The 142,596-nt window shown below is 39.1% G+C and overlaps 12 protein-coding genes and 1 non-coding gene across 14 annotated transcripts in view; 7 read left to right on the top strand and 6 right to left on the bottom strand.

Moving 5' to 3' along the window:
* LOC124050440 (toll-like receptor 5) overlaps positions 1 to 3,035 on the bottom strand; it is a 7,559-nt gene extending 4,524 nt beyond the window's left edge. Inside the window, exons 1-3 of the mRNA XM_046372981.1 lie at positions 2,857 to 3,035; positions 1,572 to 1,643; positions 1 to 1,061 (exon numbers count right to left, since the gene is read on the bottom strand). The exon at positions 1 to 1,061 is cut by the window's left edge and continues 1,229 nt beyond it. Coding sequence (XP_046228937.1) covers positions 1 to 1,061; positions 1,572 to 1,619 — 1,109 coding nt within the window. The 5' untranslated portion in view covers positions 1,620 to 1,643; positions 2,857 to 3,035. The remainder of the gene's footprint in view (positions 1,062 to 1,571; positions 1,644 to 2,856) is intronic.
* Positions 3,036 to 3,461: 426 nt separating this feature from the next.
* thbd (thrombomodulin) lies at positions 3,462 to 5,864 on the bottom strand. The gene has a single exon (XM_046372983.1). It carries the CDS (start codon positions 5,557 to 5,559, stop codon positions 3,853 to 3,855), a length of 1,707 nt encoding a protein of 568 aa, XP_046228939.1. The 5' UTR covers positions 5,560 to 5,864; the 3' UTR covers positions 3,462 to 3,852.
* A 664-nt stretch (positions 5,865 to 6,528) lies between these two features.
* LOC124050442 (thrombomodulin-like) lies at positions 6,529 to 9,990 on the bottom strand. The gene has a single exon (XM_046372984.1). The coding sequence runs from the start codon at positions 9,777 to 9,779 to the stop codon at positions 8,172 to 8,174; it is 1,608 nt and encodes a 535-aa protein (XP_046228940.1). The 5' UTR covers positions 9,780 to 9,990; the 3' UTR covers positions 6,529 to 8,171.
* A 41,622-nt stretch (positions 9,991 to 51,612) lies between these two features.
* Positions 51,613 to 55,131, top strand: LOC124050103 (alpha-1,6-mannosyl-glycoprotein 2-beta-N-acetylglucosaminyltransferase). Its single transcript, XM_046372233.1, has 2 exons — positions 51,613 to 51,758; positions 51,865 to 55,131. The coding sequence occupies exon 2, from the start codon at positions 52,107 to 52,109 to the stop codon at positions 53,367 to 53,369; it is 1,263 nt and encodes a 420-aa protein (XP_046228189.1). The 5' UTR covers positions 51,613 to 51,758; positions 51,865 to 52,106; the 3' UTR covers positions 53,370 to 55,131.
* A 469-nt stretch (positions 55,132 to 55,600) lies between these two features.
* On the top strand, positions 55,601 to 64,885 carry brox (BRO1 domain and CAAX motif containing). Of its 2 annotated transcripts, none has more exons than XM_046372236.1 (13): positions 55,601 to 55,733; positions 56,242 to 56,343; positions 56,585 to 56,691; positions 58,051 to 58,147; positions 58,718 to 58,813; positions 58,957 to 59,029; positions 59,909 to 60,014; positions 60,439 to 60,528; positions 61,037 to 61,122; positions 61,263 to 61,344; positions 61,870 to 62,020; positions 63,117 to 63,276; positions 63,391 to 64,885. In XM_046372236.1, the coding sequence occupies exons 2-13, from the start codon at positions 56,243 to 56,245 to the stop codon at positions 63,472 to 63,474; spliced, it is 1,233 nt and encodes a 410-aa protein (XP_046228192.1). In that variant the 5' UTR covers positions 55,601 to 55,733; position 56,242; the 3' UTR covers positions 63,475 to 64,885. The 2 variants fall into 2 exon arrangements, with proteins under 2 accessions (XP_046228192.1, XP_046228191.1); XM_046372235.1 differs by having other exon boundaries at positions 55,602 to 55,733; positions 56,224 to 56,343.
* A 728-nt stretch (positions 64,886 to 65,613) lies between these two features.
* Positions 65,614 to 67,421, top strand: LOC124050105 (protein FAM177A1). Its single transcript, XM_046372237.1, has 5 exons — positions 65,614 to 66,217; positions 66,418 to 66,576; positions 66,670 to 66,724; positions 66,807 to 66,901; positions 66,989 to 67,421. Exons 1-5 carry the CDS (start codon positions 66,197 to 66,199, stop codon positions 67,190 to 67,192), a joined length of 534 nt encoding a protein of 177 aa, XP_046228193.1. The 5' UTR covers positions 65,614 to 66,196; the 3' UTR covers positions 67,193 to 67,421.
* Positions 67,422 to 67,562: 141 nt separating this feature from the next.
* trnas-gcu lies at positions 67,563 to 67,644 on the bottom strand. The gene has a single exon. It is a non-coding gene; the product is annotated as a tRNA-Ser (tRNA).
* A 1,148-nt stretch (positions 67,645 to 68,792) lies between these two features.
* On the top strand, positions 68,793 to 75,024 carry mep1a.1 (meprin A, alpha (PABA peptide hydrolase), tandem duplicate 1). Its single transcript, XM_046372232.1, has 14 exons — positions 68,793 to 69,113; positions 69,204 to 69,228; positions 69,316 to 69,360; positions 69,500 to 69,540; positions 69,810 to 69,885; positions 70,087 to 70,204; positions 70,691 to 70,866; positions 70,964 to 71,185; positions 71,410 to 71,556; positions 71,666 to 71,881; positions 72,546 to 73,010; positions 74,186 to 74,359; positions 74,495 to 74,579; positions 74,665 to 75,024. Exons 1-13 carry the CDS (start codon positions 69,054 to 69,056, stop codon positions 74,542 to 74,544), a joined length of 1,815 nt encoding a protein of 604 aa, XP_046228188.1. The 5' UTR covers positions 68,793 to 69,053; the 3' UTR covers positions 74,545 to 74,579; positions 74,665 to 75,024.
* A 1,636-nt stretch (positions 75,025 to 76,660) lies between these two features.
* mep1a.2 (meprin A, alpha (PABA peptide hydrolase), tandem duplicate 2) lies at positions 76,661 to 83,422 on the top strand. The gene is made up of 14 exons (XM_046372231.1): positions 76,661 to 76,787; positions 76,875 to 76,899; positions 76,994 to 77,041; positions 77,157 to 77,194; positions 77,275 to 77,350; positions 77,447 to 77,564; positions 77,755 to 77,930; positions 78,729 to 78,950; positions 79,322 to 79,468; positions 80,465 to 80,680; positions 80,826 to 81,272; positions 82,238 to 82,411; positions 82,712 to 82,916; positions 83,074 to 83,422. The coding sequence occupies exons 1-14, from the start codon at positions 76,725 to 76,727 to the stop codon at positions 83,222 to 83,224; spliced, it is 2,106 nt and encodes a 701-aa protein (XP_046228187.1). The 5' UTR covers positions 76,661 to 76,724; the 3' UTR covers positions 83,225 to 83,422.
* A 68-nt stretch (positions 83,423 to 83,490) lies between these two features.
* adgrf3b (adhesion G protein-coupled receptor F3b) lies at positions 83,491 to 98,925 on the bottom strand. Its single transcript, XM_046372230.1, has 18 exons — positions 98,696 to 98,925; positions 97,506 to 97,566; positions 97,299 to 97,311; positions 96,669 to 96,824; positions 94,071 to 94,223; positions 93,825 to 93,886; positions 93,685 to 93,743; positions 92,544 to 92,668; positions 91,589 to 91,819; positions 90,488 to 90,724; positions 90,213 to 90,353; positions 89,841 to 90,040; positions 89,098 to 89,283; positions 87,053 to 88,357; positions 85,076 to 85,117; positions 84,739 to 84,768; positions 84,602 to 84,666; positions 83,491 to 84,343 (listed from the first exon to the last, which is right to left on the bottom strand). The coding sequence occupies exons 2-17, from the start codon at positions 97,557 to 97,559 to the stop codon at positions 84,610 to 84,612; spliced, it is 3,051 nt and encodes a 1,016-aa protein (XP_046228186.1). The 5' UTR covers positions 97,560 to 97,566; positions 98,696 to 98,925; the 3' UTR covers positions 83,491 to 84,343; positions 84,602 to 84,609.
* A 4,184-nt stretch (positions 98,926 to 103,109) lies between these two features.
* LOC124050861 (adhesion G protein-coupled receptor F5-like) lies at positions 103,110 to 119,252 on the bottom strand. Its single transcript, XM_046373790.1, has 22 exons — positions 118,949 to 119,252; positions 116,175 to 116,278; positions 115,920 to 115,971; positions 115,552 to 115,695; positions 115,273 to 115,446; positions 114,416 to 114,445; positions 114,038 to 114,193; positions 113,749 to 113,913; positions 113,166 to 113,510; positions 112,996 to 113,084; positions 112,813 to 112,874; positions 111,645 to 111,766; positions 111,305 to 111,523; positions 108,823 to 109,035; positions 108,608 to 108,724; positions 108,327 to 108,505; positions 106,477 to 106,653; positions 105,005 to 106,384; positions 104,803 to 104,844; positions 103,548 to 103,598; positions 103,401 to 103,467; positions 103,110 to 103,311 (listed from the first exon to the last, which is right to left on the bottom strand). The coding sequence occupies exons 2-22, from the start codon at positions 116,271 to 116,273 to the stop codon at positions 103,253 to 103,255; spliced, it is 3,942 nt and encodes a 1,313-aa protein (XP_046229746.1). The 5' UTR covers positions 116,274 to 116,278; positions 118,949 to 119,252; the 3' UTR covers positions 103,110 to 103,252.
* A 10,895-nt stretch (positions 119,253 to 130,147) lies between these two features.
* On the top strand, positions 130,148 to 131,211 carry LOC124050964 (trace amine-associated receptor 1-like). Its single transcript, XM_046373962.1, has one exon. The coding sequence runs from the start codon at positions 130,148 to 130,150 to the stop codon at positions 131,126 to 131,128; it is 981 nt and encodes a 326-aa protein (XP_046229918.1). The 3' UTR covers positions 131,129 to 131,211.
* An 8,452-nt stretch (positions 131,212 to 139,663) lies between these two features.
* On the top strand, positions 139,664 to 140,748 carry LOC124050963 (trace amine-associated receptor 1-like). The gene has a single exon (XM_046373961.1). The coding sequence runs from the start codon at positions 139,664 to 139,666 to the stop codon at positions 140,642 to 140,644; it is 981 nt and encodes a 326-aa protein (XP_046229917.1). The 3' UTR covers positions 140,645 to 140,748.
* The last annotated feature ends 1,848 nt before the right edge of the window (positions 140,749 to 142,596 follow it).

The raw sequence follows: 142,596 nt of genomic DNA, 5'->3' as shown, positions 1-142,596 counted from the left end.
GACAAATCCAACACCCTGAGGTCTGTCAGATTAGTGAATGTATAAGAATATATTTCTCCTAGGAGGTTGAATGAAAGGTTGAGCATTCGTAAATGTCCTTGAAGACCATTAAAGGCATTTGCGTTAATCTGATTGATTTTGTTGTTGGAAACATCAATAATTACTGCATCCTTTAGAAGATTGAAAACAGCCCTCTCCAAAGCAAATATCCTATTCTTAGACAGATCTAAGATGTTAACCGCACTGTTCATGAGGCCACTGAATGTGCTTTCATCTGGGTCAGGGAAGTTGTTATGTGAAAAGCCTTTGCCTAGGTGTCCAGAGAATACAAGATGAGCAATTGGTGTCCCCTCTATTACTTTGAAAAATTGACGTGATGAGTTCAAGTTGAACCCATTGCTGGACAAATCAAGAGTGTTAAAGGCCATCATTCTGAAAGGGTTTCCACACCTTTTCCAGTCAAAATCTCCACGAAACATCCTGTTTAAGTGATTGGAATTCAAGTTCAGGATATGGAATTGTTTGCCCCAGAAACCAGCGAGATCTTCTTCACATAATCTTTCAATCTGATTCAGTTTAAGGTTTAGTTGTGTGAACTTTGTTAGTTTTGAGAAGAATTGTCCAGGCTGGAGCCTCACTATTTCGTTACCAAAGAGATCAAGCATTTCTAAAGACAAAAGTGGCTGCAGATAGGATTCTTTCAGTATGGAGTCTTTCAAATTGCAATAATCCAAAAAGAGGTGCTGTAAATTAAACAGCCCTGCAAATGCTCTTGGCTCCAGCTGAAGATGATTATTGAATCCTAGGACCAACCGTGTCAGTTTTCTCTGCCTGAGAAAAGCATTGTTCTTTATGGTAAGCAAAACATTCTGCTTTCCAAGATCTAATTCCAGCAGCTTGCCGTAGCTTCTGAGCGAGGTGCTGTTGATCTCACTGATGTAGTTCATCTCCAAGTAGAGGGCGGTGATGTTGTGAGGCAGAACAGGAACCCAGTAGTGGTGCTGTGAGGCACAATCAGCTACCAGGCCATTTAAAGTGCATGATTGGTAGCATGTGGTCACCTGCAAGTGGGAAAGTTACATTTTGTCTTTAAACTGAAAAATAACTGAACTTCACAGTTAAAGGAATCGTTCAACATTTTTGGAAATATGCTTTTTCTCTTCTCTTGGTGAGATTTTGAGAAAGATAAGATATTTGACAATTTTCGTTTGTCAAATATCTAAGTAAAAAGAAAACCCATAAACATAAGTTTACAATAAATAAGATTAATCAGTGAGCCTGGTTGGCAGGTTTTGTTATTGTCTCACACAGTCAGGTTAGCTGTTTTCAGTCTTTGTGCTAAGCTAAGCTACCCTGCTGCTGGCATTCATATTTACTCTTATTTACCATACAGATATGAGAGTGGTACCAATTCAAAATAGACAACAAATAATTTAGCAAACCATTACTTGCATTCTTGACAAACAGGAGCCTGATGCTAAGATTAGCTTTACACATTTTGACCTTAATTTCTAATTATTGCCTTCTAACTGTTCAGTTAATCAGCTTTGAGCTCAATCTTATTCACATACCTGTAGGTGTAATGCAAGAAAAACCAAATGAAGAGGCAGCGTCCACATACTGTGCTCTCCTTGACAAGATGTCTAAAGACAAAATCAAAAATTAGCAAAGCGTAAAGAATGTGATGTTGTTGCATTGGCTAAACAGTGCAAATAGTAGTGAGGACAGTGTGTATGGACATGAATAAGGCATGTTGGAAAAAGGGGGAAACTGTACCAGATTGTTTACTTTAGCAGGTTCATAGTTCATTGGTGCAGTTTCAGTGTCAGGCTGCTGACACAATCATCCACGCCTGATTTGTGCTTCAATGATAAAGCTCCAATCAAATATTGAATGTCTGCCATAAGTTAATAATATGTCATACTGCAGCTGCACCTGCAATACCAGATACTATTATATTTAATTAGTGTTTGTGTCTGTAGAATGTTTGAGGCTTCAGATTTGTCCACTAACAATCTGAGGTTTACTTCGACTTCTTGTCCTAGACAATTTAACAAGACAGTAAATTGTTTATTTTCTATCTAAAAGGGAGACTCCACTGATTTTACAAACCGTGAGGGGTTCTGCACTGCCTGTGAGGACAGTTGTATTATGTCGTCTGTGGCTTTAGAGGAACTTTCGAAAGTGTGTAGAAATTACCATCAGTAGAGACTTTCAAATTGCATGATGGGAAATGCAGGATCAGCGTTTTTTGGAAAACGGCTTCTTTCCTTACTTTTTTTTTTTTTTTTTTTTTTTCAATCCTACAACTGTTGAACTGAAAAAAAAATGCTGGAGTCGGTCAATGACGCCAAAGCTGTGATATTATACTAACAAAACATAAATTCCTTGTGAATTTCTATATGTTTCATAAAGTTTTTCTTCCTGTTGTGCAGTGTGTAAGCAGTGTTAGAATAAACTGTGTGTGGTGCCTTTAATGTCCACCATCGGTGCGGTTTGGAACATATTCACACTCATGTGGTTTAATCATACCTGACGGTGTTTCACCTTCCAATCTCTGCACGCTTTTAACACAAATTTCCATGAATTATCATTATCATTATTATCATCTACTGTTCAAGCTTGTTCATTACTGCACAGACTAACAGGGTTTATTGCACAGTGTATGTTATTACTTTTTAATAGCATTCTGCTGGATTAGTCGGGTAGAAAACAACCGACAGCAGGCGTGTTTCAACAACCCGACTTTCAAGAAAGCGGAGAAACCGACGGACAAGCGAGTCAGTCTTTAATGTTCCTGGACACAAATCGTACCTGGGACTTTTGGTTTTTGCGATAATGAAGTGAAAATCTTACCTGTGTAACTTTGTTGTGCAGGAAGGGAAAACCGAGCTTGCTGGGAACCTCCTCCCTGCTGACCTGCCCGGTCACACGGCTCTGTCTGACTTTTATCTGCTCGGAGATTTTCTCTGTGTGTCTGACAACACCGGGTTAATGTCGCAATTTAACAAACGACCAAGTCTCTTGTTCCTGTTTTTCTCCTTTGAATCGCTCCACTTGGTGCAAGGGGTCGTGGGTTTATGGGCAGCTTCATCTTTGGCGACATCTACCTCCTCTAACTTTAACTCGCTGCTATTACTGCTACTACCACCAGTACTACTGCCTTTGCTGCTACCGTGACTATTAATACCATATATATATATTAATCTACTACGAATTATATCACTGCCACGGCTGCTTAATTTAGACACCCCTCCTGTACATATATCCACGTTATTCACACTCCATAAATACTGTGTGTGAAGGACATTATTTTAAAGGGGTTCATCACAGCAGGAAACGGTGCACATTTAACTACTGCTTGGATGATATGTAGTTCACCTGTTTGTCCACATGGTGGGGCTGTCGGTCTGTGTATGAGGATGGGATGCGTTTCAAAAGAAAAAATAACAAGCCATATATGTAGTTTATTCACATTTTTATTATTTAATTATTTTTCCAGCATGAACTTTAAGAACAAAAACAAAAAAAAAGTTCTTTGTCATTTATTTTTATTACATTGGATGTGTTGTATGTGAGCTGAGCGGTAGATAAAACCAGTCTTTGGATGCGGTGAATATCCGTCGTAAAAAATAAACTTTGTATAATAGTCTGGTTGTATATCTTCTGTTCTGCTGTGTGAGTTTGTAGTGGCCTTATCTCCGGTTGCATAACCACACCGTGCCCTTACTGTTTTACTGTGAATTCTACATCCTTCAAAACCTATTCAAAACTGTCTCTGTGTATCTGCTTTCCGGGCTTCGTCTGTACATTCACTTGTCGTGCTTTATCTGTCGTGCTTTATCTTTTTCTTCAGCTTTTTTCCTTTGGAGTGTCACTCGTCACTCGCCTTAAATCGTGCGCTTCGTCCTCTGGACCTTTAAGAGCACCGGCGCCCTCCATCTTCCCTCTACCGCTGAGGAAGTGATGAGCCAGAAAAACCACCAAGACGATAAAAATGACAGTGCACACTATAATCCCAACAAGCCCCCCCACTGTCACAGCTGAGGGCTGCCTTGTTGGATCTGCCGGATGTGGCACAGGTGTTGTGAGGAGGACGTTGGGAATCGTAGAAGTCCCAGAGCCCTCCAACCCTCCATCTGAGTCGGTTTCACCCTCGTTTTTTATGCACGTATACTGACCAACTAGTGTATACCCTGCAGAGCAAGAGCACACATAGCTGCCGGGTGTGTTTTCACAACCCTGGTCACAAAAAAAGGAAGAGCACTCGTCCATGTCAATACAAACCGTAACGTCTGCCCTTTCCTCTGCTATGTAACCCTCAGGGCAGAAGCACTGGAACCTGTCATTCGGGTCGCACTCGGCGACGCATTCCTCCTCACCGCAGTGCAGTTTACACTTACTCGGTGAGTTTGGGTCCTCTTTATATCCGTCATAACAAGAGCACTCGTAGCTACCGGGAGTGTTGGTGCACATGTGCTCACATGGAGCGGACACACACTCATCCACGTCGACGCACAGGTCGCCGGTCATCTTGTATCCATCCTTGCAGACGCACTGGAACCCACCGACTGTGTTGACGCACGCGAAGTTCACCCCGGGACACTGCCGCGCGTCCGTGCAGTCGTTGAAGTCCTCGCACGACCTGCCGTCCTGCGCCAGTTTAAAGCCGTGGTCACATATGCACGCGTAAGAGTCCCCATTTTTGTAGCAGGCGTGCGCGCAGCGCAGGGAAAGACACGGGTCTTCTGTGGTCACTTCGCAGGTGATTTTATTTGCAGGGTTGACGATTTGTCCCGGCGGACAGTAGCAGAAGGGCACATGTTTGGGGTCCACTGCGCATTTGTACTCACAGCCACCCTTGTTTATCTCGCAGTTCCAGGGCGCCTGCAGCCACTGCGCGGAAGAGCAGATGTATTTCGTCTCACCTGGCATCTGGATAGCGGTGCTTCCAGGGGGCAGAGACAGCAAATCCTCGCCCTCAAACCCCATGGGAATTCTGTAGGTGACAGACTCCCAGTCTGCAACTTCTCGGCTTTCGCACGGCTCGGTGAAGCTGTACTCACAGAGATACCCGGTTACAACTTCGCCGCATGGTTCCTGGATCCATTTAAAATCATCCTCTTGGGAAACCGAGACGCAGCGATGAGAAGAACAGCTGTTATTAAAAGTTGCCGGCCAGTTCGAAAAGTCACTTTCACTGTCTTTGGTCACCCACTGGAAACCTTTCAGCTTGGAAGCAGCGTCTGGACAGCCGGTGGTTCGATGTAAACCGATCCAAAACCGACCCTTAATGTTTCCCAACAAGAGAGTAAGAATATCATTGGATACAGTCGAACGCACTGTCATCAAGTGGCCTTGATCTCCGCATTGATTCTGCGCCGTCTTGTAATCGATGGGATCGTGGGTAACTGTGAAGCACTGGCTCCCGATGCAGTAACCGTTACTCGGCTGTATCCCATCGACTCTTCCCATAAGGATAGTCAGGAAGACAGCAAACAGTCCTCTAACATCCTTCATGTTTGAATCTGACTTGTGTTCGTTTAGGTTCTTGTGCATTCCAGAAGTCTATAGGCTTGTTCGTTTGAAAAAATGTTTTGCTCGTATTTATAACCCCCCATCTCCATGTTAGTGCCCCGACGGCGGAAGGAAGTCGCTCAATCAGCCTACTGCGCCGCTCACTATCCCTTTTTATCCCTTTTACGCACATACGCAGCGAAGCCGCGCGCACGCAAAGGGGCATCTACCCAACGCCCCGTATTCGCAGTAGCGCCTCCCCCCTCAACCCAAACAGTCTGGAGTCGTTTAGTCTCCAGTTCAGCTTCTCTTGAAACGAGTTTAAAACCGCGATAGTTAAACGACATAATCACACATTTTCACTTTTTACACAGAACATGAATCTAATTATATCTCAAGAAAAAGGCAGAGAAAAAAAAGGTTAAGACAATTCAAATCTTGATGCACGTTGATTCTTATCTGAGACTAAAGGTACGCAGTGAAATCCAGATTTGTTGCTTCACATTGGCTTCACTCCCTTTTCAGTGTGGTGCAGACTGCTGCCAACTGACTGATGTACAGAAAGTGATACTGCTGAAGGAGACAGTAGGAAATGGTTCCAGAGCAAAGGAAGGTCATTTCTTTATTATCCAGTGAAAGTGTTCAGTTTCCCCTCCTCAAACCTTCCATTTTATGCATTTGTATTCATAACTATTGTGTTCTGAATATTTCTCAGGCACTGACGCATACATGGTGCTTATCCCAGTTTTGGACTTTACTCCTTTACTCTGAGTAGAGCTTAGTGTTAAAAGTAGTATAAATACAAATATATGTGCCTTTGGGGTCTCATGTCAACTATGCAGTTTGAGTGTAAAGTTGAGGAACAGAAAGGTAATTTATACATTTACATCCATTTCTTTCACAGGAAACATCAAAGCACAATGTTGAAATATATATATATATATATATATATATATATATATATATATATATATATATATATATATATATATATATATATATATGTATCTTGACACACTCCAGAGACTAATAAGTGATGTGAAAACAGAAAACAAAATGCACAATTCAACTTGTCTACAACCTCTGTTTTTTTTGTTTTTTTTTTCCAATTTATTACTTGCTAGTAACCTATTTACCCCCCCCCCCAAAAAAAAAAGCCTACACTGTAACAAGTGAAAGCCTGCAATAAGCCTGTTATACAGACATGTGGAGGCTGGGTGTATCAGAATGAGGTGCCAGTGTGTTTTCATATACACAGACCATAGCAGCACTGTTTTACATTCATGTTAAGTTAATCTCTCGAAGCCCGTAGCACAGCGTCTGACACCACCACGAGCAGTCCGCTATACAGTAAAGTTGAGAACATTCAACCTAGTTAAAATGTCAGTGTTAGCACTGCACGTCAGTGAGTAAGGTAACATATTCTATTACATTTCTAAGGCTCAGAGGCACGTAAGCCAGCTGGAGTGGAACTGTTTTGTTATGCTATTTGCAGTGCATACAGTTTAATGTCTTGCAATGAACTGAGTTTTCAAATCAAGCCCTGCAGTCGTTATTCAGTGCTCACATGGAACAGAATTCGGATTTTTGTTTTCAAAATGATGCACCCAGAAATACCAGTATCTTTATGAATAAACACGGGACATTCAGAATGTGAGTTTGTCATTTTGGAAAGATACACTCTTGTGAAAATGGTCTGTAAAGCCTGATTACGCACTGACATGACTTAATAGGTGTCAGAAACAGTTTCTATGGCAACTGTTACATCCCACAACAAACAGCGGTCCACTTCAAAGCTATATGTACTGTGCATCTGTCTCAAATATCATAAAACAAAAGCCAAAACCATATCATAGATTTCATGAGAAGAAATCAGTCAAAGCGACTCCCTGTGCTGATGGAACACAAACACAATCATTGTTCAGAACATTAAGTTTAAAGGGTTATTTCACCAAATGACAAAACCCACCGAGTTTTATCTGAAGTAGTTCACAAACACAGTGTGTATTCCTACCAATACCAGGAATGTTATATTACTGGCTGTATACTAGCTGTAAATAAGGAGTATTGGCAGAGTCACTTTTGTGTGTGTGTGTGTGTTCAAGAAGATAATGACAGTGCAGTAGCAGAGTGTGATTACAAAGGAATTAGACAACAAAGTGAAATCGAACATAGAACTGATTCTCTCCTGAGAGAATTTTGTCATTCATCCGACACTGACAAAAAAAAAGGTCTACATTTCTAGATCTGTAATTCTTTTGAGGAGAATTCACTAAAATTAGGAGAAAACGACCATATTAACGATTCAGTACCATTACTTTTAGACTTTTTTCATCTTGTTTGTTATATGTAACTAAAAATTGAGAAGGCCTAATTGAGAAGGAAAACCAAAGTTTTTCTATTCCTGAAACAAGGTTGATAGTCAAATAAAGACTAATTCCATATTGAAATCTATTATACATTCAGACGGCATTAAGCTTTAAAGTTTCATATCTTCTTTTTATGTGATTATGTGACTCATCCTAGCTTTAAAAGATGCACATTTTCTTGTTAAAATTGCCCATGGATAACTGGAAAGGTTCCGTATTATGTATCTGACATCTCATAGGAGATGAGACACGAGAAAGAAGTCAAAAGCTTCCCCATGGCTGCGATTAAAGTATTTGTGAGTCATTTTTACTCGGTTTGTCGAAGGACAGCCTCTTATACGTCTCCGTAGTCACCTGCTGCAGATAGAAAATGTCGATATTCTGATGTTTGAGAGAGGAAAACTCAAATGTTCTGCAACGTTTGGCCACGTTTCGGACCACGAAAAACAGCAGTGCGACACACAGCACTGTGAACATGGTGATGCCCAGGACGCTGCCTGTCTTGATGTATGGGGGCACTGCAGCTGGGTGAGTGCTGACTGTTGTGGGGTATGGAGGAGTTGAGCCCGATCCATCCTCCTCCTCCTCCTCCTCCTCCTCTTCAGTGGGTACACACTTGTACCCTTTGTGCAGCTTGAAGCCCTTATTGCACAAACATCTGTAACCACCGAAAGAATTTTCACACTCGTGGTCACACTGCTTCTCAAGCTCACATTCATTTATGTCAATGCAAATGGCTGTGCTGTTGGTCATGTCTATAATGTAACCTTCAGGGCAATAACACTGATCCATGTCCTTCTTGTCATTGTCACGGTTTGGTATGCAGATGGCTTTGCAGTCTCTCTCTCTACAGTCAAGCTCACACTTGGTGGGATCTTTGTCTGACACCTTAAACCCCTCTCGGCACATACACTTATAAACTCCATTGAATTTGTCACACAGCATGTGCTCACAGCTTTCGCAGATTGCAATGTTCACACACACTCCATCCTCTGCTTCGAAGCCATCTTCGCATCCGCACTCGAAGTCTCCCTGAGTGTTCTTGCATTCTTCACCCTCACCTGTGCACGGGTTGTCCTCTTCACACTCATTCACGTCCACGCAACTCCTCCCGTCCTGCGCCAGCCGGTAGCCTCTGTTGCACTTGCACACATAGATGTCGCCCTCCCGTTGGCACTCCTGCGCGCACTCGGCGCACGGGTCTTTGGAGCAGGTGATATTGTTGGGATGGAGAGTTTGCCTCGCGGGACAGTGACAGGTGGAGTTGCAGCTGTACTCACAGCCGCCTTGCAGCACCTCGCAGTTCCAGGGAGCTCGAATCCATCCTTTCGAGAAACACAAATGCTTCGAGTCGGGATATTTGACGCCAGTCCTTTGCGCCACAGCGATGGTTCCTGGTGGAAACGCCTCGGTATCATTCGCTTCGAAGCCCATAGGGACGGTGTACTTCACCTGTGCGCCTCCGCCCGCCTTCAAAACGCCACAAGGCTCAGTGAATGTATAGTTGCACAAAAATCCGTCCAGATTTTCACGGCACGGCTTCCACGTCACTGTGAAGTTCCGTTCGATCGACACGGAGATGGAGGAGCAGTTTTGGAGACCTGCAGCAGCTTCCTCTCTTGGCCTGTCGGTACTGCTCAGCTCCAGCCAGTAACTGCCGCTGAGCCCGATGGGTAGAATCGTCATGATTGTCCTGGTGTCTGGCGAGTTGAACGTGAGTAACTTTCCATCCAGACCTTTGCACCTCTTCTGTGCGCCGAGAAAGTTTTCGGGCTCCTGGAAAAGCGCAAAACATTGATTCCCGGTGCAACGACCGTGCTGAGAGACGACCGCTTCCTCCAGTCCGCACAAGAAAATCACACAAACAATCAGCGCGTTTGTCGTAGGCATCATTGCGTCGGTGTTAAAACAGCTGGTGGTATAAACCTCTGTGTTGGACGATCCGAAGCGACTGAAAGCTCAACATAATCCCCGTTTATAACAGTCTCCGAGTCTCTGTTTTTTTTTGTTTTTTTTTTTTGTCCAGGCGAGGAAGGAAGTTCCGTCCTGGCCACTGGTTTAAGCCCCGGTCTGATTGCTCAACCCCCACGCCGTCCAGAGTTCTTATCTCAAAGAGACTGGCCCATGAAAACTCACACACATACTCAGACAGAGCACACACACACACACACACACACACATACGCACGCGGATGCATGAATTTTTAATAAGAGAAGGATGAGCAAAATCCCTTAATCCTTCCCCATCAGCGACTCTTCCCTTTCTCGAATTTAGATGATATTCCTGTTAAAGTCTCACGGGGAGGGAGATCTCTGCCAAAACACAACCCTCACACAACCGCTACACACACACACAATCAACACCGTTCATTAATATTTTGAGTTTATGAAATGATTTTCACTGAGACAGATTTCCACAATATAATAATTTGAGAGAAATACACCTTTTTGGACACCGAAAACGTCTTCGATCTTTTGCTTGCACGCATGAAAACTGAGAATGATAACAAAAGTGTCGCATGTCATATCACGTGAGTTTGCTTCCAACTTCGCCCAGTGGCCTTTTACAGCCATATACATATTGATAACCGTAGGCAATTATCCATCAATGTTGTGTTTTTAGTCAAAAATAAAAAAGAAAAGAAAAAAAAAAACAATTAATGCAGCCTAAAAGAAAACTGGACTTCAGACCTTGGTACTTTGTGCAAACTGCTTTGCTTACTGTAACTAGAGAATGTGAATACCAACAGTGTGTGTAATTTTTCTTGTTGATCATGTATAACAGCTACATGAGGATTTGAACGGTTTTTAATAATAGAAACATATATAAAAAGCCTTCCTTCCAGGAATGAAACTGACTCATGGATTCGGAAAGCGGACACACTTCCTTAATGCACAATAATGACCGCAGGTAGAGACACAATTGTCTCACTTGTGGTCAGTATAAATCAACGTTTGTAAACTATTCGGCGTCTTCTTGCAGATGAGTGGGCCTGGTAGAGGAGGAAGAGAGCTGCCGTCCACCTTTCTCAGGGGGGAAAGTGACTGGACTTTGAAAAGGAAGCAAGAAACAAGAGGGCTGAACAGACTTCCTAAAGCCACAGGGTGCAGAAACAAAACATGACAAAAGCTCGATTATGTTAACGTCTCGTTCCTTGAGTTGCTCACTTTCCAGGTGGAGCTTTGTTTAAGTAGAATGGAATGGAATGTGACCACATCTGATTGATTCCCACCCAAGGTGACACAGAGTGACTCAATGGATGTAAGAGACGAGCCATGTGTTTCTGTGCAGCAGAGGAGAGAATCATGAGGAAATTATGCAAAAGAGTATCATCTGTAACCAAATGTGTATGCAGACAGCTGCAAACCCAAATATCACTGCAATTACAGACATTTATGACACGGTGAGGAACTACCCAGAATTCACAGAGGCAGTGGGCTCCGTGCCATTTCAGCGCCTTCTTATTTTCCATCATGAAAGAGGTGTGGTTGGACGGAACGGGGTGGACGGGATGTGACTGAGGCGTAAAGGGAGGGAACCCTTTGTTCGTACTGTAGAAACAAAATAATCACTTCAGTAGTTTTATTTGAGTAGTGAACGTTAGATTTTAAGATTCTGACCGTTGCCAGGGTGCCTTGCAGCGGACGGCATGGAGTCAGTCCAATAAAGTGACACACACTTCTGTGTAATCTTAACAAGAGGTCAGCTTGGCGACAAAAGCCAGACTGTTCGGTCTCAGTAAATATTTTCCCTGGCATCTATCTTTAATGCCCACACTGAGTTTACCCAGGGGATCGTTTTAAGACACGCCTGAAGACTGTTTTGTTTCTCCTAAATCAGAGCCTGCTCTTTCCACTCATTACTTGGTGTGTTTTCACAGTAAACCCATGTGATGCCACTACTTTGACAAGGTTTGGTGTCACTGCCATCAACAACATCCTCGGTACAGTCTTGTTTTTAAGTGGATATTTGTGACATTACTCCATACTTCTGTTTAAACTTCTTAAAGCAGCTTCGCCTTGACCAGCCCTTGAAGGTCTTCCTAGTTTCCTGCTGCTTGTGAAAGATTATATACACCCAACTGACAGCCAAATGTTAAGGGCAGTGTCTTTATCTTGTTGGTAAAGTGCAATGAACAGAAGACTGCAGAAGAAATCTGTTGACATTTAGGAAATTATAACTGGCAGACTCAAAAGATGGGAAGAGGGGATAACTGTTCAGTTGTGTAAGTTTTGGGTGTGTGTGTGTGTTTGTGTATGTTTGTGACCGTGTTAGTCATTTTCCTGGGAGTTTAAGAGTCTGATGGCTTGGAAAGAAACTATTTTGGAGTGTGATGGTGGTGGACCAAATGCTCAGTACCTCCTGATTGGTGACAAGAAGGTGAAGAGTGTGTGTGTGTGTGTGTGTGTGTGTGGGATGAGTGGTGTCATCTACATTACTGATTGCTTTGTGGAGGCACAGTGTGGTCCAAAGGGACTTTTTGACTCTGCAAGACAAACAAAGTTTTGGACGATTGCAGTGATTCAGTTCTGGTGCTTTCTTACATCCAGTTCACATTCTGTTGACTTTCCTCACCTGGTTTAGCCAACCTGGTGAGTCCAAAATAATTTGAAACATTAAATGTATATTTAACAAACCCAGACTGCATTTCCGCTGTTAGCAATATGTTGTGTCATATTACCTAGCTTCTAATTTTCTTCCTGGGTTGACACTGAATGTAACTGTAACTTGAAAAACTGCCACTGACAGCAGCTAATACTCCTGTCTGTGTGTATCTACCTGACCGTCCCCATCAACAACAGCATGGGCGATGACAGATTTTACTCGCAGGAAATCAGTGCTTTCCAAGAGATGAAACCCATGTTTCAGTTTCGTGGTAGTTGATAATGATGTCTCGGTACAGTCAAGGACTACAGAGAGTGTAAGAGAGCCATTTGAAGAGGAAAAGGGAGAAGGAAAAGGTGTTTCCATGTCCTGGTTGAAGATAAAAGGAAGGAGAGCAAAGGTTAATTTACCCGAGGCCTCTCTCTCTCTCTCTCTGTCACACACACACACACAAACACACACACAGGAATGACACTTTCTTTTATCATTTGCTCTGTGCCAACCACACCCTGTGGAATTGACTAAGCTCTGTTGCTACGTCATGGGCGGCAACAGTGGGCACACACACACAGCACATGACCATCCAGATCACCCTATCTGCCGCACATCCCGTCCTGGGAGTGGTTGGTCTTTATGTAAACTCACACAGACACTGAAAGGATATTCTGAGACTTAAATTCAACATTTCTTTTCCATCGTCATGACACCACACAACAACTTGGACACAACTCTCTGGACTCAGTCGCACTGTCACAGACACAGCAGCACCTTTGCTTAGTCGAATACCGCATTTATGGATTACATAGCACCACAAGTGATCATTGGTTATTAGGTGTCATATATATCAGTTTAGAAAAACATAGTAACACATAGAAAATAATTTGATTAAAGATTTAATGAGGAGTTATAGATGCAGAACTTCATATTAACAGCATCTGATCTAAATACACACTCAAAAGTATTTGACAGGTGTTTCTAAACCAGAAGAGTTCTTAGTAAATCAACCTGTAGTATGAACTGATGATTATTGATGAATGATTATTATCATTACAAAGGGTCAAGCTTAAAAAAAAAATGAATAAAAGGTTAACTTAGCAAAATAAAAGAAATGTGCTGCAGTAAGTAGTAGTAGTGGTGGGCCTGACAAAACATGTTTTTCACCTGAGAAAATATTTGAGAAGAACAGATGAAAAGCCTGGACAAAGGTTAGGAAAATGATCCTGCAAAACTGTTTTTCTCTTGATAAAATTTGTTTTCCTTCCCTGACAAAACCTTTTTAAGTTATTCTTAATTCATAAACATGGGACAGAAAATAGTTTAAATCATTTTCTCACTTTCCTCTCAGGGCTTCCGTACATTGGACTTCCGTACACCGTCATTTTTCTGAATCAGATGACTCCTGGCTTGGCTCATTTTCAATATTGTCCATTCTTTAAAGACTTCCACTTCCGCCATTCCTTCAAGTTTTCAAAATTTTGTCTTTATCAGAATGATGATTCATAATAAGAATACTTAGTGTTTATTTTTTGCAGAATGCTTTGGGTCAAATTAAGTACTTACAGATAGCTGTTTGCTCATATAGATAGATAGTGCGCAAGCTAGAGAAGCCATAACAATAGGCCAATTATCCAAATGGTGTGTATATAACAGTAATAATAATAACAATGATGATTATTATTATTGTTATTATTACTTTTTTGTTATTATTACCAATAAGGGCTCAAACTACACAGAAATTTGTAAAAATCTGTCAGCATCACTGGTGACCTCACACAAAATTCTGTCATTACAATTGATTTCTTGCATGTGAGGCTGTCACAATCCTGGTTTATGATTAGTATTATTGTGACATAGGACACTTTTGAAAACTCTTACATTCTCCTGTGGAAATAAACATAATAACCATAACTGATATTTCAGGAATATCATGCATGTAAAAACTGCATGACAAAGCTATAAATTTTGCCTACTTGGAAATGTGAGGAGACAGCTCAAGAAAAAATTGCTTTAAAATGTTTGTCTGTATATCAAGCAAGCCTTGAAATCACAAAACTCTTTTCGAGGTGATTGAAAACCCACAATGTGGGGGAGCTACTTCATGTTCAGAATACTGTCAAAAATATTTGGGCCATTTGACAAAAGAGCTTATCTCATGGTTTCGCAATTCTGTTTTCTTTGCTGTCCTGTGATGAACATGCTGTGAGGATATTTTGGTTAAACATCTGAGACACACAGATAAATATGGGTTGTGTAAACTATGCCTTGTGTTGAGGAACTAGGGGGGAAAAGGTAGATCCACTCTGTCAATGGCAGGAAATGTCCCCTTGGGGCTCCTGGGTGATATCACAAACCTTCAGGTTAAACAAGCAAAATATATTACAGCTTTGTCATCTTAACTTCTTTATTTTCATTCCTGATTGACTCTGTTTGGAACATAAATCACCTTGAAACAGAAGAGGAAAGATGATAATTTTTTAGTGTTTTCTCGACAAACTATTATAATGTTTGTCAAGAAAAATTCAGTATTAAAATAATAATCAAGGTGAGATTGTTACTGCACTGATAAATAAAAAGGTAAAAGAAAACAGAAAAACCTATAGGATAAAATTTATGGACCTTGTATGACGGACACAGATTGATTTTATTGGCTTGGGAAGAGAAGTTCTACCAGATGTTATGAAAGACATTTTGAGCTGAACACAGGAAACTATTGCATGGAAATATTTGTCTCGGGTTTTCCTGTGTAAAGGTTTTGTAACTCACTTAAGCCTTGTACTAAGTCATATGATAATGGCTCAAAAATATGTTTGTTTAGGTGACATCTAGGTTTATGTCTTTGATTTGACTTGTTTTAACCATGACTGACTGCTTTTAGCTGGATTAAACTTAAAGGTGCATTACTTAATTGTTAACCTCTTGAAGGCAGAGCAATAAGCTGTAAACACTTTGGTATATAATCATCCTAGAAAGCTGGTAGAGACAGACATGAGGCAACATTCGTACTGATTTGTAGTCATGTTTGTTGCCATCAGGTTAATGTAAGTTCAATATCAACTCTGTTTTGGTCTCCACCAACTCCTGAGAAAAGCGTCTGTATCTTTAGCTGCTAAATGCTCCACTTTGTTTACCAGCTAGTTGCTGACTTTGTCTGTCTGCTGTGCAGGTAGGGTGCACATAAAAACACAAAAGAGAAATAGAGTCATTTATACTTTAATAGAAACACAACTGTAACTGTTATTGCATACTAAAATTTTCTTCTTATAAACAGAATGTAAAGTGCAGTGTATCTGAGTCCTGTTAAAATATTCCAGCCTGTTTTTCATGCAAATAAACTTGCTTCAGATATTTTCTAAAATATACCTTTTCATTATTATAAATTTCAAACTGCTGTGTTAAGCCACAGAAACTCCTCTCTAGAGCCTTCAAACAAGTTGATTTAAATTATAAACAAAAATAACCCATCTGTAAACTAAAGGTCACTATGAGTTACACCTTTCACATTACACATATTTGATACAAAATTATTGACTGACTTGTGAAATAGGCCCTGTAATATTTAATGAAAATTAGGTATTAGAAATGAGCATAGGAAAAATGATGAGGGAAGTTAGTGGCTGTCACTATAATTTGTTTGAAATGCAGCTCAGAGCACCTCTGCTGTTCTCTGCATGGAATTTTGCTGCTGCTCTAATGTTCATGCCACAGTTAATTGGTGGAATCTGCTGAACTGAATGGGCCTCAGCTCACATAAAGCCAGTTATTCTCAGTGGTTTTGAGAGGAGCTGAGGAGTAACCAAATGGAGGACTGTGTTCTCCCAAAGACTCCACTGCTCCTAGCCCAGTACCATCATCGCTTCGGTCCAACAGGAAATTGCAGGGAGATATTGCTGTTTATGGCCTGTTTTCATGTAACACACAGTGTAGAGTTATTGGCACATGTTACTGCTCACTCCATTTCCTGCCATTGTGTTTTATGTCAAAAGCGAACAAATTAAGTAGGTGATTGAACACACTGTTGAACATGTTCTGTGCAAGTTCTGGACCGTTATCTCTCTCTACTTCTACCACTCACCTCTCTGTTTCTCTCCCTCACTGAATTCAACTGAATATTAAAACTGTCAAAAACATTCAATTCATTTCAAAGTTTATTTATATAGCGCCAATTCACAACAAAAGTTATCTCATGACACTTTCCACTTAGAGCAGGTCTAGACCAAACTCCTTAATTAAATTGTAATATAGAGAACCCAAAATTCCCCCATCACAATTTGGTTAGGTTTAGGCACAAAACTATGCAGTTAAGCTTAGTCAAATTGCTTACAGAGCTTACATTACCTACATTGCTTAGGTAATGTAACTTAAAGTTGCCTTTGACATTTGATCACACACAAGACTCAAGCTTCAGTCTCCTCAGGGAAAGTTCTGTGTTTGACCCACATAACTACCTTGACCACCCCCTGACGTGGACTTTTCTAAGGCACTGGGGGGCCTCTAGAAATGATTCTAGAGGGTTAACCACAGCAAGGCTGCCTTATCTGATTCGCTGAGAGTGAGAGCAGGTTGAATGATAACACACAATCAAGTAGACCTATATAACCAATCAGTTCTATGAAACATTTTATTGCCTTTTAGCTCAGCGAAATAAATTAATTAATTAATAAATGAATATGAAAAACCCGACAAAGTTATTGTGAGCTTTCAGTTTTTTTACTTTATGTTTTTTGTCATACCAAATGAATGCTAATGTTGCTCCATGTCTGCTGGATATGGATAAATGTTCCCCCCAGCAACCTTAATTGGGAATGAAATGTTAGTGTTGTGTTGTTTCCAGCGAGTTCCACTGCCCCCAGGTGGCCAAAAGCAAACAAACAAACAAAAATCATGCAATGCAGCTTTATAGCAAATGACTCAAAATAATCTTGGGACACAAAGAGAAGTGCGTCAATATCATCTAATTTGTGGCCATGAGAGTTGCTGTTCTGTGAAAGTCAGGTATGTTTTTTTTTATAAAGATTTGGATAAGAACACATCAGTTACATAACTAATAATCAAGAATTTTCCAAAAAAGCTTAGAAACCTGTAGGCAACATTTGTAGACACTTGTAGACATTAACAACATTTTTTGAAGAAAAAAAATATCTTGTAGCTCTGTCTTTCTTGATTTGCAAAAACAGCTGATCTTGACAGATTGATTGCATGGAAAATCCACTTCATTGTGTTTAGTAGTGCCACAACATAGCCTCCCCCGTGCCTCTTTACGAAGCCTAGAAACACCACTGTTTCCCCCAGATTTCCTCCTCACTCGTTCGAGTCCCACCTGGAACATTGATGCCTGTGACTTGAATGCTTGGACAGGAACACCCCTCGTGTGTTCTCTCTACTTCTGCAGTAAATAAGACTGCCCCCCTGAGGAGGCAGTCTTGGCATGCTGACAGAAATATTCTGAACTTCCTGTGACCCCAGAAACAAGAACAAACACTGGATCATTGTGAGGTGGTTATAAGAACCTCTCTCTCTCCGTCACACACACACACACACAATTTCCACCGGTCACACACAAATTAATTTTCTGGTGCTTTACATACCTTTTGTTCAGCACACACACATATGATAACATAACATTTATTTTTATATGCATTTTTTATGTGTACATAAAAAAGTTAAAATGACAAAAATGAAAAAGAATCTACATGTTGCAACAGAAACAGGCTTACTGAATATTTGTACTTGAAGCATGTGACTTATTTGTCTCATGAATAATTGCATGAGAACATCAGATCAGATCTGTAAAGCAATGAGGTGACCGTTTCTCAAATTAACAAGCACAAATGTTAGATTTCCCTGAGGTTTACTACAGTTTTTCCTGTTTGTGGTCTGACAGGTGAACGAATGAAATGATTGTACAGCCTACCTGCCTGTCTACATACATACCTGCCCAGCTGCCCCCTCATTGGGCACGACTGGAGTCTTCTAGCTGGATATATTGCTAAAGCTATTAGCAAGCTACTTTCACAAGAAAGGCAGAGAAAGTCCATCCAAAATTTACCAATACCAACATGCTAGCCTCACTGATATGAGCCTTGACAACAGCTATGTTTGTTATCTTTGTTAATTATTATAATGTTGGGCGTTTTCTTGCATGTGAATGAGACATGAAGCAGTTGGATGCAGTTTGTGATGACAATGATGTGTTGTAGCTTAAGGATGGATGTCTGTTGAATATTCAACCTTAAACTAACTTCAGCAAGATGTCTGAACAGCTCTGAGCCAAAAAATGAAGATCATTACAGTAGCCACAACGGACTTGTTCAACAGTAACAGTAGCACAGACACACAGCAGTGAGCGTTAACTGTTGGGCCATTCATGATTGGCTATTTTCTTTATAAGGACTTTGGGAAAAAACTTACCAAAGCAATGATAGTTTCACACGGTATGTAGTTATATGGTATATTTTATAATGTAAACAGACCTTTACTTTAAAGGAGGTCCAACTTTCCACCATTTCCTCTAAAGTCCATGCTGAAAAAATAAAGAACAAATTCTCATGTTCCTTCTTCTTGATGTTGATGTCGCTTGGGATCACTAGGTCTATCACCATTGTCTTCTTCTGTTGTTTGTTAATCACCACAATGTCTGGCTGGCTCAGCATTACCATTTTGTCAGTCTGGATCTGGAGGTCCCACAGGATCTTAGCTTGGTCATCCTTCTTGGGAGGTGTCTTCCATTCCATTTGAAGGCCTACTTCAATAGTTTATTACAATATATGAGTAAATGACAGCTGTAAAAGTAGCATAGCCTATTCCCTCACCACTTATCTGCCACCATCTTAATGGGAAGAATGGTACTACTTTTTCTGAGACATCAGTGAAGCAATGTCTGGCTTCAAACTGGAAAGCTTTTATTTCATATCAGGATCTACATTAATCTGGTTGCGTTGCTTTATTTTCAACCAACAGATGTGGAAACTCCAACTTCACAATTGCAGGCTAAGACTTTAAAGTCTTAGGTAACTTTCAAGTCATTTATGACTTTTAAATCACTTTAATTTATAGATTACTTTTTTATCTCCCATCACCTTCAAAGTCATTTGTGACTTTAAGGTCAAAGACAGATGAAAAACGCCCTGAGGAGATCCACTAAAATTTTAAATGACTGGACAAATCATCAGCAACTTTGACCATTTTTAAGCCTGGCCCTTTCTGATTTTTTTTTTTTTTTTTGGGTTAGTAAAACTGTGTTTTAGTCGGCACAGTGAAGAGAACCCAAAAGCACAAGGCATGGGACTTCAAAATATGTCACAGTCCTTAATGTATAACCAGAAGTTTAGTAAATGGGATTTCAGTCTGTGAGAGCAAACAAAACCATCATGCTACTACACAAGTCACACAGCTGAAGGTAATGAGGGCAGGGTTAGCCATCAAAACTGGCAGGAAGCAGACAAAGACAGAAAACACACAGCATCACAGAGCAGTCCGAGTTCAGGTTGGGTCAAACTGCTTTATTAATGAAAAAACTGGGATGCAAGCTTAACTAGCAGTTCTGGTCAGTACAACTCAAGAATCTCTGAATATTTCATTTTAGCTTTGAAAATTTGAAGTTCTGTTGGCTTGAATTTTATGTATTAGTGTGTTACTTAAAGAGTTGCTGCAAAGCCATCTTGCTCTCCAAAGGTAACCATGCAGTTGTGACATTACTAGTTACTAAGGTCAATAACCAGCCAGCATTTCATCTTTTTTTTCACCTCATTATTCCACTCATTCTGCTTTCTAGGTCATTCAACCAGGAGGTCAGGTCGCTGTTGAACTTCTGCTGCTTCTGTTGCAAAGTTTGGTGGAGATTTTCAGTGGTTTTGTGTTAGGCAGCCCTCCCATAGAACCACTGTTTCATAATGATGTGCAGTTGCTCCTCTGCTTTCTTCTGCGAAACTTTCTGTATTCCAAGCAGTTCCAGTGTTTTTGAGTCATGGGCGTCTTCAAAACTGAGTGGTTGTTTGAGCTGCTGGGTCTCAAGCAGAAAAACCTCTTCCCTCTGGTTTCTGGCAGCCTCCTCTTCCAGGTCCTGTTGGTTTTTGTTGAGCTGCAGCCCAGGCTCTGAAGAAGCAGCATCAAGAAGCTGCTACTCTGTGGTTGTAGCTACTCTTATTTGTCTGCTGTTGGTGGTCTCTGTCGGTTCTGTATGTTTCTGGCTGGTGCATTCATCTTTAGTCAGGCAGAGAAAAGGATCCATGACCTTTTTCTACAAAGTGACTTGTTTCTTCTGCATGTTCATATTGAGAATCATGATGCTTATTTTCAAAGCCACAAAGTTCTCCTGCTGCTTTTTCTCAGCTTCCTCAGTGGAGTCCACAAATTCCTGGAGTTTGATCGTGAACTTCTCCAAGTCCACACGACACAGACGTGTATCTCCTCTCTTCAGTTTGTGAGGCCTTATTGGAGTTATGAACACAAACCATCCTCACATTTGAAGCAGTGTTAGTACTTTACAGTTTCCCTTACAAATTTTCATGTTAGTCTTGCAACGTTTCTCTCAGAGTTGATCAAGTCATGATATGCCTTCTCTAGCTGAGTCTCCACTTTACTGATGCTCTTCTTTGCAGCTGCTAGTCTGTGTTCAGTGCTGTACTGCTTGAGTTGAGTGTCTTAAAGCTGATCTTTAAGACAGCAACTTCTATCATCCGATATTCCAAATTGTCCTCCATGACAAAAGACTCGTCCTAACAGGCAAAGTCTTTTTGTTGCTGTTTTTGGCTTTCAGTTTTTTTCTTTCGATAGGCCTCCTTGTCTGTTGTTGTACTCTTTGAACAACACTCTTGATTGTGTCAGTGAAATAACTGACTCCATTTTATCCCACCGTTTCTTCTGAGAATCTGGTGTTTCTTGAAGCTGTATTCTGACATTTTAAAGACTTTTAAAGCATTTGAGTTACTGTTTCAGTTGTGTGCATTCAGCACAGCTGTCACCTGGAGTGCGCTCTATATCAAGCTATATAAATATTAATACACTGTAACAAATTCATGTTATGTCACCACAAAAATATGAGGGACCATTGCCCCCTTATAACTGAACATACAAATAACTTTGCAAAATGTGTTCATTGGTTATAATGTTAAAAATGATGAGCCATAAGTGTGATTGATTTGAAATTTCACAGTCTCGCTCAGTGTGCTCTACAAAAATGCCTGAACAATAAAGGTGAACCATGATGGACTTTTTTGTTTTGCTAATTATCATCCACTCATAAATAGTATATGATAGGATTTTGAGCTATCAACACCAAATTGAGTATGTTGCATTGCAGGACTCAGACATACATATCTGTTATAAACAAGATCTTTAAAGAAACATGACTGCCTTCAACCAAAATACAAGAATTTGCTCTGACATTTCTGCATTAGCGACAAGTTTGTGCCTTATGTGTAATTATACTTCATATTTTGCATTGATGACTGCATTCAAATATGTTTTTATACATCGCATTTAATCTTCAATGACAAATATTCCAGTATTAAAAGGATAAGATACTACGATATAGGAGCCACAGGCACAGCTCTCAATCTGAGATGGTCGATTTGATTTGAATATCTTGAGCTAATCTCCCAAAGAATTCCTGTACTTTACATGGCTGAGAAGCAACTGGAGTTCTTGTTCTTGCCATAAGCTGTCTCATTTTTCAGGGAACTATATCTACACATCCTGTGCTTTTGTGTCTTGTCGTGCTCTTGTAACAGCTTTGCTATATTATACATAGACATACACTATACAGACAAAAGTATTCAGACACATCTCTTTATGTTTTTCAAGTGCTTTGCTACCCTTACTTCCAGTGAAGGGAAATCTTAATGCCTCAGCACACCAAGACATTTTGGACAATGCTATGCTTCCAACGTCACGGCAACAGTTTGGGGAAGGTCCTTTTCTATTCCAGCATGACTGTGCCCCAGTGCACAAAGCAAAGTCCATAAAGACGTGGTTGAATGAGTTTGGTGTAGAAGAATTTGACTGGCCCACACAGAACCCTGACCTCAACCTCAATGGACACTTTTGGGATGAACTGAAACAGAGATTGTGAGCCAGGCCTTTTCATCCAACATCAGTGCCTGATTTCACAAATGCTCCACTACATGAATGGGCAAAAATTCCTGCAAAAGCTCTCCAAAATCTTGTGCAAAGCCTTCCCAGAATAGTGTGAGCCATTACAACAGCAAAGCTGTCTATGTATTCAATGCAATGTCATTAAAGTCATTGTTTGTGTAATGATCAGATGGCCCAATATTTTTGTCTATATAGGGTATTGTATGTATAAGATAGTAAGGGGACACGAGTAAATTGATGAGTTTTCAATGGAAAATGGCCCCTCAGCTTGGATTAATCTCACAGAAACATCCCTGAAGCCATAGCTGGAGAACAACAACCTGTGGGGAAGTCAGCTCCTTGGAAGGTTTTTCTAAATTCAGGTGGTCTTGGCGGTTGGGTTGGAAATGGAAGGGGCTGTAATTTCCATCAGTCTTTGCTTACACACAATCTATTTGTAAGTTTGACCTTGTTTTCCCACATAGGAATGTCTCCCCATAAACCCCCTGTGTAAAACAACCTCCTCCCTGATGCTCTGACCTATCTGAGGTTACAGAGCACACTGGAATGAATTTCAACGAGTGTGAGCAGCAGAAAAGTGATACACACTGCAGAGAGCGTCTCCGTCTGGAAACAGTTTAATTCCAGCTGCACAGATCTGAAGTGAAGAGTATTAATTTATTGGTAAAAATAGACAAACAGTTATGATGTGTTGTTGGGTGTGTGAAAGGAGGTTGGCAATTCAACTTGTATCCATTGCAATTAAACTGTTTTCTTTTTTCACTGAGGGGACACAACACATTTTGAAAGCTAATTAAAAATAACAATGTACAAAATAATATAAAAGTGCCTTCTAGGAAATAAAAATAGCAGTGTATGATGTATACAGAGAGAAAATATAAAGACACATCACTTTCAAGCTAAGTATGAATAATAAAGAGATCTCAAAATATCTCTCAAATACTTCTTCCTATTCAACTAAGTGGGAAATGTAGTCTTTAAGTACTTGCAACATACATAGAGTCGGTTTTGTACAATAATCATCAAGGTATTGAAATATGCAGTTTGAACTTTAATTCAAGTTCAAGATTAACCAGAAAACATGAACTGAAACTGAATTATTCATGTCCAAATTCTTCTATTTCTTTTTCTCATTTCACTGCAAGTGAGAAAACAAGCCAGAAAAAGCATTTCCTGGAGAAAATGTGTGTGAGATTACTTTTTATGACAATATTATAATCATATGAACGTTTGTTGTCTCAATAGTTGTATTAACATGAATTTAATTCATTATATAACTCATAACAACTTTTAAACTGTACATGCCATCATAATGAGCTTACTTAACAGTACTCTGTACTGTATACAATGATGGAGATATGTAAACATAGTGAGAATGTATTTTTTTTTAACTAATAATAAAATCATGAAAACTATATATGCCATCATATTGACCTAATGAACTTTGATTGGTGAGGTGCAGTGAGCATTTTAAAGTTTGAATGTAGTTTGTGCTGCATAAATGTGCATGTTTATAAACCAGTGCTGGATGAGCATTGTATTTATAACATGCGTTTAGACCACAGACACAGAGAAAATGTATAAGATTCATGAAAAAGTCACATGTATACATATGCATCTTCCTTGTAATGGAAAAAGTGAAGGAGATGTGAACCAAATGTGAAAGTGGTGTTAAAGCTGCTAAAATATGTGCATTCTTATGTAAAGGTGGTGGCGGGAACATTCAGTGGGCATAATGAAATGGAAATCTTTTGCAACAGCTTTGGCTTTGTTGCTGCTGAGTGAAATAAAGCAGAATCAAAGTTGTGCTGAAACACTAATGGTCTGATATCTCTAGAGGAAAGTGGTGAGGTTATGTTGGATGTGGTCTGATGGGGCACTGAGTGACCCCAGCTTCGGTTCACTCAGGGCCGTTGTTTGAACAAAAACACAATCTGATTTGATAATTAAATGATGTTGCGCAAGACTAGCTTAAGGGGATGAAAATAGTGTTAGTGTTTTGGACCTAATCAAAATATTAGCAGGTATTTCAGAGTTTGGGAGTACTTTCAAAATTGATTTATGTTACTGCATCCCTAAATAGCTTATTATTTTTAGAAGAGAATTCATGCAAAAATAAGAGATATTGTGTGAAGTCTTTCTTTCATATAACTTCTCTTTTTTCATCAGAAATATATTCATAGACTAAACTTGATGACAAATAGTGGCTTATCCTGATGGGACAGGCTATTAAATAATTGTGAGGTTTCATTCTGGTTAAACATCTGGGGATTCTCAGTCGTTAGTTTTCCACTCAGCACAACACATCTGGAAAGGCACTACCAGTCCTCTGTGTCTCCCCGAGGCAACAGCCTTGTTGCTAATGCGTATTTATGAACTGCTATGTTGTCAGGCTTACTTTTCCCATAAAAGTGTTTTCTGTTCATATTCATGTACACATTCTACAGATTCTAACCATTTAGTGATCTCAGCTCTTTGCTCTCTGGCCAGATAATTAGTTAAATTCACATTGACACCTCAGGGTTTATGTTCTAACCTAATAACTTAGACTGGGCATTTGGGTACAGCCGAAATAAGCTGTGAACAACTGACACATTTTCAGTGTTATTCATTAAGGTGTGTGGCTCTCCACCTGGTGAAGGTAAGCACGTATTTACCCTCCTTTCAGCTCTCTTTTTGTCTCTTGTTCTCAAACTCAAATTGTTAATCAGCGAATTGCTAACTGTTGTTTGGTACTGGGCAGCTGGTGCGTAACCGAGTCTTAGAGCTTTCAGCTACTTGCTGTGGCTGAAAATAACACTATGATACCTGAGAGAATGAACTGAACATTAAAGTTGCAGGCTGTAAAATCCCCAATAAAAGTGACACTAAGGCACTCTTTAAAAGCAAACCTTCTGTTATTGCTTGCCAAAATGACAATGACAAAAAACAAAACAAACAACCAACAACAAAGGAAAACAGTATGTTTTGGGTGGCATTTTATTCATATGGTGAACTATTTTATTTTCATTTTGGTGAGACCAGACTGACATGACCAATGGGTAGTGTAAGTTGAACAAATGTTCTTAAATGTAACTTCAATATTTTTCTGCTTGTGTTGCTGTATTAACACAGAAACAACCAAACTTCAGATGACAACTAGCTAAGGTTGTTCAGTTCAAATACATACACACATAAACATATTTTTATGAGAAAAATCATATCTAGATAGTTAAACATAAGACTTTTTTTAATTAAATGATGTCTTGTACATGGCAGCTGGATGCACTTGTCTTTGTTAATGTAAGATGTTTGGATGTTAAGTCTAAAATTTCATCAAGTCATCAATCCTGTTGAAGTGCTGACGCATTTCCAGTTTAAACTTGTTTACTCAACCTATTGAAGAAACATTTTAAACATAATTGTTGGTTTTAACTCCTGAAAAATGTGAGCCTTAATGTCTCCACTTAAAATAGCAAAACCACTCCATATGCGAAAGGTTGTGGATGAAAAACCTGTGCCTCAACTTTGCCCAAAGCCAATTTCCATGCATCGTCCTCTCAGGCCTCTTCTCCTACGTGATGCAGATTCTTCAGAAAAAGAAGACGCGCACTGAACTGATTTGATAAATTTCTCAGTATACGAATTATAATTCTGAGGAATTCATGAATTTTTATGATGAAAACAAATGCATTAAAATAACAAATAAATGAATACATTTTGACCAACTTCCTGCACCATATTATTGTAGCACTAAAAAAATAAATAAGAAATAATAATAATAATATATATATCAGCAAAATTAACTCCTTGAAAAATATTTGTTGAAATGCTGCTGCACAGAACTGTCGCAGTGCTTGGAGAAATGGTGGAAAACTGGGGTGTGGCCTGAATGTTAAAACTATGACTGGACAAAGATTGCATTCTGCATGGAAATGAGACAGTGGGCACATCAAAGGTCTTTCACGTTTAAATATCCACTCTTTGAGTTTGCGTCCACATGCCTGATCTACGTTTTTCTATGTGTGGCTATGCAGGTCTTTAACAAAACATCAATAAGTAAAGTTTTACTTACAGCAGAAATACTTTATTAGAAATTGTGCAGTCTATGATGGAAGACACTACAGGTGAAATTTTTAATTTTTTAATGCACTGGTCAATTTCAGACTCATGACAAAAAATATTTCTAAAATCATGGCTGTTGACAGTATTTTCTGATTTATGGAGCAATAAAATGAGATATTTAACATTAAACCAGTGTTCAGAAATAGTGCATTAATTATGTCTTATTTGTGCATTTAAGCTTAACTTTTCAGATAACTGGAACACAAAAAATAATTGACTTAATGTAAGCAGTCACATGGGAAAGATTAGATCTATTACTCAACATTTTCCCTATTCACCTGCAGTGTATCTTCAATCATCAGATAGACAATGTTATTCCATAGTAATGATGAACCAAGCTTTTGGATCCACAATTAGTTCCCTGAACAATGAAACCAAAACTAAAACCCGTGAAGCGGGCATAAAGGATGGGACGAATGAATATTTGAATGAATATTACTGGGAAAGCCTGTGACATAAGCTATGATAGAATAACCTAAAGTCAGAATTGGATTCATACTTTGTAGTTCATAACCAGCCATTAGAATCAGTAGGTATGTAGATGTGCGGGGTCATGAGCATAGTGGTGACGAATACCTCTGTAATGGTGACATGGATGCAAGGCTCTGTTATGACACAAGTGTATGAGTCCGCTGATTATTCTGGGCTGCTGTCTGCAGTCCACACCAAGTTCAAAGAGTCATTTTACCGCAAACGGACAAAGTTTGGCTGCTGTGTTCTGTCTGGATGATGATGCTGTCCAGAGAGAAAAATAGAGAAAACTACAGACCTTGTTTCTTGTTACTCTTCATGTCTATCTCAGCATTCCCAGGCAGCTAGCTTCTGTATATATATATATATATATATATATATATATATATATAAACAGTGCTCAAAATGCACAACATCACATAGTGATTCCCAACAAAGGCTACTGGTGTCCTATGGTATGTTTAGTTGCCAGGGATGTGGATAGATTTTATAATATAGATATAACAACTGAAGTTAAATAACCAAGGTTTAAATTCAATTTAAATGAACCTGAGGACATCTGATAAGGCTGGCTGCTACAGCGGACAAAAAAAAGTAAAAAAAAAAGTAGGGAATCACTGACATAACAGTACATAACAACTTATCATTATGAAATACACGTTGAGCATACAAAGTGATGTCTCTAGAATAATAACACCATCTGTCTTTAGACTGGTTACCCATAAACAGTTATGTCTGCCAGGAGGTACGCAATCTCCTGTTTGATTTTGTGCTTTCATTGTAGACTAATGGAAACAAACCCCTGCTCTAGATGATTATTTCTGTGAAGCAATACTCTGACTATGCTATTACTTCATATAAAATTATGATAATTTCACTTCTCTTCAGTGAACACGCTTCTTTCTTCTCTTCTATTTACGAGGTGGAGTTGGTTGTTTCTTCACGGAAATTTGGAAACAAATGCAGTGTGTCCTGTGTTGTTGGTAGTTGCTAGGCTCTGAGGAAAACAAAAAAAAAACGATCTGGTTGGTGTTTGCGACAGTAGAGCCAACAATAATACCACTTTGAAACACTAGGGGAGAAAAGCTGAAAAGTTGCCTGTTTCTACTTTGAACAACATAACTTGACGGACCATGGCAAAAAAAAAAATGTCATAAACAGTTTTTTTTATACAAACATTATTATGTACTTCTTCTTTTTTTTTATTCACATCGTTTTAAAACTTAATAATAACTAATTTAAAAAAAATGATTTGATCCTGTACTAACAGGAAACATAAGTGATGTCCAGTGTGTCACTCCTGTGCTCGAATGTCCCAATTACTGTTGCAAAATCTAATTCTGACATTACAGTGAGATTCACGGGGACATTTGTGGTTTCTGTGACGTTTTATGATTAATACTGTAGTGCATTGAGGTCATGGTCTGAGTGTCATACACTATAACTCCTGGTTATTATGGAAGTACTTGTCATGATATCATTGTGGAAATTCCTTCAGTGGTGACCACATAATCCAATCAGTTGAACTTGATCTGCAGTTATTAGTTATACAATATTTTATGTCTTAGCAACTCTCTGACATATGAACATAATATATATAAATGCATGAAATATAAAAATCTGTGAATTTTGCTTTTCTAACATTCAACACAAATACTGTATATTAAACAATATATAACGTATATAAATACATCTTGTGGTTATATTGTGTCTTTATACCTGTTAAAGACACTGCTTTGAAAATCTAATAAAAGATTTTTAGAATTTTAATACTGTGAGATTTTAATACTATCCCCATTTGGCACGGTTTCTGGATGAGGCATATTTAGCAAAGTGGCTGTGCGCTAATCTTTTTAAATTACGTTTAAGTTTATGTTAAGTTAGTTTAACTTAGTTAGAAGTATTTGCCAAGTTCTCATCTTTAATGCCTCTCTCTTTAAAAGCGACACAATCTGCTTGAAAACACATCCGATTAAGCATAAATCTCAGATTTGTGTGTTCTGTTGTCCACACAAAATTAACTTCACCACCTCTGCTGAAGTGTGTTGCACAGCTACTTCCCTAAGCTCTTCGATGGGATGAATTTTGAACTTTTGGAGACAATCCCAAAAGGAATGAGGTGCTTGCTATACAGATAGATTTAACTGTCAGGCACCTGTGTAAGAGCCAAGTAGGCCAAGTAAGGCAGAACCAGATCTTACAGACCAGAGCTGTACACCAGCTGTAGGAAAGTTACAAATTCGTATCTTTTGCAACTAAGAATACTAGCTGTGGCTTACAGTATCTACAGTCAGGAAATGATAAAACACGCCTATGTAATCCACTTATCCTAATCTAAGCAAAACAATTGGCATTTTGTTCTGGTAACAGAGTTTGTTCTGCAATATCATTATTGATATTTATACATTATACCTTTTTAACCCTAGAACACTAACGTTAAAATTAGTAACACCATCACTAACGTTGGGTATATTTTACCCGATATAATATCTCGGATAAAATACAGTTTATCACACCAGCGTTCATCATGCCATATAGGACACACAGTGGCCACCTCTTGGTTTTTCTTTCACAGCTGTACTGAGCACACATTTGGTCGAAAGTATCAACACATCCCTTCATTTGGTTGTAAAATTCGATCACTTCAAAATTGTGTGGGTGAAAATCACCCGACGTTAGTGTTCTAGGGTTAAACCTGTTTTAAAAACTGTTGTACCCTGTGACTGGAAGGTTTCCTTTTAATATCCTGAGACAGAAGACTTTGCATCAACAGTGCTTCCATTGCAGGGTTTAACACATCTCATGCGCTCAGTTTTTTGGTAATGGACCACAAAACTTTCCATGTGTGTGTGTTGTGTTCTTCTACAGATGTCCTGGACAGTGAGCCGTATTTGAGTTGGCAGTTACGGCGGCCCCCACTTTACAATAGCAGTGGAAAAAAGTAGAAATAATCTGTGACAGGTCCCTCGCATGAAAACATGACTGCCAGGCCTTTGGCGTCATCTGTGACCTGCTGCTTCTGTCTGGTCTGGATGACTGTGTGTCAGTGAACGCTGGCTTAATCTACATGTGGAGAGAGAGTGTGAGTAAGTGGATGTGTATTTGTGTATGTGACTTAATGTGCAACTCATCCTCCAGATAAGACGTATTAGAAAGAATAACAAGGATTTATTGGTAATTCTGCCTAACAGATGATTTGACGTCATTAAGTACATCATGATTTTTTGTGATGCACTTCCTTTTACTCACAGGAAGAAAAGTCACTCCCACAGAAAAAGGACATTTTCTCAAAATGTTGTGCCTTATTTTGTCAGTTAATGATGGATTTCCCACTCAGGATATAATAAAGACAAATGGCTCTTTTGCCACAAGGGATTCTGTTTGGCCTTGGAATCAAAAAAGTTAATCTATAATATTTGAGGAGCATCCTCCCCTTGAAAGGAAATCCTGGGAAAGTAGTTTACTGGCAGCAAGCATGAGACAGTTCAATTTTGTGTCACCAGATTGAGTGATCAAGACTTTATTTCTGTAGTCTCTCATCCCAAAAAGCATTTGTGTGAAAAAGAGATAAAAGCCTGCCTAGATTTATTATTTATTTATTATCATTATTATTATTAACTTAAATTTATTGCAACTTCAGCTTTGTCTTTGTTGTCTTTTTGGACAAAATTTAAATTGGTGATGATAACTATACTTTCGAAAGTAGGAGCTGACGTCTGAAAACGACGATGAGGTCACTAACACCAGCAGTCAGGTGATCGTATGGGTTGCGCATAAACCTGTAGGGTCGCCAGGCTACACAGCTATTTAACTATATTTAGAGATCAAACTAAAAGTGTGCGCACCCACAAATATCATGTAATGTTCTCTTGTTGCACATGAAAACTGTGCACAGAACTACATTAAATACAGTGGTCGAAGTTGAACCAGCACCTGCAACACGAGGGTCTCACAGTTGAGTTGTCAATTAATAAAAAGTACCTGTGTTTTTTATTGCTTTTTTTTTAACCAAATATTGGAGCTGCATTTGGTTGGGTTGGTTAGCTAATGGTTCTTACTCAGTCGCAGGTGGCTTCTCTCGTTGTCTCATTGTTTTTTCCACTTCAGAGGTTTGTATTTAACAACACACTTGAACTACTTAGTTTTGTGCTTTTCCACTGATAACTAATTACCAAACAAGTCCCAGGAAGCAAAGACTACAAAAAAGTAGCTTACTGTGCCTCTGTCTACACTGCCTTGCATTGTCTTCAGTCTTTTGTTCCTTCCCAAAATGTCTGGCTTTGATTTGTTTAAAATTTGCATCATATAACCACTCATGTTTTTTTCCCCAGTCTTGTTTGGGCAAATTTGCTTGTTCTAAGATCCCAGCACTTAATTTGGCAAGTGCAGTGTTAATACAACCAATAGAAATAATTGTTAAAACTATGTGTAAAGTACCTATTTTGGACATTAAGGACAACCTGTACTGCTGAATCAAACACATCATATAGATGTCATCTTTAGATATAAATAATGTTAACAGATGACCCAATAATCTGAATTTTAAAATTCCCAAAGAAACAGCTTCCCTTACCCTAGAAAGATGATGTGAAATCACACCTTTCCCAGTGAGTAATTAACAGTTGACATTGAAAATATTGAATGCTATAGGTTTAGGGAAGTATAATGTACCATTATTAAAGCCAGGCATGATGTTCATTCTGAAGAGGACAAAGGCTGACCTCACTTCTTTCAGTATTGTACTTCTAATCAGAACTGAAACAATTGCCACCCCTTGTTAATTCCAATAAACCCTAACCCCATTGCCCATTGAGTTACTGCAAAAAGTACTTCCATCTTCCCATTACAAATATTTCATCACTCTCAATGTTCTTTGTATTTCTGTAGCATGGTTAAACAACACATTGAAACACAAAGATTGTTACCTCGAGTATTTTTAACCACCTTGTCAGCCGTTGGCTCTCATGAGCTATGAGTGGCCTTGAGCTTTTATTCGAATGCATGTGCCAGCACTTGTTAAACAAAAAGTGACAATAATTTTTCAATGCTTGTTAGTCAGTGTATTCAAGGGCTTGGGAAATTGCTCCTTCCCTGATGAAGTAAATGATTCTCAGAGTCCTAATGCCTTACAGTACTTGGAAATATTTTTTATTAGCTGATGATTTGAGAGGAAAGTGTGTCTTTGTCCACACATCCCCTTTGGCAACAATGCTGTTTGTGTCACTGTGGAGGTCATTTAATAGTTGTGGCAATGATATTATAATAAAACAGACCACTAATATGCCAAGTCATAAATCCAGTACGACAGTAGCTTGTTGCAATGCCAGTTATATTCTATTCCATGTATAGCTGTCCTACTGTGCAAGGGGGGGTGATTTAGTTCTTCCTACAACCAGAGCCATTGTTACTGCAACCCCACAGACGTCAGCCTTTAGTTGTTTTTCATGACTTTCTTTTGGGAGACCACAAGAACTCCATAATGCATTTACAACAAGGCAAAACCACAGACAGAGTCATCATTGCAATGAAAAAGTCTCACACTGAACCTAGTGGAATATCAGCATCAAGTTCTGTGCATGGTTAAACTCAAAAAAAAAAAAAAGAAAAAACATTCTCCAAAGCTCAGAGTTTGGTTAATGGGCACAATGAGTCTTCTTATAAAACTTCCCGGAACACCACAGCTGGAAAGGACTACACTTGGTCTCTGGTCTGGTATAAAGTCAAAGCTGAACTGACCTAGGGTAACTTTTGAAAAACAAAGAGTCCAGTGAGAGGAGCAATTTAACAAGACATTTAAAAATCTTAACTTCCTTGTTGTCCTTTCACTTCATTTATAACTTGAATTAGATTGAAACCCTCACATCAACAAGGTTGTACTTATGCTTAGTTTTAGTTTAGAATTGATCACATACAATCACACTTTGTCAAAAAGAGGAACATATAGTGAAACTTGTTCTTTGCATATAGTCATCCCTGAAAAACAGGCACCATACAAACGAATGGATGAACTCTAGCTTTATACCGGGGTCCCAGTTTCTCCACAAAAAAAAAAAAAAAACATACCCAGCACAGATAAAATCAAACAAAATATGAATGTTTGGGTTGCTCTGGATCTGTTGGATGTGTATAGGCAATTGTTTTATAAGGTGAAAATATTTCACGTATTTTCACAATTAGTGCAGTTGTAACATTTTAATGATGTCAAAGCAGCATTGACAGCTAAGATAATTAAAGTTAGTGACTAGCTGGTTAATGCTAACCAAAAACAGTTAAATACTAACTTTAAGCCTGCAGTAATTTATTTTGGTCACACGGGAAAATCAAAACACACAAGAACACGATATTAACATTTCAGTTGTTGTGGTGAATTTGTTAGCAAAATGACACAATGAGAGCAGTGAGAGAAAACCAAAACAATAAAGTTATGAGCTTTACTGCTGCATTTATCTGAGAATCGCTATAAAACTCTGTGAAGCTGAGGGGAGCTGCTCATCCAGCTGGTAATTCTCTGTAGATTTTTCACTATTTTTCACTTCTTTCACATTGTTATACTGTGATTGTAAAAAAAAATATAAAAATATTGTACCTATTTTAAAACGCTATCAGGGATAAAATAGAATGTTTGTAAAAGATTTAATGTCTTTTTGTGTGTGTTTACTGTTAAACTGTAACTTGTCCTTGAGCTGACACACACTTAACCCATGGCATGATGAGAACTATTAAGGGGGACAGGAACATTTTGCTGGTTTATTCAAGGCAACACCAGTGAAGATCAGGATGTCAAATGTTCATGTAAACAAATTAACCCGAGTAAGACCTTTACTGGAGTGTGGTCAGCAGCCCGGTCACTGTGTGCATGTGAATATAATCCTTTCAGCTGTATGGATTAAAAATAGCTGGAGTTTAAGAACTTTCCAATAAAATTGTTTTTCATTTTTCCTGCTGTTGTACTTTTTCCCATATTTATTGGTAATGATTAATGGGATTTCTAAGTGCTGAACATTCAGTACTAGCATAGCAGCAGCTGTGGTCTGTGCTCTCATTCTGACATGATGTCTGGAGAAGAGAAAGAAAGAAAAAGGAAAAAGTAAGACAGAGGATCCATGATGCTGCTGTAAACTCCCTATTTAAACAATTCCTGTCAGTCCTCTTCATCCTCTCTTAATTTTTCAATTTTCAGCAGGATATGGTCGTCGTTGGTTGTCCTGGATGACTTGAACAGGCTCAAAATGTGTGGGGAATAAATCTCATTGTTCACGGTTTGCTATGATATTCTGGGTTTTGGGCCTGCAGTGTGAGACCTGACAAAAACTGACAGCTTTTCATCAACAGCACGATTAAAGTCCAAAGCGCCAAAGCCCTCATTGACTTATAATCACCATTTATACAACAGGCAGAGTACAACTCCATCCAGAGGACAGTTTTTTACCTTAAGTTGCCTTGCACATTTTAAATGCTCATATAAAATCTGGCCTTGTAAAATAACCTCACATGGTTTGCATTGCTGAACTAGGCCTTGACTGTGCTGCATAATTCAGGCAGAGGGGGAGCGTGCATACCTCAAAATCTAGCCCCAGGGTTCAGGAATGGGCTGGAAATTTGCTGAAGATGTTTCCTGATCATTGTTTAAATACCTCGTGCTGCACCGTGTGTTTGGATGTTTGATCGCTGCAGTGACAAATGTCAGGACATAATATTTGGAAAGGAAAATCAAGCATTGCAAAATAGCTTTAATTGAATTAGCCAGTTAAGAGACCAAAATCTAACCAAACAAAATCATATTTAATCTCCATCACCACCAGTCTCCACCCCTGGGCTGCTGTCAGTGCATTCAACAGAATTATTCATGGAGTGATAATTAATCCTCAACCAAAGCCTATAATCACTGTAAGCATTCCTTCATTTTGGCTCTGCCTTGATGAACAGAAATGATTTGAGGCTCTTGCACTGACCACACAAAATTGATGATCCTGACTTCTAACAATTTATCATGTTATGTTCCTTTTAATAGCTAGTAGACAGTATGGACATAAATGGTATCAAACACAAGCTGCTCTTCATGTCTTCTCTGTGTCTCTGGATGCTAGAGTCTATTATAGTGCATTGAACTCTCAGTGGATGCACATATTAGCATTTCTGCAATGTATGAACAAGTTAAATTCATGAACCCATCTAGATATCTCACTTTTTTATTGACAGTAAACATTCATATACACACAGAGGACTATAAAAGGATGAGGTCATCCCTTGAGGTAATGCAAAGACATTACGATCCTCTGTTGAAAAATGTATATATACTTCCAGAGAAAATGAATTGTAGTACCTTGATATATTTTCAGATGTACAGAAAAGAACATGTTTATTTTCTATTTCGAAACTTATATGCCCTGACTACTAAACTTAAATTCTAAGATTCCATTGAGATATCTTATCCAAATTAAAGACCAAAATATGTTGTTTGTTCATGTCCTCTAGAATGGCACTTGAATGTGTTTTCTGATGCCAGTATCAACAGGAACCTTCCCCAATGAGCTTGGTATTATGGCCATAAACATCTGTTTTCAGAGCCAGAAGAAACCATACTTGGAACACAGAGTGGAGCTTGGGAGGATACTAGTTGAATCTGACTGAGAAAATAAGTACATGCCATGATAGCGACTTGGAAGTGGAAATTAGCAGCATGCCAACATTAGCCATGATTCTCACTACACTTTTCTTTTTCTTCATTTTTTAATATCTGCTTCTCCTGAACAGTGGGAGTTTTACAAAGGATGGGCCCTAAATAACATATGTCATGTGACTAGACTGATAAGCTCACCGCATTGGGTAGTCATATAACCCATATAACCTAAGCATACATAAATATCATTGCATAGACCAGCAAATTGTACAAATATTTAAGTGAAGTGTTTGTGAAAAGCACATGAGTATTGCCTTTTTGGGTCACCATAAAGCTCACATACAAAAGAAGGAGACAATGCCTGAAAATCCACCCCATAGACCCAATTTCATTTGAAAATTTCCAGTGTCACAGCATCTGGCTGGTTTTAAAGACAGGTCTTTAAAAACTTTTAAACAAGAAAAGATAAACTACATGTGTGCTCATAACTTCTGGAAGGTTTGCATAGTTACGTCGAAAGCTGTGAAGAAAGTCAGCCTTTAATTCTGTAACTGAAAATAGTGTGTGTCTGATTCTCATTTACACTCCAAGGTTCATCGCAAGTCAGGATTGAAACCAAATATTGAGCCTGAACATAAAAATCTTGCATGAGTAAAAAGTGAGTGTGCACCACAGGACACACACTTGCATACACAGTGGCGAACCCCTGCTGTGCTGTAGCTGGTATTTCCTTAGTGATCTTCCAGCTGTTTTCTTTAGCAGGATCAGTCAGCTGTCTGCTGTGTCTCTGACTGTCTACTCAGACTGTGGAAGTATCCTCCTCTCAACACTCAGGGAGAATCCAGTCTTGGATAACAGATGCTACACGTGGTAGTATTGCCTTTATGGGTCGCCGTAAAGCTCACATAGAGAAGAAGAAGAAGAAGAAGAAGAAGAAGAAGAAGAAGAAGAATGCCTGCACAATCCACCGTGCTGACCCAGTTACCTTTGAAAATTTCCAGTGTCAACGCATACAGGTCTTTTAAAACTTTGAAACAAGAAAAGATGAACTGCATGTGTGCTCATAACTTCTGGAAGGTTTGCATAGTTATATTTCAAGACACTGTCCATTGTTTAGAGAGAGGCGTCTGTTTATTCACTCTGGAAGACAACTGGAGAAGTTTCTGTGATGTTTGCCAGTGTGTTTGAGCAGCAGTGTGGCGTTTATGACAGGACGCCGCTGCGTGCCAGATAAAGGGTCACCAGATAAATCTGAGAGCTGATGAAATGATTAATTTTATTGTGAAATACTGCAGGATTTTCTTTGAAGCTCAAGCAGTTATTAAAATTAAACCATGTGAGAAGTTCAGAGGAGGAATGTCTTTTTAGCGCTAACAACTCACATATGTATGAGACATGAGACATTATCTGCTCATTGCATGTATTTTTTCTGTTGTTTTTTTAATGTCTAATCCTTGCTGGAAAGTAGCACCTAACTAGCACCTAACTAGCACCTGTATCAGAACTGTAGCAGAGTAGAAGTGTAAAGTGGCTAAAAACACTGCAGCCAGTTTTTATGTTGTAACATATAACTGCAAATGTTTCTTTGATTAGACTTTTACTCACAGTCCTGTTGCAACAAGATGGAGTCACAAAATGAAATGGCTATGGTGAAAAATTGGCTCGTACAGTGTTCTCATTTGCCGATGTATGGCAGGACTAATATTTGATAATTTAATTTAATATATATATAAAATTTAGTCATTCTGCATCTCTGTAGTCCTGTCCCCATTTAAAGATCATGTCACAGTTTGCTGGATGCTGGACTCTGTGGTAAATGGGACTAAATATAAACAGCCACAATTTTCTCCACTAGTTTCCTCAAGTTGATTGTTCAAGAGCTCCCCCATCCCACCACCACAGCCTCCGAACACTTCCTGGTTTCTCCTCCACCGCCATCAATCACAGTCCATTTGTTTCCAAACATTCCTCCCCTCAGTGACTCACAGCTCCGGGTTGCAGTTCAATGTCTTTCTGCCTTACAGCTGTCTGTACAACACAGTATTTACCATATGGGAATCAGCAAAGGCTCTTTTGACACTGGGCTCATATCCACTTGGTGTGATCCAAAAGGCCTGAAACCAGATGTGGAGCTTCCGTTACACAGTGTCCTATCTCACCATCGTAACTTTTGGCTATACCAACAAATGCAAGACTTAAAACCAGAAGACTGATATGCTGCTGATGACAGAAATGAGAAAATGCATGAATTTTGCACGATGTTTGCAAAACACAAGCAGACAAGAAGCATGACTTCCCACAGTTGAGCCTCATCTGTGTTTTAATCCAGGATAAACTTTGTTAAGCCTAATTGGCAGGGTGGATCCAGATCATGCTTCGTGAATTTGGCTGTTGAATGGGTAAAAGCTGTAGTCTGTCTGTCTGGCTCAATATAATCAAATTTTTTGCTCAAATGGAAGGACAGAGTCACACGCAAAAGTAAGTTTACTGGTATATGATGTTTTAGATCAAAATCTTGCAATGACTCACCAATATTTGTATTTTTATGAACTTGCTGCGTCAAACTCAAAAAGTAATATAGTGCATAGCACTCCCAGAATAAATACCACTGCAGCTTGATGCACTCAGTTACATCGAGCACAACAGTCTATATATTTATGCCCTCAAACAAATGAAAATCAAGGTGTAGCAGGGAAACGTTCTGGCAGAATTAAGCACCATAATGTCAGATTCGAAGTGAAAAAGTCGACAATGGCCTACTGAGCGTTTTCATTTTTAACAAAAAGATGTTTATAGTAAGGGTTAGCACGTAACAAAAAGAGAAGGATACTTTGTAATATCTGTAGTTTATTTTGTATTTATGATAAACAAAATCTGACATATGATGAGTACCAACAATGGTTTGGTTAGGCGTGTAATATTTAATAAACATGATGCTGCGCTCAGACTAAAGGCAGATTATGAACACAATAAGCTCTTTAAGTTGTGCTGCTTTGTATGACGACCGTAGCTGGTTTACATGATGCAGACTAATTTAATCAGATAAAATCTAAGGTTTATAAACCTTGTCTTCCTTTGCTGTAGAACAGAGGAATTTGGAGGGGAGGCTCTGGAAGGCTAAAATGACAAAACATTTGAGGAAAAGCATAAGGTCTTTCCTCCTGGCTGATCCCCCCTGGACACAGATGTACCAATGATTTGCACAGAATCTTCTTGGCTCAACTGGACATTCTCAGGCTGACAAAAATAAATATGATTTTGACACGGGCTGGCTTGGAGATGACCCCAAATCCACAGTTATTGAGTTTCACAATTCTCCAGCTAGGGATCAAGGGAATCTTTGGAAAGGGATGTATGAGGTCTTTCATGTTCATGTTATTTTTAACAAAAAAAGGAACAAAACTAAAAATCTTTTCATGCGCTGAAAGAGAAAAAGAGAAAAAGACTTGACAGACTAAAATGTCTGTCAAGTCATATTTCTGTGTGATAAGATTGCCCTTAAACACACCACCAGCTCCCCCGCTGGTCCCTGCCTTCACACCCATACACATACACACAGATACACACACCCACACATACACATAGAAAAAACCCCCCAATCAAATAAGCACACATACGCACGCACAAATATACACACACTCTCTCATTTCCTGGCATGAAAGTCAAGCTGAGGTGTCAGACGAGGGCGTTCTGTCATGACTAGTGCCCCCTCATCTGCTTTCACTTACTTCTCACCATCTCCATGTCATGACCCTGGCACACAGCAGAACTGGATCAGCAACGTGGCTCACTGTAGACATTTCCAAGTCCGGATCTCCTCGGCCTGCATTTGTCCCAGGGTTTTCTTTTTTCTGATCTGTTTTTCCACAAACAGAAACACTTTGTCACGTCTCTACACAAAACAAACCTACTCCAGACCATTTTTTAAAAAAGTGATAAACGTGATAAAAATTGTTTTCGCAGCCCGAGCAGTGTTCTTTGGGACACGTAAACAGATCTCAATGTGTTGAATTGCTGGCATTTCACTTTATATAGTTTTCAAGTGTGGTGTTTTCCCTTACATTGCTACATGCTTTAGCTCAAAGGTAGGCCTGGTCTCTAAAGTTTTTGCCCACTAGTAGCCATACTTAAGAACGAATTGTTTTGCTTCGATGGACACTTGGGAGATGCAGTACTAATTGCTGCCAATTGGTTCACATTTTTCCAGTAATTAATAGTCAATGATACTTAAAAGAACAGTTAACTCTGAAATAGAAAATTCAGTATCTACTCACCACCATGCCAATGGAAAGTAAGTAGTTCATTAATGAGCTAATGCGGAGACATTTGCAATGTTTCATGAGGACAGATGTTAGCTGAGCCTCTCTGGTACTTACAATGGATTCTGAAGAGAAATACTAACTGTACTGACGACTCTGTTAATTAACTAAACTTCATGCTAATTCCAGCCCAGTTGCCACAATAAAATGCATTGTTGTTGTTTGTTGTTTCTATAACCACATGGTTAGTCAAAACATGATTTATCCTCAACCCTAAACATGTTAGTGGTTTTGGGGCTTAAACTTAACTAGACCTTGTAAGCACAGCATTGTCCAACATAGAAATGAAAAGTGAAACATAAAGAAATGTAAAGTTTTAGCATATTCATTGTTTGCAAAAACTTTTCCTGGTGAGTGTGTTACTAATTAAGTTATAACCCTAAAGACAAGTCCCAATACCTACTTACTTTACAGATGTTATGAACAGGAAAATATTCTGTAAGTGTAAAGATCCAAGAATTTTCTGTCTGATCTCCACCATGTTAGAAGTTAGCTCACAGTTCTTCTGCTGAGCTAAACCAGCTGTTTTTAATTCCAGCAGGGCTGAGCTTCACTGCTGCCTCTCCGAGCACGATGAGGTCATCAACAGGCCACCGCACAAGGGATGTTTTCAGAATTTGTACAATGAGATGTTTGCATCGGTTGGATTTGCCAGTAACACTGCTTTTAATTTTTGTTCTCCTGGCTGCTATGACAACTCCTGATGAACCCAGAAGACTGAGTACAGACTTTTTTCATATAGTTACTACTTTAGAGAAATAATCTTAAACATCAGAAACAACTGTTGACAGATACAACCATAAACATTTGACAAATGTGTAAAGGTAAAGGAATCTACAGGAGATAACTCTGTGTGTTTGTCACCCTGAGTGACAACTTTCAAATTGCGTATTTTATTGTAAATACAAAATATTGATTCTTGTAACTTCAGCATGACAAGTCATTTTAGGAAATATTTTCTTATATTTCTTATTATTTTCTTCTTATTCTTCTTAAGTAAAACAACTGCTGTATTGTCTGCACTTTGAGGTACGAACACAAGGGCATTGCACATTCTGCATAATATTTTTACTGGCTGGGTTTCAGCATAAAGTCCTCCCAGTGGTCTTCTGCACTGTCTTGAGTGTGTAATATGTTACAATGATTATATTTCTGATGTAATCAGAGAGAGGTTAAAGCAGGGAGACTCCTTTGTGTGTGCTGCCACAGTCTAATCCTCCAATGAGCGAATCCTGACAGATCAACTTACGACTTTCTATCCCACTTTAAGCAACTTGTGGAAACAATTGGTAAATTACGATGAGTGAAAACAGCATTTAATCTTTGTCACATGTACAGACTACAATAGCAAATCTTAACTCAGTCTTGTTTTAGCATTTAGGAATGTGTCCAATTCATTTTCACAGTAGGCTGAAAAACTTGAGGCTGAGCTTGTCCTGGCTTTTGGAGTTGTTTTTTGCGGGCTGTGCTGGCCATGTCTTTATCCCACATCATGCAATAATGGAGTGGAAAATCAGAATAAACACTGGTGGTCTTGTATGCGTTCTGTCTGGACCCTGTCCTTGGACTGTAAATCCTGTTGGAAAGTAATTTGGCTGGATGCTTGGGAAGGTATCTAATCTGTCCAAATGAAGGAAAATGGACTAATTCACTTATCTGCACTCTCAGCAAAACAATGACTGTTTAAAGTTGGGGTGTTCACAGCATATGTTCATCTTTTCAAACAATGTTTTAATGATAACATCAACGTATTATGGCATATTCTGACTGTCCTCCATTGATCTGATATAACCTTTTAGTGTTATCTCTAACTCTCTCTTACTGTCAAAGAAATAACATTTCAGTTTCAGTCTCAGTCTGCTGCTATGTGCTGTATGTGTTTGTTAGTGTTTCTGTCCTTGTGTCTGTACTTTAACTACTGTTAAAGTAACTGTCAGTCACATGATCAAAATGAACTCACACTCACTCATCCAGGAGGAGCAGGATTTTACAGTCATCAGCTACATTTGCTGCAGATGGGAATGCTAACGTATTGAGGATAAAAGTGTTGCCCTCAACTGTATAAAAAAATGCATGAAGGCATCGTAACAAAGCTTCACCGAAGACATTCGTGACATTTTCATAATCTTTGTGATGCCCGTAAATGTTGTGTAACACACTGAAAATTTCCTGTGCTTTCTACTGACTTTGTTGTTCCTTTCAAATGGAAAACTCAGAAAATTGTAACATGTGTGACTGCTGCTGGTGCAGAGCTGTAGATGTGGAAAAATCTGCTCCACGGCTCACAAACATACAGCAAGTGAATAATATGAACTTCCTGCTGACATACTAATTTGTTTCATTAGCTGATCAGTGTGCTTGGCTTGGGAGCCAAATTGAAACAGACTATGTGGTGTTCTTGCATTGATAGCCATCATGATTATCAAAAGTCTATCCACAAATGATTTAAAATGCATTCAATCTTTGTTTCTAATTTGTCAAACTATACATGATATGCACAACATATGGGATATAATGTGATAATTTGAGAAATGTAATCCCTTATTACATAACATGTAAAAAGTACATACACTACTCAACTCAACAAGTAAGAATCTCCATAGTGTTTCGTTATGTTGCTCATATTTATTTCACTATGTGCACTAATTATGGTTATGGTGTCTGCAGAGTAAAAGAAAACAGTCAGCTCCACACATGGGCAGTGAGACAATGTGTTTTCATTTGACATGCATACAGAGAGCAACAAGATTATGTAATCCAAAACGAGGTCCACATTCATATCCTGCTGTTCCTTCAGTATTCACTCTCAAGTTTACTTTTCTGTTCAAGCTGGGGAATAATAACTCTGCTGCAGCAGAAGGAAACTTGTGCATGAGGATTGTTCTCTTGTTCTTGTGGGCATTTCTCCAATGCCCACTAACTGGGTGTTTATTGTCACAATTAGAGAGGGAAGACATATCTGTAACAATGCACAGACCTGAAGACCGTGCAGTATCTCTAAAACTGTTGGCTAGGAGTCAAAAAAGAATAGCACTTTAAAGATAAAATATGGCAGTTTCATGCTGCATTACGGTGGCCTGTAAGAGGAGACCTTCACGTTTGTTCATTCAGATATGGGGACCTCCCTGCAGAGGAATGCAGTTTGCACTGGTCAACGTGTTTAGCAGCAGAATACGTTTAGCCAAGAGTTTGAAACAAATCCTCAAACACTGTATATGGTTAAATACAACATTGTGTCTAAAGAGAGTCTTTTGAGCTGCTTTCTTTATGGAACTCAAGTGTAACCCAACCTTTTAGGCCAAACTCTAAACAGATGGCCTTGAAAATCTAACATAGTTTTCAACTGTACTACCTCATACATCCCAAGACATTTGAAGGAAAGATGCAAAAGAAGAGGATGTTAACACTGTGAAGACACAAAACCATGTTGAATTTAAAGGTAGTGTGTAACCTAAACCTCAACCGATTTTACAGTAAAAGTGTAGTTTACTTGTCATGGGGAGCACTAATCTGCCCTGTATAATGTCTTCTGTTGATGTAAAGGGAGTTTTCCGAAGTCTTAGAAAATAACTCATCGTCATGTTATCAGGACTTGTCGGGCTTGGGTTTGGGAACAACATATTTTTAACTAAAGCCTGTGCTACAACGTGGGGTTGTTGAGTTTAAAGATTCAGGTAGTTAACAAAAGACTGCCGCTTCCTTATGGGAGACATGGGAAATGCTGATTTCAGAGCTTGACTAATACTCAGAAATGAAAGTTAATCTGCTTTCATTCTGACCATTCTTTATTGTAAAGGGTCTCTTGTGAGCATGGACAGATTATGAAACAATGGGACCCTGGGTATCTACATGTAAAAGACCCCACCCCTCCTACACAAGAGCAAGATGCCTGCATAACTTGTAATCATTCTGCACCTCTTTGAAGTTATTTTGTAGTCATATTGCAGATTTTGGTGATCATTTTGTGTCTATTTGCAGATGTTTAGTGTTTCTTTCAGTGATATTATGCAGGTGAACCATAGTTATGTGTTGTTAATTAAAAAGCTGAACCTATACTTCAGTATTTGTTCAGACTGAGGATGAAGAGAGGCCATCTGACCCCTGTTCAAAGATTTATGCCACAGCAGACCCACAGTGATCCTCGGCACAGATATTGTGCTGGCATTGCAGCACAGTATATAAAATATGATTAATAAACATCAAGGAAAGCCAACGTTTCTTTCTATTTTCTCTTTAGCAGAGCTCTTTCACTGTTCTGCTTTAAATTACTTTAGCAATCTTGATTTTACTGCTGACTAGGTGTAATACAAAAAAACAATTTTGGGTGGGATTTGTTGTATGCTTTTTACTTACTTTTAAATGAGGACAAATTTCAAATTAAATAAGGACATATCATCACATCACTATTTGATAGTCAACCCTACAGCAGGTGGTGCCACAATGCACTCAGAAAACAGCCCTTTTACTTGGAACTGATGACCTGATGACATCAGTTTCATATATGAAGGTTTTTTTACTCCGTATGAGCTCTGAGCTGTATGAGGTCATTATCTACAAAAACAACAACAAAAACCAAAAAACAAAGCAAAACAAAGAAAATAAATTGTTTTAAGGGGACAGCAGCAACCCAGCATGCACCTCTGGCTAAACTCCATCATTGTGCCTGAACAAATGTTAAACAAATACATGTCACACCAAAGCAACAAATTAGACTGGATACATAAATTCTGCTGGAATGAAACTTAATATTTAGAAAATATTTTCAAATTGAACTGTTCTGCTCTGTATCCCATATGGGTGTCTTCTAAAGTATTGCGTAAGTCTAAGGCATGACAAATAGCTCATTCCCATAGGTTCATCAGAGAGGAACAGCATCATCTATGATTAGTTCCACATTCTTTTTGCTTAGGGGATGAAGATGTGGTGCACTTTTCAAACATATATATGCAAACATTCTGTATGCAGATGGAGGGATTCCTGTTAATGAAAACTATCGGTGATGGAGTGATCATTGCTATTTTTTGTGTCTTATTTATTTCCACCATTGAAGGTTCTGTGTAGCTAACAATGTCTGCTTTGTGTTTCATGTAGCCAGTTGCAGCTCACAAAGAGTAATATTCACAGCCTGTTGGATGATCCAAATTTCAGATTGAGAAAAGCTGTAGTGTGGGAGGTGTGACAGACACACATTGCAGAGCAGGATTATCAGCTATCCAAATGTGTCAACAAGGCATGAAAACCTGTTTATGTTTCCAACATTATGGTTATGTACATTCATGAGAACTTTCATCACATTAGGAACCATCACAATGATTTAGAATTACAGCAATTTAGACACAAAACAAGTAGAAGACTCGTCAGATGCTCTGTGGGTTACTGCTGCCATCTAGTGGCTACAATAGAAAACTACATTACTTGCAGTTCGGTTTGAGTGTATGACTCAGACAATTGGAGCGTCTGATTCATACTCACTTTATCAGTTAATGGCGCTTATCTACTTCGGCTCTCCGTGTTACATCTTGTCGAATTAGCCACACAGGATGAACACAGTTTCCTGCTTCAACAAAGAGAAACATACCAGGCATAAGGAACATAACAAATATAATGGTTGATTCTTCATAATGATGGTGTCCTTTCATAGTCTTTCTTATCGTAAAATGTTGTTTGGCACAAGGTTCTCCAAGAGCTGTGAACAGCAGGCAATTTCATATTTTCCCACTTTTTCCACAAAGTTTCACTGATAAGTGTACTTTATGTCAGCAGTGGTCAAACTTTTTTTCTTTCAAGGTCCCCCATTTGATAAGAATTTTGGCTTTAGATATTTTATTACAGAAAGTGTATGAGACCCATAACCTAAATAGAATATATAAAAAATAAGATATTAAATAAATTATCAGATAAAAAGAAAATAAAATTATTCACTCTTTTGCTGGGGAACCTTTAGAGTCCCCACAGCCCATTTTGAGAACCACTGCTTTACTTAACACCATTGTGGTGATACAGGAAGAAAATGAAGAAAGGTTAAGAAAAAGTAGCAACTATAATGTCAAGTACAGTTGTATCAGCAGCAATTATCTTTCGATACCTTGAAAGTTCCGTAATTTAATACTCTGACATGATCTGTTTTACAAGCGTACTTTGGACACAGTTCATTTTTCTGTTATACCTATGTACTTTTACTCTAGTAGAATTTTAAATGCACCTTTTCTTGTGTTTTACATGATGGTGTTGTTACTTTCACTTGAGTAGAGGATCTGAGTACTCCTGTCACCACTGCCACCTAGTATAAAATATATAAAATCTATGGCATTTCCTCTTTAATTGTAGTGGAGTCTCACAAAAATGGAACTACAATAAGGTACAAGCACCACACATTTTTACTGTAAATACTTTAAATATACTTAACTGTTTCCCACCTCTGCATCTGTTGTGCTCTTTTCTGATTCAATGCACAAAGGGACGTTGCTGTTTCTGATCTGATCTGATCTGAATGAGGTGATACCCCTCATTCAAAACGAATGCTGTAAAGTACCGGTTCAAAGAGAAGCTCAAGCATATTTGCTGGTCAGTAAAGACACACAAACAATTTATTTATTGTCCAACCTTGGCTAACAGATAAACAGGCAAAAGAACCTATTCATTCAGATGATATAATTGACACACAGTCCATTACAGGCAGGTTTTAGTTGTTGTTAAAGTCTGCTGTGGTTTGCATCCTCTGCCTTTGTATAAATGTCTGCATACAAGGAAGCTCCTTCCCCTGAACTCCCTCACTGATGTAAAATAGAAGCATTAATCACACCCACACAGAAAAACAGGAACTGTCACATTGAATAAAACTCCACAAAAACTAACAACAAAACCTGATGAGTGATGATTTGGGTCCTGGTCGTTTGCCACCTAACAAGGGAAGTGAGAAAGAAAATAACAACAGTTCCTTTTATTTTGGAACTCGGTGACTTTAAGACCAGCAGTTCAGACCCTATAAAGATATTTCTTGTGCCCTTGCGTTCCACCAGTGCATGTGTTGAAGACTCCCTCAGCCATGGCACAGCCTCTCCCCCACCCCTTTGTGTATATGTGTGAGTGTGTGAGTGAGAAACAGTATTTCATTTAACTGGAATCTATGCAGGATGCCCATGAAGACAAGTTATCATAAATCAGGTGAAACAACGTGCAGTGATGCACATTCATGTTTGAGAGTTAAAATGTTTAACTCATGCTTCAAGGTTTTTCAGTCTTGTGTGACTTGTGAGTGAGCTGGTGGAAGGAAAAGAAGTGTGGGAAATTTTCCTGGCTGAGACTCAGAGTGCTGTTGATGCTACACAAGGGGCCTGCTGCAGGACATGAGAACCCCCAGCTGCAATGGGACTGAGCTGCCTGAAAATCACTGAAGCCTGGGAAATGCAGAAATACTGACAAACAGTTTTTGAAGTTTCACTTAGTGCCATGGATTCATAGGTTTGCAAATATCCATTATATTTCTGGACCATTTAAGACTGTTTTAGGCATGGGTTTTAACAAAAATATCTCCACACGCAGGGAACATTAAAGAGGTATAGTCCTGTTACATGTTTAAAACATTATCTATTTTCCATTTTTAGAAAGCTTTATTATGTTGGTTTTCCTTCAGTGAGGCAGGTCAGATCACAGAGCAGTCTGACTCACTCTTCCAGGAAGCTTCTTCCTATCGGCAGCCAAGTCTTTGGTGTATAAATGAGACAGTATCTAATCTTCATTTTCTGCAATTATTACAGCTATTATTCATGGGATCGCTTGTACATGTTTTAGTGAGTGAACCTGTATTTTTTATTGACTTTGGTTCTCTTTACTTTCTCGTTGTTTAGGGTGTCACAGACCCTGATGCTACATGTGTTGTAACAGTACTAATTAGAACAAGACAACTTTTTTTTCTTTCAAATGTATTTTGTCTTTTCTTTTGACTTTATTTAAAAAACCCATCTGTAGAAAAGTAATGAAGTGGTAACCCTTTCCTTTGTTACAAACAGGGCTTGGGTATTTCATGAAGATGACACAATACAATTTGACCAAAAAACATTGTTGTTACATCAAATAAGGAAACACACTTCCTATGTATGGACAAACATGTGTATTGCTTTTGTTTGGCAAAAAGTCATTCACAGCCAAGGAAATTCCACAGCACGTTGTCCTACATAGTGACACTATGTTAAGAGAAGCTTCCCTTTATGTCAGACCTCTCTGATGAGCAAACTAAAATCAAAAATGATTTCACACACACACACACACACACACACACACACACACACACACACACATCACACTAAAATGCATCCTGGTTTTGCAAGACACTCAAAACAAACTATGTTCATTTTTATCAATACTGTATACAGTACAGATACACAGCCTATAAACTGACAGGCATAAAGCTGTTTTCCCTCTATAAACTGTAAAAATTTACAAGAGCCAGTCTGTTCCCATGAGAAACACCACCATCTGCAGAATAGTGTGTGTGTACCCTTATTTGAATTTTAGAGGGGTAGCATTATGTAAAATGTTTCACAGATATAGATCATAAAAGCATCTATTGTATTCAATCAAGTTTCTGGTTTGCAACTGTTGTGCTATGGTGGACCTCTGAAACATGTCATCATGTCTAAATCATGTGTATCAGCAGAACATGTTGAGACATATCAAACTACCAACTGAACAGTGTGCTTCTTTCCCTTTAAAGTGGAATCAGATTGAGGAATTGATTTCTTTTAGTTAACCTTCTCAAGAGTTTATAGTCATATGCTAGTTCCTTGTCCAGGAAAATATTCAGTATCAATGGGACCTGTAAAATGCTTTGTTACTGGTTATTTCTGCTTTTAGTTAACACATTCTCTGATGGACTACAGCCCTGGTACCATATTAGGAAAAAAGCCAGAGTAGACTAAAAATAGATGGATGGTTTTGATATTAAAAACAACACATGGTTCATTTATGCATAAAGTCACAAAATGTTTCAAAACTACTTCCCAGATTGCTGTTAGTCCAGTGCTTAAGCTGTAATTCAAGTTATGCAAAGATGACTCTGACCTTCGTTAACTGCTTGTTTTGTTGTAACTGCAGCAAAAAGACCCATTTTTATTTTGTGTTTAAATTTATCTGCTTTACTGTTGATCAGCCACAGGGAGGCCTCCGTGTACACTTCAGCTTGAGTCGAGGAAGTAGCTGCATTGAAATCTGCAATTTCAATAAAACTTTTAACCTTTGTTTCTCGCTCACATGAAAGATGATGGTTTATAATGACATAGCACAGGGGGCAGTGCCATTCCTTTCTCTTTTGTTAAGCTTTGTTCACCTTTAGGTGTTTTCCAAGTGCATGGCTACTGAAAATAAAAAAGTGTCTTTGCAGTGAACATAAAAAAGGCACTAAAATGAACTGGATTTCCGAACACATTCAGTTTCCAGCTTCATAACAGCATGTACACAAATTCTTGGAAAATACTGATACATGCAACTAATTTCGTTCCACTCATGTTCTACGTGTGTGAAATGACAATAAAGCTCCTTGAATTGTTTTAACTTGGTATTTCCTGACAGAAGAAGCTCTCTGCACCATGATTTAGGCCAGATGATTTAAGTGTAAAATTATTTCAGTGTGACAGCTCATCTCAATGGGTCAGTTTCCTCTCTGTTGCTGTTATCTGGAGGAAGTGCTCCAGTAGCCTCAGCAGCAACAGGCCTACAGATATAGCCCTTCATTATCAATGAGTGGAGCATAACAGTCTGAGGGGGGAGTGTCAAGAGAAAAAGTCACTATTAATAATTATCTGTATTCTTGTCAAAATGATCTTCTCAACAGCATCGTAGCCGCAAAAGGAAAACAGTACTTTGATATCTGTGAACTGCTGTGTTCAGGTTTCCCATTCTCAGTTGCTGACAGTCATGCAACTATGTGGTTGGGGGGTTACTTATCTGTGTAATATTATAATGAATATTTATATTATATATGGTATAAAGAGTTGTACTTTATATATATATATATAATACTTTATTTATATTACAAACCAAATGTACTGTAAAACACTTTATTCCCACTTACAGATATGCACAAAAAGTACACGTATTAACAAAAATGGCAAGGAACTGATCTTAAAATCAGTTCTGCATTTTATTGGAAACCAGGACAGGGGAGATATGATGGGTCTATCAGTCAGGAGTCTCACTGTGTCATAAGGATGACTGACTAATTCCCACATATTGTAGCAGTATTGTGTTGTTGTAGTAAATGATAAATGAACTGTACTTATATAGCGCTCTTCTAGTCTGGCTGAACACACAAGCTGTGTTACAACATGAGTCAGCATTCATACCAATATTCATACAGGGGGTGACAGGGGGACACCATGTGCTCATCAGGAGCACAATAACCATTCACACACTGACCCAAGAGCCATTGGTAGCAGTTTGGGTTTCAGTGTCTTACCCAAGGACACTTTGATATATAGACTACAGGGGTGAGGGATCAAGTGGTGGACGACCACTCTGCATCCCGAGCCACTTGGGTCTACAAGTTCTTTAATGAGAGGAGTGATTTAACTTTGCAAATGATCAACAATTGAAGAGTTCTAACCGTTTTCCACCTTTAAAACCACAACCACAATTTTTTGCATGGGAGTTTAAAGACACCTCAGCTTAATTGTCATGTATCTGTACAAAAAAATTATTTAGTTTGTGAGATTTCTGTGTGGTTATTTTATTCAAAAGTAGTTTCTCAATTGATACAGAGTCTTCTTCTGATTAGATCATAATACACAGTGACATCACTGGATAAAGAAATATGTACATATGTCACACTCCAAACACCCTCTACTTATTAAAACATGTAAAAAAAAAAATGTGACTTTTTATGAGTCTGTCATTTATTCCATGTGGGTTATCAAGTAGCACAGGTATTCACAACAGGTAAAGGGTAACACAACACTGTCCTATTTAGGCCTGTCTCTGTCCCAGTGTATGACACCAATCCCAGTGTCTCCGCTACCATCTCCTGCTGCACAGTCCCTCCTATCAGGGGTATAAAGTTTTCCAGTCTTGTAGTTTCAGGTCTTACGCCCCACATCCTTTTGTTATGTGTTAGGGGCGATTTTTCTAACAGCAAAACTGATTCCAATTCAACCAGTCAAACCTGAACAGGTAACCTAAAGGTGAGGGAGAAACAAACTGCTCCTGTGTGCTGAGTAGTTCTTGTTAAAGAAAATGAAGTCCAGGATACCTTCCTTGCAAAAATACTCACTTTTTTTTTAAATTGTATTTTACACATTTAGAAGCAATAGTACAGCCACACATCAAACCTGCAGATCCTACTGCAATGTCCCTGAAGAGAAGGTCTTAAAGGTAACTATACATTCAGGAACTCCTCACATACACTGCAAATGTGTTGCAGTGAAGTACAAGATAGATAACCAGATACTTTCCTACGGTTCATTATTCAAATGAAGCCTGATTTACATTTCCTTCTCGTGTTACACAACTATAGGTAGGACAATGATTCGCCGAGCAGGAGCTCAGTCTCACCCCGCCCTTTGGCTGGATTGTACACGTCAGCAGTCAATAAGCTGTGGCCAAGATGTATCATACTCCTATCATCCTCTTCCTGGTGTGAGCTTGTTGACACATTACACCCAGTTTGCGGTAAGTCTACTTTAACTAGCTGCGACGAATTTGCTCCTTCAAATCAACTCATAGCTTATATTTAATGCCCGCTTATTCACTTCGCTTTGTTCTGCTTTTCGTACAGGTGGCGAAAACAAGCGACCGCTCGGCAATTGACACGAAGTGCGAAGAGAGTCGCGTCAGAAGAAAAAGCAGCCGACTAGATACGTTTGACTATTGGTTTAAAGCAAGCGTCACGCGACAAGAGCTGGAGTTTGAACGCGCGAGGAAGCAGTGCTATAAACAAGTTTACAATGAAGACACGCGCGAGAAGGTGAATGAAAGCGATTGCTGTTGTATTCGTTAGTCTCCTTTTACTCTGAGAAAATGAGATTTAGGCTCCTCAAAAGGAATCTGCTCGCGCTGCTGGGGGTTTCCTTCGTGGTTGCGACTCTCCTGTTTTCTACACGTGTGTTATTAGTGTCCGATAATGACACAAGTGGACTCGATAGTAACGTCGCTCGGGGAAATCAGGTCATGCACTCTGGTGACATTGACAAGTTTACCTTCGGTTCACTGACAGAGTTGACTCAGTCCGTTTTCAGTGCCAATTACAAGCAGCGTGTTCACAATGCGGAGAGGTTTCCAGGGGAGCCTCAACTGGTGCTGGTTGTGCAGGTCCACAACAGGCCTGAATATCTCAGACTGCTCATCAAGTCCATGGAAAAAGCTGCTGAGGTCCACAGCTTTCTTCTCATATTCAGCCATGACTATTTTTCAGAGGAAATAAATGCCATTGTGCAAGGGATAACTTTCTGCAAAGTACTGCAAATTTATTTCCCTTTCAGCACTCAGCTGTTTCCCAATGAGTTTCCTGGGCAGGATCCACGGGATTGCCCTCGAGACATATCCAAGGATAACGCTCTGAAAACAGGATGCCTCAACGCAGAACACCCTGACTCCTATGGGCACTACAGGGAGGCCTTCATCACTCAAACCAAACACCACTGGTGGTGGAAACTGCACTTTGTGTGGGAGCGAGTGCAGGCAATGCAGGGCTATAATGGCTTCGTAGTCTTTTTGGAGGAGGACAACTATATCTTACCTGACTTTTTCCATTTCTATAAATCAATGTTAGAGTTCAGGAAGAGAAGCTGTCCAGACTGTGACATGCTGGCTTTGGGTAACCACAATGGCCTGACTGATTTTACCAAACTGTCCAATAAGGTATTGACCACTGGTTGGATGTCCACTAAACACAACATAGGCATGGCCCTCTCCAGGGAGGTGTACTACAAACTGATGGGCTGCAGCAATGAATTCTGCACCTATGACGACTACAACTGGGACTGGACTCTGCAGCACCTCTCGGGAACCTGCATATCAAAGCCTGTCAAAGTGCTTGTGGCAGAGGGCTCCAGGGTTCTCCACACAGGAGACTGTGGCCTTCACCAGAAGGACAATTGCAGACCAGAATGGGCCTCACAAAGGGTTGAGGAAGGTCTTCAAAAAGCCAAGGATGGCCTCTTTCCTCCATCTCTTGTTCTTAATAGTGCAGAAGCAGTGGAGCACAAGGCACACATGAAGAATGGAGGATGGGGAGACGTTCGAGACCATATTCTGTGCAATAACTATGCCAAACGTCTTTGAACTGCAAGGGTTTTTTTTAAGATAAAATGTTCATTGGTATTCTGCTGATGTGCTCTTCATACAAAACCTTTCAGGGTTTTGTGGGTTGCATTTCCACTTCAAGTGTATTAATGTTGTCTTCCAGCGATGTCTTCCAAGAAGCAGGACCAAATCAAGTCCAAGCAATTTGCGTGCACACTGCTAGAATTCAACTTGTATTTAAATCTATTCTTGTCAATCACCAAAGCTGCACAGTTGCCAAAGACTTTTGTTGATATCTGTGTTGTGTATGATACATGCAAGCTCATTCATGCTTTTCAGTTTTGTCACCAGATCTGTTTATGTCTGAGTGTCCTATCAGCAAAACCTTTTAGACTTACTGCACAGTGTTGGGGAAATATTAGTGTGCGTATACACACTAATTTGCAAATATATTTCCTTGCAATAAGAAGTTCAACATGTTAATTTGCGGTGAATTAATGCGTTGCTTTTATGAGCCATTCAGTTGCATTTCATTTTCCCTACATGTGCTTTTTAGGGTACGATTTTTAAGTGCAACAAAGCAAAGAGACATGCCATGTACAGACGTGTAGATTTAATCAAAATGTGTGGTGATCTTAAATGTAGGGGAAAGATCTTTATGCAGTTAATGTATCTTTGAATTTCAAAATGATACGGTGCACATAATGGAATTTTTGTTACTGAATGTAATATTAATTTTCTGTTTGTTGTAACCAGAGGGCTTTTCACTTACTTCACTTACTTAATCCATCTCCCTTGTTGAAACAGGAGCTTGGTCTTGATTGATTTTTCTTTTGGTGGTGACCATATATTTGTTTTCTGATAGGTGAAAAATGACCTTTGGGAGTCAATATTGTTTGTTCTGAAAATACCAGGCTCATCTGTGATTCAGCATTTCTTTACTTGCAGCCTCTTTGTCAGACTATATTTTAGTTAGTGAAATGTCACATTAGAAAGGAATGATTTCCTTTTGGGTTTTATTAAAATTAAAGACAAATGTTTCTTTTTTGACATTTGTTCAATAGTTAATGAAACTTTAGTATCCCACTATAGCTGAAGTGCCTTTTTATAGTGAAAGACAATGAGAAAATTGACACAAGGAAATTGATATTGCCTTAAAGCTGGCCAAAGGTGCCTAATGATTGTCCTATGTGCCTAACTTGCTTTAAAAGAGATTTCTTTTTTTAATGGTGCACTGATGACATTGTTGTTGATCAAGTACTTATGTGCATTTGTCCTTGCTGGAGATTTGAAGTTCCCTCTGACAATTATTTTTTTGGGAGCTCCGTTATTCATGAGATGTTGAGGGAAATTGGAATGTTGATTTCACAAAACTCCTCAGCGCGCAGTCAGGTAAAATGACTACATCACTTTAGAGTCTTGCTTTTGACAGCTGAAAGGGGCTCCAAATAAGTGGTTCAGTCTGCAGTTAGTGCGCATCACTTTGCTTCATGGAGATCATTGATCAAGAAATATGAAATAAATGTGATGATGAGATTAGTTATCTTCCGTTTTATGTTTAAAAGTACAATTAATTCTTAAGATATCTTGATACAGGAAGATGTAAATGATGTAAAAATGATGACTGGTGTGCATGTGTATGTATGTGGGTTGTTTGGTGATTCCTTAGTTGGTGAGATGTACAGTTGATAATGAAATCAACTTTTTTTTTCTTTTTTTTTCTTGTTTTCTTTCTGTTAATGACTTGAAATAGTGTTCATTGTTTGCCAAATGGGGGACAAAATAAAAGGCTGAATTCTCATTGTCTGTCTCATTGACAAAAGACAACTGGTGACGCATTAGTGTTTAGTTAATTCTGATAGCAGCAGTAATTTGTCTATACAGATAACTAAACATGCAAAATGAAAGTCTGTCAATAAACAAGCATACAATTTTGATCTGCCAGCTTTGTCAGACTTTCTGTTACAAAAAAATGTATGAACCCAGCAGAACAAACTAACATAGTTCTAGGAGGTGGTGATTGTCTTGTGTTCAGCCTAATTAGTATGAAATTAGTTATTCCAGGAAAATTTTAAATAATGAGGAAATTACACATCAAACAAAGCATTACCAAGATAACTACTGATGCAAAACGTGAAGTCCAGACAGAATGTCAGTGTGTGGCTGACCTGAGAGCTGGTAAGAATAGTACGATCATGGCCTGTTTAGTGTCTTTTGAGCTATTGAGCTGTCAACCACGGCGGAGCCGATAGAAACTCAGAGGTATTTTCCGAAAACACGTCATGTGACTGAACCGGGCGCTTTCATTGGTTAGCTTCTACTCCTGTTTATTTCCGGAAGTAAGTTGTTGTTAGCGTCAGACTTCATATACCAAACCTCATACTCACAGCGCCGCAACGACAGGTAAACAGTAAAATATACTATATTTGTCGTTTTCAGTCCATTTATATAGCTCTATAATAAGTCGGTTGTCACTTAGTTAATCATGTTTATGTTTTTAGATGATGCTAGTGTTAGCTTTAGCTGTTGATCTCCGTAGCCTACGTAATGTCTACAACAGACAGACAGTCTTACAAAAACACAATTCATTGCAGCCCAAAGTAACGACAGCACTTTTGTCTCAAATTTTCAACATGGTAACTGTGGGAAGGGGTAAATTGTGCCTTTTAAGAGAGCTAACACGGCTGCTAGCGAGTTGTGGCGACCGCATAGGTAAAAATGACGTTAGCCAAGATAACACATAAAGCTAGCCAAGCTGCCCACTTGATAAATATCTTACCACAATATATTAGCTACTCGGGACGTCATACATTCCACTATATAAACAATATGTGAATACCAGATAGTACTCATTCATGAACTGCTTGTCATACTGTATGTTAAACCTCTTTAGGTGTGTCCTCATCCACAGGATGGCACACTGGTTTCACAGAAACCCACTGAAGGCAACGGCGCCGGTGTCCTTTAATTTTTATGGAGTGGCAGGGAGCCCCGCCGCCAATAAGATATGCAAGTATGTCTGATCTCCACTTAATGCAGTGACAACATTTTTATGAGATTATACTGTAACTGCGGAGAGAAATGATACATTGTTTTTGCCTCGTCCCACTCTCATGGAGATTTTGGGTCCTATAGCACTCTACTGTTGCTGCAGTTTTTTTACAATCACTAGTTTACTCATAAAATGGCAGTACCCTGGTGGATATAATGACTCTGAGAACATCAGTACATTGTTATTTGTTTGATGTGTTCAGTGACCTGAGGACAACCAGGGCGAGACTGCTGGAGATGTTCACTGATGTCACCTGTAACCCAGAGATCATGAAAAATGCAACAGATGCATACTTCTCCCTCTTACAAGGTATATTTACACTGCAGCAAATATGTACACTTATCTGTTCATCTCTCTGTCTTCTTAGGCGTTTAAACCCTGTGAAGTGAAGCATCATTCATCTGTGGTTCAGTGCAAAAAGATATTCAGTCAAACATTGTGCGTGTGAGATACTTCCGTCTGATGTTTTAGTACTGCCATAAAAACATGGACTATTCAGTTTGAATATTTGAGTCAGTGTAACCATCACATTGCTTCATTAGAGTTGGAACAAGCACACAGAGAATATGCAGCATAAGATAATGACAACCTTAAACTAGAACTTGAGAAACTTTTTTCCTCACAGCTGGACTAATAAAGGTTTATTTTATCTTAATCTTAGAAGGGCACTCGAAGAGCACATAAGTCTGTCAAAGTCACCTGTCTACTCCTCTGTGATATGTAAATCTGCAAGTGCAACTGCTAAATATTTTATTATATATTTAAATTTTGTATTATTTATGTTATTTTTTATTTAAGTATCAGAATTATGAAAAAATATGGTAGTGTGTAGCTGAAATGTCAGCATCACCTCTTAATCATCACTTTTGACCCATAAGAAGTGCATGGCAGCATCCGCAGGGACCTTCTTCTTCTTCTTCTGCTGTATTGCAGAGTTTTCAGGGTGTAGGGTTAGGGTTAGCCTTTGGGTAATAGTATGCAGGGTATGAGGTTGGACTAAAGGCTAAAAACAAGCTGTAGAAAGAGTTGTGTGTCTGTGCAACATGTGTTTCATCTGAATTCACACAAAACCTGGTGATCGGAACCTGTGGAACCTTCCTGTGAAGGTGTGAGCGTGTTTATGTGTGCTTTAGAGCGTAACTTCTGTAAAACAATCAGAAAATAACTTTATTTCTCTGATTTCCCGTATCACTGTGTTGATAAGACTGTTCTCTCTCGTCATTCGCTGTCTGGTGATCATCGCTGCTTTTGAACCAGGGAGAAGGAGTCAATCCCCAACCCAATTCTATTCATTCTGTAAAAGTGTACGTGCCCCATGATTTGGATCCGCTCCAGAATGTAATGCTACAAAAATCGGGTCCGTAGTTTTTCTTATTCCTGCGGACAAACATTTAAGCAAACCAACAAATGTGACCTTGGCAGAGGTAACAAACTTCAGGGGGAATCAAAGGGGATTATAGATTATACTGATACTTAATAATATACAGTCGGTGAGCATGTTCTTGGCCTATCGTTATGTACATTGCAATAGAAAATAATTCTATAGTTGTATAGTTATTTATTGTAAATTGTTTCTCTTTGCCCTCTAACATTGCACTTTTTGATTTTGCTTTGCACTTAACCAGTTGCTTCTCTATTTTTTTTAAATATTGATTTGCAATACAATAGGCTTTATCTTATCCTTGGATGGAACCACACAGGAGAACAAGATGAGGTTCATCCAGAACTTCAAGTGGACTGACACCTTACAAGGAAACACACCAAGGTAAAAATGTAGACTGAATACTTCCTGTGTCATTGGAAGTGGAAGCATTTCATTTAGTTTTCATGGTTGCTTAGCAGTGTTAAGTAGATTTGTGAAGGAGGGCTGAAGTTAACTATTGAAAGTGCCCTCCAGGGGGCTAATAACCACCCCTTTGGAAGAGGTTTCTCTCGAATTTGAATCACAAAGTTCTGCAAGTACTTGATGAGAAATTCTGCACAGAACTGATTATTAAAAATGTAAAAGAAAAAAACTGAAGCATAGACAAGAAGTCTGATGTTTTTATTCTTGATCATGACTTCAGTGGAAATTTTGAGATTCCACAGATAAACATCTAATATTAGTGTTAATCTATTATCTGAATGGATCTAATCCTATGTAAGCATCGTTCCCAGCTCTTGTCTGACTCATTACATTTTTACAACAAAGACTTAGAAGGCATTCGCAGATTTCACCTGGCAGCAGCAATAGCAGGCTGTGTCTTGTAGGTGTTAATTTTTACTCTTAGTATCGTAGATTTGTGTGTTTGTATCACTCTCTATAACCCACCATCTCTCCTCGCTCTGCTCCCAGTGCCCAGCAGGATGCGGTCTTTGAACTGGTCTCCATGGCTTTCAATGTAGCCATCTGGTACACCAAGTTTGCCTCGAGACTGACAGGGAAAGAAAAGTATGTGGCATTTATTCAGTGTTGCTGTGTTCATTTATGTGGAATCTTAAGAGATATATTGATTAATCGTAGATTTAAAAAAATGTACATTGCTTTGTTAGTACAATAAATATTTGTTACTGTCATCTTTTCTTGTTCAATAGCATAACAGAAGCTGAAGCGAAAGATGTTCACCGGAGCCTGAAAGTTGCTGCTGGTATATTCAAAAACCTGAAGGTGAGATACATCTACAGATCAGTTATTGTAGAGTTGTGTGATCGTGATACTTACCCTTAGAATTTCCTGATATTGGCATGTACTATTTCAGGAAGTATTGGTTTCTGATGTATATATATATAAGACCTATATTGTTTACGAATACTTGTTTGGTGTCAATGATGAGGTCTCTGCATTCATATTCATTAGTTCGGTAGAAATCTTTTGCACATTTAATGGAAATATAAGGAAATTTCTCACAGTTAACAGTAAAAAAAAGTGCATTTCAGAACATCTCCTATTGAGTGACCCCACAAGCTATTTTCCAAACAAACTTATTGGTCTAAAACAGGGTTTTTCAAACTGACAGGTGAACTCAAAGTCATAGCTTTGTCAAATCTTTGCACACAGACATGACGCACGGATTTTCTCATTCAGTTTGACCTACACTTTCCAAGGACGTTATTATCCTCTGATGTACATTGTGAGCATCCGTAAATCCCCTTAGAAATCATACAAAAAGATGCTTAGAAAGCTTAAAGATGCTTGTCAGAATGTTCTTGAGAATTATCACATTTTTAAGTTTGAAGTTTTCCACAGTGCCGAAATAATCCAGTGATAGTTGCCCAGACAACTTTTGTGTACATACACACTGCAAACGTACTGCAAACATGAACTGCTAAGAGCTAATTCAGCATAGAATTAATGTTGCCAGTTTGCCATAGAGATTTTAAAACCTGTGGTTTAAAATGTAAAAAGCTATCACAAGCCGATTTCGCCTGAAACAAATAGTACTCCTTTCTTCTTTGTTTCCCCTGCAGCACATGAGCCTGACACGAGGCACGTTAATACAGTCTCTCATACACAAAGAAATTTATAGATGATGCATGTTTTCTCCAGGACGTCCACATTCCCCGTCTCATCACCCCAGCTGAAAAAGGCCGAGACCTGGAGCCCAGAGTCATTGATGCATATATCATCCAGTGCCAAGCAGAGGCGCAAGAAGGTAAAGCGGCTCCATGCTTGAACACTGCACTAGCCACTAAAACGCCCTATAAATGTATACTGTTTTGTAGCAATAACTAGCAAGCATCTGGTTACATTTCTGTTTTTTCTATTTTTGTGTTTCTTAACAACTTGCTGTTAAAAGTTTTAAATCTGAAATTCTTTTCTCTTGTTAATTTACGCTGTCTGAGCAGCACACTGTTGAGGTGTATTTTAATATCTGTATGGATTACATTGATCTTGTAGTTTGTTGTCTTGTATCACAAAATAATGTTGATCACATCATAACCTGAAGCATTACAATACAAAGGGTAACAGGACTTATACTTTGAAAAATATTAAAGAGGGCAAATAATAATTCTGTCCAAATTGTATTAATTTTTTATCAACTTTAGTTCTTTACCATCTATTTCTCCTTTTTATAGTGACGATTGCCAGAGCAATTGAACTGAAGCACAATGCCACACTCATCGCAGCGCTGGCGTTTGAAACGGCAAACTTCTATCAAAAAGCTGGTCAGTACTGTGGCACTTGTGATTCTGAATATGTCTGTGAAACTATTACAGAGCTCATTCAGTTTTAGCTATTATATGTCTTTTTTTAATGTGTGAAACACTGTGTCACAAGTGGGAGGCATGCGAGGCACTTTCACTTAAAGCCAAAGAAAACTCTTTCTACGAGTTTCTGCAGTCATGTTGACACATTGTATTATGACATCACTCTGAGAAATCCTGCCATGATGTGTTGTAGCTTTTGGAATTTTACTGGTAAGTCACGGGAGTCGGACACGCTCAGTGCGTGACTCATTCAGTTGCTGTACCTTTGCAGATCTTTCATTTTACGCAACTTAGTCACATCCCAACACATAAAACTCCCACATTTATGTGAAATGGGTACAGGCAGCAGTGAAAGCCTGATCAACTATGTTGCTAAAATAGTCCCTTGTTAATTTTCCCTGGAGCTGGGGCTCACTCACTTAACATTCCTGAACATGCTATTAAAGGTCAGTATTTCTGTCTGCAGACCACACACTGAACACATTGGAGCCAGAGTGCAGCAGCAAATGGAGGAAGTATCTTCAGCTGAAGCAGCACTTTTACATGGCTTATGTAAGTTCATGTGTAATCCCAGTGCAGTTCACAGTACCTTTATTGATATAAAGGAACTGGAAAACCTACTCTACTTGACAAAGAGGTTAGAAAAGTGACTAATCAGGCTCCCAGTTTATACTCATTCATTGTGTTTGCAGGCATACTGCTATCATGGGCAGACTTTGCTGGGGAGTGACAAGTGTGGTGAGGCTATAAGATCTCTGCAAGAGGCGGAAAAGTGTATGTATATCTGTCTCCTGCATGTGTATGTCACTTAACACATCAGTGCAAAGTTCTTCTTTGGTTTAATTTTAATGCACTCTTCGTGTCTTTTGAATGAAAATCGACCAGACACAGTTCACATAAATACATAAATATGTTGTTACATATAGTAAGTTATGAATACATATGTTATTTAGTTCTGTTTGTATTCAGCAAACTAACCTCATGACTCATGCATCTAAGTAGTCCATAGAAAATTGCAGTGTAAAGTGTAAAGGTTAAAGTTCAAAGTATTGAAAGTAATTATTATATTATATTATTATATGCCACCTTGTGTTCAGTAGCATGAAGCTGAGATATAATGAATAACTGGTATATGGGTCACAACACAGGTGTTTCCTGTGTGTTTGTTTCCTGCGTGTTGCTGCAGCACTGTTTTGACACGTCATCATCCTGAAATGACCTTTTTTTTTTCCTTCTTTGCTTCTCTTGCTTTAATGCCTGGATTTGTTTGGTCTTAACACGAAAGACTTCTCTGTTCAGGCTACTCCCGTGCTGAGGCGCTGTGTAAAGAGTACCGTCAGACCAAAGGCCCGGGCACCACAGCCAAACCGTCGGAGCAGCTGTTCTTCCTCAAACTGGGCGGCCTCATTAAAAACACACTGGAGAAGTGCCAGAGAGAAAATGGCTTCATGTGAGTCATTTGAGGCAGACACATAAACACATGTATGGAGACTCACATACTGCACATGTAATATTGGTATTGGTGGGAACATCTTTATCTATGACAAAGTGAAGTTTTGTGGAAGAATTTATATATTGACACAAGTTCAAATGTGCAAGAAAACACAGTCACATTTCTTAAAGTGGTGTCAGCAATGGCTGAAGACAGCTCATAGCATTTTTAAACTTCTGACTTTTCCCATCTCGGCACTAAAAATAAACTTTATTTTTCTTTAATTTGGTAAATGAACTGATCATTTTGTGGCGAATCTGTGCAAATTGTATTGTGTGATCAGCATCAGGTAGTCATCACTGTCATGTTGTCAATGCTGTCAACACATTCTCGTCATCGCTAGCAGTGTGTAGCTGTTAACTGCTGGCAATACTAGACTACTGGGTGTTTACATCATTGGCCTGAAGTATATAACAATGGATGACATGAGAGCACCCCAAAAGTGAAGTCAGAACATCTTGACTGCCCCCTGGTGGCTGACTGTTGGTCATAAACCCCTCCTCTCTTTGGTAGAAGAAGGGACAAGGACCATACTTAAAAGTCAAAGAACATGTCAAATGCACTTTTTCCTAAGATGTTTTCTGTCATTTTAGGTCATTCTTTTCACTCTGATGTATGTTTAAGTGCTCATTTATTAAGTTTGGGTTTAATTAATTATTTGGTGGGTCAGACCCCAAGAAACAGTAAAGCATGCTTTGCAGATTCTGATTCATCAGTCCAATCAGTTTTACAAGAGTGCATGTTAAAATGTGCTTGTGAATTTCCCCATTGTGGGACAATAAAGGAAATCTTAACTTTTTTTTTTTTTTTAGTGAAGTACACAAATGCTGGAACACAAAATGGACACACACTGGCAACTGAAACGTTTGCAGAGGTTTCAGGCCGAGCCCTTATTCATCGTGTACATTGTTAGCTGTACATATACTGTATCTTTCCCACTTGTAAGATATTTGGTTGCAAGGTGGATCTAAGTGCATCACGAAAGCTTCGGTGATATTGCACAAGGAGGCAAGTCTTCTGCTCTTAAATTTCTTCTTTGGACATTTTTCCTCAGATACTTCCATAAAATTCCAGCTGAGGCGCCCCAGCTGGAGTTGAAGGCAAGTTATGGCCTGGCTGAGCCAGTTCCCTTTGAGCTGCCACCTCTCAGTGAGCAGTGCTCCCCTGAAGTCTATGCCACCTTTGACCTGACCAAGGGAGCCAAAAATGACAAGGTACACCAGCTCCCCTCAAAGTTCATTCCAACAAAGGCAGGATGACCTAATGAAATCTTAATCATCTGTATCTGGGGCTGTGTTGTTTTAAATCAGTGTTATTGTTGCTTTAAGGCAAAACCCAAGGAGGAGGAGGTGAAACCAGTGAAGGAGCCAGATTTGAAGCCTCAGAAGGACACAGGCTGTGTTGTCTCCTAAACTTTCCATGGATTCCATCATCAGCCTCACGCCTCAGTAACATTGTATTGTAATGAAAATAGGAAAAAGATGTTTTGTTTTGTTTGTTTGTTTTTGCATTAAAACACCACACATTACCATGGTGTTTTATATTCATGCTGAAATGTGTATTATATATGGGTATGAGAGGCATTGTCTTCTCATCTAAGACAGAGCCTGTCCCATCTAGCTCACAGCTTCTCATAAACTAAACCTAAAACATTAAAGAAAAGCAAACTTTCAGGTTATTTTTTAGTAATTAGGTGTCAGCTCAAAGGATTACTTAAATCAAATTTTAACATGAGGTCATTGCAAGTAGAATGGTTATAAATAAGCCTTATGGGTGAAGCAGTTCTAACAATGGTGCCTTTGGCTGCAATGTAAACCTGTTCACCGTGACCCCCTGTATAGAAGAGTCCTTCTTGGAGTACTTTGGCCTAATTATACACGACTCCTATTAAACATGCTCAAAAATGGCCTCAGGAGGTGGATCTAAACAAAAGATGCAGCAGTTGAAATTGAAATGATGATAAAATGACAGTTTTATACTGGAGAAACTACCAGTGACAGAAAGCACATTCTTCCGATCAGCCCCTATGCGACAGTGCTTGATCTCAATGCATTTCAAGCTGATATTTGTTTAGATTTGTTTGACTTTCTCATAAAATGCACTTCTGCTATTTACCAGAACTGAAACGTAAATCAACAGTAGACAAACAAAATGAACAAGACTACGTATATTATTGCTGGTGCATTTGGTTTGTTTTAGCTGTAGCAGTTTACAATCAATATTTGATTTCAATCACATGTATTTACTGTAGTTATTTTTTGTACATGACATAGCTGTTTTGCTTTTTACTTCTACATTGAAGAACACTTTATTATTGGATGAGGCTAAATCATTTAACATGCTTCTGCATTCTGTGATTATATCCCTGATAGTGGTAGTTTGTAATTTATTTCTATTCTTATGACATGATATTTTAGTTGAGAACATACAACACTTATAACAGTATACAGTTCTATGTAACTCTGATCATATGTTTTTGGTGATGTTTCATTTATAGGATTCAGTGGATAAACCACTGATACTGTTAAAGGCTGACTCTTTTTCAGTTTTTCAGAGAGTGCTGCTGTCATTAGCTGGCCCAATGTATGTACTGTACATTTTATGAGTATTATCCCCATCCTTAAAGACAAAGATCAGGACACGACCATTTTCAGATCGCAGGGGTGGCGGGACACGTGAACATTTGTCTCTGAAATTGTCTTGTGTGCTGTTGCTTCACATAAGTTGCTCATATTGTCAAAACTCTCCTACTTTCAAAATAAATGTTGGTTAAAGCATAACTATCGATTGCCTGAAACTTGTATAATAAACTGTAATATACTGCTCACATGTACTCATTTATACCCCTACATGTGTATTAGCTAAACTGAACAAGAGACAAGCTAACTTTTGCACTGGATTTTAGCTTTGGCTGAAGTAAAATGATCGAGGCATGTAACTGTTGTTCATTATACCTGGAACAACAAGTTGTTTATCATTGCAGAAATCAGACCAATGCGCACTCCTTTATTCTTTTCAAGCCAGTGTGTGAGTGTATCAGATCACCATTCACTCCTGGAGAGCATTCTTCCTCAAATTATGTCCTTCATGTAAAAAATGTCTTTGAAACACCAATAAATCATCCCTGAAATTCAGTCTTTTTAAAGATCTTGTGCTCATTTTCGTCAACATGACGTGGGCCAGCGGTGGCAGGTATGGTGTTTATCTAAGAACCAGGAAAGAAAAGCGGGTTTGTAAATCACTCAAAGAATCACAAGAAAGAATAAGGCTGGCATGAATGACACACGGCAGACAGCTGGTGAACACCACACTGCTGGTGGAACAGTCTGGTGGGGTTTTTGTAGTGGGGGTTGACTGATTAGCAGATGGGACATAGGTGTGGAGAACTGCCAGGTGCTCGAAATCAGGAAGCTGCACCCACACGGACTGACGAGGAGAAGCTTTGAAGGGAGGACAGGGAAACACCAACAAATAACTGGAGTCACAGCACGAGTTTGTGCATGGGCAGTATTAAACCCTGGAAATGAAGATGAATTTAAATACTTTTGATGTCATCATTTCATTCAGTTTTTATTTATCCATTTTGTAGCTGATATGCTAAAATGTATATGTATATATTACATGAGTAACCACATACATTTAGTAATACAAAGAGAACCTAGAAACCTACAAGTAGTACCTCTGGGTCACTAAAAGTATGATTTAACCCTTTTATTTAACCTGACACATTCCTCTAAAAGTTACTGAAGTTATAAAAGTTACAAATATTGTTGATTTTGTCTTTTGGGCTACCTAAGGGTCATATGTAAAGGGAACATTGGAAACAGGAAGATTTAAGTGGCTTAAAATTGGCAATAAACCATGACATTCTACACATCGCGACAAGCCCAGCCCCTCGAGCTCAAGAGCGAAACCGATTACGTCACAGCGACAGCTCTGCAGCCACTTGCCTGTGGTGAAGTTTACACTGCTGTATTTGTCTGCCTCAGGTTTCAAGACTGATCCTGTATCCTGTAGCTGTTTTGCTCCGCATAGCAGAGTCAGCGTTAATGGACATGCCGTAAAGCTGTGACATGAGAAAGACTTGACTTTGTAGCATCGGAGCGATAAAGAAAGACTTACAGTATCTGAAGAATGAACAACAGCGAGCAGGAAGTAAGTGTTGTAATAATGAAGCAAGGCAAACAGCTTTGTTAGCTCAGGTTGTGTTCAGTAACACTCTAACAAAGGTGCGAGTTAACGTTTAACTTTTAAAATGACATCAGACTGGAAATACATAAAATGCCACAAAGACAATGTGTAAAATGAAAGAGCATGCAACGAAAGCTTATATAATAACCTGTGCAATCTGCCAGACATCACTGGAGATTGAAGAAACACAGTTTGGAGATCCTGCTGTGTCCAAACAGACGAGGATCATTCACTTCTCCAGCGGTGAAACTCTGGAGGAGGAAGACAGTGAGGAGGAAGAGGAGCAGTCATCAGACAGACCTTTCAGAGAGCCTGCACAGAAGGTGGGACACTGTTTCAGGGAGTGGTGTCATGTTTTTTATCATTATGTAGGAGTTATGTCATCTTTCTTTTTTGTCTTTTCTGTTTTACCTCAGACTAGGTTCTCGTTCAAGAATGTGGTTATTCTAGTTGGGAGGATTTCACTGCTCAGTACGTAATGTAACAGTTAAATACACTCAGAGCTCACTAATGAAGTTTCACTGTTTAATCAAGTTGTTGTTTCCAATATTAGCCTGCGATTTCCTTGGACAGAGACTAGCTGGTGCGCTTGGACTGAATGCAGCCAAATACCAATATGCCATAGATCAACATCATCGTGACCACAAGGTAATGACTTCATGCTGTGTGTTAACAGCACTCTGGAAGGCCTGTTTCCTTGTCCTTGACTTTGCATTTCCTCTATCTCACTCACAGACACGCAGAGAGGCCACAGACGATCTCAGGGAAGAACATGCGGAGGCGATCCATCTCTCTCCTGAACTGAGGAGTCAGTATGGAGCCACAGGAGATGTGAGAAGTCCGGTGGATTCCCAGAACAGCTGTGCCGAGAAACATATGGACAGAAGGGAAGGATGTCACAATAGAGGCTATCAAGCAGATGAGGATTTTCGGGAATAAGACCAAAAGAAGAAAAGCAGTCAGGGTCGTGATTTGATGTGAATGCCTTTGTTCAAAGTGCACTGTGTAAAATGGTGTTATAATGCTGCATAAAGAATGGTGTGGCTCTTTGTGATATTGTAATATTACAACAAAACTGTGAAGAAGAAAAAAATCACGCTGTAAACTTGGTGCAAGATTGTGGTTTTGTTTATAATAACTGAAAATAAATCAAGTAGCCCATCATGAATGCATAATCAGTTGTTCTGCCAAAGGGAAACGCTATGCTAATGTTTTATCATCTTAATATCTAAATATCTTCTTCTTCTTCTTCTAAAGTAAGCGTTAAAATACAGTCCAATAAAAAAATAATAAAGGCACAAAAACACTTCGACGAGGATGGGATTCGAACCCACGCGTGCAGAGCACAATGGATTAGCAGTCCATCGCCTTAACCACTCGGCCACCTCGTCCACGATAGCGCTTCCAAAAATTGACTTTAAATTCAATATCATCCCTGTCAAGATCGAACGCGATACTGAATCATCTTTCGCTATCACAGATTAGGTTAAATATCGTCAACAAATTTCCCAAATCTATGTTAGTTACCTTAGGCAGGGACTTTCTAACCTTAGCTAACGTGGTAGTAAGCCACGCTAATGTAAAATGTGGACGTGTCTAAGCAAGTCCAACATATTTGCCCGATGACATGGCTAACGTTAAGATTCTGACACCAATCGGTGACGTGACATTGGCCTCTGCAAAACTGCTACGTTAATAACAACTACAAGTTTTTACAGCTGCAGTCTTATTAGTTACTTATTGTTAAAGTTACTTATTGTTGACAAACCCTCTTGACGTGGTTATGCCCGTTCTGCTCGATGGTTAGCCGTGAGTTTAGTTTATATGATGCATCTATACAAATTATACTGGAACAAACAGTTTAATATTGTGGAGGCAGATAATCATTTTGCAAAACGCTTTCTTCGGTCTCCAAATCGCAGTGCGTTGAGCTGTCTCGGCCGCCGTAGAACGGTGAAAGTCGGAGATACTTACTCAAAACGACAAAACGCTGAAACCACAGAGTAGAAATACTCAGTCCAGTCAAAAATATTAATCCACGAACCATAAACACAGCTGCTGGTCTACTCTGCCCTCTTTGCACGGTGTATACAAACACTACTTGTTTATAAATCAAACAGAAAAATTCTGGTCTGGGTATTTGTCGCCATCTGGTGGCTGTATTTATTTGGAGCAATTTATCTTCACTTAACTTAAGGACATTAATAGTAGATTTATTTTATTTTTAAGACCAAAATCACTGTCTATGGGCATCCAATCTAACTGCATACCGCTGCACTGTTGCGGAAAGTGAAATATCTGAGTAACATTGAATCTGACATGGGAACACTCCTCACATACAAAAGCCCAGGGCCAGTTATTGTACCAAGTTCTATTTCAAATTTCTTTTTTTTTAAGGATCTCAAGTGAACCTTTTGGTGCAAGGTTTCAGGAATTAAATAAGTATTATATATGCATATATACAACTCAGCACAACTCAAATCTGTGAGCTGGAAGGAAATTTCCGAATTCAGGGGTGCTATGAGATGATATAATAAGATCATATCATATAATAAGTCAGATAACACACACAGGTGGTGTAATACGTGCAGCCATACGAAGATGTACAAACACTTCATAGCTAAATCAGCTCACCAATTAGTAACACAGTTGAGTCAAAGTCCTCCAGTAACTCAGTCACTCCAGAGTCCTCCAGTCACTCTTTATAGCCAACATAAACTTCATCAAAGGCTGAAAGGTCAAATCTTGTCAACGTGCGCATTTAAACCAAAGCTGCAACATTTACTTGGTGACACTCGGCATGATGAAGAAGACGGTGCTGTTACTGTGTGGACTTGTGGCTCTAGCCACTTCATATACTGTAAGTATGAATTAGTTCATTATCTGGCATGCATGATGTGATATGGCCATTAATCGCATGATGACTCACACTGGTTTTTGTTTCATTCAGATACCTGTGTCCCCTGAGGTACACGGTATGTCAAAAAAAATGATCTTTGTTAAATGAATAGCAGTTGTTGAAAGGCTGTGAAAAGCCTCTGATGTGTATCTTTGTGTTACAGAAGTGTATGAGAATGGTGAGGATGAGAACCCCATCCTAAACCTCGGTGAGCTACAACATTTCAGCTGATCATTGCTCCACAAATTACACATCAGCAGTGTTCCTTTATTTACTTGAATAAAACGGTGAGTAAAATTGTATGTTGCTTATTGAAATATAATGTGTTGTTTGTACCTGAGCTGCAGATTCGGATGCCAACCTGTTTGAAGGGGACATTTTAATTCCAGTAAGTTTTGTTTTGATGATTGAGAAAAAAGCATTTGCTTCAGTCATTGTTTATCGTTCCTTGATCGTATTGACAGCTTTGTTATGCTGCCATATGCAATCACATGTTTGGCTGTTGGGATTATTGGTCTCCTTGCTCTTGAGTAACTGAAGTGTAATATCAATTTCAATAACATTATGGGTTTTATTGCATGTGTTTTTATTAGCTTTTATTGTGTTTATGGTCACAATGTGTCTTAGTCCTTTCTAAATACCTCATTTGTTCTATAGAAAGGAAGGAATGCCCTGATTGACAAAACATACAGATGGAAATTTCCAATCCCTTACATTCTGGGCGACGATTTGGGTGAGTTTCTCTAATAGCGAACACCGTATTGACCATAAATAATCACTGTCATGCGTATATCCCAGAGTTAGCCCAAGTTTGTGTATTACCATTCATGACACAGAGGAAAGCACCTGATTTGTTATACACAAAAAATAAGCTGCCAATCTCTGAAAAACTGAAAAACAAAAATCTGTCCTCTACTGCGACTGCACTCCTCAGATCTGAATGCCAAGGGCTGTGTCCACCAGGCTTTTGAGATGTATCGACTGAAGTCTTGTGTTGATTTCAAGCCATATGAGGGAGAGAAGACATACATCAAGTTCGAGAAGAGAGGAGGGTACACCTCTAGTTGTCTTACTTGTGTTTTCTGACTCTGCAAAATCTACAGTTAACAGCTGCTGTAGAAACCAGTTTACAGAGTTACAGTATTTATTTAATTTCTTATTACCTCATCACTCTCTGTCAGCAGAAATAAGCCTTAATTATACGTAGATACAGGTTTCCAGTATGAATAATTTTGACAAAGCCAGACCTCAGAACAACACTGTGAAAAAACGTGAGACTATGTAACGTCACTCCCTGCATCTCCGGCTGACATTCATGGGATAATGCTGCGCCTTTTTGGAGCTTGGGGATTAACAATCAACATAACTTCATCATTTTCTGTTGCTTCAATTCTGATAATTCAAAATTATCCCCAAACATTACAGAAAAGCAGCACTAAAACACAGTAGTGTCCCTTCTTTTCTTTCATTGTTTTTTTTTTTTTTTTTTTTTTTTGATTTGGGATCAGAACTTTAATCGACCGTTTCTGCTATTACAGGTGTTTCTCCTCAGTTGGAGACCAGCAGACCGGTCAGATTCTGTCTTTGGGGTCTGGCTGTGACCACAAGGCAGTGATTGAACACGAACTGCTCCACGCTCTGGGATTTTACCATGAACAGTCCCGTACCGACAGGGATGACTATGTTTATATTTGGCTGGATCAGGTTACACCAGGTATGCCTTTTAACTTCATGGTCCATCATTTTGTCATAAAAGTTGATGACAAAATAGTAGTTTTGGTGTGGTAGAAATGAACATGAATTTCTCACAGGACTCCAACACAACTTCAATAAATACAACGATGACTTCATCACCGATCAAAACACGGCGTACGACTACGAGTCTGTCATGCATTACAGGCCCTTCTCATTCAATAAGAACGAATCTATCCCCACCATCACCACCAAAATCCCAGAATTCTACAACATCATTGGACAGTACCTCGACTTCAGCGAGATGGACACCCTCAGGCTCAACCGGATGTACAACTGCTGTACGTATATATTGTGAGAGTTCATTTCCCGTTCATATTTTTTTTTTTTTTTTTTTTTTTTTTTTTTTGACTTTACTGAGTCTTGAAGGTTGACAACAGAGGGAGTACAATATTGTTTAATAGTTGATAGTCTTTTGTAGCAAGTATGTACAAAGGTCTGCTTTGCACAAATTGGGTCAAAACTTGTATAACGCTTTATAAACCTTGCCGCTGTACCACCACAGCTGGTCCACTCACCTTGCTGGACCAGTGCACCTTTGAGCATACCAGCATCTGTGGGATGATCCAGCCCTCCTCTGATGATTCTGACTGGGTCCATACCAAGAGCACTGTGGGTGCTGAGGATCACACACTTCTGGGGAAATGCAGAGGTCAGAGTTGATTAATGTCTTTTTTAAAATTCCAACTTCTGGTTATCCTCAGAAATTAGCAAAAAGCAAGTTAGATTTTGTAATTACTTGTCTTATTTTGACTTCCTAGATGCTGGGTATTTCATGCACTTCAGTACCATGGCTGGGCAAGCTCAGGAGTCTGCTCTGCTGGAATCCCGAACCCTCTACCCCAAGAGGAAGCTTCAATGTCTGCAGTTCTTCTACAAGATGACTGGAAGCTCCAAGGACAGGCTGGTGATCTGGGTCAAGATGGATGATGGAACAGGCACCGTTCGTAGGATGAAGAAAATACACACCTTTTATGGTACTTATTAAGTGAGCATGTTTATGGAAGATACATTTCATAGCAGCTACAGGAACTTCACAGTAAATGCTTTGCATCTAGGCAAATATTCATTTGAACCTTTTTTAGCTACTTTTTATTCAAATCAAATTATTTTAAGGAATAGGAAAACATACAATACATAATAACTTCGCACACTCTCAGTGGTGAAACATTTGGAATAGTAAAATTTGCAACTATGTCATTATTTCAGAGAAATAATTTAAATTTTTGGGAAATACATTCATTTTCTTTTTTCAGGCAGTTAAATTGTGATGATTGATACTACTTTTGTTTGTCAATTGTCTACAGTCTTGCAGACTACATGACATACCTACTTTACTGCTCGACACAACTGCCTTCCTTTCCTAACCTAACCAAGTACTTTAGATGCCTAAACGTAACTGTTTCAAGGCTGTGCCAAGTTGTAAGCCTTTCTTGTAGCTACTGTGAGTATAATAAATATAATACAGTGTGAAGGTAATTAGCTTGGCTTGGATTGGCTTAACTTAGCATAAAGACTGGAAGCAGGGGAAAACACTAGCCTGTCTCTGTCCAAAGTTGGATAGTTGAGGTTTCCAGGTGCTTCTTTTTTTCCTATTTTTTTAGTAAGATTTGTAATTTTGTCCCTTTCCCTGTTACCCAGCGGATTCTGACCACACATGGAAGATTGCCCATGTCCCAGTGGAGGTAGGGGTGAAATTCCGCTATGCTTTCCAAGGCATGCGTGGTGATCCCTCTGCATCCACTGGTGGCATCTACATTGACGACATCAGCCTTACTGAGACACGCTGTCCCAACGCTGTGTGGAGGATCCAGAACTTCTCCAAGATCATGGAAACAGCTGACACCAACACAATTATTGACAGTCCTCGTTTCTACAGCCCTGAAGGCTACGGTTACGGTGTCCGTATTATGCCTTTGACAACTTACGCTGATTACACGGGGAGATACACTGGGCTGTACTTCCACCTGGCCAGTGGGGAAAATGATGCGGTGCTGCAGTGGCCAGCTGTAAACAGACAGGCCACCTTGGTGGTGATGGACCAAGACCCAGACATTAAGCTGAGGATGTCTACTGCTCGCAGCCTCACAACAAATACGATGACTAGTGAGTGCTCCTTATCCATGATCCCCAGATGCATTTGTGCAATGGCATCATACAAATTCTACAGGCAATGAATTAAATATAACAAAGGCATGTCTGATTGGGTGGTGAGTCAGAACTTTTACAGATGGCAACCATTTTCCATCGGACAGTGAACCTTAATTTATCCTTGCAATCAAGTAAAAGTGCTTTCCAAAGCATAAAGTAACAACAAAAACAGTCAACAGGTAGATTTGGAGCTTGCATCTGAAAATGTGAACATTTTTTTTTTTTTTACTGAGATCCTAACATACTCCTGAAGACAGCAAATGTTTTAGTCCAGATCTTATAAACAGTTGATGATGGACTCACCGCTTAAGAAGCTCACATTTTTTTGTTTTTGAATAAATCTGTAAGCTTCAGGAACAAAATTGCTGCTAGGTTGCGCAGAGAAGGCAAGACTTGAAGTTCAAATGACCACTGTTAATTTAGTATGTCTTTATTCACCCCAAACAGCTAATGTACTAACTGTACAGATGTTAACTGTAAGCTAATAAGGTACAGAACTGTTTGTGGGGGACTGTGCATGTGTGCAATGGTATTCAGCTCAGCCTCACCAGGAACCTGGTTCTACTACCTATTTATTTTTATTTACTTACTCAGACTCAGTTCTTTCTCCTCTTGTCTCTTGAATGTTTATGGAGCAGATTCATAAAGCCATGGGGATAGATGTGATTTTTGCTGAAGCTGAAACATTTTCAGCTTGCACTGACAGGCTTTCACTTTATATGTATTAACACCACCTCTAGAATTTGCTCTGTGTTCTATCTGAGTGCACCTTTACAGTCCAAACATATGCCATCAGCTCTGTGAGGCTGGATTTAACCTTTCTTGAGACTGCTAAGGTGACTGTGCTAACATGCTCACAATAGCACTGATTGATTTATGGTGTTTGGCATGCATAATGGTCATCATTTTTAAGCATCTTAATTTAGCATGTTAACCTTTGCAGGCCAATATTTCCATTTAAATGGCCTAAAGAGTCGCTTTGCACGTAGAGGGACATGGGTGTCTTTAGCAGATCAACCTCATAATAATGCTAAAAGAAAAGTCAGCAGAAAAGTGGTAGACAGATTGACAGTATTATTCAAAAGGCAAGACTGCTCCTTACATACTGTCTGTCTTTCTGTGTCCTCTAGCATCAGATGGAAAGTTGTTATGGGACAACCCCTCCAAGGTAGGGACATATGATCCTTCCTGCAAATGCTACAGAGGTCAATCATGGGGCTGGAGAAACTTTGTCAAGCACTTTGATCTCAGACGACGTAATTATCTCAAGAATGATGACCTCATCATCTTCATCGACTTTGAGGGTTAGTGGTCTGTCTCCATTAACTATGTGTGAAAATGCAGTGCATTTAAAAAAAACGATCCTTTTCTCCAGTGTGGTGTTAAGTAGCTTGTCTGGATGCAGACATCACTAGACATCATTACTTGTGTGTCCACAGATATATCATCACTGATCAAAACAGAAGTTCCCATTGAGCCAAAGGAGTAAAGCCACACTGGATTTAATAACATGATTAACTGAAGGTAAGACATGGGACACTTTTCTTTTTCAAAGACTTATACATGCTCATGGTCATGTAAAATTAAATAACTTTTTTTTGTAAATAAGATACACCATGTGGAGCTGGGATTAAAGAACAAGTGAAGATGAAGAAAGGATGGAAGATTGCTGCGCTGATGGAATATCAGAATTATACACAAACCCTAAAATGTAAAGTTCTATCTTGTTTATAATTTAAAAATAACATTTGAAATATAGCCATCATTTTCATTTTGTGCAACAAAGTTCTTTCCATTGAACTGTTCAAATAAAAACTATTCAATTTGTTTTTGTGATGCAAAAATGGCTGCCATGTGAATAACATTAGAGCCAATGAAATAGTGTAATTAAATCAAAGCTTGTATTGACATTTGGTTGTAATTTGTGTAAACTGGTACTGTAAGTTAACATAATAAAAAAATAATCAACATAATTTAGATGTTTTATCCTTGATTGTTTTAGTTCAATCTAACAACATGAAATCTGTTTACTCAATACCCAGCCTATAAAACAGTTGTATAATGCCCTCCGGGGCTCTCGAGGAGCTCTTTCAGCTCTGAAGCAGTAACCCTGATGATAGAGGAACTTGACCTTATCCTGGTACCAGATCTTAAAATCACAGCCCACATTTTGATTCATTCAGCAGTTCAAATAGATCTGGTATTATGCTCACTGACAGTTAACCAATCAGAGCTCATTATACAGGATTACAATAAGAAATGCAACATCATCTGGCTAACTACTGAGCTTCATTCATGTAAAACAGAGACATAAAAACGGCATGGATGAGTCCTCACGGTGCAGTGGTTAATACTGTTGCCTCGCAGCGAGAGGGTTCTGGGTTTGAGTCTGGGTCTGGGCCCTTCTGTGTGGAGTTTGCATGTTCTCCCTGTGCCTGCGTGAGTTTTATCTGGGTACTCTAGCTTCTTCCGATAATCCCAAAAACATGCACATCAAATTAATTGGCTACTCTACATTCCCCCCCTGGGTGTGAGTGTGTGAGCATGTGTGATTCCCTGTCTGTTTGAGTTGTCCCTATGATTGACTGTCGGCCAGGGTGTACCCCGCCTCTCACCCATTGCCAGCTGGAATAGGCTCCAGCCGCCCCTTGACTATGCTTGGATTACTGGCACAGAAAATGAATGGATGGACGGATTCCTGACATAGAAATAACTTTCAGGCAAGCATGTTTCTTTGATCTGTGAGAGAGACTTTAAATTAGCTATCCTTAAGAAACCTCTACAGCAGCTTCCATGTCAACTGGAAATGACACATCACTCACTGCTAGTTGGTTAGAGCAAAACAAAACAAAATAACCAATGACAACCAATGACAACCAACACAACCACAATGTCAGGTTGACTGAATGAATCAGACTAGCTTGATTCCCAATGAGGATTACAAGTTAGGATATGTTGACTTTTGTCCCTCAGCTTTACAAAAGTGCAATAAAAAAATTGCTCAAGTGTTCCTTTAATATCAGCTAAATCAGCTGTGTTGGCCTTTTCATTTGTAATAGAACAGTGATTATAAGATAAGTAAAATGCAATATAGCATCTTATCAGGGATTATAGATTCGGTCAGATTGTAATGCCAGCCCTTAATTTACTGCCTATATCTTAACTGCTGTGTCCTGTGTTCTGTTTACATCTTTACTCTCTTGTCAGGAACTTGGATTCACACCTTAAAGGCATCATCAGTATAATTACTACAGGAAGACTGAATGAACTCCAAAAGCAATGTCCTGATTTAACACAAAGATTATATGTTTTTGAGACAAATATGCAACAACAATGGTGCCCCAGGGTCCCAAGACTTGAAGAACCCAGCTGAAGACAGATGAACTGATAAAAGACAGCTATCTGCACGCCTGGTGGGGTCAGATCTCAAACCCATAAACAACATAACTGTCCATTTTATCAGACTTCAAGACACCTTATTGCTGCCATCAGTTGTGCATGCCAAAACACCTGACAGAATGTTAATAATTCCAGAGGCAGTGAGGACATGTGTGAAATGTGTGTTACTCATTAAACACTATAATCCTGATCAAAGTTCCCTCTCCCTGCTGTCTTTATGGACATGTTTAGACTGGCATCACAGAAACACGTTTCTGCCTGGGTAGCGGCATGGGATCTGGAGGCAGTTTGAGGAAAACTGTTGCACTGATTGGAGTCTTTGTGCTTCTGAAGGTATGGAATTTTTAAAGTATTTAATTATCCTGAAAAACAGACATTGGAAAACAAAGTCTTAATTTGAGATGTCTTTTTGTGTGCCAGGTGCAAGCTGTTCCAACACCTACTGGTTGGTTCCTACTAACTTTACTCTTTATATGCATTCTAAAACAAGCTTCTTTGTTACTTTTCTGCTCTGACAATAAATTATCTTGCGGTTAAAGATGCAGATGCTGGTGAACTGAGGGATGACATACTTGAGATCAACAGAGGTATACTTTTTAAGCCCTGTCCACTGCTGATAGATGCATTGTGATTATGTGCTCTGTTGACTGCTCTTCACATATCTATGAGTAATATTTACATGTGCTTTTTCCTCATTTCCAGGGTTAAAACACCTGTTTGAGGGAGACATCGCCGGTCATGTAAGAAGAGTGTCTTTGTAAAGGTTATGTTTATCAAGAATCTAAAAATATGTTTTGAATGTTTTCACTGTCTGTTGCAGCCCAGCAGAAATGCAATCCTAGATCAAACAAGAAGATGGAAGTTTCCCATCCCCTATATCTTAACTGACTCTTTAGGTACACCGTGCACAAGGGAATATATTTCTGCTAACAAATAATTTGACTTATAGTTGAAGTCTTTACTGATTTGGAAAATATTTTTCATTATTCTAGAGTTGAATGCTAAAGGTGTGATCCTCCAGGCTTTTGAGGAATACCGTTTGAGATCTTGTATAGACTTCAAGCCCTATGAGGGAGAAACCAGCTACATCTCCTTCGTCAAACTGTCTGGGTGAGCTGCAGTATGCCTAAGTGTTTCAGGGAGATCCTGGTCATTGCACAACTTTATGAGCAATGCTGTCAAGTGATCAAATGCAAGGCATAAAATACCAAAGATTATGAAATGCTGATGTGAAGAAAAGCTCAGTAACATCCCCTTCAGTTGATTGTGTCACAATTTTCCGAATTTTCCATCAATTCAGATGCTGGTCATATGTTGGAGATGATAGAAAAGGCCAGAATGTGTCCATTGGTGACAGGTGTGACACTAAGTCCATTGTGCAGCATGAGCTTCTTCATGCTCTGGGCTTTTACCATGAACAGTCTCGATCAGACAGAGATGATTATGTCAAAATCTGGTGGGACCAGATTGAAGAAGGTGGGTCACGGTTTTTTTTATCATTATCCTATCAAAGAAACTGTACCAATTTAACAATACATATATTCAGTGAACTCGTGTGATATTCAGTCAACTGAAGACAGTAAAACATAAGATAGACTCAATGGTTGTTCTGGACTTCCATCATATTACACAATCTTCCTAGATGAAGCAGCCTGGTTGTCATGAAAATTCCATTGTTTCCTTATTCTGTACTGTAAGGGGTTCTTGTCCATTTGGCTGGCTTAAAAATTGAAACTGAACATTCATTCCTGACCTGGGAAACAATAGGCAGTTTCACTTGGAGGATGAGGTTTTGTTCATGTTACACAATCTATTCTTTTTCCTCAGATTGTTTAAATTGACTTTAAATTGACACGCATAACATGCATGTTAACCATGTTCACCATCCTAACATAGCATGTTAACATTTGCATGCTAATTAGCACTTAAACACAAAGTCATTCATTTTAGTCATATTAGATACAATTTCACAATTTTATCCATGCTATGCCTTCATAAAAGTTTGCACCATGTGTGAAATCAGAGTGTAAACTTTTCTTGTCACTAAACCTCTCTAAGTCACAGAAGTATTACCAAGGCCGCGACCTTCATGTCTTTAATGGTAGCTACAGCCATGTAACTAACAATACACAATTTAAACAAATGATCATACTTGCAAAATGATAGGAGCTTTGCTTCAGTATATAAATAATTGTGTGGTTGTACTCCACGCAGGAGGTGCTATACTACCAATCAAACTATTATTAACACAGCAATGCTACTCTCTCCTCATAGGAAAGGCGCACAATTTCAATAAGTATGAGGATGACTTCATCACTGACCTGAACACACCGTATGATTATGAGTCCATCATGCACTACAGACCACTGTCCTTCAACAAGAATGAAAGCATCCCCACAATCACCACCACCATACCATATTTTAATGAAATCATTGGCCAGCGGCTGGACTTCAGTGCTATAGACATCACTAGGCTGAACCGCATGTATGACTGTGGTGAGTATCTACTTTCATGCATGCCTTAAGGATAGAGAAAGGGTACTGGTTTACTTCCTGTAACCAGGCAGAGACAGTGGTCAAGAATCTCTAACTCCCTGCCCAACAAGTACATTCCAGTTTGGTATAAATGTCAGTAACTTGCAGTGGGAGCTGGCTTATTGTCACACTAGTCCTGAAAAACATTTATGTTCTCATATTATGTTCTTATCTCAACTTTGCCAGAAATTCATCAGCTTTGGAGCCCCAAAAATATTTCATTTCAAAAAATCCATCCCACTGATGCTTTGTAGAGCCTCCATATTTCCCTAATCAAATACTGCCCCTCTTCAGGTTTTGAAGGTTGACTCTTGATAACTGTCCTGTTCCAGCCAACACACACACTCTCCTTGACCAGTGCTCCTTTGAGCTCATCAACATCTGTGGTATGATCCAGTATGAGGACGACAACTCGGACTGGGTGCAGACATTGAGCAGCCAAGCTGATACAGACCACACCCTGGCGGGGCGCTGCAGAGGTACTGAACATATTTTACACATCATACAGAAAAGTATATCAAACATAAAATTTCAACAATATAACTATATCTCAAAGAAATTAATTTGATAATGAAAAGGGTGGCAGTTGTGGGTTTTTCTTTCCACTGAATGGAGGGTTATCCGATTTTGGGGGGCAAATAAGTGGGAGATCCTTCATTTTTCTATGTGCCAAAATTACATTTTATTTAATCCTTTTCTTGTGAAATGTACTGTAGGAAAACAATTCAATACGAATATATTCGTCTACATTTCATTCTGCATTGTAAGGACTATGTAAAGCTAAAGGTGTCATGTGAACATACAGTCTAATATAACACATATCCAACACAATTAGTAGTTAGGTAACTTCCACTCCTACAACTGGGGATAATTAAACATATCCTACTTATCCAATTATGCTTAAAATCACGGCTGATTTTAGAAATTAGGGAAAATAGTGTCACATTTTTTTCAAGTCAAATCAAATACTGAAAGCCCTGAGGAGGGTCTCTCTCTTTTTGTACCCCTCTCCTCAATCCAACAAAAACAAAAGCATGTAGATTAATGTGCATTACTATACAAAAATACCAAGGAAGGTCAACTGCAGAACGAGACCATATGTTGTAAATTGTAAAATAATATATCTCATGAATATGTTAATAAGAAATATAAAAGGTGAAAACTTAAAAAAAATTAATCATCATCAACAACTTAATCTATGTGTCCAACTGAGCATAAAACATTTCTGTGTATCTGTAATAAGTCTGTATTTAATTCTTGAAAGTTTTCCCTTGAGAAAACAACAGCTTCTTATACAAAAAAAATATTTTTTAGTATACAGCCTCAATGCCCAATTATGCAAGTGCTTTTATTTGGATAAAATTGGATAAAATATGACAATAAGTAATAAAGTAATATATTGGCCAAAATCTCATTCTCACTCAATATCACATTCATTTTACAAAATATGTACTAATGGCCGCTTCTCTTCTTAGATTCCGGATACTACATGAAGTTTGACACATCTTCTGGCGCAGTTGGAAACAGTGCCTTGCTGGAATCACGTATCCTCTACCCCAACAGAGATGAGCAATGCCTGCAATTTTTCTATAAGATGACTGGAGCAGCTGGGGACAAACTGGTGATATGGATCAAGACTGATGATGGGACTGGGACTGTACACAGTCTCAGAAAGATTCACACCATTACAGGTATCATATGTTACCCTTTTTTTTCTTTTTTTTTCAATATAGTGCCTGAGGATTGTAAGACTTATTAGAAACTCACTCTTTAGCACTTTCTTTAAAATTAATGTTTAAATAAATCCCACCAAATCACCTGTTTTATATCTTTCAGGTGATGGAGATGATGCCTGGAAAATAGCCCATGTGACTCTCAAGGTGACAAAGAAGTTCCGTTATCTCTTCCAAGGCATCAGAGGATCAGACAGCTCCTCAGGCGCTATCTTAATCGATGACATCACTCTTAGTGAAACCACTTGTCCTAGTGCAGTCTGGCAAATCCACAACTTTACAAACGTTCTCATCACCTCTCCAGTTGGCAGCTCGATTAAAAGCAAGTGCTTCTACAACCCAGAGGGCTACTCATTTGGTATCAGTATTTACCCAAACGGAAGAGACAGTGTCTCTTCAGACTATGTCGGTATGACCATGCACCTCTGCAGTGGGGAAAATGATGCAGTGATGGAATGGCCAGCCAAAAACAGACAGGTGACCATTGTAGCCATGGACCAAGATCCCGATGTAAAACTGAGGATGTCTTCTACAAGAAGCTTCACCACAGGTAGGCCCAGGACACTGGCATTTAGAACAAAGAAAGTTCACTAGCTAGGTCTATAGCCATGCAGTAGTTACATTTTTTTTAATGTTAAAAACACAGATTTTAAACAAAAATGGTACTGCATATTAAAATGCACTTGCCAACTGTGTTATAATTAGTAATTAGCATTTTTACTTCAAAGTCCTTATCTTGTATGTAACAAAAAATTAAATCATTAAAGCTGAGGTGTGAAAGGTGCCACTCATGGTGAATTAGTATTTGACAGCAATGTTCTACAGTGCTCTTTAGCATTCAGTTTTATGGCTGACAACTTGACTGTTTTGCTCCCTTTTCACTAATCTCTTCAGCTGTTTCTCCAGCAGCTGTTTTCATCACAAAGATTCTTATAAATCCACTTTATGGCCCAGCACAGAACAACAGAAAAACAGTTAGTGTCTAGCTGGTGGCAGGTAAGGAGCCAAATATTTGTGGAGTGGAGACAAACACAAACATTGCTAACCATATTGCAGTTTTTTCAGTTGTTCTTTTGTTTCTTCTTTTATCAGAACAACACAGTTTTTTAAAATTCTTATTTTATTTCTTAATTCTGGCCATCTGATGAGTGTAAGAACGTAATATTCACTGTCCTTAAGTTCTGTATAGATCTCAACTGCTGATGGAAATATCTGGCTCATTAGCTGCTAAATGCATCACTTTCATTTACAAGCAACCCTGATTACACACACTTGTTCATTCGGTCCATTGTTAAAGAAAAAGTATTAATTATAGAGGATTTAAACAGCCCATGCTGCATTTTCTTAACCAACAAAACCATCACCATATTTTCAAAAAACCATACTAGTACAATACTAATATTTTTAGCAGCTCACCATCAGCCACACCTCCCTTCTCTGTTTCTTCTGACCAAGCTGACAAAATTCAGAAATGCATAACATGTTTTTTTTTTCCTTGACCGTATTCCCCTTCAGACACTCATGCCCGCTGGAACAAACCCACAGCTACTTCAGGAGCAGTGTGGGATGCAAGCTGCCAGTGCTACCGTAGTCAGGACTTTGGCTGGAGCACATTCATTTCTCACAACCATCTGCACAGGAGGAGCTTCCTCAAGAATGACGACCTCATCATTACTGCTGACTTCAATGGTGACAATCAGAAATATCAAGTCTTCTACCTGGATCTACCATACTACTCTTATATCAGACTGTTTGTTAATACACACAGTCTGCCAAACAGCAGCTAATTATTTTCTACATTTTTTAAAAATACCTTTCCACAAATTCTATCCACTTATAACTGAAATAAGTTCAGTCCCCCCATTTTTTAAAATCCTATCTCAATTTTTTATATATCAACATTTTTCTATGTTATTATTCATTTAAATTTAACCTGAACATTTCAGTCACATTTTATTGTACATTTTAATTAACCTGTTGTTCCGTCAGATTTGACCCACCTGATCAAGACTGAGGTTCCTATAAAACTAGCTGCACCAAATGACGACATCACGGATGAGAAGCCAATCAGTGAGGTGGAAATAAGACAGGAGGCTCCAAAACACAGAGAAGCACGTTCTGTCAATCCCTGTAATCCCAACCCTTGTTTTAATGGAGGCGTGTGTGTGGAGAGTGAAGGGAAAGCCTCATGCAGGTGTGTGTTTCTGTTTGTGGGGTGGATACACAGGGGATACAATTATTTACAATTTTATACTTGTCGCCAAGAAAAGAAAAGTCATGTGGCTACTACAGTTCTAAACAACTAGTCATGCTGCAGGAAATAAAGGAAAATTCTGTCTGCTGCTTTTCAGGTGTGTGACGAGCCAGACCACCTACTACACTGGTAAAACCTGTGAGAAAATGAACATAGACCGAAGCATTCTGGGAGTTCTGATAGGCGGCGCAGTGGGGTTCATAGTTCTTACACTGGCCATCTACACCATCATCAGGAGAGCTCAGTGAAACACATTTCAAAGGAATAATGTATCTTCTGCACTGATGCCAGTAATGAAATCACAGGAAAATTGTTTAAAGCACTAGAAAGAAAAGCAAATTTACTCATTGGACTTATTTACACTAAGTGCATCCTGGGCCTGATATCTGTGTATCTCTGGTGCATCCTCACATGGAAAAAAAAAAAATGCAGTTTTGTTCCTTAAACTATGTCTAGAGATAAGACCACTCAAATCTTAACCTTCACTAAAGTACAAATTAATGCAGGATTCACTTTCAAAATACTTTAATCATGAAGCAATAGTAGCAGTAAATTGCAAACTACACTTCATCCTGCATCAGAAAGAAAAAAGTTGAACTAAAAAAACAAGGGAAATTTCAACTGTCAAGTTTTAGTCTAACAACATTTTGTAGGAGGATAGCATCAGTAGTTTAGTGTCTCCTGAGTTTGTTTTATTTTATGATAAAAATAATCAAATGTTGTTTGCTAAATGACTTCTGACTTCTGAAAAATGTATAGTTTGAATTGAAATTTCTCAGTCATGAACACTGTAATGAACAATAAAAGTCAATATATTCCTTTGTTTTTATTTCATTACATATTATTTCTTGTACATATAACTTAGATACATACAGCGGTCAAAAACATATATGTATACAGATTTCATATCACGTCTTTTTTAACAAAATCATCAAACCAAGCCAAACTTGTCTGTTTTATCGTATATACAGTCAGCACTCATAATAATGACCTATACGGACATGTAACATCCACAAAGTGGTTTATACAGTGGAGAGAATGAAGCTTGAGAAGTGAAGAAATACTTATATATACATATAATGTATGTAATATTTGCATAGTATCCCCTGTCGCAGAATTTGATTGAATGTAAAATCTTTGTCATATTCAGCTGAGGATGATGAAAATCATTACTAGCACTATGACCACTACAAATAATAATAATAATTCAATCAAATATTATCAAACATCATTGTTCAAGAATTAACTTGGTTTGAGGACACCCATTTACACTTGTGTAATAATCTAACTCAAACTCTAAGATGTGTTCTGTTGCCGGTTATCAGTGGAACTGCATACACATGAGTTGCTGTTTCCATCATCACAATCTGAAATGTAGAAATAACCCAGTATTTACAACATTTATAGACTAAAATTTATAGACCCGGAAAATATATTTTCTGCTTAAATGAGGTGTAAAACTGATTAGCTGCTAAGTTGATATGGCATTTTAGAATTCTCTGTGTGCTGTATGATTCTGTTTATATGCTAGATGCAGCTGCAAGCTGTTCTTGAAATTTTCTATCATTGAAGATACACAAAATGTACGGATGCATGTAAAAAGGGACTTATAATAAATGACTGACCTTGGACTTCATTTGTCTTTTGTGTATGTGGTTGAAGTTGAAGTCTCCTTTCCTTTTGATTTTCCCTAAGGGCAGAAACAGAGTTATGGTGCATGTTTTACAGTAAAATTCTGGATAGACCTTAATGGGATACTTACCATTATGAGCTTTAACAGTTCCTCTCGAACCTGTTAATAATAACACAAAGCTTTAAAATTTTGCAAATTGAAAATAACTAACTAACTAACTAACATAATTACTCGACAGAGTTTTGAGCCCCCTGACATGAAATCCTATGGCCCCTATGGCTTAAAAAGGAATTCCAACACTAAGGCATTAATGCAGTGTGTTATCTTGCCTGATCAGTTTAAACTTCCTGTTTAAATGTCATGGAAATTAGCGATAAAGAACATCTCTCGCTGCTCAAGACAGATTTTCAATAAATCAGTAAACATATTGATATGAGGGATGTTACTAACAAAATGAAAACCCTACCTTCTGCTCTCCAAAACACCCGGTTAGTAAAATGAAAAGGCCCTGCAAGAGACAAAATCAAGTGTAACAGGTTTTAGTGTTTTTATGCAAATATCTTTGTTTGAAAAATGTTGTTTACCATATTTCATAGCTTTTCTCTTTTGAATCCTATTGACATTAGCTGTTGGAGGTAATCTGATGATGAACAGGGAAATTAAAAAGTACAGTATTGATGTGAAGGGCTGGGTCATGGATTGGTGTCAAATATGTGTCTTCAACAATGGTGGGCCAAGGTAAAAATATATAACACTGATTCCTTACTTTCAGTGTTAGTTGCCCAATCATTCACTATATAGACGAAAGTATCCAGACACACCTCTCCATGGTGCTGTTTGATAGGGCCAGACCCCTTACTTCTAGTCAAGGGAAATCTTGAGCTAATCTCCCAAGGAATTCATGTACTTCACATGACCAAGAAGCATCACGAGTTCATGTTCTTGCCATAAATTGTCTCATTTTTCAGGACAACTATATCTACATATCCTGGCCTTTTGTGTCTTGGCTTTGCTATATTATACATAGACATTATATACATAGGCCAGGCCCCTTACTCCCAGTGAAGAGAAATTTTAATGCTTCAACAGACCAAGACATTTTGGACAAAGGAACAGTTTAGGAAAGTCCCTTTTCGATTCCAGCATGACTGTGTCCCAGTGCACAAAGCAAAGTCCATAAAGACATGGTTGGATGAGTTTGGTGTGGGAGAACTTGCCTGGCCCACACAGAGCCCTGACCTCAACCCCACTGAACACCTTTGGGATGAATTGGATGAAGACTGCGAGCCAGGCCTTTTTGTCCAACATCAGTGCCTGAGCTCACAAATGCTCTATTGCATGAATAGGCAAAAATTCCCTAAGAAAAATCTTGTGCAAAGCCTTCCTCCAAAGCCTTAAAGAATTTTTGGGGGAATCTTAGGGGATAAATAAAGGAATTCTGATTCTGAATCACTATTCCCAGAATAGTGGAAGCTGTTATAGCTGCAAAAGTGTCTGTGTATTTAGAATGCAGTGTCATTAATGACCTGTTGGTGTAATGGTCAGGTGGCCCAATACTTTTGCCGATATAATCCATGCACGATAACTTATGTGGGTGTTAATGAATCACTCATTACCAATTCAGTACAACAGCAGTGATCTATCAGAATTTTAAGCAATCAGCATTTGCCACTGAATATATGATGTATGTCTAAATATACAATACCAATCTACCATGCTGATAATGACTTTAATGCTCTGTTCAGGTGTTGGGCATGATATGACAATCTACATCAAACAGAGTATGGCAAGCCTTTTTGACATTGAATCAGTAGTGATGATAGTAATAGTAATAGTGGAAAAGTCAACAACTGTCCATAACGTAATTTTGAATGGGAGCAATTTTCACTCATCACAATATTAGTTACTGAGGCCAAAATATTATTTCGTTTTAGAGGAAATCTAAATTTTAATTTTAGACTCTTGTATTGTATATTTTTACAATGCTAAAATCTAAAAGTTCTGACAAGTCAAAATTAAATTTTTGATATGTTGGCTTAGAAGTTTAACTTATGAACACAAGAATGTAGTTTCAAATATCTAGTACTGCACTTCAGATAAAATATCTGCAAAGAGTTAAAATTTTATTCATTCTAGTAACAATTATATTTGAGATATCTAAAATTTTTTAGTCAAACTGGAAACATATCAACAATTAATATGGGAATTTCAGTAACATATTTGAAAAATGTCACACATATTCTTATTTCTTATTTTTTACTGGTCACAAATAATGAGTGATATGTTTAATTAAATTTAAGATATGTGAAAATCAATTGTAAATAGTTAAATTGCAATTTGGTGAAAATTTATCAGTAACATGATGAAATAGTTTCACTGATATCTTAAATAAACATTTTAAACAGATTTAAGTCATTTTTAAACAGGGTTTCTTTTAATTTACCTGGAAGGAATTGAGGATGGCGAAACTGTAGTTAGCAACAGTTAACATGGGACTGTCATCTTCCAATATGAGCAGAGCGAAGCCAATAATCCATGTTACTCCAAATACAGGTGTTAGAAAAACCACCACTTTAAGGATACTTTTGGCTGTCTCCTTGTCACCTGCCTTACTGCCATCTGGGACAGAGGACTTCATCAGAGTAACAAGGACGACCACCATGGAAAAGAGATTTGTCAAAATAACAGTTCCCACAGGGAGGAGGAAAGCATGTATGGAGCCCTCCAATAGTCTTTCAAAAACAAGCCAGCATGTTTTTGAATCATAGTAGGACTTATTGGTGTATTTGCAATACACATAGCTAGATCCCACTATTAGGATTGGGCAAACATAACCTACGATGCTGGAGAAGAACATGAAGACTCTTTTCCTCAGTGGGCTGAAGACAAAGATGAGTTGGTGGACAAGCATGACACTCATGCACAGCATCCAGCTGAATGTGGCTAAGAAAAATAGGTGCTTGCATATGGTCAAAATTAGGCACCAGTTGTTGCTGAGAGACTCAGGGGAAGTAGAAGCCAAGAAACTGCAGTCAGCGAGCAAGAGGAACGTTGCAATGTTCACCAGGGCTGTGTGACGGAAATGTGAAAGGTTGGTCTTGACCACAGCTGACCACACTAGAGACTCAATGATTAGGAAGATCAGCAATGAGCAGATGGACACACCCAGGCCCACGTGAGTAATCATATCTAGGACGTCAGTGGAAATATCACTCTTGGCCATGAGGACAGAGAATGAAGTCAGGTGGTTGCACTCGCAGAGTGTGTGGTTAACATCACTTATTTTGACAATGCATCCTGCATCTGACCAGTCCCTCTCTGTGGTGTTCCAGAAGACACAGAAAGGTTTGGTTGGATTCAGCCGATCACTAGGGAAGTCCAGTCTAATTTCTAAAGAAGAGTCATTGCTGTTCTCTAGTGTGGCTGATATTAAGAGGCTAGTAGGCACTGTTTGGCCAAAGTTGTTTCTTAATTTGTCCATTAAATTTTTCACAGCAACCGTTTTCATTATTCCTGTGGTCTTGTTCAGATTCACGTTGATGTCAAACAACGACACATTGCAGTCTCTACTTGAGCAGAATTTGAGCTCCAAGTTTTGACTGTTAATTCCATTGCTCTTGTTGACATTGACGTTCTTCACCAGACCCTCCACAGACTCAAGGTAATTTGATGACATGTGCTGCACAGTAGACACGTTCACCCCATTCCAGGTCTTGTTCAACATATTACTTGCTGCATCAACAAAATCCTGAAACAGAAGCATGATAAATCAAATCAGAGGTTAAGGCACATTTTATTTAGGGATCTCTATCCACGGAACCTAAGAATCGTTATCTGTGTCAGTCTGGTCATAATTGAATGGATGAGTGTCAGCCAAAATAAAGCCAATTAAAATCTAATCCTTTCTTTACTACTGCTGCCCTCCTTCATCACAGCCACATAGTGCAACCATTTAACTCCATATACAAATGAAAATGAGAGTGTGCGATGGTGAAGAAACATTTAGGCACACTCATATGGTTGACTCTTTAGTTCTACCAAACAAAACATCAAAATTATCGAAACATTCAATTATCAGATTATGATTTAGGGTGGATGCTGTTAATCATTTTTTGCTGGTTATTTTTTCTTTTTTGCCCTCTCACACCCAAGTAGGAAGGGTAATTTCTGAAGAAATTGTAGATTACTGTAAATGGAGCAGCTGATGCTGTAACTGCAATGCTGGCATTCAAAGTTGAATAAAAATAATTTTTAAAACATCTGGAATATTTTAACTGATATTCAAAAACTTAATTCAAATTATTGGCATTAATGGTGGTTTTAATGAAGCTAGATCAATGGGAATTAAATTACCTGGAGAGCTACTAGCTGGAGCAAATTTACTCAATCAAAATCAAGATACATCCAGCCATATGGGCAAGGTCAAGCATTAACCTTCAATAAGCTGAATATATAATATGGCAAAGGAAATAGTCAACAGGGGCTTACAGGAAAAACATCGTCCTGCAAGGCAACGTTTTCTGTTGCTCTGGCCATCAGATTAAGCACGCTGATGGACGCACTAACGTCAGCGATAGTGTCACTGGAATCAGAATCAGATGCAGACTGGTTCTTAAGTCCTTCAAATATATTCATGGCCACGTTCTGGGTAGCCCCAAGTCCCTTCAGGAAGTTCTAAAAACAAAAACACATTATCTCCATATAACTCTTTTTGGCTTCCATATCATATATATTTTTGCTTGGACAAGCTTGTCTCATAATTGTAACTTTTGTAATTAACACTAGCAAGCTAGCATTATATCTAAAAAATATTCAAACAAGATAAAAATGACTATCAGTGGAGTCTTTGTTTGTATTAGTGTGATTCATAATGTTTTCAATAAAACCATTAATCATTTTAATGATCCTGTAAACTAATTTAACCATGTCCTCAGAGTGAGGTGTATGAGGTGACACAGTAAAGAGACAAAATTTCAATAGTCATCTTGTGTACATTCAGAATAAGCTACTGGCCACAGTAGAATTACTTTGGAGAATGTCTCTAGAAAAAGAACCTTTTCTTTTCTCAGTTTTTGGGTCCATTAATGCATAAAAGCCAAAATAAACTTAACGATAGGCTAAGGCTTCATACAGTGTTAAAGACATTAAATATTGCATTATAAATGAGCAGGCTATTTTCTGACATAAAAAGAGCAAGAAAGAATATAATTCTAGATGTCATGCACACTCACGTCTGCAGCATTTAAGACTTTTTTCAACTCTTGGCTGACGCAGCTGTGGAACACCATCTGCCAGATACTGCCTATACAAGTGCGTGACTTAAAACCAACCCTGCCCACTGGACATGTGTGATTAATCACAGTGTCTCCATCAGGTGTTTTTGGCCAAATCTCACCATTTAACTCTTCTTCACTGCAAAATTTTGCACCCGCTTAGAGAAAAACATAGGGAATCATTAGATGACACAAGAGACAGTGCAAATAAATATAACTGTAACAAAGTGAAACAGTGTTCTCACAAAGTAAGAATATCACTATACTATAGATCAAATTTAAAGTAAGGCAAATTTAATTAAATAAGAATAATTTACAGGAATCAATTACCATAAATTACTGGGATATCCACTTGTGCACTTTTTTTCTGTAATATTGAGTTTTGAAAAGTGACAGTAACAGATTGTGCTTCAGTTGTTTTCTTGCAGCTGAGAGGAACTTTGAATGCATAGACCAAGTTATCTCCATCCGCTAAAGAAAAATGAATAATGGAGTCAGAGTTAGCTTAGAATAGAATTTGTATGTATTTGTTTGAAAAATTTGCATCGTAACATTTTTGTAGCTAACAAAAAGAAGGAAAGATCTGACAGAAGTATTTATCTTACATTTGTGAAATAGATCAGATTTCCTTACGCCCATGTAGCTCCACCAGACATCAAAGCTCTCTGAACTGTTTAAGATGACGGCAGTGACCTGTATGTCAACACTGTCAGGGCTCAGCGAACAGTCTGCAGTAAGAGGGTTGATCTTCAAGTTAATCTCATCAGGGAGGAGTGCCACACTCAGGTGTGTCTTGGCCGTATGCCTTACTGATCCACGAGTGAATCCACACTCATATGTACCTGTAGGGAACATGATGTTGAATTCACACTACAGCTGCATATGGTATGTGAATGGCTTTTTCTCAGAGGGCTCTGATTACTGGCAGATATGTCTTTGAATTAAGGAATCTAGTTTCAAACAAAATGTCAAACTGAATTTAAATTACAGCATCCCCGCTTTTTGGATGCACTTCTTATAGAGATGCACTGATAACTTCTGTGGTGCAAAAGTGGCTGGCATTGGTGGAAGAAATACTAACAGTCACGCTAGAAGTACGTCAGTACCATTATGCCAAGATTTTCTATAGCCTTTATTGTCAAATATTTTGGATAATTTTACCTTATAAGAGCTATTACATGTGAGCACCGTCCAGATTTAGACCACACAAGCCATAAAGTCTGAGAACAGCTGATTTCATCTTTGATAATAGATTGAGCTCATCCCTTATTTTTTTAATGTAAAATCCTAATGGGTGAATTAAATATAGCTGCAACTTAATGGGATGGAGTGAAATAGCATCAAATGGAAAATACCCAAGTAAATTACATGTCACAAACTATTCAGTTCACAGATGGGACAAAGCAACTTTTTATGCCTGCTTGTCCGCAGAGATTTTTCACCTATCACATTCCAAGTACTGCGACTGTCGGTCAGGGCCCAAAGCTCATGATCCCTGTAGAACTATCATGTTCTTCTTTCTGATAATTACATTTCCGATCAATAAGTACACAAGTTCCCCCATGACCCTGCACAGATTAGTGGTACTGAAAATATATGGATGGAAGTACACAAGTTAAAACGAAAATGATGTCTTAGCAAATGCAAATTTCATTTCAGTTCAACTTTCATTTAAGCAAGGCTCAGTGTGAAATATTTGTACTTACCTGCCCAAATCCCTGTCACGCTGTGGAGTGTAACTGCAACACAAGACTTGTATTTGTCTGTGGAACAGCTGTAGTTCAGTTTCACCACACTGCCTGTGTTGAGCTCAAAGCGCTCATGCTTCTTGCTCATATTCCAGCCAGCGCTTCCCATGACCTCCTCAAACACACACTTCAGCGCTGGAGAGGACATGTAACATACTGTGCTACTTGGGGACTCCATGGTGACCATTCCTGTGTGAAAAAGGCAATATGGTACTTATGATTAAGTTAAGAACAGGAGGTATAGCTTTTCAATGACAGCCCAGTGGCTTGTGAGCCACAGTAGTCTAAGATTCACTATGATGCATATTCATACATTCAGTGGTAATGATTTAGGTGTTTGGTGACAAGTTTGAACAATGACAATTTATCTTACCTAAACTGCAGCTATGAAGATGAACTCAATTTCCCTTTTGTCAGATTTATACAAAATGTATCTCTTAATCTATGATGCAGATTTTCAGTAAATTTCAGTGGATAAACATCAAAGCCTTACTTTTTGTTACTACCAAAACCTTATCTCAAATGTTGGAGAGCTCCAAAATCATCAGTCTGTTTGTAAGCAAAATGACCAAAATGCTTTCCTCTTGTTAACATGCATTCCATAACCATCCATCCCAAAGTCAGTAATAGGTGGACCATGGTCAAGGTCCAGTCCCAGACACTGTCCTACTGCAATTACTAAAAGCAATGTGATGAGCCACTATTAGACAAAGCACAGAGGATACCCACTCGAATCTTGATTCTCCAACTCATAATGCTGATGCATTAGGGTCACATTATAAACTTGTGAGTGAGACCAATAAAAATGCTTATAATAGTCTGTTGAGAGCAGGCACTACAACAGCTAAAAACTGTTACAGAGACATCATGCTATAAATGAAATGACAACACACAGCATCACTTTTTTACTGACCTACAGTGTCAACCCAAAGTACAGCTCCAAAACTGGTTTCCAGATTAGTCACGATGTCTTGAAGTTTAGAAGTTTGAAATCTGACGTTGACTCCTGCCTCAAAGTCAACAATGCTGTCACTTTGCCTTGAAGATTTGGAAAGGAGAGATTACTGGTTAGAGAGACAGAAAGTAAATTTTGTGATAAAAGTAATATGAGATTTGCAACTGAAATGCACCTGATATCAAATGATGGGGCATGCCACATGAAGCTAGGTAATGGGTATCCTAACAATGACAGTTATTACTCCTAATTAGGGATGGGCATAAGTAGTAGATTGCTAATCGGTCACATCTTCTATTCAGTCTTTTCTCCTTTACCAACTATGGATTGTGTACATGTGCATAGGGAAAAAATAAGAAAAATGTCTTTTCCACCTCAAATTACATTTAATATGTTTCAGTCCAGTTGTTGCATTATGGGTTGTTTGTTGCCCCGTTACTGTTTGCTGTTTATAGTGAGTCTGCCTATGTCATGGCTTTGCAGAAGGTTGTGTGGAGAAGCAGAGCTGCTGCGCAGCCAGACCTTCTGAAGGTATAACATTCATTCAGCCCTGATCTGGAGCTGTTTTTCAGTGGGACAAATGTTTGTGTTTTTAACTTTTGGGATTAAAAATAGATTAATCTTCACTTTTGCTTATCAAACTGTATGCAGCAGTGAGCTGATACAAGCATCTTGACCCAGGCAACACAGAAGATTGATACTGTCAGCACAGTTGTAAGCTGGACACCCAAGATTAGTATCTATTTTGGTATCTGAAAATTGTGAAACATGGTCACAATTTGTCCTTCTGTTCCTGAATTATGGTATTGAATAATGGCCAGAAAATATTCTGATACCACAGTGAAGTTGACCTTCGACCTTTTGGAGATAAAATATCACTTCTTAATCATTTTATCCTATTAGGCATTTGTGTAAAATGTCTCTCTAGCAGTGCATTCCTCTACAAGATGTACTTCCTCCAAAAACTCTACCTGTCAATTTTTTAGGTCACATATATTTAAAGTTGTCATAACACAGGTAATTTCACTCAAATGTTTCCTTTGAAAGAAAAAAAAGACAAATCAAATTAATAAATCCATATCTTTGCAAAATACAATACCTCAGACCAGTTACATTCAGGTACTCAAAGCCATTCAGTACTTCAAAGGCAGTTACCAACTTTGAAAAGAAAGAACACTGCATCATTTACATATATATACATCTTGAAATATACAAATTTGCAATGACAGAGACATATACTTGGGTAGTTTTGGAGGAATCCCAGGTGGCTGTACTCAGCATAACTGATCCATTGATATGAACTGTGTTGATTGCAAACATTGTCATTAGTTTCCATTCTAATATCAGCAAGCAAATACTTTCACTTTCAGATAAGAGTGTATTTTATCACACTAGTTTACAGAACGCAATAAATTATCAACTTAAAAATACTTCTCGACAATACTACAAAAATGAGGGAAATTTGTAGAACATCAAGGTGGTTACCTTTGACTTTGGCAACGCAGAGTGGTACAATATGGGACACATTTTGGTTGCAAGTATTTTCTCTGCAACAGTTGTAAGAATAGCACACTTCATTGCTCCACGTGTATCCAGATAAGCAGTTGCAAGTGGATTCATCTCCAATGATCAGGCACTCTAGACAAAGAAGTTGTCAAATCCATTAAAACCTGGTTTCAAATGTTAAGTATGTCTTTCTAACATTAAATATAGATTTTAGCAACAAATAGACAGAGCCCAAATGTTTTTTCATATTATGAACTTTGATAATAGTTTAAGAAAAAAACATCTAAAAGAACATAATGTATTCTACCACTGCATTTGCATAGAAAAAAAGCGATATTTCTTGTTTCTTATAAATATATACATGCAAAGTGCAGAGTGCCTAACAGGCTTAGGTTTTACCAAACCAGAAGCTCCTGCAAAGAAAAAGTAAACCTGGCAACAGAAATTTTGGTCTGTGTACAAAACAAGAGTAGTGGGTTAGCCAGCCAATTGTTGGGGGTAATTTTGTCTTTTGAGTCTCAGCTTCAACTTCAGTGCTGCAACTGAAACACTACTTTTGCAATGAATAGATTTCAGAAGGGTAATGAATAATGTATTTCATCTCAATAAATATGCTGCTTTGGATCTGCTGGTTTTGGTAATAATTGGCCATTTGCTACAAACTGCCTCTGTCACACACTTAAACCCATAGTTGCAGATTTTGAAAAAGGAGCAAATGAAATACAGGATAGGCCGGTACTACAAAGCAGGATTTGTGCTTAGTGAGGTAACTTAACTCTGGGTTTTCAGTGTCACAAATGTGTCATGAGTGTCATGGTTCATTTCATATTGAGGACAATGCCACAATGGTAACTTACACTGCACACCAAGCCTGCTCCGAAGCAGCTTATGTTCAAAAAACAGATCAACAAGTATAAAGACACTGCCATTAGCATTCATAGAAGAGACCAAGGTGTAATCCAGTAAGGACTGGGCTTACAGCTGTCTTTCCTGTATTAAGCATCTGTGTCACTTTTAGTCTAGATTGTGTCTTTAGCTTCATATTTGTCCAGTATTATAATTTATAATTAATTGTGTGTAAAATATGCCACTCTGTTGTAAGTAGTCTTGCTCATGTTTGCAATTGGTCATATGCTGCTAACACTGCCCATTTTATGTGAACAAGCTAAGGTCTGTTTAGCCCCCACATCCACAAATGCCACCAGTCCACCAGTCAAAAACTCACTGCCAGAAACCTACGTGTTATATTTGACTCAAACCTCAGCTTTGACCCCTAAGTCAAAAAACATTGTCCAATCCTGCTTCATCCAACTGTGTATGATCTCCAGACTCAAACCACTCCTCCCACAGTCTGACCTCGAAAAGGTGATCCATACCTTCATTTTCTCCAGCTTTGACTACTGCAACTCTCTTCTGTCCAGCATCTCCTACAAATCCCTCTCACGCCCCCGACTAGTTTAGAACGCAGGAGCTCGGCTTCTTACTGGTTTTAACAGATGACATGACATCACGTCACATCACCTCTATCCTCGCTTCCCTTCACTGACTGCCAGTCCATTTTAGAACTGATTTTAAGATTTTGCTGATCACTTTTAAAGCACTTCTGGGTTTGGCTCCAAGTTATGTAACAGAGTTGTTGACCCCCCCGTGAGCCAGCCCGAAGCCTGATATCATCGGGCAGGGACCTTCTGGTTGTTCCAAAGTCGAGGTTAAAAACTAAAGGTGACTGGGCTTTTGCTGTCAGGGCTGCTTGGCTTTGGAACGACCTTCCAGAGAAGATAAGACTTGCAAGGTCAGTGACTTCTTTTAAATCACTTTTCAAGACCCACTTTTTATAGACTGGCTTTTATGCGATGTTGTCTTTTTACTGTGCCTTTTAACTTATTGGTTTTGAATTGTATATTTCCATTTTTTTTAAAACTTCTTCAGCATTTGTCTAGTTGTATTTTGTTTATTGCCTTCTATTCATATACAGTTTGTCGGTTTTGTTTTTAAAAATTGTTAAGCACTTTGGAAACCTAGTTTTTGAAAGGTGCTACACAAATGACGTTATTATTATTATATTGGGAAATCCTGGGCTGACTTATTGAACATGATCACAGAGCTTGACTGCATTTGTTGGGCTTAGTGATCCCAGATAACTGCAAGATATCATTGTGCTTTTAAACTTGCTTCATTGCACAGGCCTCAGGAAAATTGAAAAAAAACTAAGCTTTAATAAATAATTAATAAATTACAGCATGTCCTAATCTCACTGGCTGCAGATACACACAGAATTTCTAGTGGCGATTATGGGGTATAGGGGCACAGGACAGAAGACTGCAGGTTCTCCCTAACAGGAAGCAGCAGGTTTAAATTCTGCCTAATAAGGGAACAAATGAATGACTTCTGGAATTTGCTGGAATTTTAATTTGTGGACAAACTAAAGATCCAACAAAATAGATTAGATCAGGTAGCTCTAATTAGACTCTATTTGTTACCTTGAATTCCTTAATCTGCTCCTCACTCTATCAAAAAAAAAAAAAAAACTGTTTGGAATTTTAACCAAAGAGAGAAGAAAGTGCTCCACCATGATACCTGCTACTAGTTCATTGTGTAAGAGTGTCACTGTGTGAGAAACTCCATCAGTATCTGTAACTTGGAGATCAGTTGTCGTATTCAAAATTGACAAGATGGTCTGGGCTTCCAGTGTGATGTTACTCTCAACCATCAGCTCAGCAACGTAGACATCTTCTGCAACCACAGGAAATATGATACATGCATATATATGTTATCTTTTTGTATTTTTAGCAACTCAGTTAAGCTGGAAATGGATTTAATGCCTGACAATATTTAATTTCGGAATTAAATATTTTCATGGTTAAAATGCAAATATGTAGAATGTTTCTGTTCTCATCCTTGCGACAGATTGTCAACATACTGCAGTTAAACATGACAATGTCATCTACGTTTCATTTCAGTGCATGGTAGGTTTTTCAGTATAAAAGCCTGGTGTCACCATAAAACGGTACAGCAAAATTAAATGGCATTATATTTTATTAAATAATTAAATAAATAAATGTCCATTCTATTGGAATGGAAAGCACTGCAAAATTGGGTCAGTTCAGATCATGGTGAGACCAGACCTTTAATACTGACCCAATTTGTAGGGGGGGTTTGGAGGAATTCCAATAACGCATCTTATATGACTGTAGATTAGTGACTCACCTGCTGCAAAGACCTGCAATGGTAAGAACAGGAAAAAACAGAATTAATTTCAAGGTAATTATAACATTTAAAACAGTTTATATCCATTTAACACTCAAAATTTTGTGCATTCAAACAGAATAAAATTTAGGTAGAAAATTTAAACAAGAACTACTTGGTTATATTCTTTAAAAACAAATCACACATTAGACCGAGAAAGCCCTTTACCTGAAAGCAGATATACACGGTTCCAATCAGGAACATAAATACTCTGGAACACATTGTTACTCTGGTGGGAAAAAAAATGTGTAAGATAAACTAACAAGAGCAACATTTAAAGTGAAAATGCAGAATGTTCAGAAGTGCGCAAACCTACATACTTTCATGTGTATGATTACCCTTGTGATGGTACAAAAGAAAGTCATAAAAAATTAAATACAGCTTAATTAATCAAACTAGATAAACATGATTTGATTTGTGAGTTACTTTTCTCAACATCAACCAGTTCATGTTTGACTACGAGTCGGACAGTGCTGCAGCTACACTATTACAACATGTTTATCCAAAAGCTTTCATGGCACTCTAATCAGCAGCTATCTCTTTTGCCTTCCAAAGTATAGAAAGCGTGTATTTTAGCTTTTCAGACTTGTTTGCATCACTTTGAATTTGGACTATGAATAGAAACCACTTGTTGGTGGTTTTTCTTGTTTGATGTGAACAGTGTGCTGTTCACTCCTGCCCACAGGAGTGGTGGCATATACCCAGTGTGGTCAAAGACCCGTTGTTGTAGTAGAAGTTCATGTCCACATTATTTTCTTATTGAGGTGAGACATGTCTTTTAGCCATGGTTACACTGTAATTATACAACACCGGACCAATCGACCATTACCTCAGTGTTTCAAACTAGCAGTAAATCTGCATCCACTCTGTATGGGTTTTCCCAGGGAGAGGAAAAGCTTTTATGTAGAACAATTCCTCCTGTTAAATTTAGAGTAATTTACTCATTCACTTACTCTGACTTTTCATAGCCAGACACTTATACATGTAAGTAAACAAATCTCCATGCAGTCCACCTTTATGATATCACAGAACAATGTATTGGTTCTTTTTTTTGCCCCCTGGAAGAATACAGTTCCTGTTAACAACATTCTGTTTGAACTTATCCGTATTGCTGGAATAGCATATAAATTTTAAATGATATTTTTAAAGCTTTTCATCTTGACTTTAAACATGACATTTGGCTTAAGATAAATGAGTTTTGGGAGGGACATAGGCGCAGTTGTTCCAACATTTAACAGAGTCAAGTTAGAGAGGTAGTTTTATAAATATGCTTTTGCTATTTACACTTACACCCTAATTTCAGAGATACTGTCTATCGTACAATTAAGTGGCATATAAAAATATATTAAACCTCTTACCTTGGCGTTACACTTTACATCATACAGAAAGAAGACAATTCACCAGTCAGTTTTGCTCCAGTGATCAAGCAGAAATCTGACTGTACTCCATATCTATCAGGTACACATCAGTAAGGTCGACGTAAATGAACACACCTCTTAGAAAGACTGGTTTAGGCTAGTGTGTGTGTTGAGGGTTGTGTGTGTTGGTGGGGTTGGGTGGGGTGGGGTTGGGGGTTATGGGACACACTAATTTCCCAACAACTTTCCCAACAGACAATTTGCATGGATGGCAAAACTCCATTTGGATAGATAAACACAGAGCCTTCCAGCTTTCCATGAATATTTGTCTACCAAATCAAGCATTCTCTTTCAGAAGGTCACAGAACTCAACCTGTATTCTCTTTGAGACATGCTGGCCTCATAAAAACTGGTGCTGAAGATTCTTGAGAATCACAAAACGGGATATTTTCTGTCTCAAAAGATGTTCCCAATCCAGCAATAAGCATGATCGCTTGAAGTATGAGTGGACACCAAAATCACATACCACATAGACTGATGACAATCAGTGACGTAAAATCTGTTTTTACGTCTTTACTTACTGTACCTATTATGAGCTTATTAAATACAAGGCATACTGATCAGAAACAAAAATATGCTCTGCAGTATTAAAACGCTGCTTATATATTAAAGTAACAATGATGATAAGTATAGTATAGTATAGTATAGTCTGTAATAATGCAATGATGTTCATGATGCATGATGTTCATTTTGTAAATTATGGTCCCAATCAAAGTAAAAAGGAAATTAAACATTGTATGTTTATGGTATGGCTATCTTGTGATTGACAAGTCTCCACTAAGGTGTGTCCTCAGGTTCTCAGATCCAATCAGTGTCCTCCCCAGCTCCATCCTCTTGTACAAATATGGTCAAGTCAGGCTCCGAACAGTAGTCCTCAAACCAGTTGGTGTCATCTGTGAGCTAGGCAGAAAACTAATTAAGACCCCTGCTTTACTGCTTTGCATTTTCATTTGTCTAATGTAATTAGCAGTAAGTAAACTAGCAGTCTAATAAACACATTTTGTTCACTTTGCAAAATGAAGTTCTTCTACTGTATCAGTAATCTGGTGATTTTATGGGACATTGTTGTGTTATTGTAATGGATTTCTTTATATTTTGTTTGAACAATACTATTCTTTTTCCTGAAATGGAAAGCATTCCATGGAAAGCAAGCTTTAGGTTAGCAAAATTTTCCTAAATAATTAATCTTAGATGGGAAAGACACAAACAACCTCATAAAATAGCACTTGACGTTCTGTGTATGTGATTTATCTTCACTGCAAAGCAGTAGGGGTTGAAATATTTTTTTAAATGTGAACTACTAACTGCTTTGGGTGAACTCACCCAACTGAAGGGAAAACAAAAAAGCTTCTGCTCTTTGCATTTGCTCATGGCTTCCCTGTTTCTTTCAGTTCATTTATAGTATAGTATAATGAAAACGTGGTTTAGTATTGTATTACCTAACCCTTACAACTAATTCTGACTCAGCATTTCAGCAGTGTAGTCCCAGTGTAAGTTCTCCAATGCAATGTAAGCTGGGGGAGTAGGTTATGAATAAATATGCGTCTCTTTCAAAGTTAGACATTTTGGGAAATACTCTTATTCACTTTCTTGATGATCTACAACAATGTTATTGACTATCAAATTTGTTAAATATATAACCTGATTAGCCTCGACTCATTCCTATATTTCCAGAGTCCCATGTTCCCCAGTTATAAGGTCAGGCTTAGTTTTATTATACCAGGACACAATAGTAGGGTTCATGAATACTGAATATTGAAAATTGAACTGGGGAACATTCCTGATTAGCTTGGTACATTGACTGGAAACAGGGGGGAACAGTTAGGCTACTTCCTTCCAAAAGTGAAAACAAATTTGCCTACCAATGCCTTGAAATCAATACTAACTAATCTTAACTAATCTTTACAAAAACTTTGGACTTTTGTTTTCCAAGTTATTCTAAATACAGTATATAGACAAAAGTATTGGGATAGGCCCGTTTTTCAGGTTGAGCTTGGCCCCTTACTTTCAGTGAAGAGAAATCTTAATGCTTCAGACATTCAGACAAGACATTTTGGACAATGCTATGCCTCCAACTCTGTGGCAACAGTTTGGGGAAGGCCCTTTTCTATTTCAGCATGACTGTGCCCCAGTGCACCAAGCAAGGTCCTTCAAGACATGATTGCATAGGTTTGGTGTAGAAAAAATTGACTGGCCCACACAGAGCCCTGGACTCAACCTCGCCGAACACTTTTGGGATGAACTAGAACAGCGATTGTGAGCCAGGCCTTTTCATCAGTGCCTGACCACAGTCTCGCTTTACTGCATGAACGGCAAAATTTTCCAGAGAAACCCTTCAAAATCTTATAATCTTCCCAGAAGAATGGAAGCTGTTATAGCTGCAAAGCTGTCTATGTATTTAGATTGCAAAGTCCCCTGTAACATGGTGTAACCATATTTTTGTCTATATGGTGTACCTCTGCTGTTGTGTTTACAGTATTTAAAAAACCCCAAATAAAATCTGCAAGTCCCGCACTGTTGACCTTCCAGCACAGTTGGGATGGAACACACACATAACCACAAGTTGAATATGAATTCAATTCAATTCAATTCAGTGTATTTATATAGCGCCAATTCACAGCAAAAGTTATCTCATGACACTTTTCAATTTGAGCAGGTCTAGACCAAATTCTTTAATTAAACTGTAATATAGAGAGCCCAACATTCCCCTTGAGCAAGCACTTGGCGACAGTGGCGAGGAAAAACTGCCTTTTAGAAGGCAGAAACCTCGGAGCAGACCCCGGCTCAAGATGGGCGGCCATCTGCCTTGACCGGCTGGGTTGAGAGAGAGGGAGATAGAGAGAGAGAGAGAGAGAGAGAGAGAGAGAGAGAGAGAGAGAGAGAGAGAGCGCAAGGGAGAGAGGGAGAGGGGGTGGGGTTTGAGAGAAGGAGCACACAAGCAGAGATGCATAGCAGCAGTAATAATACCAAAAGTATCGGAAATGTAGATAAGGTTAATGACAATGAAGTATACAGAGGGTATTATGGTGATTTTGATAACAATAGTAGTAACAATAATAATGCATTTAGATGGATATGCACCAGGTGATCAGGTTATGACAAACTGGAACTGACATGCAAGTCTTTTTGAAAGGGGTTTCTTTTAATCACTAATACGTTTTCATTCATCACTTTTTTTGGTTTTATATTTTCTCTGCTGCGTGCAATAAAAACTTCAGCCTGTCTATTTACTGTAGCCTGTAAGAAGTGCCCATTAAAATGCCTCTGGCATGAGTGTGCCAGGCGACTTGTTTTACATAAGTGTACTCAGTGCCAGTGATTGCGTTTGTTACTCTCACTATGCTGCTTTGTTTTCCAAATTTAAGCTTTAAAAACTATAGGTTAAACCACTTTAATTGACAAAAGATACAGCATATTTACAGGATATCTGCTCAGTTTTGAAATTAAATTTAAATCAAGTTTAATCCTTTTTAAGACCACAACAAAATAAATTTGTTCTTGATGGACTGAATGCACGTTAGGGCTCCGCAATATGTTTTAAATCGATCACATAATTTAGATGGATATATTTTCAATATTGGATGCAAAATCATATATAAAATGATCAAAATGCAGTGAACTGAGTCCCACTGTGGTGCATTATATGACATGAATTGGTTCATAAATCTTACAAAACTCATTTTGAAAAGTTTTATTTACAATTTGCTTAAAAACCTCCATTTAGACAAGAGACAAACAGTACAGTGGACCTCTTTTGACAATGTAGATTTGCTTGCAAACAAAGACCAGAAATCTTCTTTCAAATGCAGATGACCACGTTGCTATTTGCTGAAACATGAATAACTTGTTGCCTTGTTGCAAGTATGAAATACCCCCTACATTGTGATCTAGAAAGATAAGAGTGGAAAGTGAAGTTGTCTGTGTGATCTGTGTCTCCTAAGATTTCTTGCTAAGAAAGCTGTTTGGCTTTCTATTTGACTGATAGTTCAGTACAAGTCAATTTGTCATTGTCATGCCACTCCTTGAGTAAACAAGTTCACTGATCTGTGTAAGACAGGCTAGCCTTGTCTAACTGATTTGATTGGCAAAGTAAACCAAACCAAAAGATATTTTGCATCTACTCTGTGGACATTTTATTGTTAATGTGATGAATATTATTACATGTCCAATCATTTCTATGTTTTATTTGAGTGAGCCCACTAAAAGTACTACTACAACAAAATTAATATATTACATAAATAAAAATATAAATATTCTTGCTGGTGTGTATTTTAGAATGTGAGCAGCGCTATGATGAAATCCAGCTTTCATAAAGCTGTCTCTCACCTTTCCAGATATCAAAACTGGCACCTTATGGTTTTTACATTAGGCCTATATTTCAAATATAACCTTCATACATTATAGCTGCACTTAAGAAAGAAAATAAAAAAGAAACAGCGGGTTTGAGCACAATGGTTAGTTGTCCTTCTGACTGATCAAAACAGTCTGCGGAGATCATCATGTGTTGGTGAAGGACTGAGATGCACTGGAGGAACTAGCTGATACATTGTAACCATCTGAAAAAAACAACAGCAAAACAACGTATTGGAACTGTAGATAAAGATAATGATGATGTATACAGAAGGTACTATGGTGATACCTATACCTCTTCCTCTTCTCCAATTCCGGAAAAAGCTCAATGCACTTGACGATGATGTTGGAGCACTGGTGGTCTAAATGAGGAAATAAAGCGAAAACGTGAATCACCGCAATATTTGAATCTGCTAACAAAAAAAGGTTAAAAAAAGCTTACCCTTGTCCCACTTCTGGAGGTGTGTGACTTTATTGTTATTTCTGACCGCACCTGAAAAGTTAATTGTCAAATATTAGCACACTGCTATATAAGTCAGACAAGTTTATTTCAGTGAGAATGTGATTTTATGGAGTCAAAAGGTAAGATTTCATGTTGTTCAAAGAGGTGGAGAGTCTTACGAGGGTTCTGGACTTCAGAGTCATCACCTCCACCAGTTTACTTTCACAAGACAAGAGCTAATATTTTTACTGAAAATAGCTGTATTCTGATTATGTTGAGTCAATGCGAATAAATTAACTAACTTAATCTGATTCAATCCAACTAAAATTAACCCAAAAATGAAAATTCAGTCATTTCCTCTTCTCAGTTTCATGCTAATAGAAAGTGGGATGAAGTTTCCTCATCAAAAAAAAAGAAGAAGATTTGAATTATGTTGGATGAGTCGTATAGAGCTATTTTATATTTGTATTCATTTCTGTATATAAAGAAACTTCACCTGACTTTCTATCGACATGGGGATGAGTAGATAATGACTGAATTTTCATTTTGGACAAACTGATCCTTTAATGCAATCTTATGCATAAACCTTATGTTTTATTCACATCAGGTTTGACATATAAAGTTAAAGGGAAATTCTACATAAGCATAAGGTGCTTACTCAAGTGTTTATTACTCTGTTATGTGACTCAAAAGTAACAGATTTCTAATTTCTAATCTAGTCATTCTGTCTAATGAATGACAATATATGTCATTTAAACACACTGACACAACATGGCAAAAAAATCAGCATTAAATATGACCCTTTACACTGAACTAGTGTAATAAAATTAGCTGACATTTTATACTTTAAAGACATAAATGCAACATTTTAAGGATAAAACCTGAAACAAAATATCCACTCTAACATATTTTTTTGAATGCGGTGCCATTTTCGGTCTGAACGTCCGTTGAGTGCACAACGGTCCATAAAAAAAGATATTGGTGCATGACTCTCCTCTCTAGATTGCTTATTTGAATAAAAATGTTAGCTAAAGAAACGCAATGTCTAATTCTGTGAGAAATTTTGTTTAATGTCTAAGAATTTGTTTCATTATTCACTTTTTTAAGAATCTTCCTTTTGTATCTGCTATTCAGTGGCAGATTCATACATCAAACATTAACAAATACATAAATAATAAATGTTAATTCTACTTTTGAATGAATATTTTTCCTTCAATCCAATCAGCAATAGAACTGAACAGTGAGACATACATACCTTTCTGTCAAGCAGCGTTCCACACAGCAGTATAAAGAAACCCTGAAAGAACACAGAGTAGTATCAGCTAACAGGGCTTCAGTGGCAATAAGGAACTCACATTTCACAGTGCACAGAATAATTTCACATATCAGAGTATAAAGTCACATAAAGAATAACAATAATATGTAAAGGTCAGGATTATTAAAGACTGTATTTGTACCTGCAGTGAATTGAAGAATGCAAATGAAATATGGATTCCTCTATTGCGTGGTTCGATCAAGATTCCGACTCCAAGACTCCAAGTTACTCCAAAAATTGGTGTGAGTACAGCTAATGTTCTGGCAATAACCACGAGAGCATGCTTCTCAGCTGCTTGTGCAGCGTTTCCCACTGCTCTTCTCCTCAACATTTTGTAGATCACCACGAACAGGATTACAAGGTTTATCACCACTATTAACAATGCAGGGATCACAAATGCCAGTAGAGCTTTGGACTCTCCCCAGTTGAGCCAGCAAACCATATTTTGTTGTATGTACACTTGTCTGGGGGAAGTTACAGCTACTGTTATGATTGCGATGATGAGAGGTGCCCCATAGCCTAGGGAGAATCCAATAGCCAGCATAGATTTTTTAGACAAACCCCCGTCGAAAACACTGACTGTGCGGTAAAGCAACAGCAGAGCTGAGGCTAGCATCCAGAAGAACAGGGCAAGGTAGAAAAAATGGATAAAAAATGTAGCTGCGTTGCATGCTGATGGGTTTTTCTTGTCTGCATCTGAAATAGCTGCTCCAATTATAAACCAAATGTCTGCAATCAAGAGAGACACAGCAATGTTAACAATGGTAACATGACGCAAGTAGGATGTGTTGTTCTTTCTTATTCTTTTCCATATGACAGCTTCAATGATGAGGCATATAACCAGGGAAGCAATGGATATGCCAACTCCAAAATAGGTTATAATTTTCAAATCAAGGTCATCGGGACTGTAGGGTGACATTAGGATTGAGAAAGAGGTCAGGTGGTTGCAGTTGCAGGTGACGCTTTGATTTTCGTTGTTTATGAACTTGCATCCCGTGTTGTCCCATCCCCCTAGACCATCGAAGAGCCTGAAGTTCCAGAAAACACACTGAGGGTTCCCCAGAGTATCATTTATGATATGAAACCCAAAAAAAATATTATTGATGGTGCCACTGGACTGAACAAGTACGACTCTCCCATTGATGAAATTGGAGGTTGAAGTATCTTTGTCTCTCGCAGGGAGTACATTATCCATTGAGGCAAATGTGATCACAGTGATTGACTTTTTCTCTCCATCAGACTCTGGTATTTCTATCTCCACTGAGGAATTAAACTCAGCATCGAACGTGTCGGTGAACGTAGTTTTACTCAAGATAATGGAGGTTGTGTTAATGTCAAAAGAGTCATTGGAAAGACGACTTGTTAAAGTCTCAAGAGACTGCAATAATCCTGAGCTTGCACTTTGAGCTTCGAGGAGGTTACGTCTTGTTCCTAAGGGGTTTATGTTGTCATTATCGTTAAGCAACACCCATGATTCCCTTGCATCATCTCTTGTAAGGATTCCTGCAGTTAATAGGATATCCTAAATTGAAAGGAAAGAGGATATTAGACCATGTGAAATATAGTGTACATTATTTAGGACATGTGCAAATCTCAGCAGACTAATTTACATACCTCCATTGAATTATTAGTTATTGAGAGAAGAGATAATGATGTAGTGTTGGCTACATTGTTGAGGATTTCAACAACTGCATTAATGGTTGCAGGAGAATCAACCACATCCGAAGTAAAATTGAGAGTGATACTTCTGAGTTGCTTCAAGAATTCTGGCAGTGAATTGCTATTCAAGTTCTGTGGAATTTAAAAGAATGAAGCATTATTATCTAAGGGTCAGTTTAAAGTTACATGCTGTAGTGTTTTTATTCACTTAAAACATCTTTGAAACTATTGTTATAGTATTATTTTCACGATAGCTGAAAGTGGTAAAAAAATAATACATGTATTTATACGCTTTTTTTCTAGTCAACTGATTCCTCAAAATACTTTTCACTTACCACATTCACTCATCCACACACACACACACACACACACACACACACACACACAATTACTCTGACCTGCTCACCAGGGGGTGATACAGTGCTTCCTATTCAGACCTTCCCACAATATTTCTTTACTCAGTCATTCGCACCAACACCCACACCGATGTACACTTCGACATGCAGCCAGACCCAGGGACCAGACCACAAACCTTATGATTCACTGACAACCCTGAGCCCCAAAAAATAAACAATCGTGGTGAAATTTATTAGTAGTCTATAGAGAGATGTTAAAGTAAGTTAACCGACATAAAGCACAGAAATGTCCCAAGACATAAAAATTTATTCATCTAAAATATTAATATTACATATGCCCTAAGCCAATGTATTGTGTTTTTTTGTTCACATAAGCAGTTAATAAGTTAGGTTGTAATTTTCCTTTGGCACTGACCATCTTTCATTCTTTCAAAGAATAAAACTTTGTCAATGACTAATTTGACAGTCTGAAGTCGAAGTTGGCTTGTGAACAAACACCAATCTAAACACAAGTTCATAAAGGCTTGTACTGTACTTTCCAGCTATTTCAACATCTTTTCTCCAGCTGCTCAGTTTAATTTTGATTCATATCGTATCAAAAACAAAAATTATAGTTTTGAGCTAGGTCTTCCATTTGTTTTATTTGGATGAAGTTGCTCATGAAAGATAAGTTGGGTCAAATTTAGTAGCTAAAGTGGTTGCATATCAACAACATTGCATATATATATACTTGTGTGTATATTGCAGTTGCAAATCTTTGCAACTAAAGAATTATATATATGTATATAGCCATCAATAGCCGTGCTGTTACTCTGAACATGACTGTCAAACAGTATCCTTTAGCTGCATTTATGTTATAGAAGACAATTAAATTCCAAAGTATAATAATAGATCTTAACCAGTATTACAGTTCACCAATCTTTTGCTGTCTGGTGACCTAACAATGTCAAGCCAGTGTTAGAAATATAAATAGAAATGGTTAAGTAAACAACAAGGGTGGCATCGTTAGTGTATGGAGTGCAAGTGACCAGGAAGTGTGGTGAAAGCACAAGAAAAAGAATGAGACAAAGTGAAAAGGCAGAGCTGAGAGGGATCACACTGAAAAAAGAAATGCTTGGGAGATTTGAAAGAACTAATAAAGCTACCCGCATCACCAACAGATGGTGCCACAGTAAAAGCTACACATTGCAGATTCTTCTGTTATCGTGTTTGCATGCTTTACAGGGTCTTTTGATATTTGTCTGTATCCTCTAAACCATACAAGTGTATATGTTCATATTTTTGAGCATGAAAGTTCATTCTTGACTCTGGGAACAGTAGATTCAATAAGTAAAAGATCCAAGTACTTATTCTCCAATTGCCAATGCCACTACAACAGAGTTTTCCTAAGGCCTCCAAGTCTCTAAATCCACCTCTCAATATCATCATTTGGGGTCAAAAAGAGCTCACCTCAGACTGATCGAGCAGATCCTGAATCGGTTTTAGGACGCAGTTGTTCTGTTCTTTCCATTCGCCTGCTGTACTACAAGTTGCTATCTTTTCTCCCACCTTGTTCTCTTCACAGGCATCTACAGCTATGTCATTTAAATTCCCATTACCGTAGACTGGATCATTTTCACACAGAAAGTCTGGAGAGAAAAGAATATTTTTTTAATTACGGAGATAATTAAGGAGAAATTTCTTGACCTGTGACCTGTATAAAATGTTCAAATGTCTGGATTAATGCTTACCCTCTAAAGATAATTCCAGTGTTATTTTTTTGCTGAATCTCTCATAGTTTGTCACGTTACAAGTGAACGTCTGCGTGTTACAGTCAGATATTGTAAACGTGTCGGTGACGCTGCCACCTATGCAAACATACAAAAAATACAAAAGAATGTCGACGTTCAGGCTTTGAAAATATATGAATGCATTGCGTCTTCTTTGATTTTTGTGTCAGGTTTACCTGAGGCAGATTGGCCTTCAAATGCAACTCTGTAGGGGCTGTTGACGAAGCACTGCAGTTCCTCTTTGCCTCCAACCACACATCCGACCTTTTTCCTGACTGGTTTCACACGGATCACAGGTGTCTCTTTGACAGTGAATTGTCCATTGGATCTCTCTCTGAAAACTAATTTCTTTGTAGGACTGATGTCTCTCAGCTTACATTCATATTCTCCTGAAATTAAAGCCAAACACAGTGATATTTCAGAAGTGAAATGAAGTTTATAGGATTAACAGAAAGTGTGCAATAATTACTTAAACAACATTAGGCAGGTGCATAAATTTGGGCACCACAACAGAAAAATGACATCAATATTTCGTAGATCCTCCTTTTGCAGAAATAACAGCCTCTAAACGCTTCCTATAGCTTCTAATGAGGGTCTGGAGTCTGGTTGAAGGTATTTTTGACCATTCTTCTTTACAAAAAATCTCCAGTTCAGTCAGGTTTGATGGTTTCCGAGCATGGACAGCCCGCTTTAAATCACACCACAGATTTTCAATAATGTTCAGGTCTGGGGACTGAGATGGCCATTCCAGAACGTTGTAGTTGTTCCTCTGCATGAATGCCTTTGTAGAGTTTGAGCAGTGTTTGGGGTCGTTGTCTTGTTGAAGTATCCAGCCCCGGCGCAACTTCAACTTTGTCACTGATTCTTGAACATTGTTGGCAAGAATCTGCTGATACTGACTGGAATCCATGCGACCTTCAACTTTTACAAGATTGCCAGTACCTGCACTGGCCACACAGCCCCACAGCATGATGGAACCACCACCAAATTTTACTGTGGGTAGCAAGTGTTTGTCTTGGAATGCTGTGTTCTTCTTCCGGCATGCATACCGCCCCTTGTTATGTCCAAATAACTCAATTTTACATTCATCAGTCCACAGCACCTTATTCCAAAAGGAAGCTGGCTTGTCCAAATGTGCTTTAGCATACCTCAAGCGACTCTGTTTGTGGCATGTGCGTAGAAAAGGCTTCCGCCGCATTACTCTCCCATACAGCATCTCCTTGTGCAAAGTGCGCTGAATAGTTGAACGATGCACAGTGACACCATCTGCAGCAAGATCATGTTGTAGGTCTTTGGAGCTGGTCTGTGGGTTGAGTTTGACCGTTCTCACCATTCCTCGCCTCTGCTTATCAGAGATTTTTCTTGGCCTGCCACTCCGGGCCTTAACTAGGACTGTGCCTGTGGTCTTCCATTTCCTCACTATGTTCCTCACAGTGGAAACTGACAGCTTAAATCTCTGAGCCAGCTTTTTGTATCTTTCCCCTAAACCATGATGTTGGACAATCTTTGTTTTCAGGTCATTTGAGAGTTGTTTTGAGGCTCCCATGTTGCCACTCCTCAGAGAAGATGCAAAAGGGAGAACAACTTGCTCCTGGCCACCTGAAATACCCTTTCTCATGATCGGATTCACCTGTGTATGTAGGTCAAGGGTCAATGAGCTTACCAAACAAACTTTGTGTTCCAATAATTAGTGCTAAAGGTACTCAAATCAATAAAACAACAAGGGTGCCCAAATTTATGCACCTGCCTAATGTTGTTTAAGTAATTGTTGCACACTTTCTGTTAATCCTATAAACTTCATTTCACTTCTGAAATATCACTGTGTTTGTCTGCTATATGATATATTTAACTGAAATTGCTGATCCGAACAACCAATGATTTATAAAGGAAAATCCTGAAAATGATCAGGGGTGCCCAAACTTTTTCATACCACTGTAGCTGGAGGTGAGCAAGTACTTAATGTATTGCTAAGTATTGTTTGGGTAAAATGTGACAATATACATCTCATGATTTAGTAAAATCCTCATTGTATAGCATGTAACTGACTGAACTTCTTAGATTCAAGTTTATTAAAAACACTGTTCTTACTCTTGTGATTAAAAACATTGATCTGAAGCTCACTTCAGAGGGTGTTCTGTAAAAAATGTAAAATAAAATAAGCAACAAACATATCAATTTCTGATCAGCCCACATCAATTTCAGGCTCTAATGCTGCCCATTCCAAGTACAGGTAAGGATACAGATAATTTAGTTGATTACACAGATAATTTAGTGTACTTGCCCATCCCTAGCAACAGCCAGTTATTTACTGAGTACTGGGGTGTGTCTATTAATCCAGAATGGAATGTTGACAGGCTACATATTGAGGCGTGTTTTGTTAAGAAACCAACCTGTAGAATTTTTGTTGTTGTTTATGTTGCTCCTGTTGTATACACTATAGCTGCATAGAGTAAAACCTTGTTTATATTCTTTTTTGGTCAAATTATATTACCACGATGAGATACATTTTTGGCAATGTTGCCCTAAAGCCAAAATTCTGCATTTGTTTTTCTTAGCGCAAAGAGAAAAGTCCTAGACAGTACTTGCATTGTCAGTGTATATGACTTGTAAATAGCTTTTGACACAGAAATAAAAACACACACCAGATGTGTTTCTTACCATTGTCAGTACTAAAGAATTTTGATACAGTTAATGTTGCTGTATCGCTTGTTTTTGAAAAGCTGTGCTCACTATCTTCCAGTATCAACACGTCATTGCGTCTCCACTCTGCAATCCAGTTGGTACTAAAACCGCGATCCTTCGGTAGAGGGCCACATGTCACAGTCACACTTTCACCAAAAAATAGTTCAGGTGGGTCAAACGTTAAGTTTGATGGGCCTTTAAAAATGGACACAAAGGTCAGAAAATTCTGATTCAAGAATCAATGTAAAATGATCAAGATATTCTTTGACAAACAGGGTTTATTGTGTCTTGCAAAAAATGTGTAGAATTAACTTACTGTCAGTTATCATAGGATATGTTTCTGCCAGCTTAGTAAATATCCCTGATTCAACTGCTTTAATTTGCTCATTTTGGATGGAGGTGGCGGTTACAGTATAGTCAACAATAGTGCTTCCGGGCCTGTAATAGAGAATTGATTATCATTTAGAATCCATTTGCAAACAGGTATATTGTACATTTCAGACCATATGACACCTCTACTGGAAACTTAACTATTATTAACCACTAGTCCTAAGCAATGTGTTTTTACTTTTTTGTCTTTATTACCCTAATTTGCAGTTATTCAGTCAGTGTTTGTCTTCAAGATAACTTTCCTTATGCCTAATCACAATTCTTTTTTGTTTTTCTGGCATCAGTGCACCTGATGTTAGCTCCATGGACTAAGTGAACAATACCAGGTCAAAGTGAAACTACATAAAACTACATTTTTATACGGTGTATTTGACTGACAGTTATAACTGCTTAGAAGTTTGAGATCAAGGAGTAAAAGTACATAGAGAGAAAGTCTATCCAAAAAATCTATCCAATAGATGTTACGATATTTCACAAAATAAGTGAAAAGTTTTGACTTGTTGGAGGTGCTACAAAGAAAAAATGAGGTTCCCCAAGGTTAATTGGGTTTATCCTCTGGGAACCCTTGCATGTCTGTGCAAAACTTTTGATCAATGAATTTGACTGTGCTTGAGCCATTTCAGCATACACCTAAGTGGTAGATCGATCAGTGTCATCTCTAGAGCTGTGCCGCTAGTGTGGCTAAAAATAATAGAAGACTTCAAGTTTCCAATTCTTCTGATGTAGTGACTACATCCTTAAAATATCACACTGATAGGAGGACATCTTTGCTATCAATCTTTCAAGTACAGAGTCATGCATAAACATTGGGAAAATATCGTACAACAGTGCACAGTGTTATCGTAATTTGATCAAACTTCGAAAGAAGTATCTATATTTATAGAAGTACTTATACAAATTTAATACTTATGCATATTTTTCTTTTCCTGATGTGTGTATACATTATTTTGGCTAACTCCGTAAATATGAAATTTAAATATCAAATGTATGTCATTACCCTGGCACTATATGCTATGCCTAACTGTCAATATAAAAGTATATCATCTCCAAAACTGATTTAAGGAGAGTAAAATCAAAAGAAAAACGTAACTTACCGGAACCCAGTTATTTTTGCTGTTTGTAGATTGGAGATGTGTGCCTGACTTTGTTGTTGAATCTGTTTGAAACAGTGACATGGGCTGCTTAGTACTGGTTCTACAATTACATCAGAATCAAGTATCATCTGAAATTCTTGGCATCAACATTTTGACAAAACTGAATGACACATCAAGACTTACTGCGTTGTTAATGTTTCGGTAAACCATACTGTTTGGGTTACTGTATGAAGAATCAAATTCTATGTCCATTGCAAGGGACAAATGTCTTGCTACAACAGAAACAAATGTTATCAAAAGAGGGCATATCATGAGCTCCACAAAACTTAATTCATTCATTTTATGTGTAATACCCTCTGTTGTTGGTGGTGGTGTTGTCATCATCATTGGTGTTGTTGGTTTTGGTGTTGTTGTATTTGTCATTGGTGTTGTCATTGATGTTGCCAATGGTGTTGTTGTCACTGGTGGTATCTCTGGTGTTGTGGTCCTCACTGGTGTCGTCATTGTTGTTCCATTCGTCACTGGTGTTGTATTTGTCAAACTTGTGGTCACTGGTGTTGTTGTATTTGTCACTGGTGTCGTCACTAGTGTTGTTCCATTCGTCACTTGTGTTGTTCCATTCGTCACTGGTGTTGTATTTGTCAAAGGTGTGGTAATTGGTGTTGTTGATGATGTTGTATTTGGACATTGAGTGATATCTGTGGAACAACATTGGAAGTTAAAGACTATTACACTGCATATTTCATCTTAGGAAAACAAAACAAATTCTATCAATCCACATTATCATCATCACTTTGGATGTGACCCTTAAACACAACCAGAAATCAATGATGTCAACATATGTAGGACAGTCAGGCAGATACAGCAGATATTCAGGTGTTACATTTTTCTCAACAGGATCATTTACTGAAACAGCTACAAAGTAGCAATGCTTACTTGAGATTGGTTCACAGAACTGTCCATTTGCAGGAAGTCCATTTATACACCCACAGGTTTGACTGGTGACATTACCGCACGCACCGTAGCGGTAACACTTGTCACATGACCATGAAAACTGCTCCTCACACTGACACTGCAGTCCATTGGAGTTTGGATAGCACCCTTTATAAGAATTTTCAAAAAACATTAAGTCATAGTAAACAAATCATATACAATTTACTAAAACAGCATTAAATTAGCTATGTGAATTACATATGAAAACAAATAAGTGAGCAAAATTTCTGACCTGTGGTGAAAATTACGGTTAACACTTGCAAGGACTGAGTCATGTTGTGGGGGAACCGGAAACCTTTCAGAGCTCCCCTAAAAAGATCAATGAAATTTGATGGTACACTCAGGACTGGGATGTGGATGTCCAGGACTATATCAATGTCCACTGGGTCTGTGGAAGAGAACAGGAGAATACAGAGAAGTCTGTCACCATCAAATACAGCAATACTCACACTGAACACTTTTCAGTGTGTGCAGTCATCACTACATGAAGTATGTTGATCCTACTGTTTATCAAACTTTTACCATACCACTGCAATAGTTGTGTAACTACAACAGAGGAGAAACACACTCTTTTGAGATGCTTTTATTCTCAACATTTAATATGTCGTACCGTTTGGTGGTGTAGATGATGGTGTCGGCTCTGTAAGAACACAAACAAACAAACAAACAAACAAAAAAAAAAAACAGAAACAGAAAAACAGCAACAATTAGTATCATGATACTGTTCTGCTTTAAAACAGAATTGTTCTCATGCCATGAGATGACTTTGGTCACATGAAGCGGAACAGTGCTATCTTTTCAATCTGTAGTTTTTTCACTGTGGGGAAGAATCAAGGAAGCATTTGCTTTTTTCCCTCTCTCATGTGATTGTTTGCTGGTGTGTCCAACATTTTCAGTAGTTTCTCATTAAAGCAAAAGAAATTATAAACAATATACTTGTCCAAATGGCTAAACAGTCAAAACAGAACACTTCTCACCAAGAGAAGCAGAATCCAAAACTGACCATTGGGTAAACATTTATTCACAAATTTTCTTGATTTAATTGTCATTAACATGTTAACGAATATTTCAAAAATGTCCAGAATTATAAGCAACTCACAAATATATAAGCAACAGCTAAACACTTCAGCTAACTTTAAAAAGCAGGGATTAAAAGAATAAATTAGGTAGTGTTTAGTTTAGTTAAGTTGGTTTGATCACTGCGACTTCAATGCAGCAGGATTACAAAAAACCTAAATATATAATAAGAGAAAAGAGAAAAGTGCAATATTTTCCACTGTTGTGAAGTAAATTGCAAAGGAGCATAAATCTAAGATACTGAGGGAAAGTCATTTGTACAGTAAACTTTCCGCCACTCAGTAGCATTTCACTTGAACCCATTCTTTTCCCAGATGATGATGTGTATTGGCATCATGTACTAAGCCAGCACTCATCTCTGGTGGCTGTACTGTACTGTACTGGGCATACCTGTTTGACTGGTGTTTGGCTGACAGTACTGGCCATCAGCTGGAAGGGCACTGATGCATCCACATGTGTTGTCATTGACAGCATCACAGACTCCATAGCTAATGCAGGTGTTATATGACCAAGCAAAGTTCTGCTCACATCTGCACTGGTATCCAGTCACATCTGATGAACACACTATGTAAACAAACAGCAGTGCACAACATCATCATCATTAATAATACGTTTATTGGCAGAGTCTAAACAAATTGGTAAAACAAAGTGAAAGGATGTTGTCATTGCCTGTTGTGGCTTCAATGCTGGTAATTGCAGCAGAGTCGTTGATCGGCAAAGGAAAACTTTGTGTGCCCAAAAGTGCTCGGAGATGCTCCAGGTCCGAGATATTAATAACAACTTGGAATTCATAATCAGAGGAACTTAAGGAAACTGCAAAGAAACCAACATAATCATATACTTAGACTGAGACTTAGACTTTATTGACTCCTTTGGGATGACTCCCTCAGGGAAATTGAATATACTGTATGCTTCATGAACTGATCAGTCAGCACTTGAGTGATAAGGGCAGACTCAGTTATTCATTAGAGTTTTGAGGATGCAGACATGTAAACAGTTAAAAATATCACTGATACAGTCACACTATTAAAACTTACTCGCTCTTTTTTCTCTGGGATGAATGAGTGATTCTTTTGTCCCCATCGATTCCTATAACAATCCATTTTCATCTGATCAGTTCGCTGTACAATTTATTTACATAATTTTGTTTACATAAAACAGAATACAAATCGTACATAAAACTACCATACTGATCATACTTGTTACAATATTATGTTACCCATGTTAAATTATGTAGTCTAAAGGAATAGTACTACATTCTGTTGTTAATACCTTTTCATTCTTAATCTTACCTTAGAGAGGACATTCAGAGACTGGCTGTACGCCTGTTTGTCCAGACTGTAGTATATAACCAGAACAACCATGAATCCTATTGTTTCTGGTAAAGCCATCCTGGCTAGAGAGAGAATGCAAGTGACACAATAATTTCTCGTGACTGAATCAATCAGAATAACTGTATACATTTATACCTTGGGGGATAAACTAATAACTGATGGTAACATGTGAGGTTACGTTATTACACAAGCTTTCCTCAAAATGCTTACCAGGAGGCCAATCATTTAGAAAATGATGTACATTCCAAATTAGTTCATTAATTACATTAAAGACATTAAGAGATGGAAAATGTCCAATGTTAACATATTACATAACATATAACACATTAAATGTTAACATAAATTAGATAACAAAAATGAAACAATCCTGCTCCAAAAGTCAAAGTTCACTCAGTTCACTCAGTTGTGTTTACCAAGTAATGCCAGTTTACAAGAGAGTAGGAACCTGTTTTGACTCTGTTTCAATCACATTTTTTCTACATGATACTGAAACATGCCATGATAACTTCCTGGTTGGAAGAGCAGTAGTAGAAGTAGTTGTCTCAAACTTGTTGAAAGCTTTGCTGCCAAAGTGTCTCAAAGCCCTATTATACATTAAAATATAAATTACAAAGTGTAAATGTTGGAAATGACACTAAGAATGTTTTATACTTGGAATTATTGAGTTTGAAAATGTAGCTTAACACCACACTTTAGCACTCTACCGTCAACATATTTCAGATTCCTTCCTCTTATGATTCAAGTTGGTAGGCGGATGTAGGTATAAGAAAATAAACTGGGATTTAGGTGTTGTTGGAGGCAGATGTTGCCTTTTTAGCTCATATTAAACCTAAATGCCGTCTTTTATGTATTAGACTATTTTGTTAAGGACCTAACAAAACATCATATTCATCAAGATAAAAATCACATAGAAGAAACTGATAACATCAAGTGTCTTTTCAGGGAGAACAGATTATAAGAGGTGAGGAGAGGGGAATGTTGATGACAAGAATGAGCACAAATCCACTGTGTTTTGAGTTAATATTTATAACTGCAACTTCATACATTCTGACATTAAGTGACACATAATCTAGAGTATGATCGTGTGGTCATGAAGTGCAGACTTAAAAATGAACAAAAAACATTAAGTTTTTGGGTTTCTCCTGCAGGGTGTGGAAGAATAATGGGTGTTCAGGCAGAAAACAAATGCATGTAATCTTGTGCTCAGAGTCTACATGCAAGGCCAATGCAAAAATGTAGATAGACACAAATTTGAGTTACTTTGAAAAATCCAATTTTGGTGAAAAGTTGCGTGTGTCTCGGAGCGTTGTGTGGTGAGGACCGGGTGGATTGGTTGGGCAGACCAGCTGTCCACCTGCTTAGAGCTCTGGAGAAAAAACGAGGGATAGTTGGACCTTCTGGAGGAAATTACATCTGCATTCACATTAGATTCTGCTCTTATCCAGCGGGAGAGAAGATTAGGGTTTACTTTGAAACTTTTGGGATTAAAAAGTGTAAAAAGTTTATCTATGGAGGGGAAGTTGCTTCTTCAATGTGTGGAGAGGACAGGGGGAAAAGAACCAGAGTCTCTTAGCTTTGGGTTTAGGCAGTAGCTGAAGAGATTTCAAAAAAACACATATACACCCTCACCAATCAGTGCTTGCTTTTTTATGGTGAAGGTACAGTTAAGTATTTTGTCTCTTTTGGGTGAATAAACACCTGCATGAGTAGCATGAATAAAAATAAATTATGATTATGATATATTATTGGTCATCCCAAATATCATATATAAATAAATAATAAATATCAGTAACAAAAATGCGCTTCACTTAACACACCGTTACAGAGCTGGCGAACTGTATGCAACTAATTTGTCCTTGTTCAGAAATTCAGGAATGCTACAGCTCAATAGACTACTGTTATGTGACCACAGTTTTAAATTGCAAGTTTTTCGAGCCCTCTCCTTGTATCACCAGTTTCCTGTATATCCCATCAAGCTTTGTGCAGCAAAGATAGACAATAATGGATAGACAATAAATGAGTGTATTGAACTACACTGCTTTTGGAAAATGCATCTTGTTGCAAATGTTAACATTTTCACTAAACATCTGACCTCCCCTAACCTTACTGGGTCATTGCAGCAGGAACATTATGTCGTCTTGTTTCCAATTACTAATTAGAGATATTTACAGATTAACTTCTGTAAATATTAACATATTTAGTTCAAACTGAAATTTAAAAACATTTTTTCATACGCAAATTCCTAGCTTCAGCTTTTAAGTCTTTGTTTTACTGGCCTAATTTCCATGAAAGGATTCTTTCATTGTTCTCCCCACAAAGCTAAAACATGACACTGGGGTTTGTCTTTAACATTCTGCATTCAATGACTATTTAAATGTAAGCACCTCAACACTGTAACCTAAACAAAACAACAACATTTACAAGAAACTACGTACTAGGCTAACTTACAAAGTAAGGATATTTTGACACTATACCCATTGCTAAATATCACAGGTTATAATGATAATGCATTCATAAGTAAACTGTATGTATGAAGAAAATATGAAAATCAACATGTTCAGTAAATTCAATGTTCAATGTTCTTACGTGATTTAAGACTATTCAAGCAACAGTAGTGTTTTTTTATGTAAAATGCAGCATACTTCTGTGCAATTTCCCTGAGAGCATAAGTAATTACTTCCTGTATAAATCAAGAGTTAAGTAAAGTTAAAGTGTTAATGATATTTGTTTACCTCTCTTTGTCTTCTAGCTTCCAAAAAAGCGCTCTTGTCTGAAAGGAAGGATTACCTTACTGTACGTCTGCACATAGATAGACCATTTATTAAACCCCATCAGTTAACTTCCTTGAATATTTTGTCTGAGTCACATACCTGTCTGGCAAGTTAAGCGACTTTATCCATGTCATCTGTTTAGATACAGTTGCTTGGTTTAATAGTTGAGCACAACAATGAGATTGCTATTTTTTGATTTATTTATTTTTTGCTTTTCTGGGAGATTTATATTTCAGGGTTTTGGTTTAATATCCAAAAGTGTAAATTCTACATTTTGTATTCACACAGCACTAATCATGACTATGTTTTAGCTAAATTATGTCACACTAAACATAGAAAAAAAAGGCTACATACACTAAATAGACAAAAGTGTTGGGACAGGACTGTTTAGGGAATCTTAATGCTTCAGCATACCATGACATTTTGCTTTGTGCTTCAGTGCACAAATCAAGGACCATAAAGACATGGTTGGATGAAAACTTGACTGGCCTACACAGAGCCCTGACCTCAACCTCATCGAACATCTTTTGCATGAAGTGGAATGAAGATTCTGAACAAATACTCTACAGCATGAATGGGAAAAAATTCCCACATAAACACGCAAAAAATCTTGGGATATTCCTTCCCAGAAGACGACGTCTTTATGCATTTAGCAGCCTAATTCTTTCTTCTTCTTCTTTTCTAATAGAAAAAGGAATGAAAGAATCTGAGTAGAGGTTTGTCATCCTCAATAGTGCATAATAGCCGGCTTGGGGACATTAAAGTAAATTCCTTGGCAAGAACATCGTCAGGGCAATTAAGGGCAGACTTAATAATACTGTTAAGACTGTTCTTGTCCTTACAGACAGCCATTGAACTAGCATAGTCATAGTCATGGAAAGTCCTGAAAAAATAAATTGGCCTACATTCGACTTCAGAGAACCACACAGCGGGAATGCAGGGAGTGCTTTGTTTTGATTTGCATCTCCGTTATGCTAATACCAGCATACAAACCACTTATCAGATGCACCAAACCAGTCCTGAGGCAGATGGAAACCTGGCCATCAGGAGCCATCCATGTTCTTCAGGACTGCTTCCAGACCACAAAATGCCACACATTTAGTGAGGCTGCAACCAACGGAGACCACACCAACTTGGAGGAGTGTGCATCATCCGTCACTAGCTATATTAGCAAGTCCAATGACAATGTCACTGTATCCAAGACCATCACCACACATGCCAACCAGAAGCCATGCATGACTGCGGAAGTGCCAACATGGCTGAGAACCTGAGACAGAGCCTTTGGAGCTGGCAACAAGAGAGCACTAAGTACATCGAGAGCCAAACTATCCTGGGTCACCGGAGAGGCAAAGCTTACACACACCCAGAGAATCCATGGCCACTTCAAAGACAGTAGGGATAATACGCCTATGGCAGGGCAGTCATCACCAACTACAGGATGACCACATCTACCTGTGACAGTGATGCTTCCCTGCCAGATGCGCTGAATGACTTTTACACATGGTTTGAGGCGCAGAACAACATGACAGCGAGTAAGTCCACTCCCTCTCCCGATGACCAGGTGCTATGTCTTGCTACAGCTAGCAGCAGTGAAGAACTTTATGCAAAAAGCAAATCCATGGAAGGCTACTGGGCCAGACAACATTCCTGGAAGAGTGCTCAGGGGATGTGCAGACCACTTAGTGGATGTTCTCACAGACATCTTCAACATCTCTGAGCTCTGCCATCGTGCCTATGTGCTTCAAAGAAATCACCATCATTCCCATGCCTTAATGACTACTGACCTGTCACACTCATGCCTACCATCATAAGGTGCTTTGAGAGGTCACCAGAGTCACCAGCTGAGAGGTGAACACTGTAAGTATCTACAATTTGGACTTCTTCACCATGTATGATACTGGCTTTTGGTTTGATCCTGTCCTTTTTGAAGTCGATGATTAACTCCTTAGTTTTTATTATGTTAAGGTTGAGGTAATTATCATTGCACCATTTGACAAATTCAGTTAAAGCAGAGCCATGATCTGACTGTGAGCCCTGAAGGAAAGAAAGCAGAGCAGTGTCATCTGAAAACTTAAATAAAAAGCTGCCCTGCGGAGAAGTCCTGCAGCCATGAGGCTTTGTTAGTACACAAGTTGTATACATGATAAAAAGCAGAGACAAAAGGACACAGCCCTAAGGAGCAGGGATTATTAATCAAACACCAAGCACACAAATCTCCTTGACACTTTTTTGAGTTTCAGCTTTCCTGTGAATAATGAATAGAATGATCCTGTTTTATGCTGCTCTTTCTTCTTCTTCTTGCTTGTCTTGTCCCTCATTCTTTATAGTCCAAAACCAGTGGGGAAAGAAACAGCTACTGTTTGAAGCAGAATTCAGAATTCTTTAAAAGAGATTTACCACAAGCATTCATTTAACACTTAACAAGTGGACAGACAGTATCATTGTTTGTCGCAAACTGAGTTGTGAAACAGAACCACTCATATTACACAAGAAGTGCATAAGATTTCATTTTATTCTTTCTTCCTGAGCACTGTGCATCAGGAGGGGTTTAGCTCCCCTTTAGATCATCCACCTATACGAGGGCTAGAGGTTGGAGAAGTGGCTTGTCATCGGAGGGTTGATGGTTTGATTCCCCCACTGGACAGGCAGCAAAAATTTGGGTGTGGTGGAGTGATTAATGAGAAAATGCTCCTCTGACAGTGGCAGCCCACTGCTCCTGTGCGTTTCACTGCATGTAATTTGCTGGGTGTTGCATGTGTGCTCAACTAAGGATGGGTTAAATGCAGAGGACAAATTCAGTTTGTGTTGATAAAAATATATACACTACCGTTCAAAAGTTTGGACACACCTTCTACTTCAGTGTTTTTTCTTTATATTTACTACATTCTACATTGTAGATACATACTGAAGACATCAAATAAATGAAGCAGGACATATGGAATTATGTAGCAAAGAAAAATATGTTAAATAACTTTAAATATGTTTTATATTTTAGATTACTCAAAGTAGCCACCATTTGCTTTGATGACAGCGCTGCAAACCCTTGGCCTTCCCTTAATGAGCTTCATGATGTAGTCACCTGAAATGATTTTCACATCACAGGTGTGCCTTGTCAGGGTTAATTTGTGGAATATCCATCCATCCATTTTCTATACCGCTTATCTGTCAGGGTCGCGGGGGAGCTGGAGCCTATCCCAGCTGACTACGGGCAAGAGGCAGGGTACACCCTGGACTGGTTGCCAGTCAATCGCAGGGCCAACACACAAAGACAAACAACCACACACTCTCACACTCACACCTAGGGGCAATTTAGAGTAGCCAATTAACCTAATGTGCATGTTTTTGGAGGAAGCCGGAGTACCCGGAGAAAACCCACACAGGCACAGGGAGAACATGCAAACTCCACATAGAAGGGCCCAGACTGAGATTCGAACCTGGAACCCTCTTGCTATGAGGAGACAGTGCTAACCACTGCACCACTGTGCCGCCCTTGTGGAATATCTTGCCTTCTTAATGGGGTTGGGACAACTGTTAGAATTCATATTATGGCAAGAACCAATCAGCTAAGTAAAGAGAAACGACAGTCCGTCATTATTTTAAAGGCCAGTCAGTCTGCAAAATTGCAAAAACTTTGAATGTGTCCCCAAGTGCAGTCGCAAAAACCATCAAGCGCTAAGACGAATCTGACTCAAATGAAGACCGCCCCAGGAAAGGAAGACCAAGAGTCACCTCTGCAGCTGAGAATAAGTTCATCCTAGTCACCAGCCTCAGATATCGCAAGTTAACAGCACCTCAGATTAGAGCCCAGATAAATGCCACCCAGAGTTCTAGTAGCAGACACATCTCTACATCAACTGTTCAAAGGAGACTGCGCCAATTAGGCCTTTATGGTCAAACAGATGCTAAAAAACCACTGCAAGGAAATGCAACAAGCAGAAGAGATTTGTTTGGGCCAGGAAGCACAATGAATTGTGTTTAGTTGGACCATCATTTATTTTTCAACAGGACAATGACCCCACACACCTCCATGCTGGGTAAGGGCTATTTGACCAGGAAGGAGAGTGATGAAGTGCTGTGCCAGATGGCCTGGCCTCCACAGTCACCTGACCTAAACCCAATCGAGATGGTTTGAGATGAGATGGACCGCAGAGTGAAGGCAAAAGGGCCAACAAGTGCTCAGCCTCTCTGGGAACTCCTTCGAGACTGTTGGAAAACCATTTCAGGTGCCTACCTCATAAAGCTTGTCACGAGAATGTCAAGATTGTGCAAAGCAGTAATCAAAGCACAGGGTGGCTATTTTGAAGGATCTAAAATATAAAACATGTTTTGAGTAATTTCACACTTTTTTGTTTACTACATAATTTCATATGTGTTCATTCATAGATTTGATGCCTTCAGTGAGAATCTGCAATGTAAATAGTCATGAAAATAAAGAAGAACCATTAAATGAAAAAGTGTGTTCAAACTTTTGACTTATAGTGCCAATAAAGCTGATTCTTCTTGTTCTTCTTTTTCTATATTAAGATAAGATAAGAAAACCTTTATTTGTTCCACAAATGCAGCGGTACAACAGCAGAGTATAAGAACAGCACTGGAATAAGAGTTACAATCAGAAATATTTAAAAAAATAAGAATGAAAAATAGAAAGAAATATAATAACATAAACATAAAATAGTATCTACCTATCTGACAGAACTCAGCTACAAAGCTCTGCATAAATAATAATTTCTATGTACAGTGAGTGACTAACAGTAAAAGTAAAAGTAAAAGTATTGCACATGGTGACCGCAGATGGATGACAGAGCTAACAAAGATTCAAGGATTCAAGGAACTTTTATTGTCATACCAGCTCACATTTACATATTTCTGGTATGAAATTAGGACTCAGGTCCCAGGAGCAATAAGTAGAATATAAAAATATGAAGTGAAAAATTGAATAAGCTTAATAAAAATAAAATATAAAACCAAGATTTAATTAAAGAAGCCAGTTTTAGCATGTGCAGCATAAATATGCGTGTGCAAGTATGAGGTAGTCCAGGAAAGTAGTCCGTAATATTGCACTTGTGGTATTGCACATGTTGGATAAAATGTTTGTAGTGCAGGTCTGTGTTGTCGGGGGTGGGGGGTCTACAGGGCATGGCTAGAGTTCAGCAGTCTTACAGCTTCAGGGTAGAAGCTGTTTCTGGACGTGGTGGTCTTGCTCTGGATGCTCCTCAGCCGCCTGCCTCAGGGGAGGGTTTGGAAAGATCCATGTGCAGGATGGTTGGAGTCCTTCATGATGCGGAGGGCCCTCCGCCTGCATTGTGCTGTGTAGAGGTCTGAGGTGGTGGGAAGGCTGCTCCCCATGGTCGTCTGTGCAGCCTTTACCACCTTCTGCAGAGCCTTCCTCTCAGCAGCGGTGCAGTTGCCGTGCCACACAGTACAGGCGCAGAGGACGCTCTCCACCGCGCAGTCGTAGAAGGTCCTCAGGACCAAGCTCCCTAGCCCGGCTCGCCGCAGCTTCCTGAGAAAGTAGAAACGCTGGTGGGCCTTCGTGACCAGCCGGGAAGTGTTGGTGTTCCAGGTGAGGTCCTCGGTTATGCACACACCCGGGTACCTGTAGCTGGAGACCACTTCCACAGCTACTCTTCCGATGTGCAGGGGAGGATTAGGGCGCCTGTCCTTTCTGAAGTCCACCACCATCTCTTTGGTCTTCGTCACATTGATGCAGAGGTTGTTTTCTTTGCACCACTGCACCAGGTGTTCCACCTCCTCTCTGTATTCCGCTCATCATTGTTGTTGATGCGTCCCACCACTACTGTGTCATCTGCAAACTTCACGATGTGACAGCTGGGATTCCTTGTACGCCATACATCAGTAGGGTGAACAGGAGGGGGCTCAGGAGAACCATTGCTGAGGGTGATGGAGGAGGAGGTGGAGTTCTGGATCCTGATAGTCTGAGGTCTGTTGGTCAGAAAGTCCAGGACCCAGTTCCCCAGTGTGTGACTCAGACCAAGGGTGGAGAGCTTCTGTACCAGGGTCTGTGGGATGATGGTATTGAAGGCAGAGGAGAAGTCCAGGAAGAGCAGTAGGAGTTTCTGTTTTCCAGGTGGGTGAGGGCTGTGTGGACCACTGATGAGCTGGTGTCGACCCTGTAGCGGTTTTTCCTGTAGGCGTACTGGTGGGGGTCCACAGTGACGTTGATGGAGTCTTTGATGTGGGCCGTGACCAGCACTTCATGACTACCGGGGTCAAAGCTATGGGTCGAAAGTCATTCAGGCCTGTCACTGTGGAACACTTTGGGACAGGGACAACAGTGGCAGTCTTTCGGCAGGTGGGAATGGATGCCAGTGACGGTGAGGTGTTAAAGATGTCTGTCAGCACCTCAGACAGCTGGTGTGCGCAGTCCCTCAGTATACGCCCTGGGATGTTGTCTGTTCTGTCATTGCAGCTGCTCCTCCATCTTCCTCCTGTAGTTGGCCTTCCCCTCCCTGATCTTCCTCCTCAGCTCCTTCTGTACAGTCCTCAGCTTCACCTTGTTCCCTGATCTGAAAACTCTTTTTTTCTCCTTCAGGAGACCTTTGACATCACGGGTAATCCAAGGTTTGTTGTTTGGAAAACACTATACCGTAAGGGAGGGTACGGTGTTTTCAAAGCACAAGGTAATATAGTATATAGTTTTAGTTCTGTCCATCTGCTTTATAAAAAAAAAAACCTGAGTGAGATAATAATTTAAAAACAGACGGATGTCTAATTTTTATGTCTTAGTTTTTACACTTGACTGAAGTGGAAAAGCTGGTGTATCAATCAAAGAAAAATGTGACAAATCACAAAAGGCTTAGTGAATAAATCATGATATACATGAACCATTTCACAAAAATACTAGCTCTTTGCAGACAAATTAGCAGGCCGTAACTGTCCTTACAGTAAAACACGAAAACATGAAACATAAAGGTAATGTTTCCAATGATGTAAAGGGAGAAATTTTGTTTAGTATGAGTCAGCAACTTTACACATAAGAAAACTTCTGGCTTGTTATTCGGTAATAAACAGAATTATTTCCCTAGACTCAGAGAAGGGTATTCCCAGATTTCTTTGTTTGTTTCTTGTTCCTCATTAAAATTGACTCTGTGGTGTATTATGTCATTGTTCAGCTCATTATGTGGCCATGACTTTGTTTTGTCCTATTAGTTTTGTTGTTGGTAGGAAACAGTAAGGCCCCAGGTTGAAGAGGTGATGATGCAGGCAGGAACTCTCTCTCTCTCTCTCTCTCTCTCTCTCTGTGTGTGTGTGTGTGTGTGTGTGTGTGTGCATATGACAAGCAGGCAGCACAGGGACCAATAACCAACCCATACATTCACACCTTTAATTGAAGGCTATAGCATCACATCATCTGACTACAGACATAATTATGAAGACACAAGTCAGTATTTGGATCAACATGTAAAAGAAAAAAAAATCTATAAAACTATTAATGCATTTTTTTAAACACTGACATGACACGGCCACTGATACCAATATCAAAAAACATAAAATTTACTGTAATTAAACTAGATAAGCTACAGCTGAAGCTGAAGATTTTCCAAGTTAAATAGCAAAATAAAACAAACTAAAATAGAATGAAAAGAAGTTTGTTGTTGTTGTGAAAACTGTCTAAAGTTCTATTCTCCAAAATCATTTTAACAAGGAACATATTTTATCCAACATGGCTTCTCAGGCATGCTGGAGGAAGGAGTCCGAACTCATTATGTTAATCATTCTTTTGTTCAGTTCAAGGATTTACTGACTATGAACTTCCTTCATTTTTTCTCACGTATGTGGCATCAATCATTACAAAATGAGACTGACAGGAGCAAAAGAGGAAGTCAGGTGACATTATAACAGGCAGCTGGGTCAGTACCATTGTTTGCTTGATAAATCCTGCCTGAATAGTGCATGCTCTGAAACAGGTTTGCATAGCATTTTTACTTCCTTGCTGGTGCTGCGGCTAAATCACCTTCATGCTCTTCCATGCCAAATTCATCAAACCATGTCTTTATGGACCTTGCTTTGTGCTAGAACAGAAAAGGGCCTTCCCCAACTGTAGCCATGAAGTTGGAATCATAGCATTGTCCAAAATGTCTTCATATGCTGAAGTATTAAGATTTTCCTTCACTGGAAGTAAGAGGCCCCATCTGTGCTGCGTCATAAAGAGGTGTGTCTGGACACTTTTGTCTATACAGTGTATTAAGTCTAAGATTGAGAAACATAGTGTAACAAAAAGTTAATTGGGTATAAATTGTTATTAGGCCTTAAGAGTCAGGTCACATTAGCAAACATAAATTGACCAGATTTACCTTACTTACGTTGAGCGCAGTTCTGGTAAAATGAAAGAACTCAAAAAAGGATCGGAAAAGTTAAGATTCAAACTAGAAAGGAATCTGTCAGTTTTTGTGTTCGTTCTCCAAACATCTCAAAAATAGCCGGTCCAATCCACTTCACTCTTGGAAGATATATTTTTGCAGTGCTGAATTTGTCCATTCATGTCATCTTGACTGAATGACTGAACAGGCTCATTACAGGCCTGTAACAGAGCATTTATGGATTTATTTAATGCTTGCTCTTGGGACATTAAGTGATTTTTAACAAATTTTTAATAAATGCTTCTAAAATACATTACCACCAAGGATATGTATAAAGCAAAAAAGCAAAAAAAAATGTTTCAAATTAAAGCTAATACACATTAGTCATAATCTGTAAGTCTTCATGATTGAGTCGTAGAATATGGATAACAAATAATAGGTTTGGATTTCTTCAACCTCAACACTACACTACTTTTGTGGTTTACTTTTATGGCTGTTGCCTTAATGGTGTACAATAAAGAGAAAGGCTGTTTATTTATGCAGCCTTCTGTAATAACTCTGTTTGTTCCCATCGCCACTTTGAAAGGGTTAGATGTACTTTTGGCCTCTGCATGCAGTGCCCTCTGCCTCGATGCGTGACTGTGAGTCGCGTTTAACTGCTGCTGGCATTCAAAGAGTGTCCAGTCACTCACTGCATGAGTAAACTTCTCACTCCCTGGTCCCAACAGAATGTACACTGGTACATTGGGGGACCTGCAGAACAGCAAGTGCTATGGCATGTAGCTGGTGCTGGAATGCTGTTATGTATTATCTGAAAAACTATCTCTGGCAAATGCTCCACCCAAATCTTCTTCTTGTCTGTGGAAAATTATCTCATCAGGTCACAGAGAGTGTGATTAAAATGTGTGCACCTAGTCAGTATAATCTCAGCTTCAAAATACCTTCTCTGATCATACAAAAGCAAGCAAGCAATTCTGAGATCCCGACTAAATACCACTGTGGAGACGGCATAATCTGGTGATGGTGCAAAGAGGACACCGTTGTTAAGTAGTCATCAAGCTGATAAGAAGATTGGCTCCTGATGAGAGTCAGGTGTGCAGGTAAGTGGCTGAAGAGACCCGCCCCGCCATGCTCAGCTCCAGGTTAGACAAGTAAGCACACTGAAAATTCAAACCACAAGTCACTAAAAGACAGGAAGACACCAAAAGCAAAGAGCAACAACAGCCACAAGATAACAATCTTGACACCAGATCATTTAGTCATGCATTGTGGTAACACACTTCAGGCCTTCTGCATTTTTTGCCTTTGTGCTCAATCTCAGTTACTTGGTCAGGTTCAGTTCTGCCTACTCCTATTGACTGCATTCAGCTCCATGTGCCTGCCATGTCCCTGCTCCCTTGGATTCACACCTTTGCTTGGCTCTCTCCTGTTTTCTCCTTGCCACAAACACTAACTTGCCACACTGCCCTCCAAGGACTCTGGACCACCTTGCTAAAGGATTTCTTCATTGTCAGTGAAGAACTCAAATCTCTTTTTTTGAGAAACACTGTGTAAATAAAGACTATTACTCCTGTTATCCTCAGTGTCTGAGTCTTCCATGTCTTGCATTCTCAGCAAAGTCAACAAAAATGATTAGTCAGCAAAAAATGCTCCCTCTCATCCTCAGGCTGTTGTTGCAAATCAGCCATGTCCTCCTTCATATCACTGTCATGTTCAACAGGAAAAGGCATGATGTCTAACCCTGCCTCTTCTGAATCAGTGACCTTACCTGGCCCTCAATCCAAGTGCCTCATTCTTAGTCCCAATTCTGGAGAACATTCTTCTGACTCTTCACATGTCAAACCCCCATTCTTTCCTAAGTCGCTGTGCATTATTGTGACCTGAACTTCAACTGCTGAAAGTGTGTATAGATCTAGTCGTCCATTGTACCATCAAAATCTTTGTCCCTGACCGCAATCAGAATGTCCACAGGAAACCAGGAAGTCACTTGAAAACCAAGGGAAGCTTGACGAGATCCGTGTGGTGTTCACTGAACCAGTGTGGTTTCCCTTTACCCCAATGGACAGAGTAGCTTTCACTTGCTCAGCTGTTTGCTGTTTCCAGGTCCCTTTGCTTGCATGCATTGCCTTGACAATCTATCAGCACTGGTATTCTGATACTGCAACTTAAAATTGAACTGGTTTAGTTCTGACGTCCATCTCCTCTCCAATGTTCAGCTTTGCTGTTGCCGGGTGACTCAGGAGATTAAACAGTCCTCCCAACAGGCAGCATGATTTCCACATAATATCCAATGCCACAAAACCAAACTGCCTCAACCAATGCAGTTTTGTTGCCCAAACCTAACCATGGATAGTAGTGTAACCTTGGGTCCTGGTGTGTCAGTCTGGGTTTGTCTACACCTGCCATCCCATCCGCACACCTCCCTGTTTCTCCAGTGTGGTTTATAAAGGTAGTTTCCTATTCAGTGAAAGAAACATGCAGGCATCTCATCTGTCTCCATGTACACGAGTCCTATAGATGATACAAACTGCTGTGATAGAATGCTGATCGTGACTCTGTGAATCAGAATCAAATTAGACATTCCCACTCCTAATACTGCATATTCATTATGGTAATGAGACAGGGGTTGATAAAAATCTGGCCGTGTGTAGTGCCTTGGTCATCACCCACCAACACTGACGCCTCAACAAACTTGAGCATTTAAAAGGTAAGGCATTTTCATCCAGGGATCTATCGCACTTTTACATTCATGGTGGGCAAAATATTTTAAAATAAACATATTCATATTGAAAATACTGTTACTTACTGAAAGCAAACTGATTTGCAGAATCCCGGAAACATGGCACCAGAAGTCAGCGTCCTCCAAACTTATGCTGACTTACATCCGTGTCATAGGGGAGCAAATGTGTCTGACATACTGACAAGCCCTCCTTCCATAGCATGTATTTTATTATACATTTTCCTTGGCTCACTGTCTGTTGTCACAGTGTGTGGAAACCTTCTTGTCATAATCTCCATCATTTATTTCAAACAGCTGCACACTCCTACAAACTCTCTCATTCTCTCTCTGGCTGTGGCTGACCTGCTTGTTGGTGTTGTAGTTTTTCCTTTCAGCATGGAATTCACTGTGACCTTCTGTATGTATCATAATGATTTATTCTGTAAAATACGAGACAGTTTTGATGTAACTCTGAGCACATCTTCCATTTTGAATTTATGTTGTATTTCCATTGACAGATATTATGCAGTGAGTCAGCCTCTGACATATGCAACTAAGATGAATGTTTGTGTTGTTGTGATCATGATCCTGGTGAGCTGGGGTGTTTCTGTTCTTGTTGCAGTTGGTTTTGTAATTGCAGGATTAAACCATGAAAAATGTGGAGAAATGTGTTTTATCAATGTTCTACTTGCCAACATTTTAGGACCAATTTTCTCATTTTACCTCCCAGTGATCATAATGCTCTGTATCTACCTGAAGATTTTCCTTGTTGCACAGAGACAGGCTCGCAGCATCCAGAGCATAAAGTCTGGAGCAGCTGTCAGTAAGATGGAGAGAAAGGCCACAAAAACACTTGCAATCGTTATGGGAGTTTTTCTGATGTGTTGGTCTCCTTTCTTTCTCTGTTTTACTTCTCAGCATTTGAGTCATGTGTCAGTGCCTGTTGTTGTATTTGAAACTCTGAACTGGCTTGCACTGTCAAATTCAATGCTCAATCCATTTATCTATGCTTTCTTTTACAGCTGGTTCAGATCGGCATTCAGAATGATCATTTCTGGAAAAATATTTCAAGGTGATTTAACTAATGCGAAACTGTTTTGAAATATTCTCTGGAGTACTGAAATGGCCACCTAATGAGTCATTGTTGAAAAAATTTCCCATAATAAAAGTTAAGCATGTCTGTACCTGTGTTCCATCTTTTGTTTTTTTTAAAATTATACTTGTGTGTGTGTGTGTGTGTGTGAATAGTTCACTACCACAGGGTTAAAGCTTCAGCCAGTGTACATAACTGGGAGGTTGGGATCTCTCCACTCAAAAACTGTGTAAACTGCCCTTCAGTATTTTGCTAATACAACACCTGTTACAGCATTGGCAGCCACAAGTCCTGTATCTTGTGGTGGCCTGTGCAGGTGTGCACAGATCCAGTTGGTCCATTGTACCATTAAAATCCTTGTCTTTGACTCCAATCAGAATGCCCACTGGCAAACCATGACAGTTGATCAGCATTAGCATTCTGCTTCTCAGGTTTTGCTCTGACGCCTATCTCTGCTCCAATGCTTCAAACTTTGCTGCTGTCAGATGATAAATACTGGGATATAAATCAATGAGTGTTTTTATTTATTTATTTAAATCTTCAACAAACATAATGCTTGACCATAGCATTGTGACTATAATGCTTGGTATCTGTCTGAAGACACAATAAAAAAAATCTTTCACCCTATTTTGTGGGAGCTTTGGGGTCCCTAATAATATATCAATCATAAAATCTGACGCCCAACCCGCCCCGCCCCCCCCAAACAGGTATAGGTTTGTTGCTTCAAGTCAACATTGTGCGACGAGGGTAGTCAAATTCTGTAATAAGTTTTATCAATACATCAAGCATGAACAAATAAACAAACCACAAATAAACAATGTAAACATTTCATAGAACATTAAAATACGAAAATTCATCCAAAGTTTGATCAGGGATCCGTCTTGTCCATTCAGTGTGGAACCTCAGGAAGCAGTTGTGGTCGGGGGTGAAGCAGAGGTGCACACTGCATTTGCAGCACGCTGCTTTTGGTGTACCATTGCACCCTGGCACCCTGCATCGTCCCTTGTCCCCAATCATGATCAGCCAGTGGGCTGTTTGATCCAGGTGGACATCTTGGACTGGAATGGGAGCTGTGCGTCCTTTCTTCCTCTTCTCCTCATATGTGCCAGCAATGGACTGGCTTGGACGATGCTCCATGCTCTTACCACATATGCAGAGGCCCTCTGCAATGTATGACTTGAAGGCATAGAGCCTCATTTGGTCTTTCTGCTCCATGCCAGTGCCTTCACAGTCTCTTCTGTAAAGCAGCCAGGTGGTAACGATGATCATGTCCAGGAAGTGGAACACCAGCCGGTGGTACCATTTCTTTGATCTAACTTTGTTGCGGCAGAGTGCAATCAGTGAGTCAAGCAGGTCCACCCCACCGATGTTTTTGTTATATTCTTGCACCAGAGCAGGGCAGGGGACAGTGATGTTTTTCTTCTCCTTGCGATCCCACCTGTAATGATAATAATAGATTATTTATTTAATTATTTATTGCTTTACATTTGAAAACATTGTAACAGATAATCTATTTAGCAGAAGATGATGATAAGATAAGATAATATCAATTGATATCACCTGTCAACCTCAGTCACAGTATTGGCTCCAATGTGGTCACTCAGAAGGGGCCCCGGAACGGTTGTCGTACCACTTGACAACATACAAGGTGGTTTCTCTCACCATGGTCATCTTCTCTTCGAATGCCCCACGTTCTGCTCTCTTCAGATCAGCATCGCTCTTCAGGTTGACTCCAGGTAATCTGTTGAACAGTGCCAGTACAGTGAATTCCCTTCTCAGCCAATGTGACTACAAGAGGGACACTAGTGAACCAATTGTTAAAGAAGAGCTTGTAGTTCTCTTCCTTGGGGATTAGCTGGGCCAGTCGGAGGACGACATTTTCACTAGCTCCAACATCTGGCACCTCAGGAGTTTGGTCGACTCTCCCAGTGTAGATCTCAAGGTTGTGCGGTATTCCTCAGATCCTGCCAATATGAGAATTTTATAGCCCCACTTCTTTGGTTTTGATGGCAGGTAGGTTTCAACCTGTGTCTCTCCTTGAATGGCACCATCTACTCATCTATGGTGAGCTTCTCACTCATTGGGATGGAGACCAATTTGGATGTCAGGTGAGTGACCAGAGGACGTATTTTGTAGAGGGGATCATCTTGCTCCTGTCCCTTGTTGTTGTTGATATGCAGGGACTTCTTGATGGCTGCCCATCTGTGGATGGTCATTGTGTCTGCTACTCTGGACACTCGGGTGGCTTTGTTCCAAAACATTCGAGTTGCTGGTAGGCCAAAGAGGGACATGTAGACCACAGTGCCGAGGAACTGCTCTAACTCGTTGGAGGTAAGGTTTTGGGGCTTGTTGGGGTCACACTGAATTGCGTACAAATTAGATTCCTCTACTATAACTTCAAGAATGTCTTCAGAGAATAACTTTCTGAAGTATTGGAAGGGGGGCAGGATGTCATCAGCTTTTGGCAGCTGGCTATGCCAGTCTGTTTGGGCATCAATGGAGTTGTGTACTTTTCTCCATCTTGGGAGGTGAGATACTTCACCCTCCTGTTCATCTCAATCTCCCTCTTCCTCAGAGTCACTGTCTTGTGGCTGGTGTTCTTCTGAAAAGAAGAAAAAGGAAAAAAATATTAGAAAGAAGTAAATGCAACAGGAAGACTTGCATGCATGCATGCATGCACACACACACACACACATACACAATCACTTTACCAACTGACTCCTGACCTCTCACTGACCCCTGAGCTCATAAGTGTCCCACAAACCTGATTCAGGGATCCACTCCTCCACTTCCTCACTATCACTGCCTGATACCTCACTGTCCTCACTTTCTGAAGGAATGTCCCTAACTACACATTCACATTCATACTTATTGAAAGCAAACTGATTTGCAGGATCTCGGAAACTACCCCCGCTGTTTCCGGCCCAGGAGGAAGAAATTGCGGTTCCCTCTGTGCAACTTCACCTTCGGCGTTGCAGACGGGTGTGGGATGAGACTAGACGGGCCCTGCTTCGCTCTACTCAGGCAAACGAGCGTTCCGCCAACCGTCACCGCACTCCCGCCCCCCCTATCGGGAGGGTCAGTCAGTCTGGCTGTCTACCAAGTCTGTTCCCCTACGCACTGAGTCCCGCAAACTTTCCCCTCGTTTCATTGGTCCCTTCTCCATCCTGAAAGTCATCAATCCTGTGACAGTGAAACTCCAGCTGCCTGCCTCCATGCGGATTCATCCCGTGTTCCACATTTCTCAAATAAAACCTCACCTCTCCAGTGCTTTGCAGCCTCCCACCACACCCCCTCCGCCTCCCCGTTTGGTTGATGATGAGGGGGGGGGGGGGGTGTACTGTTAGGATTGTGGCCGAATATTCTGCTGTTTTCCATTTGTTTTGGTTTTTTGTTATTTTTTCCTTCAGGCACGCCGGGGACAGCTGTGTTGGCAGGACGGGGAATTGGAGCTGAGTGCTATCACCTGTGTCATTTAGCCCACCTGTTTCCTGTTCTCCGCTCCTTACTTAAGGACCTGGTCTGCATCCACTCTCCGCCAGTTCTTCAGCTTTTCCTCGCGGTAGTACTTCGGCAAATGTTTGAAACCCTTCCTGAAAAAAAACCTTTCGTCTCCTGATCCTCTGTTTCTTTCAGATCGCCAGCTCCAGTTCCCCGCCCAGCAGTGACGGCGTCCTTCGTTGTGTTTTCTTCTCTGAAACCCTCCGTTTGAGGACACCTTTTGTTGTGTTTAAAACCCTCCGTTTGAGGACACCTTTTGTTGTATTTGTTACCCTCCGTTTGAGGACACCTTTTGTTGTTTTTTGTTTTAATAAATCTCTGAGTGAGAACCCGCACTTGGATCCTCCCTCTCTCCAGATATAGTCTGCTAACAAACTTCTGGACTTCCAATTTTATGAAAAGTTTTTAAAAAAGTAGCTTCAACACAACTTTTAGCTTTAAGATAAGATAAGATAATCTTTTATTAGTCCCATATCTGGGAAATTGAAGTATTACAGCAGCAAACAGGACATAGAGGGTGCAAAGCATGCAAGGAAAAGGGAAGTCTGTGCATTCAAGAAGAATAAATACACAGGAAACAAGTACCTGCAGCTGTACACAGCACAGAAAAGAAAAAGACTATTTACACGAGAGTCCCTTAGGTTGTGATTAGTGGATGGATTAATTATTGCACAGATTTGTTCCAGGGACTAAGTATGTAGGTACTGATCCTTGTAGTAGTGTTACATGAGTAAAGATTATTGCACAATTCTTACTCCCCATGTATTATTGCACAGGTCTGGCGCGACCATTTTGTCCCATTATTGCACATGTACTGCAGTCCAGTTAACACATTCATCAGCTTTAAATGTCCAGTCTATCAGCTGTGAATGTTGTGGAGTCTGACAGCAGTGAGCAGGAAGGAGCGGCGGTACCTCTCCTTCACACAGCATGGGTGGAGCAGTCTGTCAGTGAAGGAGCTGCCTGGTGCTGTCAGAGTGTCCTGCATGGGGTGGGAGGGGGTCTCCAGCATGGACGACAGCTTGGCTATCGTCATCCTGTCACTCACCTCATCCACTGAGTCCAGGGAGCAGCCCAGGACTCAGAAAAGTGTCATAATAACGTCTACTGTAACAGAAACTGCCCTCATCAAGGTAACTAGTGACCTCTTTTAGATGATGACAATTGCTTCAAACGTTCCACCATCATCCCAGTCCCCAAAAAACCCACCATCACGGGGTTGAATGACTACAGACCCTTTGAGAGGCTGGAGCTGAACCTCAGTCACAGTATTGGCTCCAATGTGGTCACTCAGAAGGGGCCCCGGAACGGTTGTCGTACCACTTGACAACATACAAGGTGGTTTCTCTCACCATGGTCATCTTCTCTTCGAATGCCCCACGTTCTGCTCTCTTCAGATCAGCATCGCTCTTCAGGTTGACTCCAGGTAATCTGTTGAACAGTGCCAGTACAGTGAATTCCCTTCTCAGCCAATGTGACTACAAGAGGGACACTAGTGAACCAATTGTTAAAGAAGAGCTTGTAGTTCTCTTCCTTGGGGATTAGCTGGGCCAGTCGGAGGACGACATTTTCACTAGCTCCAACATCTGGCACCTCAGGAGTTTGGTCGACTCTCCCAGTGTAGATCTCAAGGTTGTGCGGTATTCCTCAGATCCTGCCAATATGAGAATTTTATAGCCCCACTTCTTTGGTTTTGATGGCAGGTAGGTTTCAACCTGTGTCTCTCCTTGAATGGCACCATCTACTCATCTATGGTGAGCTTCTCACTCATTGGGATGGAGACCAATTTGGATGTCAGGTGAGTGACCAGAGGACGTATTTTGTAGAGGGGATCATCTTGCTCCTGTCCCTTGTTGTTGTTGATATGCAGGGACTTCTTGATGGCTGCCCATCTGTGGATGGTCATTGTGTCTGCTACTCTGGACACTCGGGTGGCTTTGTTCCAAAACATTCGAGTTGCTGGTAGGCCAAAGAGGGACATGTAGACCACAGTTGTTTTTTGTTTTAATAAATCTCTGAGTGAGAACCCGCACTTGGATCCTCCCTCTCTCCAGATATAGTCTGCTAACAAACTTCTGGACTTCCAATTTTATGAAAAGTTTTTAAAAAAGTAGCTTCAACACAACTTTTAGCTTTAAGATAAGATAAGATAATCTTTTATTAGTCCCATATCTGGGAAATTGAAGTATTACAGCAGCAAACAGGACATAGAGGGTGCAAAGCATGCAAGGAAAAGGGAAGTCTGTGCATTCAAGAAGAATAAATACACAGGAAACAAGTACCTGCAGCTGTACACAGCACAGAAAAGAAAAAGACTATTTACACGAGAGTCCCTTAGGTTGTGATTAGTGGATGGATTAATTATTGCACAGATTTGTTCCAGGGACTAAGTATGTAGGTACTGATCCTTGTAGTAGTGTTACATGAGTAAAGATTATTGCACAATTCTTACTCCCCATGTATTATTGCACAGGTCTGGCGCGACCATTTTGTCCCATTATTGCACATGTACTGCAGTCCAGTTAACACATTCATCAGCTTTAAATGTCCAGTCTATCAGCTGTGAATGTTGTGGAGTCTGACAGCAGTGAGCAGGAAGGAGCGGCGGTACCTCTCCTTCACACAGCATGGGTGGAGCAGTCTGTCAGTGAAGGAGCTGCCTGGTGCTGTCAGAGTGTCCTGCATGGGGTGGGAGGGGGTCTCCAGCATGGACGACAGCTTGGCTATCGTCATCCTGTCACTCACCTCATCCACTGAGTCCAGGGAGCAGCCCAGGACTCAGAAAAGTGTCATAATAACGTCTACTGTAACAGAAACTGCCCTCATCAAGGTAACTAGTGACCTCTTTTAGATGATGACAATTGCTTCAAACGTTCCACCATCATCCCAGTCCCCAAAAAACCCACCATCACGGGGTTGAATGACTACAGACCCTTTGAGAGGCTGGAGCTGAACCACCTGAAGTTCATCACAGGCCCCCGGCTTGACCCCCTGCAGTTTGCCCACCGGGCAAACCGGTCGGTGGATGACGCAGTCAACATGGGACTGCACTTCATCCTCCATCACCTTGACACCCCAGGGACATATGCCAGGATCCTGTTTGTGGACTTCAGCTCTGCATTCAACACCATCATCCCAGAAATCCTCCGCCAGAAGCTCTCACAGCTCACAGTGCCGACCTCCACCTCTCAGTGGATCTACAACTTCCTCACTGACAGGAGGCAGCAGGTGAGGCTGGGGAGCATCACCTCCAGCACCAGAACCATCAGTACCGGCGCCCCCCAGGGGTGTGTTCTTTCCCCGCTGCTCTTCTCCCTATACACAAACGACTGCTCCTCAGGGGACCCGTCCGTTAAACTACTTAAGTTTGTGGACGACACAACAGTAGTTGGCCTCATCAAGGACGGTGATGAGGCTGCCTACAGACGTGAAGTAGACCAGCTGGTCCTCTGGTGTGGTCGGAACAACCTGGAGCTTAACCCGCTCAAGACTGTGGAGATGACAGTGGACTTTAGGAAGAACCCACCCACCTTACCTCCCCTTACCATTCTCAACAACACTGTGGACTCCTTTAAGTTCCTGGGAACCACAATCGCCCGGGATCTCAAGTGGAAGTCCCACGTAGACCTCATCAGGAAAAAGGCCCAGCAGAGGTTGTATTTTCTGCGACAGCTGAAGAAGTTCAACCTGCCTCAGGAGCTGCTGACCATCTTTTACACCTCCATCGTCCAGTCTGTTCTCTGCACTTCCATCACTGTCTGGTTTGGATCGGCCGCCAAACAGGACAGAAACAGACTGCAACGGACAATCAGGTCTGCAGAAAAAATCATCGGGGCCGACCTGCCCTCCATTCAGGACTTATACCAGTCCAGGGTCAAAAAACGGGCAGGAAGCATCACTGCAGACCCCTCACACCCTGCACACAAACTGTTTGATCTGCTTCCCTCTGGTAGGCGTTACAGAGCTCTGTATGCCAAGACCACCAGACACAAAAAACAGTTTCTTCCCCCAGGCTGTCTCCCTGATCTCCCCGTAAACCACCTGCCATTGTGTGAACCATCACACTGTTTGCACTACATCATTCCACTGTTTGCACTACATGTATATATATATATATATATATATATATATATATTTCTTTTTCTTGTAACTGCTTTATTCTTCATTTTCTTCATTTTTATTATTATTATTATTGCTATTTTGTATTTTGTATGGTGCACAAGACAGAGAAAAATCCGGAGTCAAATTCCTTGTATGGTCACACATACTTGGCAAATAAAGCTGATTCTGATGCTGATTCTGATTCTCTGATTCATTTCGACCAGTGTGCAGCTTTTGACACAGTGGATCACGCTATTTTAATTGGCCATCTTGAAACCTGGTCACCTCTGGACCTGACTACTGTAATTCCCTCCTTTCTGGATTAATCCAAAGGTCACTCTCTCACCTTCTAGTCGTTCTCACTGGTTTTAACAAATGGCATCACCTCAATCCTGCCTTCTGTTCGACGGCTTTCTGCTCAGCTCAGACTCGATTTTAAACAAATTAAACCGTCTATTTTTGTGTATGTCCTCCAAGCATCTGCAAAATGGCTGATCCAATCCACTTCACACTTGGCAGGTGAATTTTTTCAATCATTTCATTTGGACTGAATGACCAAACAGACTCATTACAGGGCTGTAACACAGCATAAGCTTCAAACTTCAAACTTTATTTGTCAGTATACTTTTACATGCACCAATATTCTCTTCTGAATCCTGAATCACAATCTAATTAGATGTTCCCACCCCTAATACATTATCTTCATTATGGTAATGAGACAGGGGTGATAAAAATCAAGAATGTGTCCAGTGCCTTGGTCATCACCCACCAACACTGATGCCTCGACAAACTTGAGCTTTCAAAGGGTAAGGTGTTTTCATCCAGAGATCTATTGCAATTTTACATTCATGCTGGGAAAAATACTTTAAAATGAACATATTTTTCATATTTATATGATTGTTACTTATTGAAAGCAAACTGATTTGCAGGATCCCGGAAACATGGCACCAGAAGTCAACGTCAGCCAAACTTATGCTGACTTACATCCGTGTCAAAGGGGAGCAAATGTGTCTGACATACTGACAAGCCCTCCTTCCACAGCATGTATTTTATTATACATTTTCCTTGGCTCAGTGTCTGTTGTCACAGTGTGTGGAAACCTTCTTGTCATAATCTCCATCAGTTATTTCAAACAGCTGCACACTCCTACAAACTTTCTCATTCTCTCTCTGGCTGTGGCTGACCTGCTTGTTGGTGTTTTAGCTTTTCCTTTCACCATGGAATACACTTTGACCTTCTGGTTGTATCATAATGATTTATTGCGTAAAATACAACACGGCATTGATACAGTTCTGGTCACATCTTCCATTTTGAATTTATGTTGTATTTCCATTGACAGATATTATGCAGTGTGTCAGCCTCTGACATATGCAACCAAAATGAATGTCTGTGTTGTTGTGATCATGATCCTGGTGAGCTGGGGTGTTTCTGTTCTCGTTGCAATTGGTTATGCAATTGCAATATTAAACCAGGAAAATTGTGAAGAAAGGTGTATCGTTGATTCTCCAATTGCAAACATTTTAGGACTAATTTTCTCATTTTACCTCCCAGTGATCGGAATGCTCTGTATCTACCTGAAGATTTTCCTTGTTGCACAGAGACAGGCTCGCAGCATCCAGAGCATAAAGTCTGGAGCAGCTGTCAGTAAGATGAAGAGAAAGGCCACAAAAACACTTGCAATCGTTCTGGGAGTTTTTCTGATGTGTTGGTCTCCTTTCTATCTCTGTGTTACCTCTCAGCTTTTGGGTCATGTGTCATTGAGTGTTGCTGTAATTGAAACTCTTATCTGGCTTGCATTGTCAAATTCAATGCTCAATCCATTTATCTATGGTTTCTTTTACAGCTGGTTCAGATCAGCATTCAGAATGATCATTTCTGGAAAAATATTTCAAGGTGATTTAACTAATGCGAAACTGTTTTGAAATATTCTCTGGAGTACTGAAATGGCCACCTAATGAGTCATTGTTGAAAGAAAATTCCCATAATGAAATTTAAGCATGTCTGTACCTGTGTTCCATCTTTTGTTTTTTCTAAATTATACTCTATATATTAACATGTGCTTGTGTGTGTGTGTGTGTGTGTGTGTGTGTGTGTGTGAATAGTTCACTACCACAGGGTTAAAGCTTCAGCCAGTGTACATAACTGGGAGGTTGGGATCTCTCCACGCAAAAACGTGTAAACTGTCCCTTTAGTATTTTGCTGAGACAACACCTGGTTCAGCATTGGCAGCCACAAGTCCTGTATCTTGTGGTGGCCTGTGCAGGTGTGCACAGATCCAGTTGGTCCATTGTACCATTAAAATCCTTGTCTTTGACTCCAATCAGACTGCCCACTGGCAAACCATGACAATTGATCAGCATTAGCATTCTGCTTCTCAGGTTTAGCTCTGACACCTATCTCTGCTCCAATGCTTCCAACTTTGCTGTTGCCAGATGACTCAGGAGCTTGTTATTCATAAATACCGGGATATAGATCAATGGGTGTTTTTTTTGTTTTTTAAACCTTTAACAAATATAATGCTTGACTATAACATTGGGACTATAATGCTTGGTATCTGTCTGAAGACACAATAAATAAATGAAACACTAAAGAAGGATATTATAATAAGCTTTCAATTTACATTATCATGTAACTGGCTTAACCACACTATGTGCAAATGTACCTGTGTTCTATGTGTGTCTATCTCAGCTTTACTGGCACTTCATGAGTCTTACACAAAGTAATACATTCAATACAATATGGACTATCTTGAAGTTTATTCAGAATGTTTATTCAGTACATGTTTAAATGCATAGCAAAAATAATTTTGTAATCAAATGAAATGTACTGAATTAGATCAGTGGGTGATTTTTCAAAAACATTAACAAACACTTGCAATGAGTGCAAATCCCACAGAAAGTAATAATATATTATTATATTACTATTTTCCAGTTTAGTGACTGTTTATGTTTATGGCTTAATTGGTAACTGTTTTACTTGTGGGGGATGCTCAAACTCAGTTCTCTCTTGTAAACTCATAATGAAATTGCTTCAAATGCCATTGAAGCATTGCCAAGTCAAAACTGTTTTGACTATAATGCACTCAAACCGTGTTCCTTATGTCAGAAAAACACAGTACTTTAACCATTCTGAATCTGCACTTCTGTCCATTTTGTCTGACATCATATCTCACATAAAAACAACCATGTGCAGTATGATTTTTTGTCCACTAAATTTCTTAGGGGTCATTGACAAATTTGGGTCTTTATTTCATTGACTGTAAATCTCTCTTTGGCAAATCGCATTTCTTTCACATCTTTTTTTTTTATATAAACAAATAAAATGGTTATAACCTCCTGTGATGCAGTCTCTTTAAAAGAAACCTAATGTTAATCCATCTGTTCTTAAAAATTTAGGACAACTTTGTTAGACAACCTGGTCAGATTAAAACTGATCCTAAAAAGGTGCAGGCAGTGGTGGAGTTGTCTAGCCCCACAACCAGATGTGAGCTCCAACAATTTCTAGGGTTTGCAAATTTCTACCGTCGCTTTATCCGAAATTACAGTCAGATGGCGGCTCCCCTAACTCGACTCACCTCCACCCTAAAACCTTTCCTCTGGTCTCTGGAAGCAGAGTCTACCTTCTGTACCCTGAAAAATCTGTTTTCCAGTGCTCCCATCCTAATCCAACCAGATCCGTCTAGACAGTTTATTGTTGAAGTAGACGCTTCTGACTCAGGGGTGGGGGCGGTCCTTTCCCAGCGAGCAGTGGACGGCAAACTCCATCCTTGCGCCTTCTTTTCCAAGCGCCTATCCTCTGCTGAAAGGAACTATGACGTAGGTAACCGGGAGTTGTTGGCTGTCAAACTAGCTCTCGAGGAATGGCGACATTGGTT

This window comes from Scatophagus argus, chromosome 19 (assembly GCF_020382885.2).
Source record: "Scatophagus argus isolate fScaArg1 chromosome 19, fScaArg1.pri, whole genome shotgun sequence".
Classification (NCBI taxonomy): domain Eukaryota; kingdom Metazoa; phylum Chordata; class Actinopteri; family Scatophagidae; genus Scatophagus; species Scatophagus argus.
This window is presented reverse-complemented; position numbering and strand designations above follow the sequence as displayed.

What these genes read in the sequence shown, in the direction of transcription:
- thbd (XM_046372983.1), bottom strand. Translation starts at nt 5,559, where the DNA reads ATGCACAAGAACCTAAACGAACACAAGTCAGATTCAAACATGAAGGAT.
- LOC124050442 (XM_046372984.1), bottom strand. Translation starts at nt 9,779, where the DNA reads ATGATGCCTACGACAAACGCGCTGATTGTTTGTGTGATTTTCTTGTGC.
- LOC124050103 (XM_046372233.1), top strand. Translation starts at nt 52,107, where the DNA reads ATGAGATTTAGGCTCCTCAAAAGGAATCTGCTCGCGCTGCTGGGGGTT.
- brox (XM_046372236.1), top strand. Translation starts at nt 56,243, where the DNA reads ATGGCACACTGGTTTCACAGAAACCCACTGAAGGCAACGGCGCCGGTG. An exon ending in GTATATTCAAAAACCTGAAG is followed by an intron (nt 59,030 to 59,908) that starts GTGAGATACATC and finishes TGTTTTCTCCAG; the next exon opens with GACGTCCACATTCCCCGTCT. An exon ending in CAGAGAGAAAATGGCTTCAT is followed by an intron (nt 62,021 to 63,116) that starts GTGAGTCATTTG and finishes ATTTTTCCTCAG; the next exon opens with ATACTTCCATAAAATTCCAG.
- LOC124050105 (XM_046372237.1), top strand. Translation starts at nt 66,197, where the DNA reads ATGAACAACAGCGAGCAGGAA. An exon ending in TGAACAACAGCGAGCAGGAA is followed by an intron (nt 66,218 to 66,417) that starts GTAAGTGTTGTA and finishes GCAATCTGCCAG; the next exon opens with ACATCACTGGAGATTGAAGA. An exon ending in TGGGAGGATTTCACTGCTCA is followed by an intron (nt 66,725 to 66,806) that starts GTACGTAATGTA and finishes TTCCAATATTAG; the next exon opens with CCTGCGATTTCCTTGGACAG.
- mep1a.1 (XM_046372232.1), top strand. Translation starts at nt 69,054, where the DNA reads ATGATGAAGAAGACGGTGCTGTTACTGTGTGGACTTGTGGCTCTAGCC. An exon ending in AAGTTCGAGAAGAGAGGAGG is followed by an intron (nt 70,205 to 70,690) that starts GTACACCTCTAG and finishes CTGCTATTACAG; the next exon opens with GTGTTTCTCCTCAGTTGGAG. An exon ending in CAACCGGATGTACAACTGCT is followed by an intron (nt 71,186 to 71,409) that starts GTACGTATATAT and finishes GTACCACCACAG; the next exon opens with CTGGTCCACTCACCTTGCTG.
- mep1a.2 (XM_046372231.1), top strand. Translation starts at nt 76,725, where the DNA reads ATGGGATCTGGAGGCAGTTTGAGGAAAACTGTTGCACTGATTGGAGTC. An exon ending in CATACTTGAGATCAACAGAG is followed by an intron (nt 77,042 to 77,156) that starts GTATACTTTTTA and finishes CCTCATTTCCAG; the next exon opens with GGTTAAAACACCTGTTTGAG. An exon ending in CCTGGCGGGGCGCTGCAGAG is followed by an intron (nt 79,469 to 80,464) that starts GTACTGAACATA and finishes TTCTCTTCTTAG; the next exon opens with ATTCCGGATACTACATGAAG.
- adgrf3b (XM_046372230.1), bottom strand. Translation starts at nt 97,559, where the DNA reads ATGTGTTCCAGAGTATTTATGTTCCTGATTGGAACCGTGTATATCTGC. An exon ending in CTGAATGTAACTGGTCTGAG is followed by an intron (nt 92,669 to 93,684) that starts GTATTGTATTTT and finishes CAAATCTTCAAG; the next exon opens with GCAAAGTGACAGCATTGTTG. An exon ending in AACTGTTAAAGCTCATAATG is followed by an intron (nt 84,667 to 84,738) that starts GTAAGTATCCCA and finishes TTCTGCCCTTAG; the next exon opens with GGAAAATCAAAAGGAAAGGA.
- LOC124050861 (XM_046373790.1), bottom strand. Translation starts at nt 116,273, where the DNA reads ATGGCTTTACCAGAAACAATAGGATTCATGGTTGTTCTGGTTATATAC. An exon ending in AACCGTAATTTTCACCACAG is followed by an intron (nt 113,914 to 114,037) that starts GTCAGAAATTTT and finishes ATTCTTATAAAG; the next exon opens with GGTGCTATCCAAACTCCAAT. An exon ending in ATCTGCTCGATCAGTCTGAG is followed by an intron (nt 106,654 to 108,326) that starts GTGAGCTCTTTT and finishes TAAATTCCACAG; the next exon opens with AACTTGAATAGCAATTCACT.
- LOC124050964 (XM_046373962.1), top strand. Translation starts at nt 130,148, where the DNA reads ATGGCACCAGAAGTCAGCGTCCTCCAAACTTATGCTGACTTACATCCG.
- LOC124050963 (XM_046373961.1), top strand. Translation starts at nt 139,664, where the DNA reads ATGGCACCAGAAGTCAACGTCAGCCAAACTTATGCTGACTTACATCCG.